At 43.0% G+C, this 118,450-nt stretch overlaps 1 protein-coding gene and 1 long non-coding RNA gene across 2 annotated transcripts; one reads left to right on the top strand and one right to left on the bottom strand.

Annotated features, from left to right (window-relative positions):
* The first annotated feature begins 25,646 nt into the window (after positions 1–25,646).
* CHSY1 (chondroitin sulfate synthase 1) lies at positions 25,647–96,851 on the top strand. The gene is made up of 3 exons (XM_060617829.3): positions 25,647–26,536; positions 41,324–41,819; positions 93,817–96,851. The coding sequence occupies exons 1-3, from the start codon at positions 26,217–26,219 to the stop codon at positions 95,407–95,409; spliced, it is 2,409 nt and encodes an 802-aa protein (XP_060473812.1). The 5' UTR covers positions 25,647–26,216; the 3' UTR covers positions 95,410–96,851.
* On the bottom strand, positions 41,485–51,121 carry LOC132668784 (uncharacterized). Its single transcript, XR_009605788.2, has 3 exons — positions 51,032–51,121; positions 50,462–50,631; positions 41,485–41,811 (listed from the first exon to the last, which is right to left on the bottom strand). It is a non-coding gene; the product is annotated as an uncharacterized LOC132668784 (long non-coding RNA).
* Positions 96,852–118,450: the final 21,599 nt, after the last annotated feature.

The raw sequence follows: 118,450 nt of genomic DNA, 5'->3' as shown, positions 1-118,450 counted from the left end.
CCTCTTCTAGAAATTTACCCTAAAATACGTTCACACAAAAGGTGTGTAAATAATATTCTTGGGTACATAATACAAAAGAGTGGCATATCTAATATTAGTACACAAATTACAGAATATCCATACATCAGAATACTAAGTAACTGTAACTATACACGAGTTCATAAGTATGGCTACAGAATGATTTATATTTAGTGAAAAAAGTGGGTTGCAGAACAACATGTATAGGATGCTGACATTGAGTTTAAAAGGGGAGTGACCATGTAGGTACAGACACCTACATATACACATGTGCTTCAATATGCATAGAATAATCTCTGGAACAATACAAAAGAAACCAACAATGGTGGTTGCTGAGGAAGGAAAGTGAAAGGTTGAAGAGCAGGATGAAAAGAAAAAAATGTTTCCACTCCTTTCTACTTTTTAAATTTTATCCTACATGCATATAATACCCATTCAAATAAAATATAAATTTTGGGGGGGGGGGGGTGCCTGGGTGGCTCAGTCGGTTGAGTGTCCGACTTTGGCTCAGGTCATGATCTCGCAGTCTGTGAGTTCGAGCCCCGTGTCGGGCTCTGTGCTGACAGCTCAGAGCTTGGAGCCTGCTTCAGATTCTGTGTCTCCCTCTCTCTCTGCCCCTCCCCCGCTCATGCTCTGTTTCTCTCTGTCTGTCAAAAATAAATAAACATTAAAAAAATTCAAAAAATATACATATATAAATTTTGGGGTTTTATCTTTTTCAGTTTTTTTAAAATGTTTATTTATTTTTGAGAGAGAGACAGAGAAAGTGCATGTGCATGGGAGTGAGTGGGGGAGGGGCAGTGAGAGAGGGAGAGAATCCCAAGAGAATTTCAAGCCCCAATGTGGGGCTGGAAATCATGAGACATGAGCTCATGACCTGAATTGAAGTTGGATTCTTAACCACCCAAGCCATGCAGGCACCCTCAAATTTTTGGTTTTTAAACAGATTTCATTGAAATATAAAATCATAGACATAAAAATGCACACACTGTGAATATACAGCTCAATAAATTTTTAGAAGCCGATCACATCCAAGTAACCAAGAATCCCAAACTATTTCAAGTATAGATTTAAACTATTCACAAACTTCAAGAAATTGACTATTACTAGGAAACATTTTATTTATTTGAAAGATATATTTCAACCACTTACAAACTTCTGGAGCTTGGCTCTTATTAGTAAAAAGCAAAATTACATTTGGAAAGTGCCAAAATAATAACATTCAATTTTTTGCCTTTGTCACAAAGCAATTTCACATCCATCATCTGCTCTAACCCTGTGAAAGAGATGATTCCTGCCATTTGATCCATGAGGAAACCGAGACTCAGAAAAGCAAAGTGACTTGCTAATAAGTGGCAGAGTCACTTGAATAAAAAAAAAAAAAATTACACTGTACATGCCTCACAATTAGAATTGGCTACTGTGACTTTCAAGTGGTGAACAGGTGCCTTAGACTAGACTCTTGCAAGAGCACCCTATCCCTTTTCTTAAATGTATTCATGTAATGGTAGACTGGGTGGTTCATGCCAGCCATCCTTCTTAAAATAACTTAAAAAAACCGTACAAAATAGGTTAACATATTTTTTTTAATCATGCAGTTATAAAGCCAAGATCTTGGAATAAGGGGCAGTAACACCTGGGACATTTGTCAGTTCAAAAGGTATCTGACAGTCTTTCCTGGCTTCTCAAGGCTAGAGAACATTGAATCTGGGGTCTGGCAAGGTTGGGAACCTTGGTAAATCCCTCACCCTAACTTTAAAGGCCTGAACAGACTTTGCAGCCTGGCTTCCAGTCATCTTGGTGGCTCACAAAAATCTCAGCCTGGCACCAGAATTAAGGTAGTCATGGACTATAACTGTTCCCAGATGCCTGACAGAAGCACTCACAATCTTCTCTGAAGGAAGATAAGCCCATCCTAGACTTCAAATTATTTCCACACATAATTTTGTAAGTACTTTCCAGCACATAATCAAAGATAATTAGACACATGAGGGGACAAGACCACATAAGGGAGAACTGAAAAAACAACAGGCAATGGACTCTCAGGAATCCATGACTTTAAAACTTCCAGTAAAACTACCATAAAATATGCTGTAAACAGGGATGTTTATCTTGTACAAGCAAATGAAAAGCAAGATTGAAACATTTAAAAATGACATAGGATATTTTTTTAAAAATAAATTTTAAGGTTGAAAACAAATTGGTAACTAAAAATAATAGTTTATGGACAGGTTTAATAGCTGGGTAGTCAAAACGGAAGAAAGAAATAGCTGGGAAATGGGTGAAAATAAACAACTTGGAATGAAACAAAGAGAAATAAAATGTTGAATAATACAGAAGACAAGGTAAAGATTATAGTAGATACATAGTAGATATAGAGAGAAGGTCTAACATAGTTGGAATTATAGTCACAGTAGAAGAGGAGAGAGAAAATCAGACAGAAGTATTATTTGAGAAAATAATGGTAGACATTTTTTCTGGACCTGATGAAAGACATCAATCCACAGATTCAAAAACCCAACATATCCCAATCAGAATCAATACAAAGAATACATGCAGGCATACTATGGTAAAACTACTGAAAACCAAAGACAAAGAACTTAAAAATCAGCCATAGGAAAAAACAAATCTTTATAGGAGCTCATCCTTGATGGAGTAGTTAGACTGATAGCTGGCTTCTTCTATCAGAACGACTACTGGAAACCAGGATGCTAGAATGAGATCTATAGTGACTCAAAAGAAAATAACTCCCATCCTATAATTCTCTACCCAGGAGAACTATTTTTCAATGATTAAGGCAAAATAAAGATATTTTTAGGGGCGCCTGGGTGGCTTAGTTGGTTGAGTGTCTGACTTTGGCTCAGATCATGATCTCGCAGTCCGTGAGTTCAAGCCCTGTGTTGGGCTCTTGCTGACTGTTTGGAGCCTGGAGCCTGCTTGGGATTCTATGTCTCCCTCTTTCTGCCCCTCCCCCACTCACACGGTCTCTCTCTGCCTCTGAAAAATGAATAAAGATTAAAAAATTTAAAAAAAAATAAAGACATTTTTAGACAAAAACTGAGGAAGTTTACAATCAGCAGACGTATACCAAGGGAAATCCTGAAAGGTATTCTTTAATACAAAGGAAAATGATCCTGGTTGGAAGATGGAGAAGCAGGGTGGAAGGTCAACAAAAGAGGTTAAAATGTGAACAAATTCATGACTGTAAAAACAATGTATCACAACATAATATATAATATATTTTCAAATAATATAATAGTATCTCATTGTTCATCTAGACCACAATTTAATCATTCCCCTATTATTGGGTATCTAGGTTGTTTCCAACTTCTTGCAGTTATAATCAGGCCATGATATATCTTTGCAGTAAATCTAGCCAAGCTTTGGCCAGCCAAGGCTTGTGGATAATTTTATTACATATTCTGATAATGCCTGCAGTGCAGTATAATATGTGAACATTAAAGGCTGATTCATACTCTAGAAACTATACAAGTATATACAAGGGTTGGCATTCTCCAACAAGTTGAGAGGTCTACTCACTATTTTCTTGATTGACATGCCAGTTATTAATTTTCTCTTAGCTTCAGTCCCACTCTCTTGTGGGCAGTGCTTGTGATGTGTGCATTGGGACTTGACTAACTTTCTGCTTAGCTAGCAGCTCCTTGTCAGTCACTGCCAATGGTAGGGGTGCTAGAGGGAGGCTGCGTGGCTGAAGGAGGGTGAAGGGACTTTCTGCCTCTTTTTCCTAGAAGCATTAACCCAGCCATGCTTCTTCACCCCAGCAGAAGCAAGTCCTTCCTATAGCAGCAGCTCATGTGATTCAGTTTTCCCTGATGCCAGAGAGACCAGCCCTTACTGCCCAGGGTCCCCTCCTCAGATATCTGAGTTTCAGCTCTGTAGGGTCCCTCCTCTTAAGATTCTAAGTTTTAAGAATTCCAGCTCTCCCCCATTGTTCTGTCAGTTCTAGGAATAGTAGCTACTTGTGTAGCTGCCACTTCCATGATATCTTAATGTTTCCCCTTACCCTTTGGTTAGCTAGTTAACAATTCTTTGTATTAAGGTCTCTCCTTTTGGATTTCCCCTTCCAGCCAAGATGGGATAGCAGTGTCTGCTTTTACCCACCCATCTGAAACAACCCAATCAAATAGATAATGGTTTCAACATACTGGTCATCAGATCATGAAAGACAGTGATCCTAGAGAAATGGGAACACGCAAGGTGGTCATATGGTTGCTCCAGTTACTGCTTCCAGAGAGTTTCCAAGATACAATATAGAACAGTGAGGCCTTGCTGACTCCTAGCATTGAAGAAGCTGAACTGAAAGTTGGGAGGAGACCCAGGTAGCTGGAGTTTGCAAGACAGAGTACCAGAAAAAAGAACTGTAGATAGAACTCTGGAAATCTGCAGAAGTTCATCCTCAAATATTAACAGAAGGCCATGGGACACCTGGGTGGCTCAGTCAGTTAAGCATCTGACTTTGGCTCAGGTCATGATCTCACATTTTGTGAGTTTGAGCCCCTCATCAGGCTCTGTGCTGACAGCTCAGAGCCTGGGGCCTGCTTCAGATTCTCTGTCTCCCTCTCTATCACCCCTCCCCTGCTTGCTCTCTGTCTCTCTCTCAAAAATAAAACATTAAAAAATATATATATTAACAGAAGGCCAGGAAAAGTGCCTGTTTCTACCAGCCAGAGTGGAAAATGTAGTAATTAATAGGACATTGGGTAAATTACTCAGGAAAGTCTTGCCTCAGTAGCAGAAAATAATTAGTTTGGACTGAGCATTGCCTCAGACCTGGCTAACAAACCATAAAAGCAAGACCCAAAAGGATCACATTACTTCCAAGGCACTTAACCGCTTCCCAGACCAAAACTCAAGATTTACAGGAACACAAAAACATTCAGGATCTAATGAGGCAAATTTCATAATCTCTGCCATCCAAAGATTACCAGGCATGCAAAGAAGCAGGGAAACATGACCCATAATGAGGAAAAAAGCAGTTGAAACTGACCTATAATTGACAGAGATGTTAGAATTAACAGGGAAGGACACTAAAACAGTTATTATAACTATAGTTTATATATTCAAAAAAGTGGAGACATGGAAGATTTTATATATGTGAGTCATATACATAGGACTCAAATAGAACTTCTAGAAATGAAAACTACAATGTCTGAGAAGAAACAAACACTGGATGGGATGAACACTGGGTGGGATTAGACATTTCAGAAGACAAGATAGTTGACTTGAAGGCAGGGCCATAGAAACAATCCAAAATAAAACCCAGAGGACAAAAACATTTTGGAAAGATGAAAAGGGCATAGATCTTTGGGGTAATTTCAGGCAGCCATATTAATATGCATAATTGGAGTCCTGGGGTTGGGGGAGGACAGAAAAAAATAGTTGAAGAAATAAATGGCCAAAAATTTCTAAATTTTATGAAAACTATAAAGTCATAGGTCCAACAAAAGCATGAAGAAAGCTTTTCCAGCACACAGCATAAATAAATTGATGAACACAAGTATTAAACATAAAATAAAATATAAAAATGAGAAAATCTTAAAAGCAGCTGGAGACAGAAAGAAGACAGTACATGCAGAAGAACAGAGATAGGGAGGATGACAGATTTGTAATCAGAGCTGTCAATACTTTTTCTCAATAATTGATTGAACAAGTAAAATCAGTAAAGGATATTTTAGACAACACTATGAACCCATTTGACATAACTGACATGTATAGAACACTCTACCAAAATTAGCAGGACAAACACTATGTTCTTCAGGTGCACAGAGAACATTCACCAAGATAGACACTATTCTGTCCATAAAATAAATCTCAAAAATGTTAGGGTCAGGCGTAAGGCAGGGTAAAGATAGGAGTCAGAGGCTAAAAAATTTTAGCAGTCAAAGGCTTTATTTGGGAACTAAGGTCTCAGGGGAGGTTCTGTGACTCAGAGAGAGAGAGAAAGGGGTCAGGGAAGTCGCCCCCAGGTGTGGTGGGGCGGGGTTTTTAAGCTGCAGCGGTTCTGAGTTTAGGTCCGGTGGGCCTTTTCCGCGACAGGTCATGCTGTTGCTCTCTGATTGGTTGACCTCCAATTCGTTCTGGCAGCTACTAGGGGCTTTTCATTGGGTTGCGCTGGCAAGATGGCCGTCCCCTCTACTGTGGTTCCAAGGACATCCTAACAAAAAAATGTTTAAAGATTCAAGTCATACAATGTATCTTCTCTGACTGCAATAGAATTGAATTAGAAATTGATAACAGAAAGATATTTGGAATCCACCTCCAAATATTTGAAAACTAAATAGCACATGTAAATAATCAATTGTCAAAAAAGAAATCAAAGGGGAAATTAAGATTTTTAAGCAAAAATGAAAACACATCATTGAAAATTTGTAGAATGCTGCTAAAATTTATGGGAAAATTTATAGCATTAAGCACCTATATTAGGAAAGAAAAAGGTCTTAAAGTGGCTACTTCTCCTAGCTTAAAAAACTAGATTAAGATTAAACTCAAATAGAACAAAGGAAATAATAATAGATTAGAACAGAAATCAATGGAAAAAACAAAAATAGAAAAAAAATCAATAGAATAAAAAGCTGGTTCTTTGAAAAAAAAAAATCAATAAAATTGAAAAATATCTAGCCAGACTAGGGAGGAAAAAAAGAAGACATGAACTACCAGTATCAGGAATGAGGAAGATAATAACACTAAAAATTCTATAGATATTAAAAAGGACAAAAAGAAAATATTATGGGGGCACCTGGGTGGCTCAGTCGGTTGTGTCCAACTTCAGGTCAGGTCATGATCTTGCAGTTTGTGGACTCGAGCCCCACATCAGGCTCTGTGCTGACAGCTCAGAGCCTGGAGCCTGCCTTGGATTCTGTCTCTCTCTCTCTCTCTCTCTCTCTCTCTAAAATAAACATTAAAAAATTTAAAACAAGAAGATATTATGAACTTTATGCCAATAAATTTGACAATTTAGGAAATGGACGAATTTCTTGAAAGACACAAACTACCAAAGTTCACTCAGGAAGAAATAGATACTCTGAATAGTTCTATGTCTAGTAAGGAAATTGAATCTGTAGTTTAAAACTTTCCCACAAAGCAAACCCCGGTCTCAGATGACTTAATTGGTGAATTCTATCAAGTATTTAAGGAAGAAATAATACAAATTCTACACACGCTCTTCCAGAAAACTGAAGAGGAGGGAATATTTTTTAAACTCATTCGATGAGGATAGCATTACCCTGATATGAAAATTACAAAGACACAAAGAAACACACATAGATGCAGAAATTCTAAACAAAATTTTATGAAGCTGAATTTAATAAAAATCTTAAAATTAAAAAAAAGTAGAGTATTCATGATGTCATGACCAAGTGGGGTTGCTTTAACATTTGAAAATCAGCCACTATAATTCACTATATTGAGAAACTAAGGAAGAAAAATCATGTGATCATTTCAGTAGGCACAGAGAAAGCACTTACCAAATTTAACAAGCCAACTCCTTCCTTTACTTAGGGAGGAGTCTGTCAGCACGTCAGTGACTTCCAGGAGTTGGGCTGGGTCAATGTAAAATGACTGGCTTTAGTAACCAGTAACCAGTGCAGTTCATGAGACAGCAGGCTGGTATTGTAGGCGCTCCTCTGCTGTAGGTAAGTGCGCCTTTTCTATAAGGTGCTTACCTGGGCACGGGCACCCTGAGGTTTGCTGAACATGTCCTAATGCCATCCTTCTACTGGCAGGGAGGTTTGCATCATCACAGGCAAGTTAGCAGTCAGTCTTTCTGTCTATTGATGTGCAAGACAGCTCATAGCTGTTTCTCGATAGAACTGATGGGGTTTTGGAGTGGTGGTGGGGTGTTGGAGCTGAGGGCCAAGAAATAATTATTTGGTGCAAAAAAGGTGATTTTATTAAAGCACGGGGACAGGACCCATGGGCAGAAAGAGCTGCACTGGTTTTGTGAAGAGTGACTTCTCCTATACTATGGAGTTGGAGGAGGCAAAGCCAGAGGAAGTTTCTTAAGAGGATTTCCATACGTTAAGGAAGACTCAGATTACTGGAGGCCTAGCTATTGTCAAGCTGTTTTTCCCTCTGGCAAAACATTATCATTAAAAGAAAAGTTCCTGGAGATGAGGCTATTGATAAGATATTTATAAAGGATGGAGACTCTATCAGTTTAACCATTTGTTTTCTGTCCTTTCCTTTGTTCTTGGGCAGATAGGAGTGCCTGAGGAATGTATGCTACCTGGGGCTGGGGTGGGGGGAGGGGGGTATGCTAGCTTGTGCTTTGCCCTTAGCTTGTCTTATGCTCCCACATCAGGACCATACCTGGTTTCTGTTACCTTCCATAATTGAGACCAGAATCCTAACGGACTTGTTTCCAGTTTTGTCATTGCCACAGGCCCCAGCCAAACCCTTCTGGATTTGAGTTTAAGTCTAATTCACAACTCACATCTGGCGTCAATACCCCCAGGGCCTCTACTTGTTTGACTACCATTTTGCTCCCAAGAAATCTTTTTGGTTAGCACTCTAATCCCATGGGCTTCTCTTTTTAACCAAGACATATAAAGGTCTTAGTATCTGTGCAAATGGGGAATAAAAGGTCTCCAGTAACCCAATAAACCAACAAAAGCCTGTAATTCCTTTACTGTTTTGGGATTGTGAAGGCCTGATTTTATCAATGACTGTCTCTGGCATCACTTTTGTCTTGCCCACCCAGATGACAACCTGAATTTTACTGACTGACCTAGCCCTCAGATCTTGTCAGTTCTTATCTCCCATCCTGGTGATATAATGACGCAGTTGCTTGAGCAGGGAGGATAAATCATCATGAGTTAACATATCAGCATCTATATAATGATAAAGCACCTTCTCCTCTGGCATTTTCTCAATTTACCATGTAGTGACAAATTGTGGGACTATGGAGATGCCGTTGGGGCAACACCTTGTGTAGGCTGAGCAAGACCCAGTTGGGTTGTTTGTCCGTATTTTCTCTTGGTGTCCCAGATAATACTAGATCTTGCCACAACTTCCCACCATTCTGTCATTGGCAGGATCTTTTGTTTTTCTCTGTTTTTCAACCCATCTTTTTCCCTTATGACAAAGTCTTTCCATTTCACTTAAATCAGCCATCATAGTGGCTACTATAGCAATGGGTTAATTTAACGATAGGGGCAAGGACAGATACTAAAGTACATGCTTTAACTGAAAAACAGACATGCTGACTGTAAAACACAGTCTTTCATATGAGAGGAAAATAATTGTTCATTTTGGCCTCTAAAATGCTGGGTGTAAATGACATGTTTTATTCCCAGTTCACATATAATTCTTATAGTTCTTACATAGATAGAGGTCCAGTGTAATAGGGACTGGGGGGGGGGGGTGGAGGGGGAGAAGGAGGGGAAGGGAACATCCCCTTTGTTTCACCAGGTCATCTTAATGCTAACATTTATTCAATCAAATTAGTTAACTGCCCACCATTCTTACTAATGCCTGCAGCATATTTCCTTTGCTGCAAGGTAGGTAGGTTGAACTTGATTGAGGCCATTTAAAAAAAAGTTTATTTATTCTGAGAGAGAGAGAGAGAGAGAGAGAGAGAGCGCACAGGGGAGGGGCAGAGAGAGTGAAAGAGAATCCCAAGCAGGCTCCACACTGTCAGTGCAGAGCCCTACAGGGGACTTGATTCCACAAACCATGAGATCGTGACCTGAACTGAAATCAAGAGTCAAACACAGGGTGCCTGGGTGGCTCAATCTGTTAAATGTCTGCTGTGCTGTCTGTGCTGTCAGCATAGAGCCTGCTTGGGATTCTCTATGTCCCTCCTTCTCTGCCCCTCCCCTGCTTGAGCTCAAAATAAATAAATAAATAAACATTAAAAAAAAAAAAAGAGACTAAAAAGCTTAACTGATTGAGCCACCCAGGTGCCCTGAGGCCATTTTTGACATCTCAAACCCATTTAATACTATACCACCTTCCCCAGTATTCCACATATAACACCCAAGCTGCCAACCTTCTTGGCCTTTTTTGCTTAAAGAGGCTGGTTAGTCACTAATTCAGTGGCAGAATATTCCCTCATAGTCATTTTCTGACTAGCAGAAATTTTTTCTCTGTCATCCCCAGGCTTAGGCATGGACTGGGTTTTTGAATCAAAGGGCATACCCGTAAATCATTTTCCTCCTGTATAATGTCCTCCTCATCTGAGGATTCCTTATCTTGGGGCTCCCATGCTTTAGGGTTCCATTCTCTTGAGATACAATAGTTCTCACTTTAGTGCACAGTGAACCGTACCCATTACACACTATCTTTGCCATCTTACATGCTGTAATTTCTAAGTGTTCCTCTTGCTGCTGGATTCTTTTGGACATAATGCCTGTATTAGAGAACATGCAGCTCATACATCCTTTCCTAAAGCCAATGCTTCTCTGGTCTGTTCCAGTTCTCTCCTTACTGGTAATTCCCTTTTGCAGTATCTTCTATCACATAGATCAGTGGCCAAGCTACAGCTGCAATAGCTTGTCCACTTTCCCTTCTGTTTCCTTTCCCCATCTTGTTGGATAGGATATCTAACAATCCCTTGGGAGTTTTTGAGACATTCCCATACTCACACACTGGTCCAAGATGCTCAAAAAACCTGGCCGAGTCTCCCTACATGGAGGTGGTTGGCCAACCTGGAATCTCCCCATTGGACACAGGGCTTTCCCTCCCACCCAGTCTCTTTATCCAGGCTTGTTTCATTTCTGGTCTCCTGCAGGCTTGCCAATTATTAGAAGGCAGAGGAGGGAAAGTAAAGGATCTTCCAGACTGGACAGGCACTTTAAGACTGAAAAATGAATCAAATCATTCCATACTGTTTACACAGAATTTTAGTCAGGTAACTTACTGACAGGGGGTGATCAGGTGGATGATGATCCAGACACTAAACAGCTATTTTTCACCCCCATCTGGACCTTTACCCACTGTTTTTATAGTGAGGGGATCATGGTGGGTATGTCAAAGGGTAGTTATCCAAAGTGGTGCCTTCTGTGTGCCACTTTAGGGAAGATCAGAACAAGCCTTCCCGCATTCTGGTCAGGGTATACATTAATCTGTAAGGGGCCTGAAGGACATAGCCCCAAGGGTAGTCGTTGTGTGGGAATGAACAAGATGGAGGGCTAAAGATGGAGTCGGTGTTGTCAGCCCTCCTACAAGTTGTTCAGTATTCACACATCAATCAACATGATGCATCGCATTAATAAGAGAAAGGATAAAAACCATATGATCATCTCAATGAATGCAGAAAAAGCATTTGACAAAGTACAACATTCATTCATGATAAAAAGTCTCACCAAAATAGGTTTAGAGGGAAAATACCTCAACATAATAAAGGCCATATATGAAAAACCCACAGCTAACATCATCCTTAATGGGGAAAAACTGAGAGCTTTTCCTCTAAAATCAGGAACAAGGATGTCTACTCTTACCACTTTTATTCAGCATAGTACTGGAAGTCCTCTCTGCATCAATCAGGCAAGAAAAAGAAAGAAAAAGCATCAAAATTGGTAAGGAAGAAGTCAAATTCTCGCTATTTGCAGATGACATGATACTACATATAGAAAACCCTAGACTCCACCCAAACACTACTAGAACTGATAAATGAATTCAGTAAAGTCAAGGGATTCAAAATCAATATGTACAAATCAGTTACATTTTTAACACTAATAATGAAGTTGTAAAAAGAGAAATTAATGATCCCATTTGCAACTGCATCAACACAAATAAGATACCTAGGAATAAACTTAACCAGGGAGGTGGAAGAAGAAGAAGAAGAAGAAGAAGAAGAAGAAGAAGAAGAAGAAGAAGAAGGAGGAGGAGGAGGAGGAGGAGGAGGAGGGAGGAGGAAGAGGAGGAGGAGGAAGGAGAAGAAGAAGGGGAGGAGAGGAGGAGGTGGTGGAGGAAGAGAAGGAAGAGAAGGGGAAGAGGAGGAGGAGGAAGGAGAAGAAGAAGGGGATGAGAGAGGGAGGTGGTGGAGGAGGAGGAGGATGACGAGGGGAAGAAAGAAAGAAAGAAAGAAAGAAAGAAAGAAAGAAAGAAAGGAAAAGAAAACAAACATTTTAATAGGCACAAACTATATAAACAATTCACCCAGAAGACATATGGATGGCCAAAAAGCATATGAAAATATGCTCACCATCATTAGTCATGAAGAAAATATAAATTAAAACCGCCATGACATTCTACTACACACTTAGTAGAAAGGTTAAAATGACTCACTATTCCAAGTATTGGCACAAATATGGAAGAACTGAAATTCTCACACAATGCTGGTAGGAATATAAAATGGAAAATGGTTTGGAGCTTCCTTAAAAAGTTAAATCACACCTATCATATGATCCAGCCATTCCACTCATATGTATTTGCCCAAGGAAAATGAAAGCATATGCAAAGATTTGCATATGAATGTTCATAACTGCTTTACATGTAATAGTCCAAATCACAGTCAATGCAAATGTCCACCGACAGTTGGATGGATAAATTGCAGTATGTCCATGAAATAGAATGCTACTCAGCAATAAAATGGAATGAACTATTGATATGCACAACATGGATAGATTTTAAAATAACTAATGTGTGTGAAAAGAGCCAGATGAAAAAGTACATACTGTATGATTCCATTTGTACAAAACTCTAGAAAATGCACACTAGCCTGAGGGTAGATCAGTGGTTGCCTGAGATGGAAGCTGGAGACAGGGAAGGAGTAAATTTGAGGGTGATAGGTCTATATCTTGATTGTGGTTGTCTCAGTCCCTTTAGGCTGTTATAACAAAATATCACAGAATGTGTGGTTTAGAAACAACAGAAGTTTGTCTGTCATAATTCTGGAGGCTGGAAGTCTGAGATCAAGGTGCTAGAATGGCTAGATGAGGGTCCATTCCACATCTTAGCCCTCTCGGTATGTGCTCACATGTCCTCATTTGGATGCCAGGGAGATTTGTGGTGTCCCTATTATAAAGGTACTGATTCCATCCAAGAGGGCTCCACTCTCAGGACCTAATCACCTCCCAAAGGCCCCACCTCCTAATACCATCATCTTGGAGATTAGGATTTCAACATACGAATTTGGTGGTGGCAGGGACATAATCATTCAGACCATAGCAGTGATTGATACATTTAATACATATATCAAAACTTATCACATTGTACATTTAGAACCAGTGCAGTTTATTATATACCAATTAGACCTCAATAAAACTTTTTAAAAATTATTTTTGTTCAGGGGCATCTGGCTGGTTCAGTTGGTAGAGCATGTGACTCTTGATTTCAGGGTTGTAAGTTTGATCCCCACACTGGGCATGGAACCTACTTAAAAAGACATAAAAAATTTGTTTTGTTCAAATAACTGGCAAGATTTCTGTCCTCTGACTGGACTCTGATAGCACAGGTTGTTCTGGCGCAGGATCAGAGCTCTCTGAGGGATCTTTGAGTTTTTGTCAGCTTTGCTCTCTTGATATCACAAAATTTCACAAAGGAGTAAAACAGTGGTGGTTTGGGCCTGGTACATGTTCCAGGCAAGTGTCATGGGAAGCTCCTGTCTGAGCCTAAGTTACACAGCTTCTCACCCTTGCTTCTGATATCCACCCTCTTGTAACCAAAGCACTTGGCTCTATTACTATGAAATATTTAGAACTAAAATGGATTTAGCAATGGCAGAGATATTTTTCTCATGTAATCAAATAAAATATTTATCGGAAAATGTTGGGAAACCCAGAAAATGTAGACAAGGAAACAAATTATACTAGTTCAGTAGAATTTCTCCATTATTTTCTACTTCATTGAAATGATTAAATTATTCTGTCTTGCAGCAGGGCCAGATGAAACTTAAGACCACTTCTAGCCTATAAGAGACTCATTTCAGACCAAAAGACACCTGCATATTGAGAGTGACTGCATGGAGGAGTGCTTGGGTGGCTCAGATGGTTAAGTGTCTGACTTTGGCTCAGGTCATGATCTCATGGTTCATGAGTTCAAGCCCACATCGGGCTCTGAGCTAACAGCTTGGAGCTTGCTTGGGATTCTCTCTCTTTCCCTCTCTCTCTGCCTCCTCCCCCACCCCACACACTCTCTCTCTCTCAAAATAAATAAATAAACTTAAAAAATAAATGAAAGTGAGGGGAAGGAGAAACATTTATTATACAAATGGATGCCAAAAGAAAGCTAGGGTAGCAATACTTAATTGGACAAAATAGACTTTAAAACAAAGACTGTAGCAAGAGACAAAGAAGGACACTATATAATAATAAAGGGGGAAATCCTTTAGCAATTGTAAATATTTATGTACTCAACATGAAAGCACCAAAACACATAGAACAGCTAATAATAAACATAACAGAAATAATTGATAGCAGTACAATAATAATAGGGACTTTAACGCCCCACTTACATTGATGGAAAGGTCATTCATATGAAAAAAAATGAAACAGTGACTTTGAATGACACACTGGACCAAATGGATTTAACAGACATATTTAGAATATTCCATCCTAAAACAGCAGAATACACATTCTTTTCAAGGGCACATGGAACATTTTCCAGAACAGATCACATATTAGGCCACAACCCAAGTCTTAACAAATTCAAAAACACTGAAGTCATACCCTGTATCTTTTCAGTCCACAACATTATGAAGCTAGAAATCAATCATAAGAAAAAACCTGGAAAGACCACAAAGACACTGAAGTTAAATAACATGCTATTAAACAATGAATGGGCCAACCAAGAAATCAAAGAAGAAATAAAAAATTACATGGAAACAAATGAAAATGGAAACACAGTGCCCCCCCCCCCCCAACTCGTTGAGATGCAGCAAATGTGGTTCTAAGAAAGAAGCTTATAGCAACACAGGCTTACCTCAAAAAGCAAGAAAAATCTCAAATAAACAACCTAACCTAACACCTAAAGGAGATAGAAAAAGAGCAAACAAAACCCAAACACAGCAAAAGGAAAGAAATAACAAAACGAGAGCAGAAACAAATTATAGAGAAACTGAAACAAAACAAAACAACAATAACAAAAACCCCACAACAGAATGAATCAAGAAACCAGGAGCTGGTTCTTTGAAAAGATCAACAAAATCAATAAACCTCTAGCAAGATTCATTAAAAAAAATGACAGAGGACTCAAATAAACAACATTACTAATGGAAGAGAAGAAATAAAAAACAACACCACAGAATTACAAACAATTGTAAGAGAACATTATGAAAACCTATATACCAACAAATTGGACAGCTTAGAAGATATGAATAAATTCCTAGAGACATATAACCTACCAAAACTAAAGCAGGAAGAAATAGAAAATTTGAGCAGACCAATCACCAGCAATGATATTGAATCAGTAATCAAAAATCTCCCAAAAAGCAAAAGTCCAGGACCAGACAACTTCACAGATGAATTCTACCAAACATTTAAAGAAGAGTTAATACCCATTCTTCTCAAGCTATTCCAAAAAAATAAAAAAGGAAGGAAAACTTGCAAATTCATTCTGTGAGGCCAGTATCACCCTGATACCAAAAACAGATAAGGGCACACACAAAAAGAGAATTACAAGCCAATATCTCATGAATATAGATGCAAAAATCCTCAACAAAATATTAGCAAACCAAATCCAACAATATATTTTAAAAAATCATACACCACCATCAAGTGGGATTTATTCCTGAAATGCAAGGTGGTTTAATATTTGCAAAACAATCAACATGATGTATCACATCAGGGAGAGAAAGGATAAAAACTGTATGATCATCTCCATACATGCAGAAAAGGCATTTGACAAAGTACATCCATTCATAATAAAAATCCTCAACAGGGTTAGAGAAAACATGACTCAACATAATAAAGGCCATCTATGACAAACCCACAGCTAACATCATACTCAAAGGTGAAAACCTCAGAGCCTTTCCCTTACAGTCAGGAATAAGACAAGGATGTCCACTCTCACCACTTTTATTCAACATAGTACTGGAAGTCCTAGCTGCAGCAATCAGATAAGAAAAATAAAGAAAAGACATCCAAATTGGTAAGAAAGAAGTCAAATTCTTGCTATTTGCAGATGACATGATACTCTATACACAGAAAGCCCTGAAGAGTCCACCAAAACTACTAGAACTGATAAATGAATTCACTGAAGTCACAGGATACAAAATCAATGTGCAGAAATCTGTTGTATTACTATACACTATACATAATTCCTATACACTAATAATGAAGCAGGCAGAAAGTGATATTAAAAAAACAATCCCAATTAGAATTGCACCAAAACAATAAAACATCTAGGAATAAACAACCAAAGAGGTGAAAGATCTGTACTCTGAAAACTGTAACACTGATAAAAGAAACTCAAGGAGACACAAGGAAATGGAAAGACATTCCATGTTCATGGGTTGCAAGAACAAATATTGTTAAAATATCTATACTACCCAAAGTAATCTATAGATTTAATGCAATCCTTACCAAAATACCAGCAGCATTTTTCACAGAACTAGAACGAACAATCCTAAAATTTGTATGGAACCACAAAAAGCCTTGAGTAGCCAAAACAATCTTGAAAAAGAAAAACACAATTTCAGATTTCAAATTATATTAACAAAACAGTATGGTACTGTCATAAAAATAGACACATAGATAATAGACTAGAACAGAAAACCCAGAAATAAGCCCATGATTATATGGTCAGTTAATCTTTGACAAAGGGAATGAATATACAATGGGAAAAGGACAGTCCCTTCAGCAAATTGTGTTAGGAGAACTGGACAGGCACATGAAAAAGAATGAAGCTGTACCATTTTTTTTTTCACCAGACAGAAAATAAACTCAAAATAGATTAAAGACTTAAATATGAGACCTGAAACCATAAAAATCCTTGAAGAGAACATAGGAAGTAATCTCTCTGAATTGGCTGTAGCAACATTTTTCTAAATACGACTCCTGAGGCAAGGGAAACAAAAGCAAAAATAAACTATTGGGACTACATCAAAATAAAAAGCTTTTTTGCACAGTGAGGGAAACAATTAACAAAACTAAAAAAATGACAAAGCTAAAAAGCAAACTGCAGAATGGGAGAAGATATTTGCAAATGACATGTCCGATAAAAGGGTAGTATCCAAAATATATAAAGAACTGATACAAGTCAATACCCCAAAACCAAATAATCCAATTAAAAAATGGGCAGAAGTCATGAACAGACATTTCTCCAAAGAAGTCACACAGATGGCCAACAGACACATGAAAAGATGCTCAACATCACTCATCATCAGGGAAATGCACATCAAAGCTCAAAAGAGATCACCTCACACTTGTCAAAATGCCTAAAATAAAAAACACAAGAAACAACAAGTGTTGGTGAGAAATAGGCACCCTCTTGCACTGTTGGTGGGAATGCAAATTGGTATAGCCACTGTGGAAAACAGTATGGGGGGGGGGTCCTCAAAAAATTAAAAATAGAACTAACCTACGATCTAGCAATCACACTATGAGTATTTACCCAAAGACTTCAAATCACACTATGAGTATTTACCCAAAGACTTCAAAAACACTAACTCAAAGGAATATATGCACCCTTATGTTTATAGAAGCATTACCTACAGTAGCCAAGTTATGGAAACAGCCCAAGTGTCCATTGATAGATGGATGGATAAAGATGGATGAATATAAAGAAGTTATATATATATATATATATATATATATATACACACACACACACATATATGTGTGTACACATATTGTGTACACATTATATATATAATGGAATATTATATATATATATATATATATATATATATATATATATAACTTTATATGTGTATAAAATGGAATATTATTCAGCCAAGTGTCCATTTGCAATGACATGGATGGAACTAGAGAGTATTATGCTAGGCAAAACCAGTCAGTCAGAAAAGGACAAATACCATATGATTTCACTCATATGTGGAATTTAAGAAACAAAACAACCAGGGGCGCCTGGGTAGCTCAGTTGGTTAAGCGTCCGACTCTTGATTTCGGCTCAGGTCATGATCTCACAGGTTGTGGGTTCAAGCCCCACATTGGGCTCTGTTCTGGCAGCATGGAGCCTGCTTGAGATTCTCTCTCTCTCTCTCTCTCTCTCTCTCTCTCTGACCCACTCCTCCTCGCACTCTCTCTCTCTCTCTCTCAAAATAAACATTAAAGAAATTTAAAAAAAAGAAACAAAACAACCGAGCATAGGGGAAGAGAGAGAGAGAGAGAGGAAAACCAAGAAACAGACTCAATTATAGAGAACAAATTGATGGTTACCAGAGGGGAGGTGGGTGGGGAGATGGGGGAACTGGATGGGATTAAAGAGAATACTTGTCATGATGAAAAAAATTAAAATGATTAAAAAAAAGACCACTTCTAGTTTGTGATATTAAAGTGTGTTATCTTTGAGTCTTCTTTTCCATTTGGCCAGCAGGAGGGCACATTTTCAGAGTGCCCCCTGAGTTTAGGTGTAGCTGGGGACCTGGGCCCTTCTTGGGGGACACAACAAAGGCAAACGCCATGTACAGATGACCATGTCACTGACAGTTCGTATGAGTGCAAATGTGTTAAAGGTGGCATCTTAAGGAGAATTGCAAAGAAAATATTTTTACTTCCAACAGCTGCTTCAAGGGCTGGCAGACACCCTCTCTGGTGTGAATTCTGTAGCTGTGATCTCCAGGACATGCAGGAAGCTAAAGATTCTCCCTGAGCATCTACTACCACACGCAATCCATTTACACTGGCTGGTAGTCTTCACTGATGGGGGATATGACCCATTTCTCCCATGAAAGCAGAGATCCATGGCTCTCAAAACTATCTGGGTATCAGAGTCTCACCAGTGCTTGTTAAAATTACAGACACTTACCACACTTCCTGAATTTCTCATTCAGCTTCAAGAAGCAAGGGGTAGATTCTAACTGGAGCTTTTTAAGCTCAACTCCTCTCATTTTACAGTTTTACAAACCGGTTAGCCACAAATCCAAGACCGGGTTATCTCCTTGGAAAATTCTGGTAAGGCAGTGATTAGAAACAGAGTCTCCTTCTCCTTCTCCTTCTCCCCCTTCTCCTCCTCCTCCTCCTCCTCCTCCTCCTCCTCCTCCTTCTTCTCCTTCTCCTCCTCCTCCTTCTTCTCCTCCTTCTCCTCCTTCTCCACCTTCTCCTCCTCCTCCTTCTGCTTCTTCTTCTTGTTTTATTTGAGAGACAAAGCGAGAGAGAGAGAGAGAGAGAGAGAGAGAGAGAGAGCGAGCGCAAACAGGGGAGAGGGGCAGAGGGAGAGAGAAAATCCCAAAGAAGCTCCACATTCACCACACACAGAGCCTGATGCGGGGCTTGATCCCATGACTGTGCGATCACGACCTGAGCCAAAATCAAGAGTCTGATGCTCAACTGACTGTGCCACCCATGTGCCCCTAGAAACAGGTTATTATAAACCGTAAAATTAAAAAAAATCTAACCATTATTCTGAGTCCAAGATTATAGATGTCAATTTAACAGGAATAGTTATATACCACAAGAGGGCGCCATCGTCACAATGTTCTGGCACTGCCCTTGATCGCTTTGGTGTATTTAATACTGTTAGCATAAGAAAATTTTAAAAGATTGATATTTTTTATACGTTTAACGTTACAAAAAAATAAAAGACATGGCATGAGGTCCTGAGATTATGGTGGGGCCAAAAATAAAGTACGAGGAGGAACCAGGATAAAACAAGTAGAGAAATAAATTCTTAAAGTAGCATAGGGATTTTGATGGTTTGAGAGGACTCTTAATGGCATCTCCACGCTGGTAGAACACTTACAATGATGTATTAGGGAAATTAGAAAGTAAAAGCTTGATTATATCTCTGAAATTTTCATTTTAGCTGCTTGCTGAGGGGTGAGAGCCAAAACTTGAAAGAAAATATTTGGGGGATTCTTGCTTAGAATCTGAGGCATTCTGGGCTGAGGTATTGGCTAATTAGTTGGTGGCAGCACCCACGTGGCCAACTGGTTTCATTTCTCTGGGTCCAGGTTTCCACTTGCATCAAACAGGAGCAGTTGCACCAAATAAATGGTCCGGGAGAATTCGTGGTCTTAGTGATCAATACTCTGTTACTATCATCTTTGGGCTTCCATTTGTGGGAAATTGGTATCATTTTTTGGAGGGTTAGATACATAATACAATCATGTAACAAAAAATCAGACAAATATTTAAGTCTCTACTGGGAAATCTCACTCACATTTTCCCTTAACTGCCAAGCCCCACACCTGGGGCTTTTCTTCTCTTATTTCTTGTGCATCCTTCTAGTGTTTTGTTATAAAAACACTAGCAAGATTCTTATTCTCTCTGCTCTTTGTTCTGTACCACATCATGCTCTTTCCATCTCAGTAGGAGGTGAATGCTTCCTTGCTCTGTTTTCCATCTGCAGACTATTTCCTTCTCTGATGGATGCACCATTGTTTATTTCTCTATTCCTCATGAAATGGACACTCGGGTCTAATCATTTAGTGTCACGAACAATGTGGCAGAGAATAACCATGTACAAGTGTCATTTTGTACTGGTATTGCTGGGGAACAAATTCTCAGAAGTGGCATTGCTGGGTTAAAAGTCAATGCACTTGTATTTTGCAATTTTGACCAAATTGCCTTCTCAGTGGGTTGCATGATTTTGCCCCCAGACTGTTGGAGAGCCTCTTTCTCCAGACTCTCCAACAGAGTGCATCATCATACTATTTTTATTTTGAACTCCTGTAGAGGCCTTAATATCACTTCTGGATAATCATCCTTATAACGCATCAGATGGGTAATGATGTATTTATGACCCTAGCATGGGCATGATAACACAACAAGGCATGTGAAAGATTAATGACATGGGGTCGTTTGAGCAGGTTTTATGTCATTGATGTTTTCTTAAAATTTTTTAATGTTTATTTATTCTTTGAGAGAGACACAGAGAGAGAACACGAGCAGAGGTGGCGCAGAGAGAGACAGAATTTGAAGCAGGCTCTGAGCTATCAGCATGGAGCTCAACGCGGGGCTCAAACTCTCTAACTGCGAGATCATGACCTGAGCCAAAGTCAGATGCTTAACCCAGGTGCCCTGTTGTTGATGTTTTCTTATTCTTGCTTTGCACTCTATGTGTTTGTGGATATGAATTTCTGTTGCCTCAATTTGTAGCTTAAAACTTCTTCTGCAACTTGCATATTTTTTTCTCCAAGCAATTTTATGCTTCATTAGGCTGTGAGTAAAACAGAGAGAGTCTGAGCTGCATATATGTCTGGAGCGTTTCCACAAGGTGACCAGGTCTGACCACCATATGGACCCCTGAAGGTGGCCATGCTGCCGACTAGTGCTTGTGTTCTGATGGGGGGGGGGGGGGCACTCCTCCCCCCCCCTCCTGTGGAATGGAAGCTTTGTCTTTGTGCAAACTTTCCAGCTGTGGAAACTCTGGCACTGCTCTAAAGATTAATGGCATTTCTTGGCAAAGGATGGGAAAAGCAAACTTCTCTGCTCTACAAGGATTAAGTCTTAGCCTAGAAGCAAACTGTCCCCGGCCTCCGCAGTGAGGTTATCTTGCAGAGAACATTCAGGCTGTTTCTCAATAGCGCCTGTGCTGGCGTCAGCCAATGTTTCCTAGTTAGTAAGATTACATCCCATCCGCCCAGCATGCAGAGTGGTGCTGAGTTTCTTCTGTCTGTCAAACACACACACTTGTGTGAGAAGCACACCCATAATGACTCAGTATCTGACAGAAAGAATGGACAGAGCTGATAAGCAGAGACCAAAGAAGCATGAAGATCATTCTAGCACAACCAGTGTCAGATCCACTCATGTCTGGAAGCCAGAACATAAGCCACAGTAGCTTGTCCTTTCCTGCATCTGCCTGGAAATGCTGCAAATAGAAGGAAATATTGAGCAAAAGTAATTAGCTAACGAGGACCTTAAATGCCAGTTTAATAGCATCATTAATAATAAAGCAAAGTTTTATTGGGTTAAAAGAGGTTAAGTGGCAATCTTAGTAAAATGGTCATTATAGATTTTCTTCTTTGCAGGCAATGAACAGAACCTTCTGAAAAGACCAATTATTATAACTGCCTCTTCTGAATTTGCTGTTTCTCAAAAGAGGTGTTTCTAAAGGTTTTAAAAAATGATTACCACTTTTTGCAGGGCCCCTTGTCTAAGGCTGGAGTCTAGGAGCTGTGTCTTTAAAGAAGCCCTTACAGGGAACTCTGTCGGTTGCTCAAGGCTTGCTGCCAACAAACAATTGAGGTATTTACCAAGGGTTTCCAAGAAATTGCTGCAAATTATATGAAATGTTATACCTGTTACAGGCATTCAATGTATTAGCAACAGAAAAAATAAATGTAACGTGGGTGGGAAGAGGATTGCAATTTGTGAGAAAATGTTCAGTAATGTAGGTAGAGATGAATTTTAGGTACATGACATAGATAATCACACTGCATGAAGACAGAAATGAAGTTAGATAGCATGGCATTTTTGAACACATTTCTAAATATCAGTCTAGAATCACGGAGAAGGGACTTTAACATGACGTGTGGAAAGACCCATTTGGGGATGAGGAAACTGAGCCCCTGAGGGGGGTGTGCAGCTTGTTCCTGGTGGGACTTCGTCGTGTAGAGGGATGACCAGAACCCGAATGCTGCACCCGAGCCAGCCGGGGGCCCCCATCTTAGGTGGTGTGTGTGCCATTAGGAACTTTCATTCTTAAATAACTCTCTAGTTTGGGGCTTCCCTTGCAAGTTTTTCTGAGTGTGGCTAACTCCACTCTTTTTTTTTTTTTTTTAGTTTATTTATTTTGAGAGAAGGACACACACACACACACACACACACACACACACACCCACACAGCATGAGTTGGGGAGGGGTAGAGAGAGAAGGAGAGAGAGAATCCCAAGCAGGCTCTGCACTGTCAGCACAGAGCCCAGTGTGGGGCTCCAACTCATGCACCGCGAGATCACGACCTGAGCCGAAATCAAGAGTTGGATGTTCAACCCACAGAGCCGCCCAGGTGTCCCAAACACCACTCCTTGTTTAAGATGGGAAAAATAGTCAACGAGTCCCTCAACCTAAGAGGGAGGGCTCCTAGTGCAGCGAAATCGAGAAATAGTTCTTTCCTCCGTTTACTAAGGTGCAATGCAATGCCTACGAAATCTGATCAACCTGACTTCTCCTCACCTTTAAAAATAAATCAGGGGGAGGGAGACATAGGGAGTGAGGAGCTGCCTGGCCTGGAGCAGGTTTTGAGGAGGGTGCTGTGTGTGCATTGGTAGGCTGGGGTCTCAGATGCACGCCATCCTCCCAAGATCCTTGCTGGTAATGGCTGTGCAGGAGCTGGTGGGGCTGGTGTCCAGACAGGCAGGCCTCCACAGTGGAGTTACCGATTCGGCCCTTTGGGCTGTCACTGAAATCCTGGCATTTGCCTTCAGCTATGAAATCCCCTCCTGATTCAGGCCTCTGCAGGGGCCCTTGATGGGACATCTTTAGATCCTTCCCAGGGAGAACTATCTCAGCTTGAAGATGGAGCTGCTGCTTCCAGCTGTGTTGAAGCTTCCCCTCCCTATCCCTAGGCTGCACTCGGGAAGCGGCCCTTTCACCAGTGTAGAGGCTCCGGGAGCCCCTGGCTGACTTCTATAGGTCCCTGGCTCTCCTCCCTTCCCACCATCCTGTGGGCAGGCATCACCCTGCTTTTCCTGGGAGGACTTCACCTATGTCACATTCTCTTTGTACTGGGCGTTCTAAATGGTCAGACTCAGGCTTTATGGAGAATAGGGAATCCTCTCTACATCATGAAAGACACACTTCATGAGTCTGCAGATGAGGCAGGTGAGGCTATGGATCTAGGAAGCAAGAAATTGAGGAGGACAAAATGTTTACCAGCCACAAAATGTTAAGTTCCAACACATGTTTATATGCTTTTCATTGGATTTCAGTCTAGAAGAGGAAATATACAGGGTTTTAGGCAGGTTAGAAAATACTGAACTCATTAAGTATGTCACCAGATTGAACATCTGTGTCTTGCCAGATTCGTGCTTTATGGAAATCATTGTGAATTATGGGGCTGTTGCTGAATTTGGGGCATCTGGTGACTACTTGGCATTTGTGGCTTATGGTCTTACTGGAAACCCCTTTGGATGGTTTTCAAGCCTGTAATTCATGGTTATATGTTCTGTATTTTGCCCAAGACCACTGCTGGAATCCTGTGTTCACTGTATAATGAGCATTTTATTTTTAGATGTGGATCACCTCTTCGGGAGGGAGTCTGTGGGGAAGGTGGGTAATGAACTATTTTTGACATAAATCACAAGTGCCAAAGAAAGTGGTAATATCTGAATAATAACAACAGTGACCACCATTCAATTGCAGAGACTGTGTCTGTATCTCCCACAACTTGCCACTTCAAATTGTGTAATATTTCAAATATTTGGTCATGTTAACAATGAAGAAAGATCCAAAGGATTACCCCAAGCATGCTTACTTTCTGTCCCTAATTCATTTGATGACATGAAGGGGACCTGTCAGGCCCAGGGAAACACTTTGCTCTCCAGGAGTTTCATTAGAAAACCCCAATATATTGGCGACTAAGTAACAAGACTAATATTTACTCTATGCAAACATTAGTTGTATGGACACTTTCTTGGCTTTTGTAGCCTTACTAAGTTTCTTTTTAAAAAGAGGAAATGTATAAAATTTAAAATCCATCCTAGAGAGGCTGTTATTCAAAACCTGTCTCTAGAAATACACGGCACTTTTATGGATGAACTATGTAGAAATATTGACAAAGCTTCAGGTAGATTGGGGGTACTAGTCGACTATCTGCCCAAAAAGAATGTAGATAAAAGTAGTGTTTACCATCCAGAGTATTAACATCACCTACCATTTCTTCAAATCCATTAAAGACTAGCAGTGTTAGGACCTTGGGCATTAAATACGGGTTTTTGTTTTTTTTTTTAAGCTTAGAAACTAGGGGCAGGGAACAAGGTAAGTGAATTCACGGTTCACTCTCTAAGCTTGCACGTCTCAAACGGCTCCTGCACTGTTTATTCTATATGTGCTCGTTCCTGCCCACATAACGGCGGGAACAAAGGTGCAGTGTGAATCGGGAAGACGCGGGGAAGGTAGACGGTCAGGTCCGCCTGGCTGGAGGGCAGGGCGTGGGCAGTGGGGTTTATGTGAGGACAGTCTCAACAGATGGAACGAGCGGTTCGTGCAGAGTTTGGGGACGAAGAAGCCCCTTCTTTAAAAATCCCTCCTCAGCTTCACGCCAGCAGTGCATCTAGCAGGATGGGGCCGCCTGGAGGACACGGTCCCGGGGAGAAGACGCCCCGGGGCCAGGGCTGGGCGCCGCCGCCAAGAGTCCGAGCACGGACCGGCGGGGGCGTGGTCGCCGGGCGGATAACGGGCTGCAGGGCGCCGCGGCCCGGGCCCCCGCCGGCGCCGAGCCGGCCCCACGCCCCCTCGGCCCCGGCAGCCCAGCCGCAGACCGCGCGGGCGGGGCGGGCGCCTAGCGCGCGCCGGGAGGGTTTTTTTTTTTTTTTTTTTTTTTTTTTGTTAAACTTTGGCCACGTGAACCGCCCCCCATTCACTTTTGCGCCAATCCGGCGGCGCGGACGGATCCCGAGAGGGGCCAGGCTCCACCGCCGCCGGGGCCGCTTCATAACGCGCCGTGCGTGACGTGAGGGGCTCCTGTTGCAATGGCGAGCTAAGCCGGAGGATGTGCAGCTGCAGCGGCGGCGCCGGCCACGAAGAGGACAGGGGCGGGTGCCACGCGAGCCTAGCCGAGCCAGCCGAGAGACGCGGGCAGGGCGGGACTGGGGTGCGGACTCCGCTGCCACAGCCGTCGCCGTCGCGCTGGCCCCGCGCCCCCGTGCGCCAGCGGGAGGAGCCGCCGCCGCCTCGCGCTCTAGCCGCTGCCGGCGCGCGCCGGGCATGGTCCCCTCTTAAAGGCGCAGGCCGCGGCGGTGGGGGTGGGCGTGCGGAACAAAGCGGCGGCGTCGGGCCTGCGGGCGGCTCGGGGGCCGCGATGGGCGCGGCGGGCCCGCGGCGGCCGCGGCGCTGCCCGGGCCGGGCCTCGCGGCGCTAGGGCGGGCTGGCCTCCGCGGGCGGGGGCGGCGGGCTGAGGGCGCGCGGAGCCTGCGGCGGCGGCGGCGGCCCGGCGGGCGGAGCGGCGCGGGCATGGCCGCGCGCGGCCGGCGCGCCTGGCTCAGCGTGCTGCTCGGGCTCGTGTTGGGCTTCGTGCTGGCCTCACGGCTCGTCCTGCCCCGCGCCTCTGAGCTGAAGCGAGCGGGTCCTCGGCGCCGCGCCAGCCTCGAGGGCTGCCGGCCAGGGCAGGCGGCGGCTTCCCAGGCCGGCGGGGCGCGCGGCGATGCGCGCGGGGCGCAGCTCTGGCCGCACGGCCCGGCCTCGGATGGCGGTCCGCGCGACAGGAACTTTCTCTTCGTGGGAGTCATGACTGCCCAGAAATACCTGCAGACCCGCGCCGTGGCCGCCTACAGGTGAGTCCCTGCTCCCCGGGAGCTGCCTCCTGTATCCAGCATCCCGGCGGGCGGCCCTGCCGGTATTCCGTTGGGTTGAGCATTTACCTGCTTCCCAGACCCGAAGCTCCCCGGCAGTGTCGGGCGTTGGAAGCAGAGGTCAGTGGTGGGGCGGAGAACGCAACGCACAAGAGCACGGGCTTTGGGGTCAGGCGGACCAGGGTGGCCCCCGTGGGTGTGGTCCTCAGCCCGAATTTGTGCAAGGCACTTTAGCTTTCCACGTCCAAGTCTTCTGCTAAATGGGTGTGATTGACCATCGCTCTCTCATAAGGTTGTTTGCACCATACCTGTGATAGTAGTGACAGTAACGGTTATCGTTTGATTCTCTGAAATACGCACCTTTGCTTTTGCAGAGCTAGAGCCGAGGTCAGTTAATCTGGTTAGAACCCTTCCATAGCATACTTACAGATTTCCCTGGTGGAGGCTCTCCTGTAAATGAAAAGGGCTGCCCACTGCACTCTTGACCACACCAGTCTGTTGAGTTAATGGAAAGAGAACCTTGGGAAAAGTAGTTCTTAGCCCGTGGTAGATTCGGGGTTAACTAGCTCAGTTTAGGGATGTGTGTGTGTGTGTGTGTGTGTGTGTGTGTGTGTGTTATCCAGTATCTGGGTCCTCATTGGCCATATGAGTCATAAAAGTGGCTGGAATCATGTTCAGGATTAACAAAGGGATTAACCAAAGTAATCTTTAGAAGGGCGATGATTTTGGAATGACAGACTTGTAGTGGAGTGAATTTGAGGTAGAAGAGGAATGTCGACTCAGTAAAGGGATTTAATGGGGCAGCGTATGTGTGAAGTACAGAAATGCTTACTGTGTGGGTAAGATTTGGGATTCATCCAGCCACAGAACAAACCAATGCAGGGAGGTCCCCTGAGAATGAACTTTTAGAGGAGTCAGTGCTGAGCAAGGCCGAGCTGGTTACTGTTGGTTTTTAATTTGTAACCAATACCTTTGAAACTTTGGCTTTTAAATCTAGTGCTGGTCTAAATGTTCAAGCATTACATGTGAGGGGAAAACATATATGGATACTTGTTCCTCTAAGGGAGGAAGTACAGGATTGGGAAAGAAGATAAAACAGCAGTTGAGAATGTCAGTGCTTTCAGCGCATTGATCCCGCGTTCCTATGTGTTTCCATTAGGATCTTGTTTAAATCCAGAGCCCAGCTTCTGCCAGGAAGGGTCCTGAGTGTCTGAAAAGCTTAGAGGATAGCCACTTAGGACAAATTTAAACTATGGTAGTGATTTAGGAACCCACAGATAAAAATTTTCTCCCGATCTCCCATGAATTACCTGGAATTTTATGCAAATTGTGCTTTTGGACAAGAGAAGTGTCCGCATCTGAAATTGAGGATGAGCTGTATAAATTGTTTACAGAATGGTTTTGAAAGTAAGTCCACATGACTGCCATTGGGTGAAGTCACACCTTTGGAGATGATTACCAAAGTAGTTCAAATGCTAGATTGCCCACCAAACAAATACATTTTTCACGGATTCAGAATCAATATATACAAACCAGTAGGGGTCCTGGTACGCCAGAAAATGTAGTGCAAACTTGACCTACCCTTCTTACACTTGGAGAGTCCTTTCCCTAAGCCCATGCTTGACCCTCTTACTTTTGGTCTCCTTTAGCAAATCTCCTACCTCACCTTTTTTGGATGTAGGACTTGTATCTCACTGTTTATTAACTTTCAGACAGTTGAGATAAAGTAGAAATCCAGTTTGCCCTCTGGCGCCAGTTCTTCCTTTTTTGTGACCACTCTGCCTTTCTGGTCAGGGAAACCTTTCCGGGGAAACAGTGTACCTGCTCGGGTATTCTGTCAGCTTTCCTGCAGCTCTTTTCTGTCTTGGATCCTAAGAAGTCCCATTACTTGAAGCTTTGGAGTGGCCTTACCTTTCCGGTTCCGGTCCTCTGCTTCTCAACCTGTCAACCCTCTGTTTAGACTGGCTGCAGGAGATGGCACAAGACGATTTTAGTCTTAAAGAACTTTTGGGGAAGGCCTGAATTGGGGCCGAGGTTACAGTGTGTAACTTATGATTATGGCTTTTGCTGTGCTTTGCAGCCCAGGCTGAAACTCCACACTCGGCTCTTAAAATGGAAATTTCACACACAGTTTGGCATAAAAGTCGGCCTGAATCTTAACAGCACTAGGTAGAACTCTAGTTTGGCAGTGGGTGTGCTCAGTTTTACATCTCCCCTAAAAGGCACACTCATTCTTTATCTTAAGAAATACTCTAATGATTTTAGTTTTTTTTTTTATTTTTTTTATGAAATTATTGTTTGGCTTATGGCTTGAAGGAGATGCCAGCATTTTTAGTAAGATGGCTGTATGGTGTACTTTTATCCTAGGATATTGAAAATGTCAGAATTTAGGTGTAGGGACTAGTAACTGTCTGAGATCCAGAAAGGAGCTTAAAAAGCCTTTTGGAAAGTCAGTGAGATCTGCCTTTCTGCACTAACGTTAGTGGACTTTAATGATGGAACAGCCCCATCGTTATAGACTTTTATTTTCCCATCCTGCTAAATGGTTGAAGTGGGGAGAGGGGCCACCAAGGGATGTTAGCAGTGCAGTGACAGCTGATGGCAGGCAAGAAACAGATTTTAAAAAGGAGGCAGAACAAAACTCAAAGTGTAGTTGATCAGAGACTGAACAGGACTAACTTCTTCCTTAGGCCCTGAGCAGACACCATAGCTGTTAAGTCAAGGAGTAAAAATATGGTTCGTAAAAATATTCAGTTACAGGGGTGCCTGGGTGGCTCAGTCAGTTAAGTGTCCGACTTCAGCTCAGGTTATGATCTTGTGATGATTTATGAATTCAAGCTCCACATCAGGCTCTGTGCTGCTCGTTCTCTCTCTCAAAAAGAAACATTATTATTATTTTTTTTAATATTTAGTTCTAGGGGCGCCTGGGCAGCTCAGTTGGCTAAGCGTCTGACTCATGATTTTGGCCCAGGTCCTGATCCCACAGTTCTTGGGATTGAGCCCTGGGTTGGGCTCTGCACTGGCGGAGCCTGCTTGGGATTCTCTCTCTCTCTGTCTCTCCCTGCCCCTCCCATGCTTGCTTTCTCTCTCTCTCAAAATAAACATTAAAAAAAATTAGTTGCACTTAAGATTCATTCCTTTGTTTAACAAATACATGCATGGCTCCTCTGGGTTCAGACTCTAAGTATTAAGGACACAGTAGTGAAGATGTTTGTTCTCATGGTGCTTTGCTTCTGTTCTAATGGAAGGGAAGACACTGAAAAGAGGGTTAATGATGGGTACTATGGAGAAAACAAAACAAGGTAAGGAAAGGGTGGGGTGGCATCTGGAGAATTTGGTATTTTGGGTGCAGTCTTAACCGTGGTTGTGTGAATATCACTGATGAGCAAGGGAGGAGAGGGAAGAGCTGGTAAGTTATAAGGCAGGAACCAACTTGGAATCAAAGAAGGCCGATAAAAGAAAGCAGATGAGGCCTGATAGTGTCTGGTCTCTTATTCTCAGTGAATTAGAAAGCCTTTGGAGGGTTTAGACAGGAAGGGGAGGTGATTGCATTATGTCCTAAATTGTGAGTTCTGCCCGTTGTGTGGAGCATGGACTGGAGATAAGCAAGGAGATGTTAGGAGGTGGTCAGGGTGGATGTGTGGGTGGCAGGGACTGGTGTAGCAGTGGAGGTGGAAGTGGATGGTTCTGGGATATATGCTGGGGCCAAGGTAAAGTGGTGCTGATGGAATGCTAGTGAGGGGTGAGGCAGAGAGGAATCACAGTGCCTCCTGGGGTCTTGCTTGAGACACAGTGTGAGTGGTTGTATCATTTATTGAGATGGGGAAAATGAGTCAACAGGTCTGGTTTTGCATAAGAAGTTTGAAGAAGGCTTTTAGACACACAGGCAGAAGTATCCTTAGCTTCATAAATATAATGAATTTACAAAGAAGTTAAGAAAAGGGACACCTGAGTGTCTCAGTCAGTTAAGTGTCCAGCATCAGTTCAGGCCATGATCTCACAGTCGGTGAGTTCAAGTCCTGCATCGGGCTGTTTGCTGACAGTGTGGAGCCTGTTTGGGATTCTCTGTCTCTACCCCTCTCCCATTCGCTCGCCCGCTCTCTCCCTCTCTCTCCCGCTCTCTCTCCAAATGAACTTAGAATTAAAAAAAAATTTTTTTAAAGTAAAAAACAAGAAATTAAGAAAAGATTTATATCTGAGGTGGTTACAGTGCTAGAGCTCTGAAGCTGTCTTAAACTAAAATTGCCTAAGGGTTCTGCATAGCTGGGGTTTTACAAATATATAAAGAAATTCATTTTGACTCATATTCTAGAGTATTTGTTTTCTCTGCAATTTCACTTCAGAATGGTTCCTCCGAGTGATTTGTTAGGTCATTTAGTGACTGATCATCAGAACCCTGTGTTCTTTGGGTCTTTTGTTACTAGCTACTGTTCATATTATTTCCATATTTTATTCTTTGTTCTTAGTTATGGTGTTTGATACACAGAAGTTCATGTAGTTCCGTCTTTACCTTTCTGATTTTAGGGTCCCCCCCCCCACCACCACCACCAAGCTCAAGCTCAGAAGGTTATTGCCCTGGAGAGATTGTTAAAAGCAACATTTTTTTTGCTGATTCTAGAAGGGGTAGAAATAATCTCAATCTCATTTTTTCCCCCAAATAGTACATTGTCTCAGTACCATCTGTTGAATAATCTCCCATTTCCCTACCAATATGAAATGCCATCGTCATCATACTCAGAATTCCTGGGTATGTTTTTGGACTTCTTATTCTGTTCACTGATCTTTCTCTCTGTTCTTGTGCCAGTACCACCCATTGAAATGATTGGAAGTTGAATAATTTTTTAATATCCGGTAGACAAGTTCTTCTTTGTTCCTCTTCTGTTTCAAGCATTTCTTGGCTACACTTACCTGTTCTTGCTGGGAGAGTTTTGATACCGTTTGGGTTTTCTTTTTAATTAATGGTTTGATAAAAAAAGAAAAAAAAAAAACATACATACTTTGCTTTTTAGTCCTTTCTTATGCCCAGAACGCTAAGCTAATCCAACACCTTTCATTTGTCTTGATTCTTACCTCCCCTGGGCTGAAGATGGGGAACTGTTTTGTTCTTTCTTTACTTTCTCAGAGGAAAGAGGTGGATGGTTTCCCTTCTTTGCCCTGGGAGTGATAAAGGGCACCATTAAAGATTAGCATCAGTCTGTAGGGAACTGTGGGAAGAAAGTTTGAGAAACACTAGCTGGAGATATAGGAATCTTGTTGCAAGATGTTGTTATACCAGTTAATGGCCTCTTCCTAATGCTTTCAGTGAAGGCACACTGTTCTTTTACCAACCTTAATGAGCAAACCTCAGGGTTCCTTTCCTTATTCTTGAACCCAGTAAACCGTGCTTATCTCGAGACAGTTTAGAGCAATACTTTCTTTCTCAGATAGAATTCGGTTTGGCAAAAATTTACCGACTGCCTTCTATAATCCGAATAATCAACCTGTAAATGAACTTACGGAGCACAACCCATTTCACATTGTGAATTGCCTGTATAAGATGACCGCTGGAATACGTGATCCTGATAAAGAGTTTAGTTTTCTATGCCATGCTTTCAGAGCTTGATGCCCTCAAATAGTCAGAATGTTCCAAGTAGGGATAGCTGTGGCTGTCGACAGAAGATGATACAAGGTTGTATTTTCACTTCCCCTGTCCATTCATTAAGGTGGTCTTTATTGGAAACGAATTAATAATTCTATCCTTGCAGGGTTTGTCATCCAGGGAAGGAAAGAAATGGAAATACTTCATGATAAGGGCTCACTGGGTGCCTGGGCTCACTGGGGTGGGAACACAGGAGAAAGAGGCCTGTGCTGATTTATGAAGGTGATCAGGAAAGGCCTCACCCACACTCTCCTGCCCCCTTTCCCTCACTTGGTCTTGAAGGATGAATAGGAGTTTTTGAGGCAGAGACAACAGATTCCCAGAAATGTGGAATAGCAGGAAGTAGTGAAGGAACGAGATTGTTCATTTTGAGGCTGGGACCTGAAATCTAGCATTTCCTCTAGAATTTTTCAAAGGGATTTAAAGATGTGCTTGAAGATGTATGTAAGGAGTGGAAATTTCAAGTGTCTTTGGTGTCCTGCGTGAGGAACTGTGGACCATAATTGATTTCCCAAGTTTATACTGTGATGTCTCTCTAGCCACAAAAAATCAAGTGGCTCAAATACGTTGACTGAAATGAAGAGAGATTCACAATATACTTAAATTTAAGAGTAGTTTATAAAATTGTATGCCCAGTATGGGTTCCATTTTTGCTTAAAATCAAAATAATCTTATGTTTGTGTAGCGTAGAAAGTGTGAAAGCATCTATACACAATGATGCTGAGGATTTTTCATACTCTTCTTGGCCCTCTTCTGTACTTTTGTGTTTTACTATAGTGAGCAATTATTTTGTAATACATCTACAGAACTACAGTTAAAAAAAAAAAAAAGAGGAAGGGGGGAGGAGGAGGGAGGAGGGGGATGAGGGGGAGGAGGGAAGAGCCCTTGGAAGGAAGTGAGTGCAGTTTCCAGCGAGTTAGGTTGTAGGTGCCTGTAACTTGGGCACAGCAGGCTCCCTGGGGCTGGGGTCAGAGGTCATTCTTTTTTGCAAGTAACAGTTAATCCTGCACTGAAAAGTATTTATTTGGTTACTGTAACTATATTTTCCTCACTCTAACTTCCCAGTCCCCCCCCCCCTTCCATATGTGGATGTCAGTATCAGTGTTTCCATCTGCCAGTGTCTTTTTGTGGATGTGGGTGGAATTGGGAGGAATAAAAAATTTAGTTATGATTTATAAATCCTGAAACTGTCCATCTACTTACCTTAATTCAGTGTCCTTTCTGAAGCATTTATAGCGATGGTATTTGTTCTGTAGCTGAGGACCTTGGTTTGTGGATGATTAAAAATATAAGGTGTCCACTGCTCTGATTTGATGCAGTCCTAGGCTTGCAAACCCAAAGCCTGAAGATGAATGGAAATGTAGTTATTAATGCCATTAAAACGATTGCTTTGTAAGTAGAACCCAGGTGTGAAGGCGGCTTTTGTGTTGGGGTTTTCTGTGTTTCCAACCTGCTGTGGGGAAAATGATTGGGCAGGATTTACAGTAGCGAAGGGACTCACACGGAAGGAGGGTTTCGGAAGCTACCATTTGAGTAGAGTCTTCTGACCTTCAGTTAAATCCAGCTTAGACTCTGAAGAGGTGTCCTCAACAGGCAGGTTTCTGCCAGGCAGACACAGTGGAAGTGGCTTAAGTGGTTGTAAGTATGCTCCCCGTGTCTGTGATGACTCTGTTTTCTCAGCCTTATCAGTGGAGTATGGTCTGCAAAGGAAATGTGGGTGCTAACCTGGAAATAACTGCGCGGGATGAAAAAGCCAGAAGCTGGCCAGCAGAGCCTTTAGAGTCAGACCCCACTTGCATTCTGGCTTCGACTTTCATTAGCCTTGTGACCTTGGGCAAATTACTTACCTGGCCCTGAGCCTCCATCCCCTCATCTGGAATATGTGGGTGGCAATACCTCAACACACCCCATTGAACTATCACAGACTGAGTTACTTTGTTTTGCTTAAAGTGTATTTATTTTGAGAGAGAGAGCGCGCGAGCATGTGTATGCAAGTGGGGGAGGGGCAGAGAGAGCCCAAGCAGGCTCTGCGCTAACAGTGTGGACTTGAACCCATGAACTATGAGATCATGACCCAAGCTGAAGCCGACTTGGACACCTAACCAACTGAGCCACCCAGGTGCCCCCATAGGCTGAGTTTCAAATGCCCTTAGCATGGTACACCGCACTAGGTAACTGCTTGGTTGCTGGGTGGCCGTGGGCTGCTGTTCAGTGGTTCGATACCAGGAAGTGCCTTGATAACAGGAACACTGACTTGTAAGGGGGTGGGCCAAAATAGGTTCGGGGTGGTTTTATTGTTTGCATTAAGCAACACTTTTTGCTGTTGTTGTTTGGGTTTTTTTGCTTAGAATTAAATTTGAAAATGAATTTTGTTCATGCGATTAAGAATTAGTTGCATATTTATACTTTTAAGTGCACAACAGCAAAATACAAACTATATAAGGTAGCTTTCCAACATTTGAAGCTTTGGAAATGTATCATTAGGTTAGAATTTGCCTTCTGTTATTAACACTCCAAATTTTGATTCTTAGGTTCCAAAGAGGGCGTTTTTTGTGGTCTGTACTGATGAGTATTCCCATTGTTTGCTGTGAGCCTGGGCTCAAAGGGCAGGTTGCTGTTAGCTCTTAATACCTTGGAGCTGCCTCCTGGGCTAGTGGCCAGGCCATTGTGGAGGTGGGAAGCTGTAATCCACCCGCCAACAGCTTTATTGAACGAAAAAAAAAAGTCTCCTTAATGCTTGCTTTCACCTTTAGTGTGCTTTTTAAGGATTAATGGTAAAGAGTATAATTTGATTTCTTTTAAAAAATATTTTCCCACCATTTGTGATTTCTTTTCTATTTCCCCATGTAATTCTAAAAAGAATTGAGATTGCTCACGTCATAAGGTGTTGCAATAAGACGGTTAAAGACTTTACAAGAGGAAGCCGTGTATCCGGAAGGCAGACAGAGGAAGGGAAACCTACGGCTAAGGGTGCTGGCTGCAGGGCTGGTCCCTCATCCTAGGACAGGGCAGAGGTAATGGACTGAGTAATGCTTGCAGCCTCCTGCCAGAGGGCACTCCTTCAGGGCCAGGAGAGGCCTTGAGCCTTCACTTGGTAGCCTTGGAAGACCTCTGAGTTTTCAGTAGGCCTGGTCAAGTTCAAGTGCATGGCTGCTCTGCCTGCTCAAGTGCATGCTGTCCTCCACATATTTTTTGGGAGGGTGAGCTGAGACTACTTGCTGCTTCATCAAGCTTGCGCTTCCTGTGACGATGCTCACCACGTTTGCCCTTCTCTCTCTACCGTGACCCCGCGGAGAAGTTTCTGTCAGGTTTCCCTGTCTGGAATAGTTACTTCACTTAACCCTGAGCAGTGGGACACAGTCCTGTGACTTCTCTTGGTTGCCTGCTGGAAGGCGTGCTGCCGATTTGGGCCACTGTTAGCGGACGTAGAGACCACGTGATGGCAGTTGGTCTCATCACGCGGGCTCCCTTGTTCTAGTTGGCATCTTTTCAGAGGACTCCCCTTGGTAGAGTGTTTCCTGTGGGCACAGCGCTGAGCAGGCAGCCCCTCCCAGGCAGGGTTTTGCCTTCCCTGGTATAGGTACCACTTTCCTGCCTTGCTCCCACGACCCTACTTTTATTTTTCTTCAGCCTCGTTTTCTCGCTTCTGTTATTGTACTGTATGCCTTTTGGTTAGGTTAGCTGAAATCTTTTCTGTATTGCAAGAATAGAAATACATACATTCAATTCCTATTATCTATCAGTTCTACGAGGGGAAAAACTATATTCTCCCTTCCTTCCGTGACTCCAGGTTCTGAGATGATTTGATCGTGAGTCCTTTCAAATGTATCACTGTAACTGTCTGACAATGTATCTATCTATTTATTTATTTATTTATTTTTATTTTTAAAATTTACATCCAAATTAGTTAGCATATAGTGCAACAATGATTTCAGGAGTAGGTTCCTTAATGCCCCTTACCCATTTAGCCCATCCCCCCTCCCCACAACCCCTCCAGTAACCTTCTGTTTGTTCTCCATATTTAAGAGTCTCTTATGTTTTTAAATGTATTTAATCGTGATTTTGGGGAAATCACAGAAGAGCTCCTCTTTTTATAAGAATTACTATAGCTATTCAAATTCAGAAAATGTGCAGGAAAAGTACTCAGTCTTACTGAGTTTTTGTCCACTGGATAGAATAGAAAAATGTTTATTATAAAAGTAGAATTTTCTGTTGTCCTATCTTTTCATTTCTTTGGATGCTTTTTAGCTTAAAGCTTTTCTCCAGATTAAAAATTTTTTTTCCCAGTTCTAAATACACCTTTCTGTTGCAGAAAATTTAGAAATGTAGAAAACATGAAGAAAATTAAATGCCTTCTGATCCTCCAACCACAAATAACCATAGTAAGCACTTTGGGGCAAAGTTGTAAAATATTTTATTTTTGTATATGTACTTTTGTTCCCTTAATAATCCACATCACAAGTATATACTCTTGCCTGCTTTTTGCCCATGGATTACGAATGTGTACTTAGGACAGGAGTCCTGCTATAGATGCAGTTTTATACAGAAATGTATTTTATGTAGTTTTTCTTAAAATGGTAACTGAATGGGAAGGGGGACTATATGAAGTCTTAAGTCAGCAAAGGCATCCCTTAGCGAAGCTAATTATCGTCTAGCTGCATTACTTAACTGTGATTTAACTTGGTGGAGGGATAGCGTTTAGAAGCCCTGAGGAAGGGCTCATAGCTTTCTTGGCTCTCTCAGATTTCAGTTGTCTTATCTGTGCCTTTAGCTAGCGTTGGTTATCGGTCCACTGAAACTTGAGCTAGCTGGCGAGGGCCTCTGCAAACGTTCTGTGGTTTCAATCAAGTGAGAGCTCTTTGCTCCCGGTAACAGACGTGTCAGTGGCAAGGTTGACGTTTGCTTATGAAAATTAAGGAACTGGACCTGGTTCTCTCACGGAAGGAGGGCCAGCCTGCTGCTTGAGCAGTGTGCTTCCTTCACTTCTTAGCCATTATTACAGGCCCCCCTCCCCCCGCCCCGTTCCCCCAGGATGGTGAATCATGATCTCTGTTCCAGAAGCCTTTAACTGGATGGAGCTCTTGAAGCCAAAGGCACCCTAAGTGAAAACGGTCATCATTTCTTAAGATTGGAGGATTTACAGAAATTCGTTCTGAGAGATTTCCCTCAAACTGCCAGTCACTTAGAACAGAAAAGGGCAGCTTGAGGTTTTTCCCTGGGTTACCTAAAAAGGAAAAGATAATAATTGGGTGGAGTTGCCATAAAACTGCAGAGAGGCTTTAAAGGATGGTTTGAGGTTAGATTGTCTGTTTTTAAAATTAATTGGCTTCTCTTCTTAGACAAATTACACCATTTCAAGTCACAGCGCGGGCATTAATCGCCTGGGTGCCGGTTGTACCATCGGCACTTTCTCTGCCTGCTCTGTCCGCGGGGGCGCGGGCGCTGTGGGCCCGGACCGGGAGGGGTTTCCATCCTCAGTCTCCTACAAAGGATTCCAGCATTCAGAAGTGAAAACACTTTTAAAAGTTGAAGTCTCCTTAGACTTATACCCTGATGTTGTCTGAGATTGACAGCAAAACGGAATTCTAATAGCTGGCTTGAGTGTCAGGTTTTCAGCCAGCAACGTGAGAAGCAGCATTTTCCACAGCGCCTCTGCGCTGGCGTGTGATCCTGTGACGGGCTGTCCCGGGTCCAGCCCACGCTCCCTTGTGTCCTTCATTTTCTCTTTCACCATCTTATTTGCAAACTGCCGTCTTCCCCAGTAAGTCACCCTTCTGTTATGCTTACTGCGTGCCAGGCCGACGTCTGAGCACTTGAGATAGAAGGGTCCATCTGACCCTCACAACAGCCCTATTAAGGTAGGTGCCATTATTATCCCAGCCCCCAGCTTGCAGATAAGGAAAGGGAGGCACAGAGTGGCTCACCCAAAGTGGGGCCAGGACGGTCACCCCACAAGCCTGATTCCAGAGCCTGTCCTCCTAACTGTGACACAGTGTGTTGTGTCTTGAGTAGGTTATTCTTTTGAAGGCGGACGTTGTCTTACTCATCCCATGTCTCAATATCATGGTGCTTTAATATCTTAACGGCTTCTGAGCTCACCCAACCCCTGTACTTTAGTACTTACCGGTTTGAACTTGGTCTGTTTTATTAATCACATTTTAGTTCAGAAGCAGTTGGGTAGAAGCTGAAGTTAGGTTGATTTTATTCACTATCCATGTGTAATCAGTTATGAGATAATGCAGACTCTTTAGCTTTAAACTACATTTCAGAGGGACCATGGATGGTAGTATATTTGAACTCCAGCAGGCCTGTGAATTTTACCTCTTAATTGTTTTCTGGTTGGGTCTGATTAAGTCCGGTTCTTCATGTAGGAATGGCAGGAAATGGTAGAGTGTTATGGAAAGTGATTAGAAACTCACTTGGAGGTGTCTCAGAGACAGAAATGGTTTCTGCTCTTTTCTGCATGGAGGTGTGCTCACACTTGCGCGCGCACACACACACACACACAGCACTTTAAGTCACTTTTTTTAATGCAAGTGAGCAGGATTTATTGACTTGTTATGTGCCAACCACTGAAATTATTTACTTTTTCAAATAATTGATATGACTCCCAAACAAAAATCATTTCTCTTAGAGGAAGGAATCAGAGGCTCCTTGACCTGGATGGCGGTCCTCTTAGTACATCTTCATTGTCACCCACCTCCTGGGGCTGGGAAGTCATCTCCCCTCTAGATTACCACGTCAGAAGGGTGTCTTTCAGTTATTATACATTCTGTGTAGACTGTGGTTCATTCTCATGCTTAGAATTTTTTTTTTAATGTTTATTTATTTTTGGGGGGAGGGAGGGAGGGAGAATGAACGGGGGAAGGGCAGACAGGGAGACACAGAATCCGAAGCAGACTCCAGGCTCTGAGCTGTCAGCATAGAGCCCGATGCAGGGCTCGAACCTGCAAACCATGAGATCATGACCTGAGCCAAAGCTGGACGCCCAGCTGACTGAGCCACCCAGGTGCCCCCAGTTCATTCTCATTTTTAAATAGACTTATCTCTTTATGGAAAGGGTTGGTTTCTCCTTAAATTAGTTGCTCCATTCCTGCCATGTTTACTTTTCATCCATTCTTTTGGGAGCTTATCCTTTGTGAAAATGGGAGTACAGCATCTGTAGTCCCATCAGGTACCATATATGCTGAGTTTTGTAAATGGCATAAGACTCCATAGGTCCATTTTAAATCCACAGGCATTAAGGGAAAAACATTACTACGACTGTCTTACATCATTCTAAGATGCACATTTCCCCCCACATTTTAACATCGCTGAAACAGGATGCGTTTTACAGTTGCTGGCATCATGTGATTATGATTGGCACTGTTTTTTCCTTGTTATTGGCACAAAAAACAATGGTTTGTCTTACAGTCGACTTCCTAGCTTTGACGAAAAACGATATGTATTTAATCCTTGGGTTTTTTTGAGAAGCATGTTTGACAAGTTCATCGAATTCCTCTTCTGCTTGAATGAGAGAAATTTGAAGTCATTTTGTATTCCTTATATTTGGGTTAGGAGAAGAATTAAAAGCCAGTAATTGGTTTTTTAAGTAATTCATTGTAGATCATTTAAAAATTACAAAAATAATACTGGACTTTAGAAATTTAGTTTTGCAGATGAAAACGTTCTGGAGATGCATGGTGGTGATGTTGAAGAACAATATGAATATGTTCAATGCCACTGAACAGTAGTACTTAAAAAATGGTTAAAATGGTAAATTTCAAGTTACATATATTTTAGCACAGTTAACCCCCCCCCCCATAATATCCTGCTTATAAAAACTTTCCTTCATTTGAAGATACACAGGATAAAAAGAGAAAGCTCTTTATCCCCTTTTTAGTCCCTCCCCACTCCCCTACTTCTGTACCTCTCCTCTGGGGGTTGGTATATGTCTTTTACAAGAATTTCTCTCCCTAAGACCTTTCATGTAAGATGTGTGGTTTTCATTGACCCTTCAAGTTCACTTTTCACTATAATACATATGATTGTAATGGATAAGCAAAATAAAAATATATTGGAGAGAATATCACCTGGGAACAGACCTTTTTTGATCTGCTTCATTTATGTTCTGTTCATTGACTGCTTCATTTATGTTCTGCGATGTTTTTCCTAGAAGTAGTCTGTATAAATGCATATTTGTAGCTGGACTGCTTCAGCTCTTACTACATTAAATGAGGAAGGCATAAGGAAAGTTGGAACACGATGGCCTTAAATCAGTTGTGCAGGTGCAGGATTCTTTGTTTCCTTTTCGTTCATTTCTAATCTCTCCTCTGACAATGGGACGTGCAGTTACCCTTGGCACCCCCCGTCCAGGCTGCTGTGGCAGTTCCCACCCAGTGGCCCCAACCCTCTCCTCCACCCCTGAAGACCGTGGAATACTCAGCGTTCACCCGTTTCTGTGCCATCCCTTTCCTCTGCTGCATCCTGGGTCTGTATCTCATCCTTCACATTCACCCTGTCTCCAGGAAGCATTCTCTGCACTGTGTGTCTAGTTTGTGATCTTTCTGTGTGTTTGCTCTTGAAGGCTGTGTGCCTTTCAGAGCACTTGTTTTAATTCATAATAGTATGTACATTTGCGTGTGACTCCTTTGATAAACGTCTGTCTCTCCTGATGACTGCTCTATAAGTTGGCATCTGTGTTTTGTTCGCCCTGCATCCCCTGGCTTAGCACATACTTGGCATTGATATGCATCCAAAGAAACTTTGCTGAATGAAGAATTTGATTTTTAATTGTCTTCTGGAGTGGAGGAGTTTATAGGTAGGGGGTTAATAGTATCAGAAAATTAACCTGGGTGTTGAAACCTTGGTGCCCCGGCAATTTGGTTTTCAGCCACAGCTTAAAACTTAGTTATCCCGGAAATATTTTAACACTTCATTAATCTTTTTTTGGTGAGATTCTTTTGAAAATGAACTTGGGCCTTGCAATACCCCATAGCCTGGACTTCTGTTAAGGGGAAGCAAGCAGATCAGGTAGCTTTTTATCATTCCTTCTGAACACACAGTGCTTCAACATGAGTAGATCTGTGGATTTCTGGAAATGAGAAGCTTGAAATAAACTGTTCTCTCACTGATGCTTATTTTAATTCCAGAACATGGTCCAAGACAATTCCTGGGAAAGTCGAATTCTTCTCTAGTGAGGGTTCAGACACCTCGATACCAATTCCGATAGTGCCACTACGGGGCGTGGACGACTCCTACCCACCCCAGAAGAAGTCTTTCATGATGCTCAAGTACATGCATGACCACTACCTGGACAAGTATGAATGGTTTATGAGAGCAGATGATGACGTGTATATCAAAGGAGACCGTCTGGAGAATTTTCTGAGGAGTTTGAATAGCAGTGAGCCCCTCTTTCTCGGGCAGACAGGACTGGGCACCACGGAAGAGATGGGGAAACTGGCCCTGGAACCCGGTGAGAACTTCTGCATGGGGGGGCCCGGTGTGATCATGAGCCGGGAGGTTCTCCGGAGAATGGTGCCGCACATTGGAAAGTGTCTCCGGGAAATGTACACGACTCACGAGGACGTGGAGGTGGGAAGATGTGTCCGGAGGTTTGCGGGGGTGCAGTGTGTCTGGTCTTATGAGGTAAGAACAGAAGAAAAAAAACCGGTTAATTTCATCATCAGTTATGAGCCAATTGCAGGAAACTAGTGATGATACCTTCTCTAAGGCTCGAAGTTGGTATTAAGTTATTACACATTCTTACCTTAGTTTTTTAAATTTGAATTCTTTTAGTATCTTTCAGCCTTCATTTGCAGGACATACCTTCTATACTTTTGTCCTCATGCCTTAGTTAATAAATCATGGCATTTGGAGCCCAAAGAAATGATACGTTTCACTGTAGGTCACAGTGATATTTTCACAGTTATCTGGAAAATTCATCTAATCTGAGTATTGCTGAATCTGTAGATGTGATTACAGTTGTATCAACTTTCGCTGTCCCTGTTCTCCCAAAGGCCTGACTTCTCTCATGTCGCTTGTTGACCCACACAGTATTGAAACTTAACATGTTTAGAATTGATAAAATGAGTAATGATATTTTAAAAAAAGCCATTAGCATTTGGTTTTGCATTTATTTTAAACCTTGACATTTTAGACCTTTATTTGTAGTCTGTAAGTTTGCAGTAAGGTTGTTCCTTTGAGGATAGTGGGTAGGCAATCTCTGACTTATCTGGACACACAAATGCAATTTTTTGTAGGAAGTCTACTTGTAGATGTTTTCTCTTTAAATGCTCCGAGAACATGAGTTAGCTTTTGACTTTTCTCTGTTTTTATTGGCAGATATGCACCTCTTGCCTGCAGTTACAGGATCTGATATTAGTCAGAATGGAAAAAATTATTTAGGTTGTTGTTGTGTTTAAATTGATAAACACTACTGATAGTTGTGATGAACAGAGGGAATTTCTAGACCTCTGCCCAAGAAAAAGAAACCTACTTTCTGATGTGAACTGTTAGCTTTTGTTATGAGTTAATTTTCTCAAGGGCTTGAGTGAAGAAATTGTATTCCTGCCAGTACTTGCCTTCTGCCCCCAAGACTTGCTTTTAAAGGTTTCCTAATAACTGTTTCTTTCATTTGAACTGTTAGGGAAGTGGACATTTTCAAGAATACCGGAAGTAGTTTTCATGTTGTTTCTAATTATAAAAAGTACATTCAGATGTCATTTGAGCGAAACCTCTGATCTCTGTGTGTGTCCCCCCCCCCCCCCCCCACCCCGACCTCCTCACTGGATCTAGGGGGGATTCTGTTGCATTGGATTTTTGCAGCAAGGAAACTATTTGGGGATGTCATGCAGTTTTAAGAATACAGCTGGCAGTGTTTCTGCATTTCCTCCCATCCTTAATATAGTAGTTATAACCTTAACATGCTTCATTATAGTTAAAACATGCAGTGCCTTGTGTATTTTGGAATGTTTTACCCTCTCTCTCCCTGATCTCTGAGAAGCTAGCCGTCCTGCTGAATTGTAGACAATAGGCCTACCTTTGAGAGTGAATTTTTAACAATCTGTGTCTTAGTGTTGTGGCGCTGTTATATCTTACATCCTGCTAGATAGATGTCGCTGGGGCCAGCGTCTTGTTTATCCAGAACTCTCAGCTAGCGTTAGTGCCAGGATGTTGTTAGAAAGTATTGTCCTAGGGCTGCAGGGGCTGGGAGGTAGTTTTAGGGCTGTCCTCTCGTAATCGCCAAAGTTCTCTAAGGCCTGAAGCTGGGTGCTGAGGATCCTCCTTTCTGGACACTGGAGGCCACCTCTTTGCCTGGAGGCACCTGGTGAATGATTTTATTAGTTAAAGGGATCTGGTGGAGAGGAGGCTCCCTCCCTGGCCAGTTCCCTGTCCCTAGGATCTCTGGGGGGTGTGGAGGACATGTGGGCAGCCAGGGGACAGTCAGCTCTGGGTGGTGTCGCTGCTGCTCTCCATGTGTTTACAGGCCTGATGACGACAGAGCTTTTCCTGGGTGCTGCCAGTTTGCGAGCTCCTTTTGCAGGGGCCTGTCCTCTCCCCAAAAGTGACTCGTCCTTTCCCTTTAAATGTGGCTTTACTTCACATGCAAATCGTGAGTTTTGAGTGTAGTTTAATTTCTCATTCTTCTCCTGTATGGCTTGTGCTTTTTTGTGTAAGAAATTTTTCCTTCCTGGAGGGATGGGAATTGTCTCCCGTATGTTTTTCTGTAAATTTAAAGTTTTGACTTTCATGTGTAGTCCTTCATCATTGTCATTTCTAAGAATTAGATCTATTGGGACATGTACCATTTTATTAGACCTTTGATTTCTGTTTTCTTTTTTGGTAGGGCTTTAAGTGCTCTTAACCTACATCGTTAGCTAGGATTTATCATTGTGTTTGCCACTCAAGCGAGATTAATCCCTCATGTGGATGAGAACTTTTATTAAACTTCCTGTAAATCTAGTTTCTCCATTAAGGTTCACATTATGAGAAATTACTGAGGTGGAGTCTTATGTTAAAGACAATTATGTTAAGCTTTAGGTCTTGGAAGGTACTTATTTAGCTCTTATAAATCTAGCCAGAAGGTGTAATTTTTACTTTTTTTTTTTTTTTTTTTGCAAATTGAAATAGTGCCTTGGCATTAAAATGCCTCATGAGAGGCAACTGTCATAATCAAAATCCAGATTCATTTCTAAGCTTGTTTTGATTCTTATTGGTAGTAATTTATTAATACATGGTTTTAAAAGACTTTATTTGGAAGTAATTTTAATTTCACAGAAAAAAAAACAACACAAAGCACATCCACACACCCTGGACTCAAATTAACCTGTTAACATTTTACCCTATTCGCATGATCATTTGCCACTGCTGCTGAGTCTCCCCCTGTCCCCGCATACAGGGACATAGACCTGTCCCTCATTTAAGAGTAACTTAACATTGTGGCCCTTTACTTTAACTAACATCAATTGTATTTTGACTAAGAGTGGGGAAATGCTCTCATATGACCATAGTATAGCCTAAGTTCAGTTCAACACGGAGACTTCAACCTGCCGTTTATATTCCGATTTTACCTGTTGATGCAGCAAAGTCCTGGGTAACAGTTCTCCCTTCTCCATCACAGAAGCACCCTCAGGTCAGGTGTTGGATTTGACGGTCATGCCTCTGTAGGTAGCCGCCTCCTGTCTGGACTGTTTGCACAGCCTCCATCTGCATCTTTTGTGACTTTGTCATTTTTGATAAGTGGCTTTAAAGACTTTCATTTTCATAATTTAAAAATGTAATTGCAATGCAGTAAACCATAAGGTGGTTTTTAGTAATGCTCCTCAGTGCTTACTGAACCCTCCCAGCCCAGAGTCAGAATGTGGGACTGGAGGCCGTTACTACTGATGGAGAAGCAGAGCAGGCAGACCTGAGCCCCCTTGTTCACACGGGCTCGGCATGACATCTCAGTCATAGGAGGTTGCTTTTGAGAAACATTGCTGAACAATTTGAAACAATTTTTTAGGCAAATAAATGAAATGTACTGGCCTCTTAATAAGGGAACAAAAAGACAGTTGACCTAAGTAACCTTTTAATTTTATGTTTGACTTTTTATTGAGGTATATTATACCTGTGGAAAAGTATACAGATCATAATTAAGTGTAGAGCTCAGTGGATTTTCACAAAGAGAACACAGCTGGGTAACCAGCAACCAGATCTTGCTTTTCTTATTTTAACTCAACATTTGACTTAGTCATAAAGGTGTTTTGCATAGAAAATAGTCATTACTAGGCATAGGTGGATTTGGCAACTTTAAAAAGTTTATTGGGGGTGCCTGGGTGGCTCAGTCGGTTAAACGTCTGACTTCGGCTCAGGTCATGATCACACAGTTCATGAGTTTGAGCCTTGCATCGGGGCTGCTGACAGCTCAGAGCCTGGAGCCTGCTTTGAATTCTGTGTCTCCCTCTCTGTCTGCCCCTTCCCTGCTCACACTCTGTCTTTCTTTTTCTCAAAAATAAATAAACATTAAAAAAAATTATTGGGGGGGCCTGGGTGGCTTAGTCGGGTTGAGTGTCAACTCTTGATTTCGGCTCATGTCATGATCCCAGGGTTGTAGGATCGAGCCCCACGTCAAGCCCTGCACTGAGTGGAACCTGCTTGAGACTGTCTCTCTCTCTCTCTCCCTCTCTCCCTCTCTCCCTCTCTCCCTTCCCTTTCCCCTTCCCCTCCCTGCCTCCCTTACCCACTCTCTCTCCCCCTCTAAAATAGAATTCGTCACATGCTTTAAAATTCAGAAGTTCAGTGGGTTCATTGGGATAAGTTTTCCCATCTCCATCTCTACCTCCTGGGTTCCCTTCAGGGCCAGCCACTGTGGTGTACCCGTAAAGGCGTACCGTATGCATAGGTAATCCGTGAAGTGTGTGTATCCTCCTTATTACGTGGATGGTAGCATGTTTTACATACTGCCTGGATCTTGCTGGCTTTCACTTACGTGTCTTGGAAGATTTTCTAGTTGGTACATGAGGAGCTTCATCTTTTTTATGGACATTCAGTCTCTTTCTAGTTCTTTTCAGCAGTGTTTCTAATTAGTCCTTTAACCCAGGGTTTTTTTGTTGTTGTGTGTTTGTTTCTGAGAGAGAGAGAGCACACGTGTGCAAGTGGGGGGAGAGGGGCAGAGAGAGAGAGAGAGAGAGAGAGAGAGAGTCTTAAGCATCGATGCTGTGCTCAATCCCATGATCCCACGACCCTGGGATCAAGACCTGAGCCGAAGTCAAGAGTTGGATGCTCAACTGACTGCCACTCAGGTGCCCCTCAGCAGTGTTTCTAATTAGTCCCTTAACTCAGTGTTTCCCAGCCTTTTTCACATGGTGATGCACACATTGAGGTGCTCCTGCTACCCCAACCTCTAACCACTGCACCCCCTGCCCCAGACCCAAAGGGGTTGTTATCTTGGCACACCTAGAAGTTGTTTGGGACACACCAGTATATTAGGACACACCCGTATGACCCTCTGAGTTAACCAGTTTTTGTTAAGGGAGCATTAATGAGCCCAGCACTGCTCTCTGAGCGGGTAGGGAACTACAAAAAGGAGAATGAAACATGAATGGCCTTTTTTTCCCCTCAAGGGCTTTAAGTCTGGTTAAGGAGACAAAAACATGTTCATGAAGTAGTTTAGAAAAATGTGAGAGCGTAAAACCCTGTGATAGTGATTTTAAGTATAAAACAGTACAGGGAAGGGTAAGATTGATGATGTTCTTTTTATGGGAAGGCATATCCTCAAAGGAAATTGGAATTTAGAGCAAAATATGTAAAAAGAGAAGGTCTTCCTTTTGTTAGTCTGACTGGCTTATAAAGGAATGTTGAACATCTTTATATCAGAAGGCTGGGAATTTTTTTTCCTTAATAATGGAAGAAGTAATGTTTCTTAACCGCTGGTTGTCATGGAACTGATTTGCATTATACTGGTGCCTTCCTGGGCCTTTAGGCTGCCCATTAACCTTGCCTGCCTAAGAACTAGGCTGGCTCCTAGGTGGCTAGAATAATATGCTCCAAATACTGATCCCTAATGCTTCCTGATTCTTCAAGGCAGAGCCCCTTGTGGTTTTATACTGAGCCTTATTCTTTTGTTCTGCAAGTTCGATGGTTCCATCTCCAAACTTCTAATAGATTATAAGGGCAAATTAGCATCTACAACAGTGGGGGGGGGGGGGTTACTATACAAAGACACTATCAGCAGTGAGTGGGAAGGATATGAAGAAGTGAAACACAAGAGGAAATGAGACTGAACAGCACAGCAGTCTAAGACCCACCATTGTGTTATTGATTTTTAATTTCATTCCGTATGGTTGGAGAACATACTTTGTATTATTTCAGTTCTTTTAAATTTATTGAGACTTTTTAACGGCCTAACATATGGTTTACCCTGGAGAATGTTTTGTATGTGCTGGAGAAGAATGTGTATTCTGGGGGTGCCTGGGTGGCTCAGTCGGTTGAGCGTCCAACTTCGGCTCAGGTCATGATTTCATGGTCTGAGTTCAAGCCCCACATCAGACTCTGTGCTGACAGCTCAGAGCCTGGAGTCTGCTTTGGATTCTCTGTCTCCCTCTCTCTCTGCCCTTCCCTTGCTCATGCTCTGTCTCTGTCAAAAATAAATAAATATTAAAAAAATAAAAAAAATGTATATTCTGCTATTGAGTATTCTGTGGGTATCTCTTAGGTCTAGTTGATTTGTATGTTGATTAAGTCTTTTTCCTTGTGTGTTTAGTTATTCTATGCATTATTGAAAGTGGGATATTGAAGTCTCCAATATTGTTGAATTGTGTATTTCTCTCTTCTGTTGTGTCGGTTTTTGCTTCATGTATTTTGGGGCTCTGTTGTTAAGTGCGTATATGCAATTATGGGTGGACGAGCCCTTTTATCATTATAAAATTCATTCTTTGTCTTTAGTGACAAATTTTGTCTTAAAGTCTGTTTTGTCTGATAGTATAATCATTCCAGCACTCTTTTGGTTACCAGTGCATGCTATATCTTTTTCCAGCCTTTCACTTTTAGCCTTTTTTTTTCAATGTTTATTTATTTTTGAGAGAGAGAGAGAGAGAGAGAGAGAGAGAGAAAGAGCGCACGTGTACGCGCACGAGTGGGGGAGGGGCAGAAAGAGGGAGACACAGATCAGAAGTGGGCTCTGGGCTAACAGCAGCGGGCCTGATGCAGGGCTCGAACTCCCAACTGTGAGATCATGACCTGAGTGGACGTCAGACACTCAACTGACTAAGCCACCCAGGCACCCCTGGTCTGTTTGTCTTTGAATCTAAAATGTTTCTCTTGTAGAGAGCATGTAATTGGACCAGTTTTTAATTGGAGTGTTTAATCCATTTACATTTAATGTCATTACTGATAGGGTAGGATTTATGTCTGTCATTTTGCTCTTGGTTTCCTAGGTCATGTCAGTTTTGTTTCTTTGTTCCTACAGTGCTGCCTTATTTTGTGTTAGATAGTTTTTATACATTTTCACTCTCTTGTCATTTCTTTTACTTTATTTTTCCTGAGTTATTTTTTTAGAAGCTACCCTAAGTGTTAACAGTTAACATCTTAACTGATAATAACATAGTTTGGGTTAACACCAACTTTGCAACTAGTATACACAATCTTTGCTTTGATATAAAGCTTTATTTCTCCCTGTTCCCTCCTGCTATTATTGTCACACAAATTAACATCTTTTTCCATGATATGCCTATCAACACAGATTTATAATTACTGCTTAATGCAGTTGTTTTTTAAATCAGATTAGAGAAAAAAGTGTTACAACCTATTTATACCGTCTTTTATATTTACCTATGTAGTTACCTTTTTTGGGCTCTTTATTCACGTGTATTTGAGTTAATGTTTAGTGTGCTTTCATTTCAGTCTGAAAGGCCTCCTTTAATATTTCTCATAGGGTAGGTTTGTTAGTGACAGATTCTTCCAGTTTTTGTTTATCTGGGAATGCCCTAATTTCTTCCTCACTTTTGAAGGACAGTTTTGTTGGTAGAGAATTCTTGGTTGACAGTCTTTTTCTTTCAGCAATTTGAATGGAGGCTTTCTGGTATCCGTGGTTTCTTTGGATGAGAAACCAGTTGTTAATCTTACCGAGGATCCCTCCAATGCGATGAGTCTCTTTCTTCTCTTGCTGCTTTTGAGGCTCTGGCTTTCGGTAGTTTGATTATGACGAGTCTAGGTGTGGCTCTCTGAGTTTATTATACTTGGAGTTCCTTGAGCTTCTTGGGCATGTAGATTGTTTTTCATCACATTTGGTAAGTTTTCAGCCATTATTTCTTCAAACATTTTTGCCCTTCTCTCTTTCTCGCTCCTCTCCTTCTGCCGCTGCCCTATGCATATGCTTGGGCTCTTTCTTTTCCTTTTTTCTTTCAATTCCTCAGACTGGATAATCTCAATTGGCCTATCTTCAAGTTTACTGATCCTTTCTTTTGTCTGTTCAGATTGGTTGTGGATTTTTTGTTTTGGTTATTATGACTTTCAATTCCAGAATTTCTGTTTGCCTCTTTTCTTTATAATTTCCACCTCTTTATTGGCTGCTTCCTTCCTGCCCTACCTACCCCCCTCCCCACATTAATGGGCCGTACCTTCTTGTTTCTTTGAATGTCTCATAATTTCTTGTAGACAACAGAACATTTAAAATAATACAGCAACCCTGAAAATCAGATTCTGCACATTCCCCAGGGGTTGATGATGTTACTATTGTTTTAGTGACTTTGGAAAATTTTGTAAAGTCTGTAGTATGTGTGTGTGTGTGTGTAGCCACTTAAATCTCTGCTTGGTTTGCTTAGCGGTTAGCTAATGAATGGACGAAGATTTCCTTAGATGCCTGGAACTAAGTCTCCCAGTCTTTGCTTAGGGGCTCTGTGTACTCATTGGTGCTTGCCTTTAATACTCACCATGCAGTTTTCAGCTCTTCCTTAGCCTCACCTCCTGCCTGTACACAGCCTTACGGTCAACCAGAGATGAGAGCTTAGGGCCTTCTCAGGTCTTCCCTGGGCATGTGCACAGCCTGATGCATGTTCATGGCCTTCTAGGTTCCCAGATATATATATAAAAGCTTTTCAAAGTGCCGTATGGACATGTCATACCCCTACTTTTCTTTTTAAGCTGTTTGGTTAGCCTGTGTTTTGCCCATACTGTTAGCCACATCCTCAGGCAGCATGATATTCAACAATTACCTGTGATTATTTTTAACAAATACTTCCTCCCCTCCCCACCAAGAGACTTTTTGCAATAGGAGGGCTCTGAGTCAGGTTAAATAAAGACAGCCTTACAAGTAGGGTCTTCTAGGAAACCACCAGGCAGGTCAGATAATGACAGTTCTCTGGGAATGGGGCTTTGAAGGAGCTCCAGCCCTGCCTGCTCTGTCTCCTTCCAGTGGCTGCCAGTTTGCTGGTTTTCGGCATGGTTGTGGATGTTGGTTTTCAAGGTTACCACCACATTGCTGGGGAATAGGGAATGGGAACGGACAGTTAACATGCCACAAAATTCACTCTTCTTACCAAAATTTCACTGTTTTTCTTGCATAAATGCTTCCTGGGTTACTCTAAGCCTTTGGTTAATATCCAGAGTCCTGAATAGGTGCCGGAAACTATTTTGGCCCATGTTCTCTTTGCTTTTATGGAGGAGAGAATTTTTGGAGGTCTTTACTCCACTATTTTCATTTGGTATCACCTAAGACCATCAATTATGGAGCCTTAGCTTCACAGCTTAAATTTTGCTTTCTCCAATTAGATAAATCACTCTGAATATCCTCTTATCCTCTGCATAAGAGGTCAGGGAATTGTGTCCTAAAAATTAGAAAGATTTTCAGCGAGTCAGTTACAATATTCACACATACTTACTTTTCAAATAAATTGTGAACGTCTGCTATGATTCTAGTTGGGGACACAGCAGTGCAGGGAGCAGAGGTCCTGCTCTCTCCTGTTCTTGTGGGGTTGGGCTGGGGTGCAAAGAGACAGTAGAGTAATGTATGAGGTGTTTAACACATCACAAAGGGACCAATGTTTTTGGTGTGGGGTGAGCAAGAGGAGAGAGGTGTAAGCTGAGGCCAAGTGGCACAAAGGTTGAGGGGAGCAGGGGAGTGAGTGGTGAGGACATGCTTTAGGACACAGTGGGCTGGAATCTCCCAGTTCATTCGGCATTCTTCACTAGCAGTGTCATCCTGGGCAGCGAGTAGCCTAACTTCTCTGGACTGTTAGCTCCTTAAAAGATGGCATAAGACATTGCCTACCTTGTAGGATTGTCTCAAGCATTGAGATGCTGCATATTATCCTAGCTCATGCTTGGCACAGAGTGAGTGCTTATGAAATACCCAAGTATCTGGAAAACTAAGCCCTTCAGAACTCATTCCCTGAGGACTTTGCATAGGTTTTGACCTGCATAAACAAGTACTTGGATATGACTTGTAGGAACACTGTGGTGTTAGAATCCTTGGTTTTTGCTGTTAAAATTTAGAGAAGACTGTTCTGACAGAACACATCAGAGTTGACCTAAAATGGAGAAGTTAGTTGCTTTGGACCTGTAATTATTTTACTGTCAAAACCTTCTGTAAGTATACAAACATCTCTGAAATGGTGTCCCCATTTGTTATATCAGAGTCTTGTGCTTGTGAGGGAGGGGGTGTGGTCTCAAGGCAAAGTGCTTTGTTCAAGTTTGGTAGGAGTGTGTTAAAGATGTTTGAGACTTTACATGTTCATCATCTTTCTTATTATAAGGTCATCACTAGACATACCTAATTTAGGTTGAGTTGACAGAAAAGGGCTCCTTAGCAACATTATCAGGAAGTGAGATCAGAATATCATTTTCCTTATCTTAAGCTAATAGCTGAAGAGTATTTTCTGTGTAGATGAAAAGATTGAGATTACATGTGCCATCAACTGAATTCCTATAATAAACTGACAGTTTATTTGAAGTGTTAGATGAGACATTTTCAGGTAATACGAGTGAAATGAGCTCTGAGAACTTATTTTCACTATGTGAAAAGGGACTAATCTTTATGAAAAAAAAATACCTCACTGCCTAATTATAATAAACCAACAATAAACCAGGGAAAAATAGTGTGAGCTGCACAGTAAAGTGTGGAGGGCTGTGGGACTACTGGCGCAGGGTGGAATGGTTTGGGAGGGTAGCGTTGAGGAGGCTTGCATTGTGTGGGTCACTCCTTTCTCTAATCGATTTCTGGACTGTTTTCCACTGTCAGGATGGTATCCATTCATAGTTGTAAGAGATCTCGGGATGGCAACAGCAAAGCTTTATAAAGTTTGTAATTCCAGTATTTAATCATCTTTTCTGACCTGAACTGGTAAGACTATCTGGCACCTGAAAAATAACAAGTGAGGGAACAAAGGCAGGAATGAACTTCATGGTAGCAGTGTTGTGTGGGTCAGAAAGAGACCTTTGGAGGTAAAGCTTTGTAAGGTGTAACGGTGTGTTGTAAGTCAGTTTTCCAAGCCTTTTTCAGCGAGAAAATTGTGTGTGTGTGTGCGTGCGCGCGCGTGTACTTCAAGTATTAGCATTGTCCATAGGTCTTACACTAAGTTGCTCTTTCTCAAAGGGAAGCTATTTAAAAGAGAATCACTTGAGGTGTTTGTTACAGAGCAAATTTCCAGACCCAACCCAGAACCAGACTCTTGGTAGGTGGAGTCCAATGATCTGCACTATTTATAGGCTTCTCTGATCATTCTACTTGCTCACGTGTAAGAACCCTAGATGCCGTTAATACTCTTACAACATTGCTTATCATCTAATGAGGTTTTGGAACTAGGTGGAGACTGACATTATGTTTTGATTAATTGGCATCATCTTATTTAGCCCCTGTTCAGTGCAGAGCATTTTGTTGGTGGTGGAGAAGACAAAAAAAGGAGTTTGGACTTTGGTCTTTCCAGTAAATGACTTACAGTCCAGTTGCAGGGAAGCCATACTTGGCATACGGTGTCGCCCCATCATACATGTTTGACAGACTACTGCTTTATCATTTTTCCCCTTTCTTCTCTCCTATGAGCCGTGTTAATTGCCATGAGTTGCATAGCCGGATAAAAGTCAGTAAGGATGAGAGCTGATCAGCAGTAAGTCTTGAGTAATGACAAGGGTAGAAGCTCTATTTGATGTGATGACGAAAACAAAGAACTTTTGGCCAGAGATAAAACTGACAAATGCTCTAAAGCTAAAATCAAATGATATTTTTAAAAATCTTTTTGTCTCTGCAGTTGATGATTTCACAAATGTCTGCCTATGTGGTCTAGTTATAAATCTTCTTTGAGCCTTAGCCTTTTTTATTTCTTTTTTGCCTCAACTTTTGTTGCCATGAACCATAAGCTGAGATTTGTTTAGCTAAACAAATTTCATTTAAAAAAAAAAAACAAAAGAGGGACTTACAAAGTATTCATTAATTGCCATGGTGGTTTTAACATTCACAGATTTTTGAATAATCTTCCCTCCTGGTGGTGGAGTTTGATTTCCTTCCCCTTGACTGTGGGTTGGATTCATTTGTAATGGATGGAGTAGGGAATAGGAAAAATAGTAACTTCACAGTAGAAAACCTGGCAGACACCACCTTAACATGAGCAGTATAAAGTCATATTTATATCATGTACTCTCAGGTATGATGGGATGAGATGGCTCTTCACCTGTGCCTTAGTCCTCTCAAAGCCGTAATTCCAGTCTGGTCATGAGAAAACATCAGACAAACCCAACTTGAGGGACATTCTACAAAATACCTGACCATTGTTCTTCCAGGTGCCAAGGTCATGAAAAGCAAGGAAAGACTGAGGGATTGTTCCAGATTGGCAGTGACCAAAGATACGACAGCTGAATGCATTGTGGGGTCCTGGACTGAAGAAAAGAGACATTAGTGGAAAAACTGATGAAATCTGAATAGAGCCTGTGGTTTAGTTAATAGTGTTGTAGGAGTGTCAATTTCTTAGTTTTAATATGCATAGGATATAGTTACATAAGATGTTGACATTAGAGGAAGTGGGGTCAAGAGATGGGATCTCTCTCTACTGTCTTCACAGCTCTGCTATAAACCTGAAGTTATTTCAAAATAAAAAGTAGTTAGACCCCAGAGATGATCTGATTGGACACACAGAAGTGGAGTGTATGGTGTTGACTGCCCAGTGCCCTGGGAAGCTGGGGTGAAGCCACAGAAGACTAGATCTTCTGTGAGTCTAAGTGGATATTGTGCAGGATGTGATTTTTAGCTTATTGACTTCTAGGAAATCTAAGACAAAAAGGCCTTTGTTTGAGAGGGCTGCAGACTTCTAACCCTCATAAAGAGCTTATCATTTGAGCAAGCTTATAATGTACCGTGTTATTACTGTAAGAAATTTGTAATGGTACCATTACAGCAAAACTTCTCCCTGGCTAAAAAGAGTCCTTCAGCGTTCACTCAGCAATTTTATGCTAGCGCTCCTACCAACGTCATCCTGGTTAACCCTGTAGTGTTTCGTTTCTGGGTTTTCTCCCAGTGAGCCTTGTGAGGATAAAGAAATCAGTACAGAGTTTTTTTCTTTGCTGCCTGGCACTTATTTTTGAAGATTTTTTCTTTTGAAAAATACTGCACTACTTTTCTTTTTGTACATGTTCACACCTGTGCATTCCTCTTTGGCAGGAATATTCAGTTTAAGGGCAGAAGCCATATTTTTATTTATAATGATGTGGTCCATTTAAGGCAGAAAGAGGAGTACATTCTTATTTTGTACCACCCGAGGAATGCCTGTTTGCTTTTTATGTTGCTATGAACAGATTCTGCAATAATTTAGAATTCTGGTAGTTTTATGAGGGGAAGATGGGCATGGAAATTGAAATATCCCAGATGACACAAACAAATCTTTAATGGTTAACTCACTAAACTTTCTTCTTGCCTGCTCTGTGACAGGCCCTGCTCAAGACACTGGGGCTACAGCAGTGAGCACAGCAAAGCCTGCTCTCCTGGAGCATTTACTTCTTTATGGGGACGTCAGAGGAGACAAATATATACTGGCAGGTGGTGCCAATACCTGGTTGAAGAAGTACAAGCATGGTGAGGTGACAGAGGGGTCACCTCTGGGGAGGTGGTCGGGGAGTGCCAGCCCAGCTGAGAGAGTGAAAGTGAACTTTGCTTACATCCAGGGAGGACCATCTCCAGCCAGAGGAAATGGGGCATGCAAAGGCCCAGAGGCAGAGATTGTGTGTGTGATTAGGACAGCAAGGAATCTGCATGGCTGGAGCACATGAGTGGGAGGGTCCGGATTGTGGAAGGCCTGTCCCTGATAAAGTCTCTGTGTTCTATGCCCAGTGAGCTGGGCAAGCACTGGGGGTTCGGGGCAGAGGAGTACAGGGAGCTGTTTCAAAAGGACCCCACCAGTTGGTGTTTGAAGAAGAAACTGCAGGGGAGCAAGAGTGGGAGCAGGGAGATCCATGAGCAAGCACTTCTGGTAACTCAGAGAACGGAAAATGGTAGCGCTTGGTGCAGGTGGCAGCAGTGGGAGTGGGAAGAAGTGGTTGCTTGTGATGAATTTCGAAGGTACAGCTGATAGGACTTGTTGAGGGATGAGATGAGGGAGAGAGGAGAGTTTTCTGAGCAGCTAGAGGGATGAGGAAGACTTGGAAGGTCAGGCTAGAGATACCAATGTGAGTCCTCTGCATCTTGACAGTATTTAAAACCGGAGGATGAATGACATCCATGAAGATAGAGAAAACTCTAGGGCTGAGCCCAGGGGCTTCCAGGGGCTGAAAGTCTGAAATGAGGAGGATCTGGCAGAGGAGACTGAGCCAGGGAGGCCAGTGAAAGAGGAAGAAACCTTCACCTTTGGTTTACATTTAGTTTGAACTTGAAGTGTTGGAACACTCACCATTTAGACTTTTTAATCTATTGATGACTCATGGGGTGAATAGTTCCTAAAACTGATAAACCTTAGGGGACAGCTGAGAACCAGTGGACCACAGATGGCTGGTGGTCAGCATCCAGGCAGAAACTGGAATGTTGTTTGCTTGGAGTAAGAAGCAGTGGGGCTTGTGTCCCAGTGATACAGAGGTCTTATTTGTCATGGAATTTGATGTTCATGGAATTTGATGTTCATGAAAACTACATGGTTTTACTTATTAAAAAAAAAAAAAGAAAAGCCACTCCATAGAATTGCGTATGTCATCACAAAGTTGGTCCACATCCTTAACTAATTAATAATAGAAATGTAACAGGGGCTTAGCCTTTCTGTTATAATCTTTGGCCTATAATACTACTACTAATAGATAAAGGGTTTACTGATCATCAAGTGATCTAAGTCACTTTGTAATAGTTACAGTAGATCAATGAAGTTTCCAAGTGGGCACTTACCATGGAAGGCAGAAATCCCTGTTAATTTCAGGAGACAGTTATAATTGAACATTGATTCAGTTAAGCCTTTGTATTAAAGAATTTGTTTTTGGAGGGATAAGGTTTAAAGGACATCTTACACTTTTGGTGTGGTGAGAAAGTGTGTCTAAACTCTGCTTTCCCAAGTCTCAGTTTCCTCTTACCTGAAATGGGAGATCAGTTAACGCATCCTGGATTGGACAGATGGTAAAGTGCTCAATTCAGAATTTGAATCCAGGCAATCTGGCTGCCGAGCCTACAATTCTAACTCTAATGAAATAAATTTTCTTTTTCTGTATCACACTGTGCTGCACACTACCTTTTTATTGTAACTATTGCTGGTATTTGTTTGAAAAGAATCAATTTAAACTTTAGACTAAGGGAAAATTTTCATGCTCCTTACATTTCTTTGGTGCAGTATTTTCAGTATACTCATAATGTTTAAGATAATAGTCAGCTGAGAGCAATTAGACCACATAGTACTCTGTCACTTTTATTTGTTAGACCCTTGCCAAGCTAGTGTAAATGTCTAGCTGAAAAGCAGTGGTTTAAATGGGTTTAAAGTGGTGGACCTCAACCCAAGAACAAACAAAAGAGGTATTTGATCTCCAATCCCTAGATTTACTCTTAGGAAGTTTTTAATGTAAGAGAGAGCAGCAGAACAAACATTCCTGGATCAGTTTGCAAGAGATCTTTAAGCTAAATCTTCAATTCTCAAGAAATCTTTAAACTAAAAATCTTTCATTTTAGTCTTAAAATTTCTCAAAAGTCACTTTAAAGATCCTGGTTGGTCACAGTCATCTAAAACAAGCCCTCTGAAAACTCTGCCCTTGATGAAGGTGTTTATTAACTGTGTAATTGAATTTTAGGTAGTTTAGAAGATGGTAATACTCTACATCCACAGTTGATTTTATGTAGTATTCTGTGGTCATCCCTGCAGGAAGGAAACAACTGCCAGATCCTTGGTCAGAAATCTTCATTCTCTGCTATAATTTTGTAGGGGAAATCCATTGATGTCTTCTTGACTTACAGTGTGTGTAGTAGGTTGAATAATGACCTCCCACAGGTATCAGGTCCTAATCCCTTAAATTGGTAAATATTATCTTATTTGGAAAAAGGGTCTTTGCAAATGTATTTAAGGAGATGAGATTACCCTGGATTATCCAGTTGGGTCCTAAATGCCATCATGAGAGTCCTTATAAGAGAGAAGCAAAGAAAAATAACACAGACACAGAGAAGACAGACAGAGACTGGAGTGATGTGGCCGGAAGCCCAGAGTGCCAGGGCCACCAGAAGCTAGAAGAGGTGAGGGGTAGAATCTTCTTGGAGAGAGCATGGCCCTGTTGGATTTCAGACTTCCAGCCTCCAGAACATTGAGAGAGTAACTTCTTGTTGTTCTAAGCCACCTAGTTTGTGGTAATTTGTTAGAGCCACCTCAGGAGATGAATACATTACCCAGAAATGAGGCCCCTCAAGAGGACAGGACAGAGGCTCCACAGTCCAGTCATGTAGCTGTGGCCTGAGGAAAACCACTCTCTTTCTCTAATATGGGGGTGTTTCTTGTGGTTATGTTGTGGTAAGTACCTGACACATGGTAAGCATTCACTAAAGGCCTTTCTTATTGCTTGGCTGGCCTAAAGCAGTGATTCTCAAAATGTGGTCCCCAGACCAGCAGCCTGAGCATCACCTGATTCTGAAGTCCCACCCCCATCCTGTATCAGAAATCAGAGCGTCTGTGCGTGCAAACGTTATCGTGTGTCAGAGTCACGGAAGGGGCTTTTTAAAAACACAGATTGCTGAGCCCTATCCCTGGACCTGATTCAGCAGGTCTGGGGCAGGGCCTGAAAACTGGCATTTCTAACAAGCTGCCAGGTGGGTCTGATGCTGCTAGTCCAGGGACCACACTTCGAGAATCACTAGTTTGGTGGTTTAGAGAACAGTGGTTGGAGTGAAGGAGGTTTTGGTTTGTTTATTTTGTTTTAAAATAAACTTTTGACTTTAGGAGAGTTTTGGATTTACAGAAAAATCATGAAGATAAAGTAAGTCCATACTTTATTCCGATGTTTTTAGTTTTTACCTGCTGTCCTTTTTATCATTATATCTCCTGAGGCTCCTATGGTCTGTGACGGTTTCTTAAGCTTTCCTTGTTTTTGATGACCTTGATGGTTTTGAGGAGTATTGGTTAGGTATTTTGTAAAATGTCCCTCTTTAGGATTTAACTGATGTTTTTCTTTTTCTCATGATTAGACGGGGGTTATGGAATTTGAGAGGAAGACCACAGAGGTGAAGTGCCCTTCTTTTCATATCATGTCGGGAGTAATATTGTCAACATGACGTATCACTGTACGTTGACTCCCAGCTGAGGGAGTGTTACGTTTCTCCTCTGTAAACAAAACTCTTTCCTTCCCTTTCCAGAGTGTGCTTTTTGGAAGGAAGGCATTAAACACAGCCTACACTTAAGGAGTGACGGGTTATGCTCCCCCAACTTGAGGTTGGACTGTCTGCAAATATTATTTAGAATTCTGCACAGGGGATTTGTCTCTTCTTTCCCATTTATGTATTCAGTTGTGAATTTGTATCAGTATGGACTCATGGATATTTATTCTATATTTTGGGTTATATACTACTTTATTTAGTTGCTAAAATTGTTCCAGCTCTGGTCATTGGAAATTCTTTCAGCTGGATTTCTCCCTTCCCCTGTCCTCCCCTCTCCTCCCCCACCACTTCCTCCTCCACCTGCCTCTACCTCTCCTCTCTCTTGAGCACTTCCCTTACTCTCTGGCACTAGCAGATACTGCAGGCTCATCTTGTAAATTTTCTGCCAAAGTCCTAGAATCAGCCATTTCTTCAAGGAGCCCACGTTCTTTCTATTGGAAAATGGCATTAGAAACCAAGACCTGGGTGCTCGGTGTGCTTGTTGCTATTGGGGTGTCCATTGCTTCTAGGCCCCCCTCATATGACAGAACAGGGAAGCTATATGTGTATACTGGCCCATGCATATATACAAGTGTATAAATATTTTTGTGTGTAACCACCTGTGTCTATATGAAACTAGACGTGTGTTGATACTGACATCTCCAGGTCAGATCGTCAGCACATGGGTCATTTTAGCCTCCTCCCTTTGCTTAACTGTCACCTCCCACCTCAGCACTGAGAGAGCTATCGCTGTCACCGTCCACCATCCCTTTAGTATATTTTTCAATCCCTGTGTACACATACAGTGGTTTCTGAATCTTTACCACGTATCCCCGTGAGAAACTTTATCAATGATACGGCACTCTTGTCCGGTTTCATTTGCCTGTAGCCTTCATTTCTGCTTCGTTATACTTAGGTCAGCAACCTTTTCCCCACTCCCTTTGTGTCACTGTTCCATATATTTGTAAAACTGTTTTTGTCATTGGCTGCATTCCGTCCTGGGATCCCCTGACCTCTTTAAAAGACTTTTTTAAAAAATTTGTATACGTTCGTTCACTTTTTGTGTTATATCTAAAGTTCCATGGGTTTTGATGAATATGTGTCATGTGTCTGTCATTACAGTTGAATACAGAAGAGTTTCACTGCCCTAAAAAATCCATGTGCTTCATCAGGGTTCCTCCCCCCACTAAGCCCTTGGCAGCCACGGATCTTTTTATTGTCTCTATAGTTTTACCTTTTCCAGAATTGGAATAATACGGTTTTTTCAAATTGCCTTCTTTAGTTAGGAGTATGCATTTAAGGTTCATCCATGACTTCTACCAACTAATACTCCATTGTCTGGATGTACCACAGTAGATTCATTTGTTGCAGGACATTTTGACTGCTTCTAGTTTTTGGCAGTTATGCACAAAGCTGTTATAAAACATATGCGTGTATGAGTTTGTGTGGACATACGTTATTAATTGGTTAAATATGTAGAAGTGTGATTGCTGGATGTATGGTCATAGTGTGTTTAGCTTTGTAAGAAAGGGCCAAACCGTCTTCCAGAGTGGTTGTACCACTTTGCCTTCCCACCAGCAGTGAATGAGAGTTCCTGCTGTTCTTACCCTCTCAAGCACCTGGTGTTGTCATTGTTCTGGATTTTAGCCATTTTAATAGGTGTGTAGTGGTGTTTCATTGTTGTTTTAGGAAGAGGTTTTTAGTACCCTATTTATGGTTTAGTCCAGGCAGACATGCTTTTATTTGGTACTCTTCTAACTGTGTATAATTTGGGCAGGTGGCTCTTTCCATTTTTGTATTTTAATAATATTAAGCTTGGACAGGTTTGTGCTTGACTATAATGAGGATATGGAAAATTGTTGAATTGATCTTCCCAGAGGTTGGGTTTGATTTTCCCCCCCTCCCTGTTCTTTTTTTTTTTTTTTCCTTTTTTTTTTGGGGGGGTATTCATGCGCCTTAGGCATGTGGAATATTAATGCAGAGAACTCAACCTTAACGGTAATGGCAAAAGTTTTTAGAACAAGTCTGAACAACTTATAGAAGATGATCACATTGTGTGTTTCATACCTAGGTGAATATTAACAAAAGCTGAGAGTGATTCTGAAGAGATGAACATGAATTGCTTATTCAACAGGCAGTTAATAAATGTGTACCATGAAATAGTGGGGTTGTGTGGCAGGGGTACTAAGGTGGTAAACTTGTACCCATCCTTGCCATTGTGGAAATTTTCTAAAGGGAGAGACGGGATATATAAGCTTCTGTGATTCATTCAGCACTCAGCAAAATCAGTACTTGGCAAAATGTGTGCTTGTCATGTGCCTGGTACTGAGGAGTCGGGTGAGCAGCGGGGAAGTCCCTGAGCTCTGGCGCGTACGTACGTCTGTGCAAAGGCACTACTTCATTCTTTACAGCGTTGCTGCTCTGTACTACGAAGACAAGAGTACAGAGAGCTGTTAGCAGGCTCTGTAGAGCAGGCAGGCCTGACCTGGGCTGGTGGGGCAGGGTGGCCTCCGTGAGGAAGCATCTAAAGGAGGAAGTAATGAGTTCAGTGGGTTCAGGTAGGGAGAGGGGAGATGAGGAATGTAAGGAGTAGAAGGAGCCAAGTTCAAGTTAGATAGTAGCGCCTGGTAGTGTTCTATAATCAACTTGCTTTCAGTTTGGTGTTTTCCCCCATTAAAGGCTGTTTTAGTGCTTCAAATCCCAACCCTTTCCCATTTATGGGTAAATAGAGTGCCAGTGGTATAATTGAACGTACTTCTTGCAGACTGAATTTTTACTGTCTAATAGAAACAGTACAGACTAATGTTAAGAGTAAAAAGCATTCCCCTCTTTTTAGCCAGAGGATCAAAGATGAGTGGGACAAGAACCTTACTTTGAAGTAGCCCATCGTCCTGCATGGGAGAGATTGTGTTGTAATCACACGTATCAGAGAGAAGTAGTACTGACATAGCCGGGAACAGGGTGTTCCAGGAAACCAGCGGCAGACTGCTTAGGGTGGAGGAGAGGGTGGCAGGGAGAAGTCCACGTGGGGGGCTCTTAACCCAGAACCTTGTTGACTGACCCCAGGGGCTGTCCCAGCCTTATAAGGATGGGGCATCCTGTCAAAGGAACAGTGAGTATGAAGTCACAGGGATCTGGGATAGTCCAGCCTGCTGTGAAAACTACACATGGCTTAGTATGACTGGAGTGGTGAGAAATTAGACTGGAGAGATGGGTGGACGAAAGTAGTTAGTTTTTATTTTAGGGGCTGAGGGCATCCACCATGAAACATGCTGTATGCAGACTGCCTTGATGTTTTAACAAAACTTACCTGATTCTTGTAACAAATAAACCAACAGACCTTTGTATGGGAAAACTGAGCCTTCTATAAACTGCAGTAAGGTCATTACAGTGAAGAGATTAAAGATTTCCATAGTTTATTTGCTAAGGGACATGTATGTGCCCAGCATACATTGCCTGATCCATCCAAGTGAATTTGTAATAAAAATCATGCCATGGTGTGATACAGGAAATAAGGACTGTGCATTTTCTTCGGCAGTTACAAAACTATGTGGAAAAAGCCAGTGCAGAATAAAGTATATTTTAGTGGAATTGAAAGGTTATGCTGTAGTCTTACCAAAGATGTTCACTGATCTGCTTCTGCTTAAAGACTGTGCATTTTCTTCGGCAGTTACAAAACTATGTGGAAAAAGCCAGTGCAGAATAAAGTATATTTTAGTGGAATTGAAAGGTTATGCTGTAGTCTTACCAAAGATGTTCACTGATCTGCTTCTGCTTAAAGACAGGAGGACCCTAAAATCTACATCTTAACCACCCCCCACCAAAACGAGTGGATCACAAAATTATTTTTTTATCAGAACTCAAAATTTGAAAAACCTGTGGAAAAGTAAGCAGACTTATGATTTGTTTAGCAAAGTGCAAGAATTCAGACTCAAAGAGAGCAAATAAATCAAGCAGTTGGCACCTGAGAGTGGAACTGAACCATATTTCATTGATTCTAAGATGCCAACCATTATAGGACACCACGCTGTTCTGTGTACCAGTGAGAAAGAAGACACTACTGCGCGGTAACTGTTCTGGAGTGCTTTCTTACGGGTGATAGGACACATCCTAACCTCAGAGATGCTGAGATGTGGGAAACTTGAAATGGGGGCAGTTCTCTATTCCCTATGCATACTAGCCTACTGGATTGTCAGAGTGATTAACTATAGTCTGTGGATACCACGTTTTGTTCCCCTTGCCCTCAATGCTTAGTACAGTCCCTGGCGCATAGTAGGTGTCCGATAACTGAGTAAGTACATAAGCAGAAGGAAGGATGGATGGGTGGATGGATGGACAGATGGACAGACACATGAGGTAGGGTTGAACGTGGATAGGTAGAGAAAGTATGTGGGGAAAGGTGTTCCAAGCAGCTTGAATTCTTAGAAAAATTACTAAAGTAGCAAATTTGACAGAAAGATTGAATACTTAAATAAGTGCTTGGCCCTTAGAACTTGATGTTTACTAATTCATTTTATTGTCATAACAGTTCAAGGAGATAGGTGCTATTATTCCCCATTTGACAGACAAGAACACTGAAGCCCAAGATCATAGAGCATTGACTTAGAAGCATGTAATAAGAATGCTGGCATAGAAATACTGTAAATCTGTTTACAGTTGGAAATTATTTTGATTTTAAAAAATCATTTTGAAAGAATTTACTTTTCTCTGTATTTTATAATTATGTCAGTCTGTGCCATGGCAACTCCTTGAAGGGCTTACTCAGTAGCTACTAAACATTATATACTTACCCTTTCGTTTTTTAATGTCCTCTCAAACTTAAGTTTGCTTGTGCTATCTGACATTGTAAGCTTTTATTGATATTATACTCCAGAACACCCTTTAAATTACTGGCTCCATGAGTTATAGTCTTTACCAAGTATTTGCAGCTCTTTGTACATCATTTAATATACATCATTTAAGGGGCCCTGGGTGGCTCAGTTGGTTGAGCGTCTGACTTCAGCTCAGGTCATGACCTCACGGCTTGTGGGTTCGAGCCCCGTGTCGGGCTCTGTGCTGACAGCTCAGAGCCTGGAGCCTGCTACAGATCCTGTGTCTCCCTCTCTCTCTGCCCCTCTCCCACTTGCACTCTGTCTCTCTGTCCCTCAAAAGTAAATAAACATTAAACAAAAATTTAATGTACATCATTTAATGTACATCATTTAATAAAGTATATAACATTTGTTAAAATTAGAGGATGTACCTTACTGAAATTGTTACTGTTTTGTGTTTTGTTTTTTTTAAGATGGCAGATGGAGACACAACTTGTAGGGTGAGGTTGATGCAGACCTTCCTTGGTATATACTCAGTGGTCTCCCTAAAAAAGGGACATAAAAATTATATTGCTTTTAAGATATAAACAGGCCCTGGTAAGTCTGTGTTGAATGCATGTGGGGGTGAGGGAAATAAGAGGTGCCCAGGGACATGAAGTTGCTGTTCTCCACTGCACCCCTACACTTGAGATGCAGTCTCCCTAATCTCTCCACTTGCTTCTGTTCTGCAGTCTACTTAATTGTTATGATTTTTTAACTTTATTTTAAGAGAGCGAGTGTGTGTGTGTGTGAGAAGAGGGGAGGGGTAGAGAGAGGGAGGGAGAATCCCAAGAAAGCTCCATGCTGTCCGTGCAAATCCCGATTTGGGGCTTGATCTCATGAACAGTGAGATGCTTAACCGACTGAGCCGCCCAGGTGCCCCTGGTGTTTTTTATTACAACTTAGGTCCCAGTTTCTCTCGACTCCCAGAAGTTATTTCTAATTTGAAAACTTAAGAAAACTTAAGAAAAACTTGAGATTCAATGCAATATCTTTCCAGCACCCATGTAGGTATCTTTGTATGTATCACTTCTAGATTGTTACTTAGAGTGAATTTTTCTGTCAAATGCAGTGTTTTTGTAGTGACAAGAATATGATTTCAAGAGGCTAATGTTCAAGCTGTGGTAGAGCCTTCAGCCTCGCTTCCTCCTGAGCAGTTCCACTACGTGTGCTGTGCAGAATTACGGCTGTTAGTATGCCATACTGACAGCTGCCTGTGGCCACAGGTTTAACAAACCTGACCAGTAAAAGGTCCTGCCTAATTGCAAGCTGTTTAATGAGTAATTACAGTCAAATCTTTTAAACCAGTGTAAAAAACAGGGATCTTGTTTTTGGAGCTTTCTTTTGTTTTTTTGGCTTTTTTTCTTTTTCAATGCTTTTTACTAGAAGCTTTCAGAAAGTTTTCCCGGGGCTAGTGGGTAGATGGGAAGAGAAATTATAATTTTTTTTTTTAACATTTATTCATTTTTGAGAGATGGAGAGAGACGGAGCATGAGTGGGGGAGGGGCAGAGAGAGAGGGGGACACAGAATCTGAAACAGGTTCCAGGCTTTGAGCTGTCAGCACAGAGCCCGATGTGGGGCTCCAACCCACGGACTGACTGCGAGATCATGACCTGAGCTGAAGTTGGATGCTTAACCGACTGAGCCACCCAGTTGCTCCTGGGAAGAGAAATAACTAGACCAAAAGTCAAAAACAAGTACTTGGAGAAGCTTGATCAGTATTTTAACAGCACTACCTTGTAGGAATCTTAAAGAGTCGATATTACAAAGTTGAAGGCACTTTTTATATTTTATGTGTTGAACTTAGCCGTTTAAATGATCTTTTAAGACAGCTTGATCACATGCCAATAGATTTGTCTTTAACATAACCCTATATCCACCCTCACCTTCCAGGAGGCTGAAGTGTGCTACTGTGTGTGTTCTAAACAAATAACGTTTGTCTGTTGGAGTGGTTTCTGATTTGTTTACAGCCTATCCTGGAAATTTAGCATAGAAGATATAGAAAGATTTATTTTTACTGCCTTTTCTCCTCCTCTGTTGACTTCATGCAAACATATCTCATTATTGTTGCATAGCAACTGACTTTGTGTTTGTGATTTTTGTTTAGCAGTTTTTTTTCCTATGGAACATTGAATTTGTATAACAATTTCCAGTCTCTGAAGCATCAGTGATGAAGATTTGTAAGTTAACTCTTTTTCCTTAAAATAGAAAAAGCTACATGGCATTCTAGGTATAGATCCCTTTGTTCCTTTTCTAAAATCTGTATAAATTGAGATTCTGTTTAAGTGTTTGACGTTTCTCTTTAGTCACCTTCAATCTGAAATAGCGGCTGGCTTTCTTTCCTTGATGTTTAGACCTTGACACTTCAGGGGATTACAAGCTGGTGGAATGTTTAGCTATTTGGATTTGTTTATTGTTTCCTCATGATTAGATCCAAGTTCTACGTTTTGGGCAGGAATGTTACAGAAATAATGCTGTGTTCTTTTTTTCCAACAAGTCATGATTTTGATTTGTTTTCTCATTGGTGGTATTAACACTGATCACTTGATAAAGGTGGTATCTGGCAGCTTTCTTCACGGTGAAGTAACTTTCTTTTTATAATTAAGAAGTGTAATTGTGGAGAGATGCTTTAAGATGGTGTAAATATCCTGTCCCTCATCAGACTTCCAACTGCTGTTTTTAGCAACCATTGATGTCTCTCAGCTGAATAAAGTATTGCTGTAATGATTGTCAAAAGGCACTTTTCTAATTCCATTCTTTCTTTCTGCTTTTATAATTAAAAGTAAGGAAAGCTTGTTCTTCCCATTTACCTATTCATACATATGTTTGTCTGAGTGTAGGCTCTGTATTCCTGTTTTATTTGATGGGTTATCATTTTTTTTTTCCCCTCTATTTCATGCCTCCTCTCTGCTCTGGCAGTCACCAATTTGTTCTTTGTATTTAAGAGTCTGTTCTTTTGTGTGTGTGTTTTTTTCTGTGTTTTCTTTCTTAAATTATATATATGTATGTCATGGTATTTGTCTTACTCTGGCTGATTTGTTTCACTCAGCATAATACCCTTTAGGTCCATCAGTGTTGTCACAAATGGCAAGATCTCATGCTTTTTTATGGCTGAGTAATATTCCATTGGGGGTGTGTGTGTGTGTGTGTGTGTGTGTGTGTGTGTGTGTATGTGTGTGTGTGTGATGTGTATCCACGAGTTCACAGTGATATCCCAAATCCCATTTCAACGCTAAAGAATTTATTCTTGTCATCTCCCTTTTCATATTTTTATCTCCTTTCTTTGACAGTTGAGGAATCTTAACTCCCATTATTTATAGATATATTGGTAAATTTAGCAAAACAGCATTTCTGTTTTGATAGTATGTTCTTTGAAGATAGATTTTCTTTGAGTCTTTGCACCAAATGTTTGTCTTGGTCTTTTTCCTACTAGATTGGGTCTTGTCTTAACCATTTCTGTATTCCTTTTAAAGGCTAATATATCAGACACTTAAATGTTTGATAATTAGCATATATAGGCAATACAATAAAGGTACATTGAGGCTTAAGAAAAAAGTATTCTGTTAACATTGAAATCAAATATTGTGTATAGCTGTGACAACTAGCCAGCATCATGACTTGTACTCTCAAAATTGGAATGGATAATTTTAAAAATACTGTTGCTAGTTGGCAAACTTGAGAAGCACTTGGTGATACTAATTCTTCCCATTCTGAAGTTTCATATGGGTGTAACTCTTTCCTCTTATTTTAGCCAAAAAAAAAATTTTTTTTTTGTTTCCAAAAAATGAGGTATAGAAGAAAAGCCTTTTATTCCCATTTTAGGTAGTGAGTGGTTTCTTTTTCTTTTTACCATAAATGCTATGTTAATATAAAAAATATTTTTCAGGAGTGGACTTTTTCCGAGAAGTGGACTAGACAAGATTTGTTTCAGAATGCCCACTGAGATTTACCCCCCTTCCAGTTTTGTTTCTTTGCCTTTGGTTTTGTTTTGTTTTGTCTAGCCTTGTTGGTTTTAGATAAAATTTTACTGTTAGAATCAGGTTTCTCCAAAAGGGCATTCAGGTGTGTGCTGATATGCCAGGGCCAGAGGATAAACATAGCTTACATCCCTAGAACCCTAATGTTATATCAAGTTGGGGAGCAAGAGAGACATTTTTACAGTGAGACAGACATGGATATCATAGAGCATAATGCAAATTTGTATGAGATTTTAAGAGTTAAAATATGAAAAATGGAATTTAATGTTTACTGGAGGACTGCTTTAGCTATGTGCCCCCAGACTGTGGAATGTGCAGTCATTCTTCCCTGCCCTTTGAGTACTTCTGTGTGCAGAAAGTGAAAAAGCTGCATTTATTTTCTCATAGGTTATATTTTAGTCCTTTCTTCTTTTCTGTAGCCAGTTTAGTGATGTGGTCTAACGCCTCTGTCTTTTCTAGCTTCCATAGTACACTACCTTACATAGGACACCATATTCTTTCAGTGAATGACGTGAGAGCTGTTTATTTTCTGAAGTGTTACTTCTGTGTAGTTAGCTCACATAAATGCTTCTGTCCCAGACCATTTTCAGAGGAAACAAATCTCTGTTGTGACCGTAGCACTTAGCCCAATTCCGTCTTCAGAGCCCAGGGAATTAAACCAGCTGAGGAGTTTCTTACTCCCTGTCCAGGGTATTATGAGGTATCCTGCACCGCACGGCCGTCCCCCCACCCTGTCCCCGTGGCTTAGTTGCTTTCTTTCAGGGACCACATGACTCTTTAAAAACAAACATCTGGGAGTTGGTTGTCCTGCAGCTTGGAGACCTGTTGAGTTTTCCGTCGTCTATCTAATCTCACGCCTGGCACGTGGGTCTGACTGTGCTCGTGTGGCCTCGGTCTGTTTCCTGGATTTTACCTCTTTGCCCAGAGACTGCCTGTAGGAGAGAAAGGAGAAAGGATTTGAAACTAAGCTTCTCGTTTAGTCATGCAAACACTGTGTAACATCCACCAAAAATCAAATGCCCTTAAATACTATTATTTTAAGAATGGGACATGTTACTAGCTGTACGTACTTGAACTAGAAAACTCTGCCATACTGTTACAAAACATCTTCAAAATTAAAGTTCTCTTTGAGTGGAATAAGTGTATGTGGGTTTGTGTATCTAGATATCAGAGCGGCTGATACTAATAGTCATCAACAGACACGTCAGATTCCTAACGTTTTGTTATCACAATACCCTTTAGGTGTGAATATGGATCTTTCAGCGAATAGCTCAAATAGTAGCTGGTAGAGCTATTTTTTTCTACTTACCAGGAAGCTTTGTAGGCTCCGTGTAGGTTGATGGCTGCTTTATATTAAGGGGAAGTACAAGAACCAGTCTTTTTCTTGAACAGCTGATGGGTATGCCGGTTCCAGTAGTACATACTGGCTTCCCCCCCCTCTGAATCATCAGCGTGTATGGTGGTAATTTAGTGACTAGGAGGCACTGTAAATTATTGGTTATAATAAATTGATGTCATGCTCACAACATAGCAGGCAAAAAAGGATGAATTAGAGACAGAAATAGTAACAGGTTTTTGTCCAGGAAACCTCAAAGAATATAATGAAGTATTGCCATGTTGGTTATTTTAAAAAAAGAAAAAGGGAAAGAAAGATCCAGAAGACAAAATGTCGAAACCTTAGGTTTAATAAAACAGATTATAAATCAAAGGCTTCTTGCTTTACACTTCTGAAAATCTCTTTGAGCAGCTAAAGAACATTTAAGAAATCTCTTACCAGAAGTTCATGATTAATTTGTGGGTGGGTGGAGTATACAGTATTACAGAAAGCCATCACTGTCATTTTTAACCTCTCTTTTTGGTAACTTTTTTAGATTTTGAAATACTTTTAGAACAGTTTCAAGAATATTACAAAGAACTCCCACATGCCCTTCACCCAGATTCCCTTATTGTTAACTTTTTCTACATTTGCTTTATCATTTTCTTCTATACGTATATATTATTTTTTCTTGAGAACCATTTGAGAGTAATTTATGGACATAATACTCTTTTTTGACCCTAAATACTTCAGCATGTATCTCCTAAGAAGGATATTCACCTATATAGATACAGTGCAATAATCAAAATCAGGAAATTAATATTGACATAATACTGTTATCTAATCCACAGACTTTATTTATATATCACCAGTGTGCTAATAACATCCTTGATCACCAGTGTTCTAATAACATCCTTGATAGGAAAAATAAAAAACAAACTAAAGCAAAACTGAAAAAAACCATCCAGACTGCAGTTCAGGGTCACATGTAGCATTTACTCAACATGTCCCTTAAGTGTGATTTAATTTTGACCTTGACATTGTCAAAAAGTACTGACCAGTTATCTTGCAGTATCCCTTAGTTTGGAATTATCTGTTGGGTCCCTGGCTAAGTGAGGAGTGTCCTCCTCGATGTGTCATCTCAGGAGACCCACAATGTCATTGTGACTCCAATGGGCAGGATTAACTGATCTCTTACTAAGTCTCTACTGTAAAATTGCCGTTTTCCTCTGTTAATTAATATATACATTATAGGGACATATTTTGAGACCTATTCCTATTTGATTCCTCCTCTAGCTGCCATCCACTAATTTTAGCATCCATTGATGATTCGTACCTGAATTGATTACTCTATTTGTCAAATGATGGTATGCTTCACTCCACCAGATGGTAGTTTTTTAGGCCCAGCAGCTTTATAATGGGGGCTTTTGGAAATTATTTGCTTTCTTAGAAGTAGTTTGAGTGACTATAAATTTGGGAAGGCTTTGTATTGAATTAAGTAGTGTCTCTCTTGTCCTCTGTTGTCCTGTTCCCTTGGGCATATCTCCGGCTATGGAACGGGTGGAGATGGTGTGTGGCCTGGGGGGACTGTGGACAGGATCTGCCGAGTGCCCTCTGGGTACCTGCTCTGCTCTTCTATATTCTGCACCCCTCATTTCCCTCTTTCAGGGGTTTAGGGCTCTGGAACTCAGCGCATTCCACGTTAAAGCCTGCTTTTAGGTGTTCGGTTCTTAACACAGTTGATTTGTGGTTGCTTTCTTGTTACCTTTAATTATTGGTCCTTACTTTATAGTCTTTAGCCTTTGGTCTTAACTACCTCTCCAGAATTCCTCAACATGCAAACTATTTATTAATCAACCTTTTTAAAGTAAAAAAAAAACAGTCAACATCCTAAATTGGGGTCACCTTGTCCCATCTGTACCAGTGAGTGCTGCCAGTGGTCACAGATGCCCTGGTCCTTCACTGCAGACTGTACCCCTGAACTTCAGACCCCACTGCCCCTTTCAGGCTGGTGCATCCTTCCTCTCTGGGGCCAGGTAGGAAGAGAACTTGTCATAAGCAGTGTCTGAAGTTGCTAAAGCTCATGGAAATGCAGTCTGACCCATCACATTAGCTCACATTGAAAGCTAGAGTGCGGGCGGAGGGCTGAGGGTTGTCTTTAGCTGTGGTGTTGGGCCCTGGCTGGCTTGATGCTGACCTGAGATCACTTCTAACCCCTCCTGTCCCAGCTCTGTGGGCATGAAGGCAGCCTCCAGTTCTCTCTCGGGCTCAGCTCAGGAAAGGTAGAAGGTGACAGTCTTCCTTTGCTTCCTTTTCAACTGGTTAGCCTGGTCTCCCTGAGAGAATACGTCCCTCAAATCAAAAGAAAAGGCCAGTCCCTACCAGCCCAGGGCCACCAGAGCTGCCAGGGAACGCCTGTCTGTATTTCTTTCCTGCCGCTGGTCCTTGTAACCTTTTGTAATCTCTCCATTCCGTGACTCACAGCTGTAGCCTTCAGCTGAGACTTAGCTCCTTTGACTTGGTGCCTTCCTGCTGCCCTCCCCACTTGTCCAGCGTTCTGGGAAGGAGCCCTCTTCTCCACTCCCTGAGTGTAGCAGGTTAGCCTCCAAGGACATTAAGAGTGGAGGCTGGAGATCAACTTTGAACCCTTTCTTAGGCATGTTTCTTATGCAGTGCTTCCTAGTCTGTCCATTTGTCCTCCCTTGTTCCGTAGGATTTGAGAGGTGGTCCTTTCTGCGAGAGCCCCTCCATGTTGATATTCATAGAAGGGGACAAAGGGGGAAGAATAGGCAACTCTTCCTGAGGTCCCTTTGTGCAGACACTTGCCTCCTTATATTCTTTATGTGGTGGGTTTTGCCAGGGATGTGCATTAGAATCCCACATGGTGCTGCCATGTGCCCCTGTTGGAGAATCACTGCTCTGTAAGAAGAATAAAGGAGATTGGTCTCCTATATCTCATTGGCTCTCCCGACACACACACAGCCTTGTAGGCACATCTGGGAGATCCTGGGAGAGCAGTGGGGTATTGTGACAGAAAGTACACAGGCCCTTTGGGGCCCACAGTCCCGGGCTCAGGGAAAGATGAGTCCTGGGGAGGCTGACCAGGCCTGGAGATTGGCTTGCATAGAGAGTGGAAACCTGCTGGCCCAGCCACAGGCTGCCACAGAATTGGGCCTGTTGGACGTAGCTGGAATGTGAGGGGACCTAGGGATTATGCAGAGAAGTTCTTTTGATGGAGTCAGTTATTCCCAACAAGCAGTTCAGCAAGCAGGCAACAGGACCAGAGTTCTGTATTTGAAAGACCACCCAGCAGGCTTAGAGGAAGGTAAGGCAGGGGGCAGGGAAGACAGGAGGTTTCTACTGCAGCCAGTTGAGGAAAGAGGAGGGTCAGAGCTTAGCTGATGGGCTGCACGAGGGCTGCACGAGGGTGGATGCAATGGTAAGACCCAGGGGCTGCATTTCCAGAGTTTGGTCACCTGCAGCTTGTCCGTTTTTACTGGACTGGAGAGCAGGCTTCGCATGATCCTTCTTAAGCTAGTCCATACTATTAATTTGCCCTAAATTGTAACTCGGAAAGGGACTTTCATGTTTAGCCCCCTCATTTCACAGTTAAACTGAGATTTGCTTAAGGTCAACCAGTCTGTGACACAGAGCAGGCCCTGGCTTCTCAGCGCCTCGTGGGCATCATACCGAACATTGAGTGTTACAGCACGGTAGACCCTGATTTTGTTTATAGCTAGTATTCGTTCTTTGGTCAATGCCTCTCCCTTCCTCCCTCTCTGTCTCTGTCTCTGTCTCTGTCTCTCTCTCTCTCTCTCTCTCTCTCTCTCTCTCTTTTTTTACCTTGAAACTCGTAAAAATGAAAATCAAAAAAGAATTTTCAAGGTAAGCTGGCTCATGAAATAACTCCAACTGGTGAAAATATGTTGTCTTACTCATCCTAGGTTGTCACCTGAGTGGTGATGATGAGTAGTTGAAATTAAAAATATTTACTCGTGCTGTAGAGTATTGGATAACAGCTTTGCCTGGCATACAGTGGGCATTCACAAGATATTTGTCGTGTGAAACGAATTGTGTGTGAAGCACTTTCTTGTACCTTATTCACAGTGATGCTTCCGAGAGCTTTTGTGACTCATTCATATCCAGTTGCTGACGCAGCTGGAAAGCTGGTCAGAAGTAGGCATAAAATGAGCACACTCTGCTGGTTCGTGGTCTTTGAGGGTTCTATTTTGAGGAGCGCTGTGTCTGTTTTTAGTTTCTTGAAACTGCCTTTTATGCACAAAACCAAAGTAGAATGAATGTATACCACAAAGTATAAGGCATGCAGAATTTGATTCATTGTGTTTTCTGCTTCTGGTGCTATTGCTTTCAGGTTTTTAATTTAGCTTGAATCAAATGTTTGTTTTTGAACAACTCTTATAAGATTTTGACTTCGAAAGTACTTTTTTGGAATGAGTTCTGTTAGCACTGAAAAAGTAGGAACACAGAGGCGTTGACTTGCACAGGCGTGACATGGTGTGTTGGCGAGATACAACCTGACACCGGTCAAGACAGGTGGGCGTGGGGTCAGGGAGCAGAGAGCAAGGAGACGGGACGGTGAACCACGTGGGGAGAACAGCACAGGTGGGAACAGGCGTGTTGTTTAGGCCGAGTCTGCACGTGCTGGCCCACCTCTATTCAAGGAGGCGCAGTGGTGGTGAGTGGCCCCAGATCGGGGGTCAGCGGGCTTTTTCTGTCAAGGGCCAGACAGTAAGTATTTTGGGTGTTGGTGGCACATAAGGTCTCAGTCTCGACAGAAGCAGCCAGAGACAGCTGCTAAGCAAATGCACATAGCGTGTTCCAGTAAAACTTCCAACAAGCGGCAGGCCACTTTGAGATGGTGGCCCCGGGGCCACGTTGGCCAACCTCTGCTCTGGTTGCAGACCTGAGTGTTTGGGTGTTTGACTCTGCCGTTACTCTGTTGCCTTGTCGGTTTGGCCCGTTTCTCAAAGTTCTTTTTCTGCTCTGTAAAATGGGAATAATCCAGTTGACCCTTGAACAGTGCTGGAGGTTAGGAGTGCCCTAACAGTTAGAAATCCACCTTCAGTCAGAAACCTGTGTATAACTTTTAACTCCCCCAGAACTTAACTGTTAATACCCCGTTTTTGACCAGAAGGTTTACCAGTAACAAAGTCAATTAACACATTTTGTATATATATTATGTACTGTATTCATAACAGTAAGGTAAGCTAGAGGACAGAAAATGTTAGAAAAATCATAAGGAAGAGAAAATACATTTGCAGGACTGTTCTATACTGATCGAAAAAATCAGTGTGTCAGTAGACCTATGCTGCTCATGGGTCACCTGTACTGAAGGCTGGCATGAAATTATGTGAAATAATATGTAAAATACTACTCAGAAAATAATAGTTGTCCTGCTTTTTTTGTGAGGTGTCATTTTGCAGAGTTGGATTTAAATTGTAGTTTGTTCATCGGCTCATGTATTTAATACGTAGGCAAATTTATAACTTCTATGACTTACAAAAGGGCTAAACACTGTAACAGACACCTGAGGAATGCAGTGGAGCTGGGAGGTAGGCATTCCAGGATACTGGGACTCTGTTCCTTACGGTCATTTAGGGACCCAGGTTCTCCTTTTGCTTCCCTGCCATCGACTGCGGCATCCTCCTCAACCGTGTGGTTACGAGGCTGAGGCTGTGGGTACAAGAGCCACAGGAGGGGACAAGAGCCTGGGGACACAGAGCCAGGCCCTGAGGAGGCACCAGCTGGAAGGGCAGCACATCGCTTCCATTCACACTTGCGGGAGAGAACTCGGGTGTGTGGCCACACCTAACTAGATGGGGCAGGCCGCTGGAGCCAGGCCACCGTCTGTCCCCACGGAGGAAGGGAGGACAGATGCTGGCAGTCAGGTCACAGTCATTGCCATACAACTGAAAGCAGTCTTTACATCCTGTAGTGAATCTTTACATCCAGAGTAGCCTTTCCTCTCTGGTGGATTTGTGGATTGAGTTTCTCAGGTTGCAAGTGCAAGGCGTCTGAATATCACTTTTAGAAAAATCATGGCAGTGTACCCAGGTCAGACGTTGAAGAAATACAATTGTGTAGTACAATTTAATTTTTAACTTTTAGGTGAAAAAGCACCTAATCATGAGGTCTAAATAGGAAATATGCTTCTCCCAAGGATTTCCATTGGCAAGAATCATTGCCTGTTAGGAACTGTTTGTTTTATATGACGCTCTTATAATTTAACTTTGTATAAATGCCACCATTTGGGATGTCCATAGATACTTTGCCTAAATTTTTCTCTTCTAGAAAATCATTCTGGCTGTAATAGTAAGGGTATAAAGACCTGGGAATATTTTCAAAATATAGAATGAAACCATCAAATCAGTCCAAATGGGAAAGTTTCCCTTAAGGTGTTTTCTTTTAAATTTATATTATGTCGCTTTTAGCTTTATCCTTTCCATAACATGGAGACTGGGGATGCATTCGTGATTAAATTTGCATCTGGGGAATGTGGAAATGCCTTCCTGGTAGTTATCAAAGCTTAACCTGATGTTTAAAGAAGGAATGTAATTAATGGGCTTGCAGTCAAATTCGTCAATAATTTAAGGAAAATCTCTAATTGGATTAACACTACCTTCTTTAGGAAGAAAATAAAGTTTATGATTCTTCAGTATTTACTTAGTTACATACTTTTAAGGTAAAACAAAGAATAAAATAATTAAACGTAAACATGAATTGCTCCTTTGTATTCTAGGAGTATGCCTATAGTGCGTTGTGAACTGCTAAGCTTTCATACACCCAGTGTAACATTTTAACATGTTAGACCAATGCATTTGAAGAAACCAGGGCATTCACATTTAAATTTATTTTGACATCAATTGGACCCTAAGATAGTAACAGTGGTTATGGCCGGGTAGTAAGAATAGAATTCTTGTTTTATTTTACCTCTCTTGAGTTTTCCTGGTTTCGACCAGTGAACAGGGGTTGTATATTAAACCTCTCCCCACTTTGCAATGGCACAGTAATGTCTGACACCCGGACTTCACATCAGTATGGGACACCAGAAAATTCCTGACCAGGAGGCTTGTAAAGAAAGAGGTTTTCATTTCTTCCAGTGCAGTTCATACTTACAGGGTTTGATGAGTGATACATTGTTTATTTAGAGTATGCTTATTTCACAGACACATCTACTTTGTATATTTATAGATGATTTATGTCGACTTACTTGGGTCAAGATAATGTGCAACTAGAGGTGCCTGGGTGGCTCAGATGGTTGTGTTGGACTCTTGATCTCACCTCAGGTCTTGATCTTAAGGTCATGAGTTCAGGCCCCTCATTGAGCTCCACACTAGGCCTGGAGCCTACTTAAAAAAAAAAAAAAAAAAAAAAAAAAAAAAAAGATAATGTGCAACTTGAATTTGAACCTATGTGGAATTCTCTGGTTACTGTCCCTTACCGCTTTTGCAAAAAAAAATTTGTACTTCTACCCTTCGTTTGACATTTGATTTATTCCTTTACGTTACCCTATAAGTTTGCTCACGTCTATGAAATGTTTGCTTTTCTTGTAGCTTATAATTTTAGTGTTTCTTTTTCTTTGGTTCAAAGGTCCTGATTTGACAAATAGCAGAATCGCTTGATTTTAGTTAGGAGTTAGTGTTGTTAACTATATCAGGAAAATAAATGTTCAGAAGTAGAATTACTACTCCAATAGAATGTACTTATAAATATATACATACTGTATAGTTTGCAGAATGTATTTGGTTTTGTTACCTTATATGTGAGTATGTACATTAGAATGAATATTTGTCAGATGTCCCCAGAGTAGGTTTGTGATTCTCCGTCTTTTCAGCATTTTATAATGAATGCATATTGTTTCATAACAATAAAAAAAGATTTAAAAATAGTAATCGTGTGATTTGAGTATTTCTACAAGGTGGCATTTTAAAAATCACATGGCTTTCAGTGTAGACAGTAAATGCTTTTTGTAAGACTACACTTCATTTGTGAAATCCTCCTTTATTTCGTTGTACTTGATCTTTGTTATAACATACATGTTGTAGAATCTGATCGAAACTTTGAGCAAAGAAGTAGATGAGATCTTATCTTTTTGTCATCCTTTTCAGAAGTGTCGTTTTGAAAATAGAAATTTGAGGGGTGCCTGGTGCCTCCGTAAGTTAAACGTCCTACTTCGGCTCAGGTCAAGATCTCATGGTGGGTTTGAGCCCCGCATCGGACTCTGCTGACAGCTCGGAGCCTGGAGCCTGCTTCGGATTCTGTGTCTCCCACTGTCTCAGCCCCTCGCCCTCTCACACTCTTTCTCTCTCTCAAAAATAAATAAACATTAAAAAAAATTAAGAAAATAGAATTTTGACTTTTCAGAGCAACCAGTGGTTATCTCCCACCCCTACCTGTCACAGCTCTCACGATCTCGCCTTTCCCCCAGCCAACACATGTGCACACAGGGTCAGAGGTTGCTGTTTGATTTAGAAATAGAGGCAAAATTTGAAAGTCTGAGTGTGCAGGGACTTGGAGACGGTGCGTGTGCAGTGTTTCCAGCAGGAGTGGAAAGTTCTGGGTGTGACTGACGAAACACCGCTGCCTTTGGCGTGTAGAATCAAATCTCCCCTTCTCTTCCTAGCACCGGATTGTTAGTTATTTAATGGTGCAGAATATTAGATAGGAAACAAGGACTCACTCTAAGGGCAAGAATGATGGCTAGATAGTTGTATTGGCCACAGAATTCAAAGCACAGTTAAGACATTCATTCTCATCTAAAGTGCTGTAGCGAAAATGTTTCATTTCAAAATAGAGTACTTTAAAGTGTTACCCTGCTCCACTGTTTCTTGCTGAGGTACCCCTGTAAAATGTGTCCACATGAACAGGGCAAGGAAGAAGCAGGCGAGTAAATCGTTGAATTAGTTGAGATAGCGTTACCTTGAATGAACTTCTTCATTCTGTTTGCCTTCAGCCTAGAGTGCTGGAGGCCCATGTGTAAATAAATGTCAGTAATAAAACCAGTTGCCCGTTCTTATCTTTAGGAATGGCTTTCTTTTCTTTTTTTCTATGGTGAAGATCACTTCACTACTATTACCAGTAATGGCTTTACTGCTGAACACTACCACGGGGCACGGGGCGGGTGCAGCTGCTTAGTCCTTTTGAGTCACTTCCACTTTAAAAGACAGCTGGGCTGGCATTGGGAACCCACTTTGTTCTGGTGCTGGGCCAGGGCAGGGCGGTGGGCGGCTGCCCATAAGGGAGGGAGGAAGTGGGTGGAGAGAGAGAGGTGTGGAAATCCGTGCTGAATGATTCCTCCTCCTCTGCCCCCCCCCCCCACCACCCCAACACCCCCATTGTGGAGACTCAGTCTGTCTGCTCACAGAGTGAAAATGATCCTACCTTTGCCTAGAGAGCGGGTTTTCTTAGAAAGTGAAGGTCCCCGTCATCTTGGTGTAGGAGATTGGTACTGTCGTCACCAGATCTTCCTTTGCCCCAGGAATGTTTGTGTTGTGTGCACATTAAATAGGGGACTTTTCGACTCTTGCTTGCTTTGATGCTTCATCTGGCCAAAATTTGGTTCCATGGAGTTTACATACTTGTTCAGAAAGTTTGGGGTAGCTTTTAAGCCTTCCTTATTGATTATACCATTAAGATACCTCCCCCCGACACTCACTCCGTTACCTAAACACCAGACTTCTGCTTGGCCCCACTGCACACATGCACGATCCTTGCCTTGAGCATGGAAGGGCTGGCACAGAGGGACGGGCAGGTTGGGAGGGGACTTGGCACCGTGTCTGGAGAGCTCCTGGGTGGACCTTCAGGCCGGTGTCCTGGCCACGGTTCCTGCTATTTGCCCCCAAGTGTGGCCCTTGCACAGAGTATGTGAGTCATACTTGCCGAAGAAATGAATGTTCTAGAGGGAGTACCACATATTGTCTAGTCTTTGACCCACGGTGCCTTTGGAACTCTTCCCTCCCCCTCGCTTCTGTCAGGTCACTGCTCAGATTTCCCCCTGCCACAGAGGCCTGCCCCTACCCGCCACTCCCCTGTCCCCTGCCTCCCCACCCTCTGTATTTCCTCAGGGCTCCAGTCTCCTCTCTTGAGTTACCTGCCTGCCCCAGCCCTGGAGTGTGAGCTGCAGGACAGGACCTGCCTGGCCTTTGTGTGTGCCCTGTGCCCAGAGCAGTGCCTGCAGGAGAGCCCCCGTGCTGTCATGAAATAGCCCTCCGGGCAGCTGGGACAGTGGGGCACTGGGCAGCTCTAATCTCCTGATTTGAAAATGTGCATAATAATCGCACCACCTCATAGGCTTGAACGAGTGAGTGCGTGGGAAGTGCCCGTGGAGCTTCTGAGAGGTGTTGCTTATCCATGTTCTAAAATCATAAACTGTTCAACTTCCATTAGGTTATAAGGATTAAAAAAAAAAAAAAAATCAAGTACCTCTGAAGGGTCAAAGGACACGCTTTCAGTTCAAATGTGTTGCCTAACATGTAACTAACAGAAAGGTTCTATTGATGGTTTTGGAAGTCGGGTAGGTTATTTTAGAAGTGTAGGATGATTATGTGCTCAGTACACTAAAATTCTCCGCTGTTTACCTTTTCTCCTTTGTGTCAGTGTTTATTAAGGGATTGTGGCCCCTGCCGGGCTCTGCTCTGTGCTGGAGCTGCAGAAATAGTGGGCGAGGTCTGCCTTCAAGGAACTTCAGTCTGGCGGAGCAGCTAGGGGGCCCTAAGTGAGATTTTTGAAAATTCTAGATCCATCTTTTTTTTTTTTTTTTTTTTTTTTTTTTTTTTTTTGAGAGAGAGAGAGAGCGAGAGCGAGCAGGGGAGGGGCAGAGAGAGAGAAGGGAACAGAGGACCCAGAGGACCCATAGCAGGCTGAGCCCCGATGCGGGGCTCAAACTCTCAAACCGTGAGATGACGACCTGAGCCAAAGTCAGACGCTTAACTGACTGAAGCCCCCAGGTGCCCCTAGAAGATCCTCTTTCAAGGATGCTTTTCCTCTTTCGTGTCTCTGAGGACAGACTCTACATGTTCAGGGGCTGTCTTCTGAGGTCCTGTTGCCGTATCTGTTGGGAGTTGGGGAAGCGGGGGCCAGGGAGGGGCAGGGGTGGGCTGAGTGTGTGTCTCGCCTTTGACCGGTCTGCCCACCGAGCCCTGGACGGTCTGCCTGGGAATGTGAGGGGCAGGGTTGGCTTGAGGACAGGGGTAGCTTTGCCTGGCACATGTGGTACGATGTGGCTTCTCTTTCCTAAAGTGTCACCTCTTCCGTTGGGTAAGGTGCTTGTCTGTCATTGTGATGTTGAAATATCGCCTGGAGCCACTTACAGTGTTAAGTGATTAATCTTTTTTGTCCTCATTTGTAAAGTAGGAGAAGTAACATCCACCCATTCATTTATTCAGCCAGTGCTTATTGCGCAACTGCTTGTGCTAGGCACCTAGAGCAAAAGTAGGTTTTGCCCTTAAGGGGTTTAAAATTGTAAGGATTAAAATGAGTGTGTGCGTGTGGGGGGAGGAAGGGAGGGAAGGAGGTACACTAATGAGATGTTCAAATACTCAAAAAAAAAAAAAGTCTCTTCTTTTTATATAGGGCTTTCTAGTTTGCTGTCTTCAAAGACCAAAAAATCTTAACTCATTGTGAATTGTTAATCGCTTGGATTTTGTTTCCACATATCTCTTTCCACAAGGATCTGAATCCTAGAGTATTTTATATATTCCTCTAAAGGGTTTGTTTTGCTTAGAGCAGGGAGTAGACTAATGAGTGGAAGGGAAGAGCAAAAGAATTGATTATAAATAACAAGTCAGAGAAAACGGATTGACTATCTTCCCCTGGAATCTACTTTTATTAACATAAAACATTAACATAAAACATAATTTGAGGATTTTTTTTTTCCTACTAGGTTGCCTGTGAGTTTTTATTTTTTTTATTTTTTTTTTTAACGTTTATTTATTTTTGAGACAGAGACAGAGCATGAACGGGGGAGGGGCAGAGAGAGAGGGAGGCACAGAATCGGAAGCAGGCTCCAGGCTCTGAGCCATCAGCCCAGAGCCCCACGCGGGGCTCGAACTCGCAGACCGCGAGATCGTGACCTGAGCTGAAGTCGGACACTTAACCGACTGAGCCACCTAGGCGCCCCAAGTTTTTAAAAAATTAAGTCACTATTTTTTAGAGCAGTTGAGGTTTAAAGGGAAGTTGAGCAGGCTGTAGTGTTCCCATATACCCGTCTCTCCCCCAACCCCGCGATCACATCATCAGCACCCCCACAGAATGGTACATTTGTTACAGTCTGCATTTGTTACATTTGTTACAGGCCTGCACTGACACATCATAATCACCCAGTCCCTAGTTTACATTAGAGTTCCCTCTCGATGTTGTGCATTCTCTCACCATTGTAGTATTATACTGAGTAGTGTCACTTCCCTAAAAATCCTCTGTGCACCCCCTCTCCCCTAACTCTTGGCAACCACTGATCCTTATATTGTATATAAGGTTTTGCCTTTTCCAGGATGTCCTATAGTTGGAATTGTACAGTATGTAGTGGCCTTTTCAGATTGGCTTCTTTCACTTAATGATACACATTAGAGGTTCCTCTGTGTCTTTTCGTGGCTTGATAGCTCATTTCTTTTTATTGCTGAATAATTTTCCGTTGTCTGGATGTACCACAGTTTATTCATTCACCTGCTTGAAGGACACACTGGTTGACTACAGGTTTGGGAATTTATGACTAAAGCTGCTACACCTGTGTGCAGCTTTTTGTGTGGACGTAAGTTTTCGATTCAGTTGGTTAAATACCAAGGAATGTAATTGCTAGATCTAACAGTTAAGGGTACGTTTAATTTTGTAAGAAACTGCCAAATGTCTTTAGAGGCTGTGCCATTTTGTGTTCCCACTATCCATGAACGAGAGATCCTATATTTTTTTATTTTTTATTTTTTTAAGTTTTATTTATTTATTTTGAGAGAGACAAAGACAGCATGAGCAGGGGAGGGGGGTGGAGAGTGAGGGAGAGAGAGAATTCTAAGAGGGTCCGCATCGTCAGCACAGAGCCTAATGTGGGGCTCAAACTCACGAAACCATGAGATCATGACCTGAGCCAAAACCTGAGCCACCGAGACGCCCCATGAGAGGGTCTGTTGATCTATATGCTTGCCAAGCAGTTGATGTTACCAGTATTTTGGATTTTGTCCATTTTAATAGGTCTGTGGTGGTATCTCATTTTATTTTGCATTTCTCTAATGTCATACGATGTTAAACATCTTTTCACATGCTTATTGGTCATCTGCATATCTTCTTTGGGGAGTTTTGAAAGTTCTTTGTGTATTTTGGACGCTTGTCCTTTATCAGATATGTTTTTTGCAAACATTTTCTCCCAGCCTCTGGATTTTCTTCTCATTCTTTTGACATTGTCTTTTGCAGAGAAGTTTTTTAATTTTGATGAAGTCTGGCTCCTCAATTATTCCTCTCATGGATCACCTTTGGTGCTGTATTAAAACGTCGTCTCCATACCCAGGGTTCTCTGTGTTGCCTCCTGTTATCTCCAAAGACTTTTATAGTTTTGTGTTTTTACATTCAGGTCTGTGGTCTGTCTTGAGTTAATTTCTGTGAAGGGTGTAAAATCGATGTCCAGATTGATTTTTGTTTGTTTGTTTTTTCTTGTGAGTGTTCAGTTGCTCTGGCAACATTTGCTGAAGACTATCTTTGCTTCAGCTTATATTGCCTTTGCTCCTTTGTTGGTTGCCTATGTTTAGAAAATGTTTATTTGTATCACTTCTCTAGAAATCTGATACTATAGAGTTTAAGAGCTCCCCCCTTCCCCTGGAAACACTCCCTTTCCTTCCCCTTTCCCCGTTTCTTAAAGACAACTGTAGGAACTCAACCCTTTGTAATTGCAGAGTGAGAGCCCCTTCTCAGATTTACATGGGGTTAATTGCAGGATTATTAAGCCTGGGAGTCCCTATGCAGACTCCCTCACCACCGTGTGACAGAAATACTGACTTGAATGTGTGAAACAAAGCCATGATATCTACCATCAGGTTCTCAAGCAGAAGCTGTACTTTCAAAAGGCTGGAGTGAACAGGAATTGGACTGTGCTCTTGCTCCCCCTCCACTGGCCTTGCTGCCCTCCTCTGGTGGCCTCGTCTTGTGACTGCAACTCCACTGGGTTGTCCTAACTCATTAGACTTTCATCATTAAAAAAAATTTTTTTTTAATCTTTATTTTTGAGAGAGAGAGAGAGAGAGAGAGAGAGAGAGAGAGTGAGTTCATACCTGAGCCGAAGTCAGATGCTTAACCGACTGTGCCACCCAGGTGCTCCTGGACCTTCATCATTCAAAGCCTGCTTGGATCTTTAGGTGTGTGTGTGTGTGTGTAAGATATTACTTGATAAATGTGGCAAGTTAAAATGGTTTAAAATGTCTTTATTTAGAATGAGATTCCACAACAAATCAGGAATCTTGACTTCAAAAAATCCTAGAAGGAAATGAACTTGTATGCCACATTTGGCCCACAGGTTCATTTGGGCTCATATTTCTCTGTCTCTCATTCTAAAATTTGAATTGGTGGCTAACATTTAAAAATTAGGAAACTTTATGGGCACCTAAGTGGCTCAGTTGGTTGAGCATCCGGCTTCAGCTCTAGTCATGATCTCACATTTCGTGAGTTTGAGTCTCATGTCAGGCTCTGTGCTGACAGCTCAGAGCCTGGAGCCTGCTTCGGATTCTGTCTCTCTCTGCCTCTCCCCTACTCACACTCTTTCTCTCTCTCTTTCAAAAATAAATAAACATAAAAAAAATAAAAAGTAGGAAACTTATACAAAAATAGCCATATTTCTAGCTTTTCTGTAAAAAAATCAGATCTGAACCCACTGGGCCTGTGTTCCTATGTGTCCCTGTCCTCCAACTTCCCTAACCTGGTGCACTTCCCCAATATTGCCCCGTAAGATTGTTTTTAGTTTTATTTCTGTTTTTGTTTGTTTTTTGGCGATCCCTTAGGCTATAGCTTAAGTTGCTTTTCCTATGGTTATTTGCTCCAGGGTGAGAGCTGTATGTGGCCACATACGGACTAGGGTTAGGAAGGAGCACTGTGAGGGGACGCATATGTGGTGGCCAGCTGGTGGCCAACGGTGACTGGACCCAGGCACCTGCTGTGAGTCAGGCTTTAGAGAAACACCTATACAGAGGGAGAGCCCTTCGTACACTTCCCTTAAGAGCAGGCTGAGGGCCCAGGTGGTAGTGCTGCCCACTGTGTGCTTTATCTTTGTGTGCAAGCTTATCTTTTCTTTGTACTTGACCTTTTAGATTTTCCCTGCCTCGTAGGGTGCCTTTAATGTGTTCAGTAAGTATTTGGTGCCACATTTGCGCAAGACTTTGTTCTTTTGAAGATAATTGTGCGTACATTCATTCTTCATAATGCTGCCACATTTGCTTCTTTATCTATGGTGGGGGCGGGGGGGGGGGGGGGTGGGTGGGGAAAGGCAGTGCCCGGAAAGCTTAATTGACTCCCACAAGGTCAAACGTTAGTAAAGAGCAGAGATGGAAGTTTAGATAGTTTTCTGACTGCAGATAAGGGCGTTCTCTTTCCACTGCCGCTGTTGACTATTCAAACCACGAAATGTTCACCCGCAGACTCTATTGATTTCAGTGTGATCACTTTGCTTATTGTTTTATGTAGAAGTATTACCTTACTACCAACAGTTTTCATAATAGTTTGCCAAGCTGAGTTCTCAGGTCTTTAGAACTGCGTCAGACTTCTCAAAAAGGTATTTAGATTTCAGATTTTGGCACTAATGGATCAAGACACAAACATACAGCTCTTATTATTTTTCTTTCTTTCTTTTTTTTTTTTTTTTTACCACTAGAGGCCCAGCATAATTCCCATGAAAAAATTTGCTTTTTTAAATGAACTCTTTAAAATACAAAGCACCTAATCCTTGAACTTACTAATTGAATGCAAATTGGCAAAGCCTATACAAACGCATTAGGAGAGAGACCTAATAGGGGCATGTGGAGTGACCATATGTCCCGAGAGCCATGGACAGGCCAGTTTACGCCAGTGATCTTGGCCTAATTTATTAACAGATTGTCTCTTTCATCTCTAAAGGTCCTGCTTCAGCCAGTAAATTCTCTGGAAAAACCCTACCTATAGGTATATGAGAATGTTAATTTAAATATATAAAACTGTGAGATGATTTTGAAACTATTACCAGTTATGATCTCCTGACATTTAGGCAACCCATATTTTCTTTGAAACATTTTTCAGCAGAAAAGGATAAGAAAAATTCTCTGCAAAGAATTGAAATGCTGCATAAATCAGAATGAAGAAATATCCATCGATCTGGAGCAGTGATAGTCTGTTGATGCAGCTGAAATACATATTTAATGATGGACACTAATGTAAACAGCTAATGGGGAGAACCGTGACTTAATGAGAATGTTGGCCTTCCTTGCAGAGGATGCCAAGGACATTTGCTAATGAAGACTGTAGCAGTCGGTATTTGTTAACTGAAGATTAGATGTGGGTAGTTGATGGGTGTTCCCAGCTGGGCTAGAAGTTCCTGGGAATAGCGTGACCTTGATATTTGTTAGCCCCTCTCAGATTTACCATAGAATGAGTCACAGTTCTGAAACATCTCACAGTACAGGAGATGGCTTTTCCGGAGTCCAAGGTTATGGGGACACTTTTTAGAACAAAGCTTAAGAGCTGTATTATGGACACTGGAAATTAAACCATCAGTGGTGCTGTATGTGTTTTAAAAAGGCTTTCTTCCACGTTTTTTATGCAAGAAATGACCTTGTGATTATAAAAGAAACCTGTATGCACAGATTTGTGTTTTCTCCTGCAGTACTTTTTAACTTCCCATTATGTAATATTCTTGGAAGGAATGTGCCAAGTGACAGATTATTGAACTATACTACATAATAATGAAGTTTTCTTGGGGCGCCTGGGTGGCGCAGTCGGTTAAGCTTCCGACTTCAGCCAGGTCACGATCTCACGGTCTGTGAGTTCGAGCCCCGCGTCAGGCTCTGGGCTGATGGCTCAGAGCCTGGAGCCTGTTTCCCATTCTGTGTCTCCCTCTCTCTCTGCCCCTCCCCCGTTCATGCTCTGTCTCTCTCTGTCCCAAAAATAAATAAAAAAAAATTTAAAAAAAAAAAAAAAAAAAAAAAAATAATGAAGTTTTCTTAAAATTTAAATTTGAATGCTTTGTAACAAACAAACTACATATTTGTTGCCGCATGGAATTACTACAATGACCTGTTATGAATCTCCTATCCTTAACTATTTTTATAGCAGAATTGGAGGTTTGCAGGGCCCCTGGATGGCTCAGTCAGTTAAGCCTCTGACTCTTGATTTCGGCTCATGGCATGATCTCATGGTTGTAAGACTGAGTCCCATGTTGGGCTTTGCGCTGAGCGTGGAGACTGCTTAAGATTCTCTGTCTCTTTAACACTGCCCCTTCCTCGTACCCCCATACCCCCCCAAATAAATAAGTAAGTAACCGTTAAAAAAAAAGAAGAATTGGAGGTTTGCTTTTATAAGACGGAAGCAGTTAACTGGGATGTAGTGGTATCTTTTAATGCTCCAAACAGTTTGACTCAGTGAAGGTAGAATCTTGTAACGTTCTAATGCTGTATCTTCAACCATATCAGGATGGATGGGTAGAACATCACAGCATGACTTTAGAATCCTATGTGATTGGTTATGAAACTAGCACGTAGATCCCATCTTAGAATTCTTCACACTGAAGGAACCTTTAGTACGATATAGACATTCTATAAACGAGAGAACTTTGAGACCCAACAAATTCAAGTGACTCCTCCAAGGTCTTACAGCTCACTAGTAGCATAAAAGCGATAAATGTCTCCATATAGTCTTACTTCTGAATGTTTATTTTAAATTGTTACATTCTGAACTTTCTCACAGAGAAATAGTAGTTTATTTCTATTACCACTAAATTGCTAAACACTTACTTTAGTCACGTAATTATACCTCTTAAAGGTAGAGGACTTCATTCCTGTTGAATCTAGGCAATTGCCTGGAGTCCAGAAATTAAATGGCACCTGCCTCTTATCTGCTTAGTGGGGAACATTGTAGTGAACAGCATGTTAGCCATAATTTGAGGAAAAGAGGGACAACGCATAATAGAAGGTACAGATGTTCACCTTAATGATCCAACTGTTCCTCATTCCAGTGCCCCAGAGCAAAATGGCTTGATTTCATCTCACCTGCAGCATTCTTAAATGCAACCAGGCATCTTTAAAGGCAAAACCCAAATGACAGCAGGAAACTAGGAACTAGTGAAGATAAAAACAAAGATAATTTGAGGAGAACTTCGCAAGGGATCCCCAGAGCAAAAGCAAATGCCTAAAATACTACAAAGGCAGACAGGAGATCCAAAAGCACTAAGATCACTTGATGTGAACAGGTGGAAAAGGTGACGGGGTAAAAGTGGAAAGGGGATAGATGGAGGGGGGTGGTGGTGCACACTCACAACCTTTTTCCTTACCTTTCCTCCGAAGCCATTTTGTAATAAGGCTTTGTATAGAAGTTGATGGCATTTGTTAAATGTGCTGAATGAACAAAAGGTGCCACTAGAAGCCGATTTGGGCAGGGTCTTAGTATCAGCATCAGTACCCTTCAGTGGAGGTGCATGGCCTCACCTGTAGACATTCTGTCTGCTCACCTGTAAAGTACTTATGTCCACATTTGCTCTTTTAGACAAGGAGCTATTTATTTAGATTTTTCTTAGGATCATAGCAGGTGTCTTTTCCATCCAGTCTGTCAGGTGGGTGGCTTCTTTGTCTAAATGTTTATTTTGTAGTAATATTAGTGTACTAAGTAAATCCTTTGGGGGTGATACAGGAGGGGAGAGCACGAGCTAGTCTGGGCATAGACTTGGCCTCATTTGTAACAGAATAAGTGCTGTTCCCCCGAACACACACGCTCACGCCATCTCTGTCTTGCAAAAGATTTCTTCATTTAAAAAAAAAAAAAAAAAAGAAAAAAGGATATAACATAACGTTCCTTTCATTTAGATTTTTAGAGGTTAGTCAGAAGATACCTACAACTTTCCTCTAAGTTCACATTCTCAGTCTGTAATCATTCCTGGGGATTTTAAGGCTTCCATAAGCCCGTTAGTCAAATGTCAAGAATTAATTTTCTTTGTGTTTATGCCTTTAGCACACATGCTCTGTTTTGGGTGAAGCTTGCCGAGACGTCCGACACTATGAAAGTCATAGCCTCAGACGGCCTCTAAAAGATGTTGAGAAATGTAGTCCTGAAAGTGTTCGGGGATGTGATGTCCTGGTGAGCCTGTAAGAAGCAGCAGTCATGTGCAGCAGACCATGCACTGCACAGAGGACTCCCTTTGGAGATCACTCTGCATGCATAGGGTTTTGATAGCCAAGAATAAAATGTGTAGTCATGGACTCAGTTTTCTAGGGAGTAAAGGACAAATAACAACTACATCCTTTGTCTGGAAGGGTACTTATTTTTCCTCAAAATACACTGCTGATTTTTACATTCCAAAATATATTCTAGCCAGAGTGACCTCAGGCTTAATCCCTCATCGTTAGTTACTGAGGATCTCATGTCTGTCAGCCTTCGTCATCTGTGTTCTTCTGCATTAAATCATGCCACAGTATCTTGATACCTGCTGTGCGTAAAGACTTTCCTGTTTATCATAAATTCACCAAATAACTGCTGAGCGTCTTGTGTCCGGCATGAGCCAGACTCTGGAGATGTAGTGAATGTCTGGATACCAGTTCCCCCAGTCTGCTCTAGAACTCTTTGTCTCAAGTCTGTCCTGGCTGCCAGAGCAAAAACACTGTCAACTGGGTGGTTTAAACAGCAGAAATGTATTTCTCACAGTTCTGGAGGCTGGAGGTCTGAGATGAAGGTATCTGCATGGTCAGGTTCTGGTGACGACCGTCTGCCTGGTTTACAGACCTGCTTTCTTGTGTACCGTCTTGGTGGGGACTGAGTGCTCTGGTCCCTTCACCCCCTTATACAGGCCCCCATCCCACCGCAGGGGCCTCACCCTCATGACTTCATCTAAACTCAGTCACCTTCCAGAGGCGCCACCTCCAGATAACATCACGTTGAGAGCACTTTAGCGTGTCAGTTGGGGTGAATTGGGAGTCCGCAGACATCCAGTCCATTGCACTCTTCTTATGGGGCTTACCTGCACTGACTTTCTGGGGCTCTCTTTGCTTTCTTCTCTGTTGTACCTTTTGTTTCCAGGATCCTATGTGATCATCTTTCTAGATGTATTCCCTCACTCTAGAAGGGCACATCCTTTCATAGCTGGGATGGAATGAGTACGAGGTAAAACCGTCCTTGAATGTCTGAAAATCTCTCTTCTACCCTCCTACTCGATGGGTCGTTTGGTTGGGAAGAGAATTCTCCATTGAGAATAACTTTCACTCCCCCCCTGCTTTTAACAAGGCATTGGTCTTTCTCTTCCAATCAGGACAGAGCACTCTAGTTTCTGGTTAATTTATACATGGCCCTTTTCCTCCTCTTTGGAAGTTTTTCAGATTGCTTTATCTGTGGTGTTCCGAGTTTGTACTCTTAGTACTAGGTAGTTGGGGTTTAATTCAGCAACTGTGTCTTTAATTCTGAGCCCATTTTCTGTATTGTTACTCTCTCCCTCATGTGCTTTTTCTCTTTTTGGAATGAATACTTTTCTGTTTCCTGGTTTTGTTTTCATCTCTCTTTTCTGGGATGTCCTTCAGCTTTATCCTCAAACTCTCCTTTTTTTCTTTGGCTATTTTATGTTTATTTTCAAGAGCGTTTTTGGTTTTTTTGATTTTTTTTTTTTTTTTTTTTTTTTTTTTTTTTTACAGTACTCAGTTTTTGTTGCACGAGTGCCTTGTCTTCTGTGTTAATGTGCTACAGGTTTGTTTTTTGTTTCCGTTGTTTTCTCTTCTGTTCACTGCATCGTTTCTCTTTCGGCAATCTTTTGTTTCTGTGTTCTGTCTCCATCTTTCCTGTTGGAACCCTCCTTCAGCTGCCTGATGGTCCCTGGCTGTTGATGATCAAGGAAGACTCAGGCATTGAAGAAGCTAACTGAAAGCCCTGTAGGCAAGATTCCTTAAACTAGTGTCATAGCTGTAGTAATCTGGCCTTGGGCGATCCCTTTTGCAGGAGGACTCCAGATAATCAATGGGAATGTTTAATTGATGCAGAAAAGACTCTTCCAGTCTCCTACTGGGAATGGAGAGTGGAGGGTGAGTGCTCTGAGACCCAGTTGAGGAAAGGGCTGGGAGCCCTGCTCTTTAGACGTTCATTTCCCTCCAGCTATCAGCCTTGCTTTCATCCCTGCCCAGCTGTTCAGTGAACTAAGTCCTAGAGGAGTGAGGGAAGGAGCCTGTAGACAGATCTCTTCTGGAACAACTACCGTAAATGATGACCGTGTTAAGAAACCTCCAATACTTGCTCCTCGTGCATCCTGATTCTGTTACAGTTGGTGGGCAGTCCTACATGAATTTGGGCAACACCCCCATCATCTAAATGGCAGAGTAACCTGGAGCATGTCTTTGAAGATGCTGGACATCTGCCAGCGCTCTCCTCCCTCCATGTGCCTGTGGTTTCGCTGAGTCCAGCACTGGGCCTCACCCCTGCCTTTCACAGCACCTTTCCTGGGGTTCTGAAGGGCACATTGGCTTACTGTTTAGAGCAGGCCGTTAGCTGCCATCTTCCTTGGCTCCCTTTTCATGTCCTCAGCATTTGGGGGCATCTCTTCCCTACTGTGTTTCCTCTCCCATTCTCTTGGTCCTTGTGGGTTTATTCCTTTCTTACTTCTTTCTTCTCTTTGAAGAGATAATTTGGAAAGAATCATATGGGTTCTAGGACTTCATTTTTTTTTTTTTTTCTTTTTTTTTTTTTCTCTTTTTTTTTTCTTTTTTTTTTTTTTTTTTAAACATTTTTTTTTCAACGTTTTTTATTTATTTTTGGGACAGAGAGAGACAGAGCATGAACGGGGGAGGGGCAGAGAGAGAGGGAGACACAGAATCGGAAACAGGCTCCAGGCTCCGAGCCATCAGCCCAGAGCCTGACGCGGGGCTCGAACTCACAGACCGCGAGATCGTGACCTGGCTGAAGTCGGACGCTTAACCGACTGCGCCACCCAGGCGCCCCTCTAGGACTTCATTTTTAGCCATAAGCCTCTGATTTGTATTTTAAGACCATTTTTGCTACTGTGTCAAAATGGCCCTGAGGGAAGGAGAACAGAATTCTGCAGGGAGCCCCATTGGGAAGCCCTGAGGAGGCATAGTCCAGCCTGGAGAGAGAAGAGAAGGCCTGAGACCCCGGGGAGGTGGGCTGGGCACTAGCTGTCTGCAGGGGGCAAGGGCTGGAGGGGGGAGGAACACCACTGGCTTCAGGCTCTTCTGACCTAATTTTGGAAAGCAGCTTGTATGGTTCATTGTGTTTATATTCTTGCAAATGGAGAGACCTTTAAAACAAGCCATGGTTCTTCATGCCCACTGTTAAAAATTTTAAATGGACAAAATGAAAATACTATGTCATCATAACAAATACATATAAATTATTACATAGCCTTCCGTCTCTCATACAGTAGTTGTTTTACTAGTCCGCAGGCATGGAGCCCTGGGCCATTGCTGATTCCTTTGCCGTGGTGGTGGGGGCACTGCTGTGTCCTTTCCGGAGCTCCCCCACACCCAGGTGGCATCCTCAGGGGAGGGGGGAGGGGGCAGGACTCAGATAACTGGAGGAAGGGCCTCCGGGCTGCTGTTGGGGCCCGCAGGGGTAAGGGGAGTCCAGGCGCCCTGCTTTCCCTAAGCACATCCCGGACTGCAGCCTTGCTTCTGGCCGTTTGAGTCCAGCATTAGAGTTTTGCTCTCCCGCGTTGCCTGGTAAATGACAGAAGACATGTGTAAAGTCGCACATCAGTGAGTGCCTGTGTTGTATGCTATCCCCTGGGAGCAGAAACTACGAGGGGCCCTGCAGGCCGGTCAGGGAGCACCCTGCGTGCGCCCAGCGCCTCCTGGCACACCACAACGGCGGGGATGCTCTCCCAGGTTCGGGATGCTCTGCCTGCCTTCTAGCTTCTTTGACACCTGACTGCTTTTTCTAATTAATTTAGAATTTGGGAACTACCTCAGTGGCTGATCCCATGCACCCAGGTCACATGTTGATCACAGACCTTGTGGGAAGAAAGTTGGAAACAGGGCACTTCCGAGATGTTGTCTTATTCCAGGCTAAGTCCTGCTCTGCGAACGGACCTCACAGGCGTCCAGGAGAGCAAAGGGCCGAGTTTGAGAAGGTCAGCATTTGCCAGACTCGTGGCTCCCTGAGAATTGAGTGAGGGAGTGAATGTGGGTGGAGGCCTTGCTCAGAACCTGGCCTCTATTCTTTGCCCCCTCTTCCTCTCTGTCTTTCTGTCTCTGTTTCTATCTCTCTCACCATTCTGTGGAAGTATTTCCCCTTTTTTTCTTTCTTATTGGCTTTATTTATTGGTAGTTTGTAGTATCATATCGAAGAAGAAAACTGGATGTAAAAATGCTAACCCATATATTTTACTGTTACATTGATTGCCATGTCTTAGAAAAAAAAAGACTTTCCAAAGGCACATAAACTGCTTGGTTCACATACATATCACCCTATCAAGCGTTAGTATTTAGCAATATGAACAAAACCCCAAAATGACCCACAAATGAAACAGGACTAATTTATCACATACCAACTTCAATATTATTGAATGGTTTTTGCAGATTTTTATTCTTCGTTCCAGAAGGCTTTGTAGATACTCATCATCTCACCGCTCGGATGTTCAGGGGAATTAAGTATACTCTCTATCTGACTTAAGGAACATGCCGCATTCGGGCTGATGGACCTCAAACCTTTGTCCCCCCTGCTCCCCCCAAGCCAGTGTCCCAGGACAGGGGACGAGTTGGTGGAATAATGGGCCCGTTTGGGTTGCCTGCCTTTTAGCTGGACATTCTGAGCCCGCCGTGTGCTGCCCTGTGCCAGTGCTGGAGCCCCGGTGCTGAGTGAGCAGACCCTCTCCTGCCTGCACAGAGGCTGTGGGGAGGTGCACTTGACACTAGGAACAAGCAAGTCAAAGTGCTCACTTCCAGTGACCTTGCAGAACCTTGGCTTCGCCTGCAGCATGCCCTTCCAGATGGCAGGTCTCCTCCCCTTTCCTTGTCTTCAGCTCCCTGGAAGCAGTGTTAGTCCTGCGTCAGGTCCCGCTCCTGGAGTTTTTCTCTTTACACCATCCTGTGTAGGGGTAGCTGTAGGGTCTGTTCTTCCAGCTGGGCAGCAGCTCCCACTGGGGGCCAGTCTGCAGGAGGGGGGACCTCGGCTCTTGGGTCCCTTACATGGGCTTGGTGGGGACCCAGGGTGACATTCTCTTGCAGGTATGCTGACTGTGATCTGAAGATTACACCTTTTCTATAGGAAAACTTTCTTAAAATTGTTTTCTATAGGAAAACAATTCTTAAAATTGCCTTTAGAATTATATTGGCCAACTCTGGTTATTGATGAAGGCTTATTTCTTGATGCAGTTCATATTTCTTACTCATTTCATCCCATCGGACTGCTGGAGATTGGGCTTTTCCTAAGGCTTCTGGTATGCTTTGGTGGCTCATTTGGAAAGATTTCAAATATTTAGATTTTTTTGAAGACTTTGCAGGTGTGTAAGGAAATGCGAGACTAGAGGGACAGAGTCACGTGATACTAACCTAGCCATCTTTTTTTTTTTTTTCTTAACAGATGCAGCAGCTTTTTTATGAGAATTACGAACAGAACAAAAAGGGGTACATTAGAGATCTCCATAATAGTAAAATTCACCGAGCCATCACCCTGCACCCCAACAAAAACCCACCCTACCAGTACCGGCTCCACAGCTACATGCTCAGCCGCAAGATAGCCGAGCTTCGCCACCGCACCATCCAGCTCCACCGAGAGATCGTCCTGATGGGCAGATACAGCAACACAGAGATTCACAAAGAAGACCTCCAGCTGGGAATCCCACCTTCCTTCATGAGGTTTCAGCCCCGCCAGCGGGAGGAGATCCTGGAGTGGGAGTTTCTGACTGGGAAATACTTGTATTCTGCAGCTGAGGGCCAGCCGCCTCGGAGAGGGATGGACTCCGCTCAGAGGGAGGCCCTGGATGACATTGTCATGCAGGTCATGGAGATGATCAACGCCAATGCCAAGACCAGAGGACGCATTATTGACTTCAAGGAGATACAGTATGGCTACCGCCGGGTGAACCCCATGTATGGGGCCGAATACATCCTGGACCTGCTCCTTCTGTACAAAAAGCACAAAGGGAAAAAAATGACTGTTCCCGTCCGGCGACATGCATATTTACAGCAGACCTTCAGCAAGATCCAGTTTGTGGAGCACGAGGAACTGGATGCAAAGGAATTGGCCAACAAAATCAATCAGGAATCCGGATCCTTGTCCTTTCTCTCAAATTCCCTGAAGAAACTTGTTCCCTTTCAGCTCCCTGGATCAAAGAACGAGCACAAAGAACCCAAAGAGAAAAAGATAAATATATTGATTCCATTGTCTGGGCGTTTCGACATGTTTGTGAGATTCATGGGAAACTTCGAGAAGACGTGTCTCATTCCCAATCAGAACGTCAAGCTCGTGGTTCTGCTTTTCAATTCTGACTCGAACCCTGACAAGGCCAAACAAGTTGAACTCATGAGAGATTATCGCATTAAGTACCCTAAAGCTGACATGCAGATTTTGCCTGTGTCTGGAGAGTTTTCAAGAGCTCTGGCCCTTGAAGTAGGGTCTTCCCAGTTCAGTAACGAGTCTCTGCTCTTTTTCTGTGACGTTGACCTCGTGTTTACTACAGAATTCCTTCAACGATGTCGAGCAAATACAGTTCTGGGCCAACAGATATATTTTCCAATCATCTTTAGCCAGTACGATCCAAAGATTGTTTATAGTGGGAAAGTTCCCAGTGATAACCATTTTGCCTTCACTCAGAAAACTGGCTTCTGGAGAAACTATGGGTTTGGCATTACTTGCATTTACAAGGGAGATCTTGTCCGAGTAGGCGGCTTTGATGTTTCCATCCAGGGCTGGGGGCTCGAGGATGTGGACCTTTTCAACAAGGTTGTCCAGGCAGGTTTGAAGACATTTAGGAGCCAAGAAGTGGGAGTAGTCCACGTCCACCATCCTGTCTTTTGTGATCCCAATCTCGATCCCAAACAGTACAAAATGTGCTTGGGGTCCAAAGCATCCACATATGGGTCCACACAGCAGCTGGCTGAAATGTGGCTGGAAAAAAACGACCCAAGTTACAGTAAAAACAGCAATAACAGTGGCTCAGTGAGGACAGCCTAAGGTCCAGCTTTGCTGGAAGAGACGTTTTTAATTATCTAATTTATTTTTCAAAAATTTTTTGTATGATCCGTTTTCGAAGTCCATACAAGGATATATTTTACACATGATTTTCTTACAAAGGACTCCTTAATGATTGAGCTTTTTGAACAAAAATGTGATCATGTTTGCCTTTGAGCACATTTTCTTGCTGAACGTCATGTAGCAGGCCTGCTTGATAATGACTTGAAATGTACCTGATGGACAGAACTTTCTTGTCGTGTTTCGTTGTGTTTTATGCGTTTCTTTGCAGACCCCTTTGCTGTGGTCCTATGGTAGAAAACATGAACGTTCCTGCAAAGTATTAATGTAACAGAACACTGTAACTCTGGTACATGTTTTGTTGTAACTGGTAACGTTGCACAGATTCGACCTTTTGTCTTTTTTTTTTCAATGGCGATTTTTTTTTTTTAAAGCCATTTCATGTTCTAATTGTAAAATAAGGAAATGTGATAATAAGCTGTATCATCATTGTCGGGAGAGCTTTCCAAAGTTGATTCTTTCCCCCAACTTGTGCTCATTGTGGTCACGGAGTTGTTTTAAAAGCAAGGGGAGAAAGGCACAGTAAGATGAATGGCTGTCGTCGTAATTCGTGTGGCTTAATGGACCTGGCATTAAATTCCAAGAAGGATTTGGTTTTTTGTTTTTTTTTTTCTCCTCATCTTTAAAGGGTACACTATTAATATTTGGAATGGCAAAGAAGAATTATTGTAATAAATCTAATGTACACAAGCTAAAACAGAAACAAAAACCCTCCCTAATGAAAGCATTGGGGGAAAATGTATTTTGGTTTTGTTCATCCTGTCTGTGTTACATTGGTGGAGTTGGCTGTTTCAATCTTTAATTACTGTTTTGTTTTATTCTTTGTATCTGAAATACCTTTAATTTATTTAATATCCATTGTTTAGAGCTCGGCCATTTCTCAAGTACCTGTTAGGCTATTAGTATTTATGTGTATCAGGAGTGTGTTTTAGTGTTATTTTATTTGCAGTAAACTGATCTCCAAAGATTTCCTTTTGAAAATGCTTTTCCCTCCTCAATTTTTACATTCCTTACTGTTTTACTAAATATTAAGTGTTCTTTGACAATTTTGGTGCTCACATGTTTTGGGGACAAAAGTGAAATCTGTCATTACACCAGAAAGTTCGTTTGTTTTAAAAACTCACAGATCAAATGTGCCTTAATAAATTTTCTTTTTCATTTAGATTTCAAACAGTAATAGACTTGCCATTTTAATACACATCGTTGGAGATCTGCTTATTTGTAAATAGTCTGTTGCTCATTCGGGAAAATAAACCAGTCAACAGTATTTTTCTATTGTACTTTTCAGGACCATTTTGTCTCATTACTCCTGTTTTAGCTAAAGAATTGTATAACATTTGGAGAGTAAAAAACTGAAACACTGATTTATAAAGTTTTTCAAGTTATTTCAGGGGGAATATTTATGTAGAATGCAGTTTGGGAGTGAAATGAAACTTTCAAGTGCCTCTTCCTCTCCCCCGCACCCCCCTCCAGTGAGCCTGTCCTTTGTTCCTCTTCAGCTTGTCCATTCTCTGTTCTCTAGAACAAGGGTCTTCAAACCCACTCCATGCCCCATCTGGCTTCCTGGTACTGATGCACCTTCCTGGCCCCATATTGGACTGACTGCGCCCATTGGAATCTGCATTTTAACCAGTGCCCACGTGCTATTGTGTGCATGAACATTCTCGGGGTTTTAGGCTAGATCTTAACTACAGGATAAATTGTGTATGGTTGCTCTATAATCCAAGAATCAAAAAAAGTTTAGATCTTTGATGCCAAGGGAGCAAGCTTTGTGGATGCCAGTTCCAGTCCGGGACAGGTACTTACCGTGTAATGACAGTTAAGACCCAGTATAATAACATTGTGCTCTTGGGAGGGATTGCTGCCATTCAGCCTAATTGTCATTTACTTTGTGGGGATGTTTAGTTTTCCTTTGGAAAAAAAGCACAGATGTTTTTATTCTTCAGTAAGGAAGAGCACAGTATGCGTCCTGATGACAAAGTTAAGTTCTCCATCATACTAGCTAACTAGAGGGATTTAGGACAGGGTATGAGCAGTTTCCTTCTCAAGCTTGAATGTCCATCCAGTGTCTTGGTGACGCTTTGTTCAAGTTCACCGTTTCCTTCCTCCTCCCACTCGTGCTCGTCTATTCCACTTCCTGATGTCCGTGTGGATGTTTACGGAGGTGCTGCCCTCCCTTCCTCGAGATTCAGTCTTTAGGAATGCTGCTGGACCCCTTCCTTCTGGTTCCCTCTTTGGTGGTGCCACGCCCAGACTCTGTGCTCACTGGCCTCCTGGTTCACTCTCCTCCTGGCCTCTCCTCCTGTGTCCCGCCAGGATCCCTCTTCTCAATCAGCAGCTTTAGTGTCTTCCTGCCTAGGAGAAGACTCTGTGAGCCCCCTCCTTAGGAGTCTCCAGCCAAACTGGGCTCTAAGTTTGTGGGGTCATCAGTCTCTTTCCTGCTCTGGCCTCTGTCTGGAGCTCTCTGCACACCACTCTGCTGGCCACCCGGACTCATTCTCCAGGAGCCAACTGAAACTCTCGCCCTGACCACTCTGGGTTCATCCCGGACCCTTCCAGCATAGATGTGACACAGCTGGACTTCATTCCATGGTCATGTGATTATGTCTCCCTCACTCCAGCCCCTCGAGTGCATCTGGATCTCTTCCCAGCGGTACCCTGGCACGTTGAGCCCTCTTGTCTGTGTCCTGCGCTGTCCCCAGCCTTGCTGTTAGTGCATGGTGCCCCGTCTGTATGCGTTCCTCCCAGTGGAATGTCCAGCTGGCCTGCCTGCCTGTCACTGCATTGGCTGTGACCTTGTGGCCCATCCATACCCATCCATGACCTGGAAGTAATTGCTTCTTCCCTTAAACCTCTGAAGGCCTTCTAGTTGAGATATGCTTTGTTTCATTGTTACTTTATTTATACTTAGTATGCGTTGCTTTATTTTAAATATAGAGAAGTATTGAAATGGCCCATAACCCCACAAACCAGATAGCCCTTGTTAACAGTATCTAGAAATGAGGAATACGTGGAGATGGTTGGAAGGGGGAAGAGATCACAATGCTGCACAAAGGGGGGAAATGGAGCCTTCCTCCTCCTCTAACCGTCCTGCCCTGAGGTCCCTCCCACAAAGAACCACCGGCTTTGTGTGTCCTGGTGGGGAATGGGCGGTGCGAAACGTGTGTGACCTAGATTGGTAGCATTTGAAACAATTCATTTACACAAATGAGAACCACATGCTTGCTTGGGCACCTGGGCCTGTGTGAGCCTCTTCTTGCCGCATGACAGAGGTGGACCTGGTCCGCTCGTGACTGGTGGACATATTTCTGGAGGGCAGGGCGGGACCGGTGGGCTTTTGGGCGTTGTGGGGACATGTGTGGGAGCCCTGTCCGGAGTGGGAGTGGGAGAGTCTTGTCTTGTGGGGCAGACGCTCATGGCACCTCACCTCTGGAAGGTGGGATTGCTTTCCCAGTCCTGCTATTCTGGGCCAACATGAGGCCATAGTATGCATGTGGACCATAGCATTCCAGGACTTTGGTGTTTGGAGACAGGGCCACGTGTCACAAACTATAGGTCACACAACTGTCCATCCCTCTTGGCTGCAGAGTGACAGCTGGGAGTGAAGGGGATGCATTCCCTTTCACAGGGTGCTGAGGGGAGAAGGGGCAGGTGCTGCTGGTGCACCCACAGCTGGGGGGACACAAAAGTAGCCCTGACCTTTCCCTAGTCTCCCCAAACTCCCAACAACCCAGCGGGATCAAGCTCTTGATCTCTGTGGGCCAATACTGTGCTCCCTTCCTGCCCAGCCTTTTGACACATCCCATTCACAAAGCTCGCCCAGCCTCACCCCCAATTCAGCAGGCGTGTGCTTCCTCCGCTGCTCAGACAGTAGGTGCAGGGATGCGGCTAACGCACATCTTCACTCCCAGCAGGCTAGAGACGCTTACCATTGTCATGTGCGATTGAGCAAAATGACAGTCACATTTTGCCTCAATCCTACGCCCTTGAAGGGTCACGTGGAGGAGGACGACAGTAAAGGGGAATGGTAGGTTTTCAGAGGCATTCTGATGCCAGGTCTCTTGCCTTTCAACAAAAGGTCCATCCTCCAGGAAGGTGAACTGTCACCTGCGGGGCTGCCTGCCCACTGGACTCTGTCAGCCACTGAGGGGCTCTGCCCTGGCCCCAGACTTCAGGGTCTCCCCTTGTGCTTTCTTGTCATGGTGCCAGCCCTCCTGCACCTGCACTGGCGCCCGCCCTGGGGGATTAGGCTGTGTTACTGCATATAAATTGCTGTAATCTGTGCTGCAAAGGAGCTTATGTGCTGCAGTGACTGGGGGCCAGCAGGGAGGGGACCTGTCTGCTATGGTGGCTGCACAGGCCTGCACCCTACCTCAATGGGTCCCACTGTGCTCTTCAAGCCCTGGAAGGATGGGCTTCTGTTCCATTTGAAGGAAAAGGCTGCTCATACCAAATCTGCTTCGTCAAACTTGTTACAAGTGCAGTAGAAGTGTAAATGTTGCAATGCTTTGGATCAAATTACAGCAACTCATTTTGTATGACTTCCAGTAGGGGGAAAAAAAAAAACTTCTCATGTTAGTTTTGCTATGCTTCAGCGTTTTGGGGGGTTTTTTTTGTTTGTTTTTGTTTTTGCAGAGATGTGAAGGGGGTGGATTGGAGAAGGGGGAAGAAAGAAAAACCTTCAACAGTACAGCAAACCAGATTAAGGGCCAGCTTGTCACCAATGAGTTAAACCATTTACATGCCTGTTGTCAGATACTTTTTAATGCATTTATTTACCATTAATTATATTCCAGTTTTGAAGGTTTTCATGTCTTACTACAACAATCAAAAACAAAATTTTGGGGACACCCGGGTGGCTCAGTTGGTTAAATATCTGACTCGATTTCAGCTCAGGTCATGATCTCACGGTTTCATGAGTTTGAGCCCCATGTTGGGCTCTGTGCCGGCAGTATGGAGCCTGCTTGGAATTCTCTCTGCCCCTCCCCCACTTATGCTCTCTCCTGTGTCTCTCAAAGTAAATAAACTTAAAAGAAAACCCACAAAATTTTGTCCTTTGGAAAACATTCTAGCTGCATTTTCTTTATTTTTTTTTTATTTTTTTTTATTTTTTTTTTATTTTTTATTTTTTTAAATTTTTTTTTTAACGTTTATTTATTTTTGAGACAGAGAGAGACACAGCATGAACGGGGGAGGGGCAGAGAGAGAGGGAGACACAGAATCGGAAGCAGGCTCCAGGCTCTGAGCCATCAGCCCAGAGCCCGACGCGGGGCTCGAACTCACGGACCGTGAGATCGTGACCCGGGCTGAAGTCGGACGCTTAACCGACTGAGCCACCCAGGCACCCCAAAGGATATTTTTTTTTAATTTTTTTTTTTCATGTTTATTTATTTTTGAGACAGAGAGAGACAGAGCATGAACGGGGGAGGGTCAGAGAGAGAGGGAGACACAGAATCTGAAGCAGGCTCCAGGCTCTGAGCTGTCAGCACAGAGCCTGACGCAGGGCTCGAACTCACGGACCGTGAGATCATGACCTGAGCCGAAGTCGGACGCTTAACCGACTGAGCCACCCAGGCGCCCCTAGCTGCATTTTCTTTAAAACGAGTTGTCTGGCTGATGAGTTGTTCCTGACTGTTTGTTTAGTTTATGTATTTATTTTGAGAGAGAGCATGAGCAGGGGAGGAGCAGAGAGAGGCTCTCAAGCAGGGTATGCACTGTCAGCACAGAGCACAACTCGGAGCTGGATCTCATGAAATGTGAAATCATGACCTAAACTGAAATCAAGCGTCGGTCACTTAACTGACTGAGCCACCCAGGTGCCTCTGCCAGACTGATTTCTTTTTCTTTTTTTCTTTTTAAAAAATGTTTCATTTTTGGGAGAGAGAGCGCGAGTGAGGGGGGTTTGCAGAGAGAGAGGGACACAGAATCTGAAGCAGGCTCCAGGCTCTGAGCTGTCAGCACAGAGCCCGATGTGGTGCTCGAACTCGTGAACCGTGAGATCATGACCTGAGCCAAAGTTGGACGCTCAACCGACTGAGTCACTCAGGCACCCCTATGCCTGACTTGATTTCTAATGAGAAAGTATAATAAGAAATTGATCAAACCATTTAGTGATGCAAAATAGGTAAGCTCTGGAATCTACTTAAATGCATCTGTATACAGAATTTCTCTCTATCATGAGCCGGTGATGCCTCTGGCCTGCCACCTTCTCTTTCCTCTTGCTGATGTGCTGCAACTCAACATCTGTGTTGGGCCACAGCCTACTGCATACCCAGCTTAATGCTACATACACATTCCCACTGGAGGAAGGAACACGGTTAGAGCCAAATCTCAAAGGTACCTTCAGATTTATTCTGAATTAAGTTTGGGGCTTTCTCTAGGCAGAGGCTTACCTCCTGTTACAAAACTAAAAGGGAAACCTCAATCATAGGTTCAGAATGCCCTCCCAAAGCTAGAAATGTTCTAGAATACACATTCAAGCTGTTGTGAAGGGAGCATTTTGGACTTTTAAATCTGTCTCCCCTTGTGAATAGCAATGCAATTAATCACAATATGAAAATATGTGTACAGGGAAATTGAGTCAAGAAGGAAAGATCTTCCTCTTCCACCAGCCCGTTCCCACTTTGGCAGGTTCCTCTGGAGTTTTTATAACGCACTTACAGTTTGATGCAATGGCGTATGTTCAGTGAGGCAACTTTCTCCTTGCTCCCACACCACATACCCTTAAAACCCCTTTGTTGGTCCTTTGAAATCACCATTAGAGGCTGCCTCCTCTGTTAAAGCTGAGAATTTTCCCAGTGTTGACCATCTCGAGTGCCCCATATTGTATCCCAAGTAACACTGCAGTGGGCATTTTGTACTTGGACCACCAGATTCCCAGAAGTGGGCCATCCACCTCAAGGGCCTTGGGACTCGGTGTTTGGCTCATTTCTGACACAACACTAAGTCGTTTGGTATTTTACTTGGTCAACGTTGACATTTTGTCCCTACCAGCACTTCTAATAAAACCTTTTAAAAATAAACTTGAACTCAGCCAACTGGCCTTCAAGAAATACTACGGGCATATTGCACACGGTATCTTGGTTACACCATCCCATGGGAACAGGCACTCTGAGAGTACACCACCAAATCACTACGAAGTGAGAAGAGAGGCAGACAGACTTATTGATGAGTCAGGCAGGGAGCAAAGAGACGCAAGTTCCAGACAGATGGCCTGTTTGGGAATAAGGTACATTTCTCCACCCCTGGGCCACAGGCGTTCATCCCAGGAGACCAAAGGGCAGGGGTCAGGAATGGACGTGGCCGGCTTGAGATCAAGAGCGGCTCTCTCCAGACTTCACAAGGCAGCGGGGGTGCCAGGCGAGGTGTGGACGTGACCAGAGGCACCAGGCATCCATCTGTGCAGCTGGATGGGAGTCTGCATTTGGGGTGGGCGATGGGTCCACTTAACACAGATGGGAATTAATCTCAATATTCAGAGATGAAACTACTGACCACTTACCTATGTTCCAGGCAAGCTTTGAGGATTCATTAAATACTTATATCATAATGATGTGTTGTCATTTGGCATCTGTGCTGCTTGGACACCAAAGCCTGTGACTGGGTTCGAAGGCCGTATTGGCTGCGGGCTAGTATTGGGGACTGAATGGTCACTTGTAGGAGCAGGCGATGAGGGGAGATGTGGGGTATCTCATGGAAGCTCACTGTTGGGCCCCACCGAGCTGGAGATCTCTGAGAGAGTGTCTTGGGCTCAGGGAAGGCCAGTGCTAATGACAGGGACCTTCACGGCTTTTCCGGCGGCTGGAGCAGGCAGAGGGCTGAGGTGGATCACCATGCAGTCATGGGTAACGGAGCCGTTTAGGTTATGATTCATGGGCTTTCTTTAAAAATTAGATTTGGGGACGGGCCTTTCCTTTTCCCAAAAGGATGTGGCTTCCAGCAAAAACTCGCCAGGCCCAGTTTCTTTGAGAGGCGGGCTCTCAGCGCAGTCCCTGGCTGGGCCACGTCCTCATGAGGATGTGACCTTTGTGTCCTGCCAGCTTGGCGGGATAGAAAAGCCCTGTCCAGCCCCAGACGGTGTCCCCTGGGTCTGTGGGGGAGGTGCCAGGCAGTCTTGGCCACTGTGTCTGCTCAGGAGCTAATCCTGGCTGCCAGGTCTCCCCTGAGCTAGGAGGATGCTTGCCTTGGCTTCCACTTCCCACCCCACTGGGGACCCTCCAGTTAGCTCCTGCCCCACAGTGCTGGGTCACCTCTCTCGCCTCCTGGCCAAGGAGGTGCCCTTCCCCTCACAGTCATTACTGCAGCCAACAGCTGCTCCCGTGTTGCTTTGGGAGGTGAGTTTCTCACAGAATCACTCCATTTCACCCCAAAGCCCATCCCCTCTTTCCCCATAGAAATGCACGGTTGGGAGGGTTCCGCTTGCCCTATTTCTGGCACCACGTGTTGGCCTTTGCTGCCTCCACACAGTCCCAAATTAAGAGGAGAATGTCCACAAACTGCAAGACTGGGGAGAACATATGACATGTACAGACTGGCATAGGTTTGGCACTAAAATGCTGCAGATAGGGGCCCCTGGGTGGCTCAGTCGGTTAAGCGTCTGACTCTTGATTTCAGCTCAGGTCATGATCTCATCGTTCATGAGTTTGAGCCCCGCATCCAGCTCTGCGCCGATAGCGTGGAGCCTACTTGGGATTCTGTCTCTCACTCTCTCTCTGCCCTCCCCTACTTGTCCTCTCTCTGTCTCTATCAAAAATAAAAAAGTAAACATTTTTTTTAATGTTTAGTTTTGAGAGAGAGGCAGAGAGCGGGAGGGGAAGGGGTGGAGAGAGAGGGGGAGACATAGAATCCAAAGCAGTCTCCAGGCTCCGAGCCGTCAGCACAGAGCCCGACGCGGGGCTGGAACCCACAAACCCGTGAGATCATGACCTGAGCTGAAAGCGGCCACCGAGGCGCCCCCTAAGTTAAAAAACAACATATTTTAAAAATGCTACAGATCATCTTAAAAGGAATCGTTTGAGAGAACGTGGAGTTGCCAACTTTGATGACAGATGCTGTGCAAACCGAGCCCGTCTGCAGACGGTGACGCCACAAACACACTTGGGACGAGAACTTGCTGCGATGGGGCTCTGAACGGTGAACGGTGAGAGACTCCCGGCCCTGCCGATGTGGGCGTGCTGCCAGGCGGGTGTGAAAACCAGCTCGCTTTGGCTGCAGCTATTTCCCATGTCCTCTCAGCAAAGAGTGTCTCTGTGGGAGATTCGCTGCTTGAATATGGCTCCAGCAGAATTCACCAAACCACGCATCCTGAAATAGCAAGGCCTGGAGGGTGGGGACAGATAGGGGACAGTGAGTCCACCCTGCTGTTCCCTGTGGCCCATTTGATGCACCAATCTGTGGTTCTAGAAACCCCAGGGAGTTTGGGGGGAAGGGCAGGGAATAAACATACAAAGAATTGGGTTAATAGTGAGGTGTTTGGTTTGGCATGCTGGTGGGAGAAGCCGCCCAGAAGCAGGCAGTTTGGGTCAGTGGTGGGCTGGAATGGGCTGGTGCTGGCTAGCGCAGGCTAGTACCAGTGAGTACTGGCTGGTACTGGCTCACGACAGTCAACTGTGGGCAGCACCCCCAGCCCCCATTCGGTGACCTCACACCAGGTAGCCTGCAACTGGCCGGGGTGGGAGTGTGGTGAATGAATGCTTCAGGTCAGGATTTCTCTTCTTTCCTTGTGTGTTTGTGGAGTTGGCTTTAGCACAGCACTGGTTTGCACCGGTTGGGATCAGGCGCACAGGCAATGGCCTGGACCCTGTGTGACTGTGCCAGCCACTGGGGGACCTGGGACAGGTTACCTGCGCCAGAGCTCCGCTTCCTCCTCTGAAATGGCCAGCTATCGATGAAAGAATTCACAGAACCTGGTTCAGTTCCTGTCGCTTGGTTTCTGTCAACGCGTCACCTCCACACTGTGTCCCCACCTAGAACTTGCAGTTGCTCAAAACTCCTTCCAGACCCGTATCCGGTGACTCATCAAGTCCCTCAATCCTCCTGGATATAAAGGCACCAGGGTGGCCCCTCCTCCCACCCCATCGTCTCCCCACAAAGCGGCCCCGCATTGGGCAGGTCCTGCCCATTTCCTGCTCCAGTCCAGTTGCTTCTTGGCTACTGGACTCTTCTTTAAAAACACAAAACTTAATCCATATTCTCCCGCTTAGACACGACCCCAGTTCAAGTCCAGACATAAGCCCTGACTGGCCCAAGGCTCTGCTTGGCTGGCCTCCAGAGGGCCTCATCTGAGCCCAGCAACCCCTGCCCCCATCACCACACCTCCCTGCCCAAGAGGAGACAGGAAATCCCTCTTGAAACTGCAAGCTTTGGCCCAGATGGCATCCTGTGCTTGGAATACCAGCCTCCTCTGTCTGGAGCAGATTTGCAGATTCGGTGGCAGTGTTACCCTCTCATCACTCAGGCCCGTCTGGGTATCTTAGATGGGGTTTCATCACGCTGCCTCACCCCATCCTAGGCCCCCTTTCTGCTCACCCTTGCAGGTCCTAGCTCCTAGCTGGGGACTTCTTGTCTCCAACTGCTGGGAGCCCAGCTGCCACACCAGACTGGCCCAGACTAAGGCTCATTCACCTTTGTGACTCACCAGGGGCCAGTGTTAGTTTCCCTTCTATTCTAGGCTCTTGGCTGGGTTATTTGCCAAGGGGAAATAACTAAGATGAAATATTTCTATACGGACAGCCTGGGACATCCAGTTTTTTTGGTGAAAACAATCAAATAGCTTTCAGTACGAACTGTAGGAACAAGAACCTTACTTACTTCAGAGATGTGGAATGCTCTCCCTCTTGAGTCATGAAACTAACATTTATGGAACAGTTACTAAGTGCCAGGCATTTTATATGTTACTTCATTTACTGTTCCCTTAATCCCTGTGAGATCAGTATTCTGACCTCAATTTATAGGGGAGGGATGGAAGCTCAGAGAGTTTCGGTGACATGCTCAAGGTCACAGAGCTAGTAAATGGCAGATCCAAAATTCACACCAGATCAGGCTTCCACGCCCCCACCAAATCCATGTCTTGGGGGGTGGAAAAGGCAGTGTATCTACTTGTCAGGGAAATTTAAGGTCCTCTATTTAGAGCACTCACAGAGTACCAGGATGTGAGAACCCACTGAATGGGATGTTTTCAGAACCATAAAAAAAAGACAATGCATAAATACTTTATCTTTTAATTTTTGTCTACCTTTTTAAATGCTGAATTTCTTTGAGATTCCCAAAGCATACAATTCAATATAGGTAGAGTAAAAAATTTTATTTTCAATATACACAGTATTCAGAAGAATTAAAGTTCCTGTAATGGTGGAGTACCTTGTATCAGACTCACTTTTCCATTGATAGTGATGATAAACTATGGACAAAGCAGCAAATGCATACACACAGAAAAAAATATTTGAAGGTTTGAAGGCCCTGGAGAGTGACAGAAATCAGGCAGCTACCAGAGGAGATATGACCCTTGAAGATGGGAACTGCATATTGTTATTATTACACATATTATTTATTTTGCTCTTTCCTGGAGAGCACTCTCCTGGCCACAGAGCACAGGGGGATAGGGACTCAGAAAGTTCTACTATTTATTAAAGATGGAGTTTAGAGTTGACAGAGAAGCTGAAGGTGGAAGTAGGAAATCCCAGGAAGCAGGGAGACATGAAGGAGGCAAGCCCCAAATCTTCACATCAACTCTGTTCCTGGAGTCAGTTACTCTTGAGCTGTGCTTGCAATGGGGAGACTCCAAGGAACACAGAGGAAAGTAATAAGCAGGAAAAGCTAATCAAAAATTTCAGCTGCTTCCCACTGCAGTGGAGTCGGAGTTGGGAGTTAGAATCCCACTAAGTTCAAGGACATTTCCATTAAAACCCCAAAGGGGCTGCATATTAGGAGCAAAGACTTTGTCTCAGATTTATCCTAAGACCAATAGCAAAATCAAAACAGACTGCCCCTAATAAGTATTAAAAACGAGGCTCCACAAAATCAAGATGATCAGCTAGGAATTTAACAGGTATTCACAAAAATCAACACTCTTCAGAGGAAGATAGCAGAATCCAGAGTTTGTACAACCTCACTGATGAGGTCTAGGATTTCCCTCTCAGTCAAATGTTTATTAGTGCCTTTGGCAGAGTTTCAGTCATGGCTCCCTATTCCCATCCTGGATCCCCTTTGAGGTTAAGTTCTAATACTTATATGGGGGCTACTTGTCAAGATCTGCTGCTTGGCTGGCTGCCACACCAGACTGATAACTTTTGATTAGTAGACATGTGTGAAAAAACAGAGAAATGTGACCTGCAGTCAAGAGAAAATCCAGGCCATAGAAACAGACCTGACATAAGCCAGGTATTCAAATGACCAGACAAGTGTTTAAATTTTTTTTAATGTTTATTTTTGAGAGAGAGACAGTGTGAGTCAGGGAGGGGCAGAGAGAGAGGGAGACACAGAATCTGAAGCAGGCTCCAGGTTCTGAGCTGTCAGCACAGAGCCCGATGCAAGACTCAAACTCATGAACTGTGAGATCATGACCTGAGCAAAAGTTGAACACATAATTGACTGAGCCACCCAGGTGCCCCAAATGATCAGACAAGTCTTTAATGCAGCAATTATAAATTATTCAAGGAGTGACTATATGGAGAATCTTAATTGAGACATAGAAAATAGAAAAAAGAATTTCATAGATATTCTGAAAAATATAATATCTGAAATGAAGGATTCACTGAATGGACTTAATCACACATTGGAAATTGAAAAAAGTTTTTTTTTTTTTTTTTTTTTTTTTAAGACTAAAGAAATTAGCAGGGTGCCCGGGTGGTTCAGTCAGTTAAGCATCCGACTCTTGATTTCGGCTCAGGTGATGATCTCATGGTTTGTGAGTCTCAGCCCCACATCAGGCTCTGTGCTGACAGTGCAGAGCCTGCTTGGGATTTTCTGCTTTCCTCTTTCTGCCTCTCCTCTGCTTGCATGCTCTCTCTCTCTCAAAATAAATTCATAAAAGGATTTTTAAAAATATTAAATAAATTAGCAAACCACTACAAAACTGATCAAGAAAAAAATAGAACAAAACACAATTTACTAAAATCAGAAATGAAACAGAGGATATCACTACAGATCCTGCAGTGATAATTACTTACTAGAGTAATTAATTACTGTACTAAATGAGTAATATTAACTTTATGTTAATGAATTCAATAACAAAAACGAAATGGAAGCATTTAAAAACAAAACTTACCAAAATTGACACAAGATGAAATAGATAATCTGAATAGCCTTTCATATAATAAAAAATTTAATTTGTAATTAAAAACTTGGCCAGAGAAAAGCAATAACAGGCCAGATGGCTTCAGGGGTGAATTATATCAATATTTTATGAAGAAATGATAAGCAATCCCACAGAAATTGTTAGGAAGTTGAAGAGGAGGGAACATGTCCCCATCTCATATTTCAGACCAGCATAACCCAATACCAAAACCTGACAAAGATATTGGAAGCCTTGTAGAGTGGAGTGTCTGCTGAGGTGTCCTAGACTCTTGCTATGGGTTGCCCTATCATGTCCTCCATTGCAAGGCCTCTCTTCATGGGACATCCTTCCTCACTTCCAGAAGTGCCACTAGCCATATTCAGGAAACATTTGTTACCTTCTGCATTTCTTCTGCTTCACTGTCCCAACACTGCCAGGCACAAGGATAAATCAATCTGGGGTCTTGCTAATATCCCCAGTCCTCCTGAGGATGGGAGCGTCAGTTCTCACTGATCTTAGATTCCCAAGAAACTAAGGATTCAAGAGAGATGGTCCAGAGACAGGAAGCCCACCCCAACCTGTGCTCTCCCCCTTGCTTCTCCTCCTCCTCACCTAAGGGATTTTTATGTCCTTTCAGGGGCATCTCATCTCTGACTTATCTGTATCCTTTTGAAATTCAAAAGTCAAGGGGCACCTGGGTGGCTCAGTCAGTTAAGTGTCCGACTTCGTCTCAGGTCATGACCTCACAGTTCGTGAGTTCAAGCCCCACATTGGGCTCTGTGCTGATAGCTTGGAGCCTAGAACCTGCTTCAGATTCTGTGTCTCCCTCTCTCTCTGTTCCTCCCCTGCTTGCACTCTTTCTCTCTCCCTCTCAAAAATAAATAAACACTAAAAAAATTTTTTTTTGAAATTCAAAAGTCAAGAACCTTGACTATTTATCATCTATGTTCTGCTGCAACAACAATCCCTTGAGGAAATGGGTGTCTCATAGGCCAGCTGTTTGAGTGAGGGAACAACATGGGGCAACAGGAAATAGTGGTGTAGAGGAAACACTTGTCTTCAAACATGATTCTGCCCACACTTTTCTGTAATAATGACTGTGTAAATAAAGCCTGGGCAGAGGGAGAGAGAGAGAGAGAGATCAATGGAACAGACTAAACAGCTCAGAAGCAGGTCTGTGCATATGCAGACATGAAATGTTACAGGGTGGCTTGCGGATTTGTGGGAGAGGATTGACTTCTCAATAAATGGTGCTGACACTTAAAGTTGAGTAGAATATTACCCCAACCTTATGCCATGTGCAGAAAACTCACAAGTGGCTTAAACACCTGAATGTAAAAAAACAAGACCATAATCCTTTTAGAAATTAACATGGGAGAATATCTTTTTGATCTGGGGGTTAGGGAAGGTTTCCTAAACAAGATCCCAAAAATGTACTAACCAAAAAGGCAAAGACTAATAAATTTATGCACATCAAAAGGCATCATAAAAGGAAGAAAAAGACAAGCCATAGACCAGGAAAAGATATTTTCAACACATATAACTGACAAAATACTTACATTTGGAATACGTAAGCACTCCTACAAGCCAATAAGAACAAGACAGATGACCCACAGCAAATGTGCAAAAGTTCTCAACAAGAATTCCACAATGAAGGAAATTTAAATGTCCATCAAACATGAAAAGACATCCAATTTTATTAGTACTCAGGAGCATGTGAACTAAAACCATATTGAGAAACTCTCACACACCAGTAGAGGAGTAAGACATTTTCAAGTCTAAAGAATGATCCCTAGTGTTGGTGAACACAGGGAGGAATGAGGGCCCATCTCTTGTTGACAGGAATGTATACTGGGATAGACACATTGGAAACAAGTTTGGCATTATCTAATCAAGTTGATGACACATCTATTGTCTTAGGAACAATTCTCATAAGTATGTACCCAGCAGAAATGGATGTATGCTAGGATTCATATGCAAGAATGTTCATAATAGCATTGCTCATGATAGCCAAATATTGGAAACAATTCAATGGTTCTCAACAGTAAAAGTGATGAATAAATGGAGTAAGCACATACTGATAAAAAGAATACCATATATAGCGATGAAAATTAATAATCTGTTGTTAAACGTGACACTAGATGAACCTACAAATGAATGAAAAAAGTCAGCAGAAAGACATTATGTTTCTGTGCACATCAAATTAAAAAAAAAAAAAACAGCCAAATTAAACGACATTTAATTGTCTAAAGATGAATCCAGAGATGGTAAAACTACCAAGAAAAAAAGGAGAGAATTATCATAAAGACAGTATAGTGGTTGAATCTGTCAAGAAAAGGGTTTCTGGGGTGCAGTAAATACTGTTACTTTACCTGAGCCTTCCTATTATAATTTCAACTTAAACTGTACATATGCTAATGGCCTCCTTTATATTTATTATCCATTTCACAAAATAAATGAATTAAGAGAAAAAATGAACTATGGCACTGTATGCTGTATTTACTAAAGATCATCTTACTGAAGACAATTCTACAACATGGGACACCGTTCAAGTATTGATAAAAATAGGAAGCAAGTTACAAAACTATATACACAGCATGAGTGCAGCTTAGAAGGGGATGTATATATTCACAGAGAAAAGATCTAATAGGAAAACCTCAAAAATGCTAAGTGATTCTTTTTTTTGTATACTCTAAAGTGATAACCCAAATTTGCACAATGAATAAGTATTAACTTTCTTGTTTTAATAGGAAACCAATACATAGTATGTAAATTCTCTGCAGAAAGGTCTGAAATAAAACTTACCAAGTTATTTCTATCAATCAGGATCTAGTGTAGGAAACGGAAGACCCTCAAGGTATTTCCAGAAAAGGTATTGAATAGAGGGGCTTGGGTGCCTGCTGTACTGGAAGACTAGAGAAGCCAGACACTATGCCCGGACTAATCTGTAAGAGGGTACACCACTGTGGCTTTGATTCAAAAGTCATCACTGTCTAGGCCACCACTGCCACAGACACATCTCACATCCAGGAAGAGATTTTGCAATTGGTTGTGGTGGGTCACAGCTACACATAGCTGCCAGCAGCAGGAGCAGCCACAGCTGGCCTCCACCTCAGTCCCACCTTGTAGATCACACGAATGTCTCTCATCAGTGAACCTAATATGTATGCAGAGCCCAGGTGGATGAGTCTAGTGAATGGAGGTTAGAGTATTGTGGACCCTGTGCATCCATGGAGATTATCCTCAAGGGGGTTAGAGAGGATGTGGGTGAGGGGGACATCCTTCCTTGAGCTATTATGTATGTATGTATGTATGTATGTATGTATGTATGTATTTTTAAAGTTTATTTATTTATTTTGAGAGAGAAAATGAGAGCAAGGGAGGAGCAGAATGAGAGGGGGAGAAAGAGAGAGAGAGAGAGAGGAAAAGAAAGAGAGAATGAATCTCAAGCAGTCTCCACGCCCAGCATGGAGCCCAACAAAAGGCTTGATCCCACAACCCTGGGATCATGGCCTGAGCTGAAATCCAGAGTTGGACACTCAACCGACTGAGCCACCCAGGTGCCCTTTATGCCCTTTTGGATTTAATGCTAGGGCTACCATAAAAAAAAATGCCATAGACTAGGCAGCTCAAACAACAGAAATGTGCTTTCTCCCTGTGCTGGAGGCCAGAAGTCCAAAATCAAGGCATTGGTAGCACCTATTCTTTCTGAGAGCTGTAGAAACACTGTTCCAGGCCTTTTTTGTTATAGATGGCTATGTCTTCACATGGTCTTCCCTCTATTCATATATCTGTATCCAAATGTTCTCTCTCTTTTTTTTAGGTTTATTTATTTAGAGAAAAAGAGAGAGAGCACATACTTTTTAGGTTTATTTATTTATTTAGAGAAAAAGAGAGAGAGAGAGCATACGTGCACACATGAGCAGGGTAGGGGCAGAGAGAGAGAATTCCAGGCAGGGTCAGTACTGTCTGTGTGGAGCCCGACTCAGGGCTCAAACCCATGAACCGCGAGATCATGACCTGAACTGAAGTCAGTCACTTAACTCATGAGCCACCCTGGTGCCCCCCAATTTTCTCTTTTATAAGGACATCAGTCACATTGGATCAAGGGCCACTTCACTCCAGCATGACCTCATCTTAACTAATTACACCTACAGTGACCCTGTTTCCAAACAAGGTCACTTTCTGAGAAACTGGGGGTTAGGGCATATGAATCTGAGAGGGGGACACAATTCAACCCATAACAATATGTTCAAGCTTCTTCTTCTTCTTTTTTTTTTTTTTTTTTTAATGTTTATTTATTTTTGAGACAGAGAGAGACAGAGCATGAATGGGGGAGGGTCAGAGAGAGAGGGAGACACAGAATCGGAAACAGGTTCCAGGCTCTGAGCTGTCAGCATAGAGCCGGACGCGAGGCTCGAACTCACGGACCGTGAGATCATGACCTGAGCCGAAGTCGGACGCTTAACCGACTGAACCACCCAGGCGCCCCAATACGTTCAAGCTTCTTACAAAAAGCATTTATAATGGAGGGAAAAAGGAAACCTAAGATTCTCTGCAGATTAATCATGGAGACTTTGACAATGTGCTGTGCTGGGAAGGGCCCTGTGGAGGCTGGGACCCTGGGGCAATTTTCAAGGCCAAAGGTCAGCACCAAGGACACAGATGTCAGCCTTCCGAGAATATTCTTCCAGGTGATCACTTTGTTGGTAGCAGAGTCCAAGAACTAACATAAAAATCCATCTGCCTTCTGCACCACCTGGGGGGTTTATTTTGTGTGGGAGGACGCCCTGTCTGAACCGCCCCCCCCCCTCCAGCTGCCATCTGGCTGGACGCACCTTGGAGGGGGAGGAGGGAGCCAGTCCCTGGGGCTTGGGGCCCCCACACCTCTTTATTATTCTGGGTCTGGCTCTGAGCCTAGGAAAGCTTTGGGAGAACAGGCAGAGGCCCTGGAAGAAGGCCCTGTCTTGATCTGATCTGGCAGAGACCCGGCCTCAGAGCGGGGACACATGCCTGCCTTCCTCCCTGAGCTGCTGCAGTGTCTCTGCACAGAAATGGTCTTGCTTCTCCAGTGGCCATGGGAGTAGCTCCCGAGAGACACCAGAGAGGCCTGGGCTCCCCTCCCCCCTGCTGGGACCGTCCCCTTGAATGATAAGCGGTCATCTGTGGCCAGAGGGTCGGAGCAGAGCCCTGTGGCTCCCAGCGAGAGTTTCGCGTTTCCCTTCCAGCGGGTGTTGGCCGGGACTGCATGGATGCCTTTGTCCCCGCGGGTCACTCCGAAGCTTGGATTCCATCCCTGGCCAGGCCCCAGAGATGCCGGCTGGTTTTCTCCTGCGGAAGAAGCTGTTCTTTTTGTGTCTGCAGATGGTCCTGTGGCAAGTGCCTCGGTCCGGGTCTTTCTGGAAGAGCATGCCAAGATGAGCTGACATTCCCCTTCCTTTGAGAGGGTGCTGCCGGCTGGGGTGGAAATGGCCTTGGGGTTAGTGGGGTTCTGTTCAGTACTTCTCTGGGGATCAGTCACCCTGCCCCTCCATGCTTTGCTTCTGTCTCTTCCTCTCCCTTACTCCTCTTAGCCACATGGACAGGACGACTCTGCAGCCATCCTGCACACCACTCCAAAGCCTTCCTCTGGCCTCCTGCACAGCCCTGCTCCAAAACCTTTTATGGCTCCCTATTGCCTAAAGTGGCTTTTCTCAGACCGAGTGCCTCAGACCTGCAGACTTGTTTGTAGGTCCTAAAAGATCATCCCCTTCCAGCTCCCATCCCGGACCCAGCAATCAGACCTCCAGTGGTGGAGCCCAAGGACTTTAACTTGCTTCTTAGGTGACTTTTGTTCACTCGTATATATACATTTTTTAAATATTGTAGTAAAATACACAAAATATGAAATTCACCATTTTATCCATTTTTACATATACACTTCAGTGGAATTAAGTACTAGCATGGACTGAATGTCCATATGTTGAAGACCCAATCTCTGTTGTGATGGTATTTGGAGGTGGGGCCCTTGGGAGGTGCTTAGGTTTAGATGAGATCAGGAGGGTGGGGGTCCTATGGTATTAGTGTCCTTCTAAGAAGAGAAAGAGAGATCTCTCTCTGTGAGCATCCACTGGAAGAAAGGCCATGTGAATGTGGCCTCCAGAACTGAGAAAGTAAGTGACGTTTAAGCGACCTCGTCTGCTGTTCTAGAATAGCAGCCTGAGCTGCCTGGGACAAGTATGTTCACACTGTCGTGTAACCATCATTACCAGCCACCCCTGGAGCTTTTCTTCTCCCCCGTCTGAAACCCTGTGTCTATTAACACTAACTCCCCATTCCTCCCTCTGCCCCTTCTACTTTCTATCTTTATGAATTTGATGAATATAAGCAGAACCATACAGTATTTGTCCTCTGTGACTGGTTGATTTCATTCATCGTAATGTCCGCCATTTTGTAGCGTGCGCCCAAATTATCTTTCTTTTTTTTATTTTAATTTTTTTTCTTTTTAAAGCTGAATAACATTCCATTGTTTGCAGAGACTACATTTTTGTTTATCCAGGCATCAGTCGATGACACTTGGGTTGCCTATGTGTTTTGGCTCTTCTGAATAATGTGGCCGTAAACACGGGTGTATAAACGGCTCTTCCAGACCCTGTCTTCAATTCTTTTGTGTTCATATCTGGAAGTAGAATTGCTGGTAATTCTATTTTTTTTAAGTTTTTAAAATTTTACTTATTTTGAGAGAGATTGAGAGAGAGAGAGAAAGAGAGAGAGGCAGAGAGGAGAGAGAGAGGGAGGGAGAGAACCCCAAGCAGGCTCCAAGCTGTCAGCACACAGCTGGAAGCAGGACTTGATCTCATGAACCTTGAGATCATGACCTGAGCTGATATCAAAAGTTGATGCTTAACCAATCGAGTCACCCAGGAGCCCCGGCAATCTTATTTTTAATGCTTCTGAGGAACCGTCATACTACAGTGGCTGCACCATTTTCCATTCCCACCAAAGGCACACAAGTGTTCCAATTTCCCCACATCCTCACTGACACTTGTTATTTTCTGTTTTGTTCATTCGTTTGTTTTGTTGGTTTTTGGGGTTTTGTTTTGTTTTTTGGTAGTAGCCATCCTAGTGGATATGAGGTGATAGCTCATGATAGTTTTAATTTACATTTCCCTGACACTCAGGGATGCTGAGAATCTTTCCACGGACTTATTGTTCATTTGTATATCTTATTTGGAGAAATATCTGTTCAAGTCCTTAGCCCATTTTTTTAAATTGGATTTGGTTGTTGTTGTTGAGTTGTATCTATATGTGATTTTGATGGGAGGCAAGGTGAGAGATCATTGGATGAGAAAACGAGCCCTTTTTAGGGCATCCAGGGCCTTCTGCCCTGCTTTCCATCTCATTTCCTGCCATTCCCAGCAAGAATGCTTTGCTCTAGCTGGGCGTTTCCATCTTCTGGCCTTCATTATACCATTCCAACAACATGGACTTCTGCAGCAGACTTTTTCTTGCCTGCACAAGAAACACCTTCTTGCATCTCCTCTTGAGATAGTTCTGCTGGGACTGTGGGTCATGGTGTCCCTCCCCCTCCTGGCTGCATCAATGGCACATGACCCAGTCTTGCCTGATCCTAGTGCGCCCAGCACCTTGGTTTAAGGGCTGGCCCACAGGGTGGCCATTCAATCCATGCCAGTCAGGCCACAATGTGGCTATTAGAGAAGTGTCTCTTTTTGCTTGGCATACCAAACTGGGATGATATGAGCCTGGGAAGCTCGTGGATTCTCTGCAGGCAGAAAGAAAAGGAGGACACGCAGTATAAGAGGAGTCAAGACAAGGAGAGTGAAGGGAGAATGTGAGTAAGAGAGAATGATATTGAGTCCCTGGATCCAGCCGTACCTGGAACTAGCCCTCCCCGGATAGTTCTAGTACACAAGCCAGTTGATTCCCAGCCTAAGCTGGCCCGGGTGCAGTTTCTGCCACTGGCAACAAAAAGTTCTGGTGACTGCAGAGCCCCCTTCCCAGTTCTTTCATCTGTTACACGTGTGGCCACCTCCGTGCACCCCCATCCAGCTTAGATCCACCCTCTTTTCTGTCGGGCGAAGGGCTGCACCCTCTAGGGATCTCCAGCAGTCCAGAGGTAAGGAGATGGCTTTCTAGGTGTTCTCATTTTCAACTTTCTGCCTGCCCAGTCCCTCGAGAACTTCTGTGTCAGACACTTGCTGTTTGTACCTTGGGTAACAGGGTAAGTGCAAGGAAAATCCTTGTGGTGGCTGGTGTGAACTTGGGAGAGAGACATCCAGCATCTCCACATTCCCCACCCACACCTTGGGGGCAGCCTCAGGCAGAGGCCCAACCCCAGCGGAGGAATGAGGATGAGGAATGAGGAACGTCCTCCTCCACAGGGACTTACTGAGGGAGGGTGTGAAAAGGTGAGTAAGTGCGGAAAACATGAGCTGGTGTCTCCTTCTTGTGGGTTTCAAGTGTGTGGCTTTTCTTCTTGCAGCTGTGCTCTCCCTAGAGGGTTTCCCACCTCCAGCCCAGGAAGGGGAAGCCACCCCCGGGTGTCGGAAGGGGCCGGGCCACTCCCATGGGGGACACTGGTCTTTATGGTTCAGTCCCTTGGAGGGGGGCTGCTGCATCCTCGGAACAGGATGGAGGGTGGAGCCTCTGGTCAGAGGTTTTGGGGGCCGGCCTGGCCACCCTGAGCGAGAGGAAGGAGATGGGTGTTGGAGTCCTGCTCAGTGGTGAGCCCAGCACCCTGAACAACCCACCCCCAGACAGCATTTCCTCTGGGTGGTAGGAGTGCGGGGAGACCTCCTCCCCACACTTACGTAGTTTGGGGCTTGTACCCTGCAAATGTGTTCCGGTATGACTTGCTCAAAGACCATTTTTTTTTTAAGTGTAAAACTTTATTTAGAAAACAGATGTTTCTTGCATGCAGGTGTCATGGAGCAAGTTCTTAGGTGCAGCACGTTCATATGTCAGTGGATCATGTGGTACCTTTCACGTTTCTTTCTTTTTTTGCCAGTGCTGTGTTGACCACTGGCTGTGTACTTGGGCCATTAATTTAGGGATGTTCCTGTCCCAATTTCCCCAATCGTTTTGTTGAGTCCTGCTTCTACTGCTCTCAATTGCCTGTGGCATCGAGAGCCTGGCCTGGGAGAAATGCTCAAAGGGTGTGAAGTTGGCAATAATAATAATAATAGCTAATTAACATCTATGGTGGGCTTTGTGTGAGTCAGGGACTAGTTTAAGTACTTTACAAGTATCATTTCATCAAGAGTTGATACTGAGAGAGATCCTAATTTTGTAATCTACATAGATGTGCATGGGCTGTTACTGACCCCTCCCACCCCCGCTAAGGAGCCAGGGCTCGCCGTTCCTTCTGGAAAGCACGCTGAGAATCTGGTGGGTTTATTCCCAATGTTGTTCATGCCAGTTGCACTTGTTACATTAAGGAAGCAATCTAAATATGATGCAAACTAATGATCTACAGGGTAATAAGACTGAATTGTTGTCTTTATGATATGTAGATGAGATGCTTTGGAAACACTTGATAAAGGTGAGTCACCTTATAAAAATCTCTGTCAAGCTAGATGTGGGCAACACAGCTATGAAAGATCAGGAAAGCCCAGTCGCAGTGACCCTGCCCACGAGCCGCTCGCTTCACACGGGTTTGCAAGTTCTGGCTCCGCTTTGAGGCAAACCAAG

Source organism: Panthera onca, chromosome B3 (assembly GCF_046562875.1).
Source record: "Panthera onca isolate mPanOnc1 chromosome B3, mPanOnc1 haplotype 2, whole genome shotgun sequence".
Taxonomy (NCBI): Eukaryota; Metazoa; Chordata; class Mammalia; order Carnivora; family Felidae; genus Panthera; species Panthera onca.
Note: the sequence above shows the minus strand (reverse complement) of the source record. Positions and strands in the feature narration are given on the sequence as shown.

Coding starts and splice junctions, on each gene's coding strand:
- CHSY1 (XM_060617829.3), top strand. CDS start 26,217: ATGGCCGCGCGCGGCCGGCGCGCCTGGCTCAGCGTGCTGCTCGGGCTC. Junction 26,537..41,323: donor CGCGCCGTGGCCGCCTACAG/GTGAGTCCCTGC, acceptor TTTTAATTCCAG/AACATGGTCCAAGACAATTC. Junction 41,820..93,816: donor AGTGTGTCTGGTCTTATGAG/GTAAGAACAGAA, acceptor TTTTCTTAACAG/ATGCAGCAGCTTTTTTATGA.